The sequence below is a fragment of the Pan troglodytes genome, chromosome 16 (assembly GCF_028858775.2).
Source record: "Pan troglodytes isolate AG18354 chromosome 16, NHGRI_mPanTro3-v2.0_pri, whole genome shotgun sequence".
NCBI lineage: Eukaryota > Metazoa > Chordata > Mammalia > Primates > Hominidae > Pan > Pan troglodytes.
The window spans coordinates 55,172,322-55,309,640 of NC_072414.2; the positions used below are offsets into that span (position 1 = coordinate 55,172,322).

The following is a 137,319-nucleotide window of genomic DNA, read 5'->3' on the forward strand; positions in this document are numbered from 1 at the left end:
CTCTAAATATATATACATGTCTATGTTTAAGGTTATTCGGGAAATGATTATGATTATTCATATTAAGTAGGAATTGCAGGAAGAAATCTGATTGGAGTTGGCTCAGAATAATGCAGAATTTCATTTTTCTCTTAACCCAGTAATTTGGCAACCCAACAAATCATTGTTGCTATCTCAGGACTGAAACTTTGCGCTCCTTGGAAAGAGAGAAGCAATGATAACTGAGTCATAAGGGTGAATTGAATGTTGTTTAGAACAAGGAACTAAGTACCTTGGGCTCCTTTCCCAGCTCCACACCCTACATAGCCTCAATGGGACTCACAAGACCTCTGAGGTTGCTGCTAAATCCCCTGATTTACCAGGGTGTTTGGGTGGCTTGGGAGACTACTGTGTGAAAGATCAGAACTTCCAGGTCTCAGGACATCTGTTATCGGGGCCTGGATTCAAGAGCTCAAAGGATTTTACAGATGGGAATGGATGATTTCATTCAGTTCCTCCCATTTTACAGTTAAGGAAACTGAGGCACAGAAATGCTGTGCTTGTTTAAGGTCACAGAACTATTTAGTAGCAGAGGGGAAACAGAACTCAGGTCATCTGATGCTAAGTTCAGTCCTTTTTACAGTAACAAAGTCCCAGGACGGATTTGTCAGAGCCTGATAGAAAAATTAGAAAGTTTGCTTCAGGAACCATTTAAGGGTATAAAGCCCATTTTAAAGTCTTTGCTGCCAAAATGGGCTTTATACCGTCAGCTGATTCCTGAAGTAGGGCAGAAAAGGGGCCAGGTGTCGAAGTGCTTTGGTTAATTCTGGCTTTGGGTTACCCATTCCCTCCTCAAGGAGGCCATATTTCCTTCTTCCCAGTTAAGCATCAACCCATCTGTTTAGAGAATGACAAATCACACTTTTTCTGGATTCAGTTCTGTGATTTCTCCAATGTAATCAATCACTTGGTAGTACTTGACACAAATATCCATGTGATGGCCAAGCATCGTGGCTCACACCTGTAATCCCAGCACTTTGGGTGGCCGAGGTGGGCGGATCACCAGAGGTCAGGAGTTCGAGACCAGCCTGATGAATACAGTGAAACTCTGTCTCTACTAAACATACAAAAATTAGCCAGGTGTGGTGGCATGTGCCTGAAATCCTAGCTACTCAGGAGGCTGAGGCATGAGAATTGCTTGAACCCGGGAGGCAGAGGTTGCAGTGAGCCGAGATCGTGCCATTACACTCCAGCCTGGACAATACAATGAGACTCAGTCTCAAAAACAAGCAAACAAATATCCATGTGCATTTGACACGTAAACACAGATGGTGCTCATTTGTTTCCCAGCCTTATCTTCTCCAGTCTTCACTAATAGAACCCTGTGTTTAGGGTGAGGCTGACTCTACACCCAGTCCCAGTGGCTTACATCAGTTGACAGAGGCCACTCTTGGGCCCTGGATAGGTTCAGGGAAGGGCAGTCAAGGCCCATGGAACTCAATTCCTGGGTATTTATTTGAACTTTTGGGGAAAAGGATTCTCTACATTCTGCTCTGTTTGAATCTGGAAGCAAGAAGCCCTAGGAGTTTCAGGAAGACATTTTGCAACCACATGGGGCTAGCCTATTGAAATAAGTGCTATCTTGAAGACGTGTTGCTAAGATGCTGACAAAGAGAAGCCAAGAACTGGGCATGTAATTTGAGCTACTAGATTAAGTCTCACCTGTCACTAGGCTTATATCTGATAATTCTAGTTTAGGGTTAAATATATTTATGGTTTAAATCAGTATTTTTATTTAGGTCATTTAGTATTCTGTTATTTACTACCATAAGAATCCCAATACCTGTTCTGATGCTGATTGTGAGTTTCAGCACATCTTGACTTTGCTATTGGATAAGAGTCCATTTTAAAGTTGGCCCCAAAAGACTTAAAAAAAAACAAAAAACAAAAAACAAAAAACCTCAAGTTTACAAGAAGCTCTACCCAAAATGCTCTACCCAAAAAGCTCTACCCAAAATGCATAGTCCTTATTGCACGTCTTACTTTACACAAAATCCCACAAAATAGCAATGCCTAGCTTAATGAAATGAATGAATTTTGCTAATATTTTATTGTCAGCAACTTTATTACCAGAGAAAGAAATAATATAAGAGGTATTAGAATGAATTCCTTCCAAACCACCCTTTGGTGCAGGAGTCCTCAACCCCCGAGGCAGTGGGCCAGTTGTGGTCAGTGGCCTGTTAGGAACTGGGCTACACACCAGGAGGTGAGCAGCAGGTGAGCAAGCATTACCACCTGTGCTCCACCTCCTGTCAGAACTGAGGTGGCACTAGATTCTCAGAGGAGCACGAACCCCATTGTGAACTGCGTGTGTGAGGGATCTAGGTTGCCCACTCCTTATGAGAATCTAATGTCTAGGCCTGGTGCGGTGGCTCACACCTGTAATCCCAGCTCTTTGGGAGCCCCAGACAGGAGGATCACCTGAGGTCAGGAGTTTGAGATCAGCTTGGCCAACACGGTGAAACCCCATCTCTACTAAAAACAAAAACTAGCCGGGTGTGGTGGTGTGTGCCTGTAATCCCAGCTACTCAGGAGGCTGAGGCAGGAAAATCGCTTGAACCTGGGGAGGGGAGGTTCCAGGGAGCCTAGATCGTGCCACTGCACTCCAGCCTGGGTGACAGAGTGAGACTCTGTCCCAAAAAGAAAAAAAAAAAAGAATCTAATGCTTGATGTTCTGTCATTGTCTCGCATCACCTCTAGATGGGACCATCTAGTTGCAGGAAAACAAGCTCGGGGCTCCCACTGATTCTACATTATTGTAGAATGTACATAATGTAGGGGTCTTATCATCTCTCATTTTTATTTAACTTTTGCATCCAGTGGTGATATGCATAATATGTAACAATCAGTTTGGCAGGAACACTTGACCAATCAGATTGGAAGCCTGGCCAATCAGAATGGATGCCCAAATCATCAAAATCAACACCCAACCAATGAGAATGGATGCCCCACTAATCCGAATGAAAAGCCAACCAATCAGAATGGACAACTTATCTTCACCTATCAAGATAAATGCAATGTGTACGAGCCTCACATTTACCATTGAATTTTTCATTTGTGGGCTCTCCCCTCAATTAGCTGGGAGCAAACTGAGGGCAAGGACCACATGAGACATCTTTTTGTATCCTCCAGGTGGCCTTGCTTAGCTGGTTTCAAAGTGTGAACTTAATGAATGTTTGAGTGGACATTTTTCACCTAGTGATTGCTCAGGAAATATCAGTCAGTGGAAAGGGTACAGTTTGTCCCTCTGATTAGGATAATTGTAGAATTATACACTGGAGTATCACTAAATAGCATTTTTTAATGACACACAGGTGACATGAAAAATTGGTATTTTTAAGGGCTTATCATTCAATGTGATCTTGACAAACCAGAAAAATAATACATAATTATGCTGATTTCTTAAACACAACAATGAATAGTGTACTTACTGAATGAATAACATCTAAATACAAGGTAGAGTACAAACAGAAAGATATTAGCGAGGTCCCAAACACCTAATATAGCAAATAATAAACTAAAGGTGTCCAGATGTTTTAAAATTAGCTAGACTGCTAAGATGCTAGTCAGATCTTCATTCATTGGTTCATTCAACACCTTGAGTGCCTGCTATGTATAAAACATCATGCTAAGCATGCTGGGGATGCAGCAATACATTAGCAGTCTCTTTCCTCAAAGAGCTCAACTTTTAAGGGAGCAGACAAAGAAGCACACAAACCATTCAATAACAGAGAGAGAACTTATTCAACAGCTGAGTCATCAGTCAGTGAAGATAATCACCATAAAGGACATCTTTGTAGCCCACCGGGACAGCTGTGCTCAACAGATGGCAGAGGGCCAGAACCTAAGAGTAGTTGGGCAGAAGTGTCAACCGAGATGGGTACACACTGATTCCCAGAGGCTGCTTTGCCTTTAATTTTTCAGGACCATGTGAGCTCCTGGATTCTTGTAAGATACAATTAAGGAGAGGAAAAGTCCCAATAATAACTGATTTTGGGCCGGGCGCGGTGGCTCATGCCTGTAATCCCAGCACTTTGGGAGGCCAAGGTGGGCGGATCACCTGAGGTCAGGAGTTGGAGATCAGCCTGGCCAACATGGTGAAATCCCGTCTCTATTAAAAATATAAAAATTAGCTGGGCATTGTGATGGGAACCTGTAATCCCAGCTACTCGGGAGGCTGAGGCAGGGGAAATGCTTGAATCCAGGAGGCAGAGGTTGCAGTGAGTTGAGATTGTGCCATTGCACTCCAGCCTGGGCAACAAGAGTGAAACTCCGTCTCAAAAACAAACAAAAAAAACCTGATATTGGTTTTGCCAGCCTTTGATAAGTAGGGGTCTCAGCCAAATTTAATTTCGTTAAAGCCATTAAGAAAGGTGATTTCTTGCTCTCAAGTGTCATGGAGCAACTTAAACCAGTTTAAAAATTCTTAGACTATTTTGAAAATTTGCTTAGAGAACACACAGACCCTCAAGACTATGTTTGTAGAATCTTGGGAGTGGACCTCCAAGATGAATACATTACTGTGGAGAGTGAATAATGCCTTTGGAATTGTGCAACATGGCAGTCTTGCTTGCTACCATGAGGAAAGCTAGCCTGAGGACAAAGTAAACACAGAGAAGAGCAGGAACAAGAGAATACAGGAAAATGAACTAAAGCTTTGATCAAAACCAGCCAAAAGCTCACATAGACCTCATACCAGACAGACCTACTTTCAGCATCAAAACCCATTTCCTTAGAAAGTTCACAGGGAAGAACTCGGATTGACGCAGCCTGGGTCATATGCCCACCTCTGTGGCATGTGGAGTGAAGTGACATGATTCACAGCCATCATTAGAAAGAGGAGTGGCTTTCCAAAAACAGAAAGAGTGCTGGTCTGACAAAATTCACAGAAGGTAGACTCCTTGGACATCTAGATTTCTGTAGTCAAGCTGTCATGTACAATATTAACCCTATAGAAGGCTTCAATAAACATTTGCTAAATCAAATTGAATGTGCCTGGTGCTCTGCAGTGATGTAGTATTTACAGGGTGGGCTTGGGAAACTGACAGAAAGTATTGATGTGGTTCACTCAGAGCATAGTAACTTGGAGTTTAAAACGGGGTCCACTGATAGCTCTCGGAGAAAGAAGGAACAGTGGCAACCAGCAACCTGCTACCTGAAGTAACTGTACTGCTACAAATATACTTAATGTCCAGTCCTTTGAGCAAAATGCCTTGATTCAATAGTACTCAGTTACTACCACCAGAATCCGATATCTAAATAACATTGTTGCACAAAATATGAAAATGAATAATGTGTAAGAGAAAAAAATCTGATTCTTTTTGAAGTAGTATCAATATGTCAAAATGCTTGAATGGTTCAACAGTGGTGCACAAACTTACCAGCTAGAAAGTCCCAATATTATATATACTTGGTAGCAGAGAAAAACTGGGGAAGTGAAAATAAGACAACATTATTATTTTTTAAAATTCCCATCAATTAACAAAATTCCCCTAAGAAAATTTAGGGACTTTAAAATTCCTAATGCTAGTTTCTCTTTTGAACTTAAGTTCTTTACCGTATCACTACATTTTTATTCATATAGAAAGAGAATGATAATAGTTGCATACAGACAGTGGGACTAAACATCATTTTAATAAATATGCGGGTTTTTTTTTTCTTTTGAGACGGAGTCTTGCTCTGTCACCCTGGCTGGAGTGCAGTGGTGCAATCTCGGCTCACTGCAAGCTCCGCCTCCCGGGTTCATGCCATTCTCCTGCCTCAGCCTCCCGAGTAGCTGGGACTACAGGCGCCCGCCACCATGCCCGGCTAATTTTTTGTACTTTTAGTAGAGACGGGGTTTCACCGTGTTAGCCAGGATGGTCTCGATCTCCTGACCTCGTGATCTGCCTGCCTCGGCCTCCCAAAGTGCTGGGATTACAGGCGTGAGCCACCGCGCCTGGCCATAAATATACATTTTTAAAAAGAAATAAATTCCACTGGTCTTTGCGGAATTTTTTCCCCTTCTTTTCCAGGAATGAGGAGGAAGATATAGAACAATCCACACTGTTCAGATCATGGCTGAAGCCACGTTCAGAGGCTTGCTCAAGGACTGGCTTGGGCAAGAAGGCTCAGCCTGTGCCAGAGGGCAGAATCCTTCTTCATTAGGGGCAGACACTGTGACTTTGAACTCATTAGAGCTTTGTTCCTATCTAGTGGACTCTAGGAATGAGACATTCCGTAAGCAGCAGCAGCAGCAGCAGCCCTCTGGCTACTGTATGATCAATCAGTTAATGATGACACATTTCATCTTTTACCCGCATAGAAAATGAAGGCCAATTCTAGGGCCAACTAAGTCTTCTGCCACAATGCAACTGAGAATGGGTTATCAGTGGCACTGTTCCTAAAGTCACAAGGCACACAGTATGTGTCCTTAGAAAAGCCTGCTGGTTTGTTCAACTAACTGTCCACGGTTTCCCCCCCCACCCCCCTTTTCTTATTCCACTAATGGTGGAGTCCACTGGTTCCCTTAATAACCTCTAGCCTTCCAGAAGGTGTTTCCTTATAGCTAAGGTAAATGTCTGGACCAGTGGTTCTCAAATACTTTGGTTTCAAGACCCCTTCATCCTCTTAAAACTTATTGAAGACTCCAAGAAGCTTTTTTTCACGTGGGTTTTACCTGTCGGTATTTGACATATTAGAAATTAAAACTTCGAAGGGAGAACAACAGATGAGAGACAGAGAGCCCTGGCAGGGTGGACTCCTAGTCCCACACCTTCTTAGCCTTTTGCTTCCACATTACCTGAACCAGTCAACACCCCTTTCACAACAGCTAATCCGGTTGGGTTTCTGCCACTAGCAAATGAAAGGGGACTGAACAATACATCCACAAAACAGAGAATTAGCCTAAGACAATAAATAATAAAGGATTAACTTGAGTATAACAGAATGCTGTTTCCTCCCTATATTCGTCATCAATTAAGTGAGAGCCTACTGAAGAGTAATGAATATTACCATCACTGCTAACAGTGCCTTATGGGTTTCAAAGAACTTTCACATTTAGTATTTAAGTTTCACTGGAACCCTATGAAGTATCTTGTTTCATATCCATTTTACAGATGAGAAAACTGAAATGTCCAGTGCCTGCATGACTTGTCACAGCGGTTATGCAGCAGAGCCAAGACTAAATTCAAATCTTATTCTCTAAATTCCCGTGGCCCGCCTCACAGGATGCTTGCAGTTTCATGGGGCACAGACCTGTAGCACAAGACTTCCCAGATTTAAAAATCCATCCTCCTGCGAGGAGAGGGGAGCGATCAGCGTAGCAGATTCTCTAAATACTCATTGTATTTGGCTCTGGTCTGTGTGGCGTGAAGAAGGGGGCACGAGTGAGGTTCGAGTTAGCATGGTAACCATTCTTTCTCAGCTCTGTGACTGAGGGGCTGCGGGAGGGGGTTATAGTGGTGCTGGGCATGGCCTCGGGGAGAAGCTGGATAATGCCCTCTGCAGATAACCCGTAGGCTGCGCCACAGCAGCGCCAAGGAAAGAAAGCATCTCTGCTCCAGGTCTCGGCGGAAGAGATGCGGGAACTACGGGGCTCTGATTCTGAGGTCCTGGATTTGGAAGGCGTCTGCACACAAAGAAATAACAAAGTTAAGTTCCGGCGGCTCGACCAGCAGAGTACGAAACGGGGCCTCCCTTCCCAGCTCGGGTGGAAACGCCTCCACCCTGTCACCCCGCCCATAGCAGGTCTTTTATCCGCTGGAGCCGCCTGGACAGTCCTCGCGGGGCACGCCCGAGGCTCCCCGGAGGAACTACAAGTCCCATGAAGTCCCGGGGCGCGGGCGGTGATGACGAAGCCCTCGCCGATTGGCCGCACGGGGCGGGGCGCGCAGGCCTTCTCCGAGAGGAGGGGCGGGGCGTGGGGCGGGGCTAGCAGCGGCGGATTGGCGGGCACGCCCCCTCGCCCGCGGCCCCCTCCCCGCCTCTCTCCACCGCCTCCTCTGGCTCCCCGGTCAGAGGGCCGGAGCGAGAAGATGGCGAAGACGTACGATTATCTCTTCAAGCTCCTGCTGATCGGCGACTCGGGAGTAGGCAAGACCTGCCTCCTGTTCCGCTTCTCAGAGGACGCCTTCAACACCACCTTCATCTCCACCATCGGTGAGGGAGGGGCCGCGGCCCGGGACCGGGTAGAGAATTGGGGGGCGGGTACTAGGGGACGGGGAGAGGGCGGGGGGCGCTTGGGAGCCCGGGAGAGGAGACCCCGGGGACTGCAAGGTGGCGGGGGCACTGAGAGGGGCGAGGGCGTGAGGGAGAGGGGCGAGGGCGTGAGGGAGAGGGGCGAGGGCGTGAGGGAGAGGGGCGAGCGGGAACGTGAGGCTAAGGGCGAAGGGGGAACTTGGGGGCAAAGGAACGGGAAGGGGAACAGAGGAACAAGGACTAGGGGTATTGGGGGAACGAGAGGGTTCGGAGACTGACAGGGAGGGGTCTCTGAGGGACAAAATGTGTTGGGGGGAAGACGCAGGAAATCTCATGTAGAGAGAAGGGGATAGTGGACGTGCCAATGATTAAAAGACAGGAGAGGAAGGAAATGTGAAGGGGGAAATGAGGGATGGGGGCAATGAGAGGGATGTGAAGTAAAGGGACAGAGGACACAAGGGACAGAGAGGTGAGAACCAGGCAACTGGAAGGGAATTCAGGGGAATGAGCGGTCAGGAGGTGAGGAAGAAGGGGACGGCTGGCCACAGGAGGTCTGGACTGAGATGTCGTAGGAGGGGACAGAAGAAAATTGTAGGTGGAAGAAGAGTTCAAGGGATCAGAGGGCAGAATGAGGATACTTGGTGGAGAAAGTAAAGGGATCTGGGTGTGAGACGGAAAGGAAAAGAGGAAGCAACATCATAGTTAAGGAAGGTTGAGCAGAGAAGACAGAGGAGATGGAAAATAGAGGAAATGGAAAGTAGTGGGGCGCAAGACTTGCTATAGTAACTGATTACCATTTTCTCTTTACTTCCTTTGGATCAAGTGCAGGAGAAAGCAAAATGTGACTAATGATGGAATAATGTCTATAGAGCGTTAATTTGTTCTGTGAGTGTTAATGGATGTTAAGGGAATTAGTGACTTTTGGAAATGATGTGGTCAGGAAAATATGGTTCACCTCTTTACTACCATCTCCTGAGAAGCAAGACTTCTCAGTATTTTAAATCCTTCGGTTTGAATGTTTAACAGCTTCTCAGCCAAGGAATTGAACTTACATTCTACCTGCCTCCCTGTATATTTTGCTTTGGTTCTAATTATTGTTAAATGAATCACAACATGTGATATACCTCTCAGTTACTTCCAATTGAATCAAGAGTTTTTCTGATCCTGGCTGGGAGCTGTCCTTTCTACTTTTGTATTGGAAGACACTGTGTTCAGGTAATAAGATCTCTTAACTTATCATAAACTGAAGACCCAGTCAAAGCTGGTTTTAAGCTTTTTTAGAAGTGACCACCTTAACATCATTTCTCCTGTTAAATAGTTGCAGGTTAATTAAGGACCTTAAGAATACCTCAGCTTTTGGTTGTGTTGGTGATGTTTCTGGCCTCTAATAGTGGCTTATTTAGTCATCTTTCGTATGGTTCTTACAGCATATTTCACCATGAATTTCTGGGTTGGGAAATAATAGAGAGCTAGTGCTTTGGTAATACGTGTGTTTAAATATTTGTGTATTTTTAAGGATAATTTATCTTTTTTTTAAAAAAGAGTATTTGGTATAGAACACTCTTTAAGTATTAGTAAAGGCTATGGTTTGTTTGCTCATTCTGGATTCTTTCATATAGATTGAATGGTCTAAAATCTCCTGGGTGTTATGATGTCTGGGCTTAGGGAAGTTTGAATTGCAAGTTCTTGGCAGTCAGTCTTGAGTGGGACTTTTTCTTTTCTGAAAAAGCAGATTTTAAATGTCATCTCTCAAGTATATTCCTAAGATTTGGTGGTAGCTGCTGGTACAGCAACTAAAGGGTGTTAATTTTTGACATTTGTATTAATTTCAAAGCCTCAAATAACAATTTTTCATTGTTGAATGCATACTGCAGTACAGATGGTAAAGGATAATTTCTAACAAGTTGAGTGGGTGTCCTTTTGTCCATTCTGTATTTGAGCCTCCCAGAAGTATCTCCTGCCTTGAAAGTAAGTGAATCTCGCTGATGCTGTTTTTGTTAAGCTTCTTGGACGACTTGCTTGTTTGTAATAGTTTTATTCGTTTTCTCTTTTTCCCTTAATTTTTGTCCCATGTTTCCTGTAAGGGTATCTGCTTCCTTTTAAATAGTAGCTTTTAAAAAATACTTTTCATTTTGAAGGGTTCAAGTCTATCAGTGGATTTCAAAAAATGATGGAAATGAGGTTCTTTGGAGGGTGACAGCTATGAAGGCATGAAAACCAGTGTCCTGAAACAGATTAGAATAGGAAGTGAACATGAAAAGGAGGTGAATCTCATGTGACATCTTGGTCTTTATATTTTCTGTGAGGTGGATGTGGTAAAAAGAGGCGTGAGCTGTGTCTTCAGTGGACGTGGAGGAGGGGAAATCCCATACCTCTTATTTAGCCCCAGAGCTCCAACAGGAAGTGGTAGCACACTGCCTTCAAACTGCAGAATTATATAGAAACCTAATGCTCTGCAGTCAAAATTAAGCTGGGAAAATAAGGTGAATGTTAGCACCATTCTGGTTCCACGGACCCTTCACTGATTACAAGTATAGATTTTGAGTGTTGACATCTCTAGCAGCCACTCCCTCCATGCCCCTCACCTCATTCCCAGGTGATCTGAAGTTACTGAGGTGACAGCCCATCTCCTCCCTAGTCATGAAGTACCTAAGTGTGTAAGTTCCTGTGCTTTTCTGACTGGGTTTTGATGAGGTCTGCCATAGCATTGCTGACAGCACTTGATAAGCTCTGTGTCATACGGAAAAGATGTATTTCTCAATGCCTGGGGTTTGTATGTATGTGTTTTGGTAGATATGTATGGGTGTCTGTTTCTTCCCATGAAGATACATTTTAAGTCTTAATTTTGCTTTGTCAAAGTTTTAGTAGTTTTAAAAATGGTAATCTGCCATCTTTCGACACTGTTTTGATAGGGGTTCTGTCATCACGAAGGGAAGGAGACAGTCATTTTGATTCCAGATACAGTTGTCTCAGAGATACTTTCTTCTTCTCACTTCTCTAAGGTCTTGCTATTGGCTGGGTGTGGTAGCTCACGCTTGTAACCCCAGCACTTTGGGAGACTGAGGTGGGAGGATCACTTGAAGCCAGGAGTTCAAGACCAGCCTGGGAAACATAGCGAGACTCTGTCTCTACAAAAATACAAAAATTCACCAAACGGTGTGTGCCTGTATTCCTAGCTACTTGGGAGGCTGAGGCAGGAAGATCACTTGAGGCCAGGAGTTTGACACCAGTCTGGGCAACATAGCAAGACCCCATCTCTACAAAAAGTAAATTAAAAAATTAGCCAGGTGGAGTGGTGCACACCTTTAGTACTAGCTACTTGGGAGGCTGAGGCAGGAGGATAACTTGAGCCCAGGAGTTCAAGGTTATTACAGTAAGCTATGATTGCACCACTGTTCTCCAGCCTGGGAGACAGAGCAAGATTCTGTCTCTAAAAAATAGATAAGTGAATAAATAAGGTTTTGCTATCTTCTCTGATATCTCAGGTCCCTTCATTTCCTTTTTGCTCTTTGAGGGGTGTTGGAAGGTAGATTTTCTTGTATCTGACTTTTTGAAGATCTTCTAGTATATCTGTCAATAGTTTAGTTAACTGTGAGGAAAGGATGTTTTATCCATTTGAAATTATTGGTCAAGTGCCTAGGACCAACTCGCCTTTCACTCCAAATGTTTGAAAATTGAATTTTTTTTATTGGCTCTAAAAACCCTTATGTAATCATAATTAACATCTAATTGGCCGAGCGCAGTGGCTCATGCCTGTAATCTCAGCACTTTGGGAGGCCAAGGCAGGCGGATCACAAGGTCAGGAGATTGAGACCATCCTGGCTAACACGGTGAACCCCGTCTCTACTAAAAAATACAAAAAATTAGCCGGGGGTGGCAGCGGGCACCTGTAGTCCCAGCTACTTGGGAGGCTGAGGCAGGAGAATGGCGTGAACCTGGGAGGCAGAGCTTGCAGTGAGCTGAGATCGCACCACTGCATTCCAGCCTGGGCGACAGAGCAAGACTCCATCTCAAACAACAACAACAACAACAACATCAAAAACATTTAATTAAGTGCCTGTAAAATGTAACATAAAGACAACTAGGAATGATGATACAGTTAGCTATAGATTATATTTCCTATGGGAAATGGATGCATTTTAATATTGATATGAGGGCATACCGACGTCTTTAAATGGCTCTGGACAGAAAAAGGTGCTGGTTTAACAAAAAGAGATAACCCAGCCCTGTCCTCTTGACAGGACAATCAGAGCTTCTTCCCTTTGCCGTCTCTCTGCTGCCCTGCCCCCTTCTTCCTGTTAGGTATTTCCTGAGTGGTTTCACTATTTAGTATAGTCATAGTTTAACAGCAGAAAGAGTCTTAGATATTATCTACTTTATTCCTGTCCCAATTTTATAAATAAAAAAAAAAATGAAGGTTTGACACCCTCAAAATTACACAGCTGATTATAGCAGATCCTGTAGTGAAACCCCAGATCCAAGTCTATGTCACTTTTCACAACTGAGTTGCTACTATTCCTAATCAGTATGATTATCCCCATTAATTCAAGTCATCACCTTTTCCAGGGAAGAATTAGAGTTTGCACATACGCCTTTATGTGAGGAAAGTTAAGATATTTCCGTTTCGATTAGCCAAGTCTGTTCAGGTGAATAGCAAATGTTACTACAATGACTCTGAGTTCTGTTGGAGTTTATACTGGAATAACTCAGCGCATAGCTGTCCTTTGCCCTTTCTGTGTCTATAGTTTCACATTAGGAGATCAAAGTGTATCCCATCATTAAAATTTCTTCCATACGTAAAGTAACTAATGAAATCATATTAATGGGGGTATGTTAGTAATTGTTGTAGCTTAGTCTCATCAGAGTACTTTTAGACATTTTATTCTGTAACACTGGATATTTTTCTTGGGTTCACTTTCCTTAAAATCAGGGGTTAGCACACTATAGCCTATGGGCCAAGTGTGACCTGCAGCCTGTTTTTGTGTAGATCACAGGCTAAGAATGGTTTTTATATTTTAAAGGTTATTAAAAAATAAAGCAATATGCAAAAGAGACCATATGTATCCCACAAAGCTTAAAAATATTTACTAACTGGTTCTTTGTAGAAAGTTTGCTGACCGTTACTTAAAATTAAAAACTGTTTTTGGTTGGTAGCATTTCAAAGCTTTTATCAAGACTTATTGACTGAAAAACAAACTTTGTCATATTTACATTTTTATCCAAGATGATATCAACATTTGGCTGAGCATAATCCAGATATGTAGAGCAAGTTGATTTTCATTTTCATAGTTGTTTTCCTTGGTTTCAACTTCTCAAACAAAAATATGCAAGGAACATGCAAGTTCATATTGAACATTTTGTACATAAAGCCTTATTTTAATGTCATTGTGTTCTTTCAAAGCTGCCAGTAGATTTCCCATCTAAGCAATAGCATTGATAACGACTCTGGTTCAGAAAAAGTAGAATTTAATACTTGATCATAAAGGGTTAAACTCATCTCTTCAATCAATGTTCTAGTGAATGAAAAAAGCCTTCCTACATATAAAGGATGGGCATGGGGAAACTGAGTCTTGGGTACAAATATGGATCTGTCTGAAGAATGTGTACTTTAATGAAGAGCTTCACCAGCTGTTCTGCAGGCAGCAAGTCAGGGAGGAGGTTCTCTTGGCAACAGCAGCGAGATTGTTTGGATCCACTGAGAAAAGCTGGAGGGAAATAGGTTTAGATATTGTTTTAGAGGTAAATAAGTCTAGTCTTTGAGGACAAAGAAAAATTTAGCAGTATATTTTTGAATTGAATCCAATAACTGAATCTGAAAAGAACCATAGATCCTGAAGTGGATGAGCAGGGAGCTGCTGGCCTCAGGCCAGCTCGAATCTAGGTCTGCCTGTCTTCACCCAGCTCTGGACATCAGCTCTCCTGTGTGTGTTAGAACTGTTACTTGAGAATATTTTGCAGGAATAGAGTTTTCATAGCATGAGAAGAGGGTTGGGGTGAGGATGGGGAAGTAGATTTTAGGTGGCGAGTAATGTGGAGTATGATATCACTAAGCTTCGGAAATGCAAGTAGCCACGGAAATGTAAAAAGGGAAATTCAAGGTAAGATTGTAGATTCTTACTACCTAGGTTAGGGGTTGCAAACTCACATGGTTCTGGTGGGAACTATGAGTAAGGGGAGTGGACCCAGAATGGGAAGCAGCAGGGTGTGATGTGGACCCTGGATTGTATGTATTCCCTCTCTTAGGGCGTGGCTGCTTTTTATTTGCAGCTTTACCATTGCCATGCTGGAAAATCATCACATATTTCAAGATTTGCTGAAAATTTCTCATAAAAACTCAACTTTATGGGCAATTAATAAAAACAAACAAAAAACAATGTGAGGGCCATTCCATAAGGGCCAAACAGACATGTCTATGGGCTAGATGAGGCCTGTGAGCTACCAGCTTGCAAAGCAGGCATGGCCATCAAGGATGTATGGTGGTTACAGTACTTTAAAGTAGATCCTTTATCAGAGCTGGTATTGACATAAAAAAGCCTTAAATTATTTTCATTTTCCAGGCAGATGAGGTGGACTAGTATGTTTGGCATTATGGAGATAGCATGTTGAATTAAGAGCAATGGGCATCTGCCGTTCTAGCTTTGTGGGCTTTGGGGAGTCAGTTATCCTTCTAGGGCCTTAGTTCCTTATAACAGAGTGTAAGAATACTGTGTCTACCTTTCAGAGTTGCTGTGAGCTCCTTAAGCAAAAATCAAGTCATATTCGCCTTTTAAATCTCCAAGGCCTGTATTAAATGTCTGCACATTGGATGAATGAACGGATGAAGGGATGAATTGTGAAAGCCCTATATGAGCTGTAAAGCATAGCTTGAATTTGTTACTATTCTCTTTCACAGTATTATAGATGATTAGATGATATTTGAGTTAAGATAAAAAGTGTTTAATTTGGACTCTTAACACAGGAATGTTACTTACCCCAGTATAAAATGCTACGTATCTTTCTATAATCAGTTTGAAAGGTTTGTTTTAGAATATCAAAGATATTTTACTTATCTTTCAGTCTCCATAATAAGCTGTTTTAACACCCAGCTTCCAACCCCCTACTAACATAAATACCAAATAGAAAATGAGTGAAATCACTGGGTTTGCATTATAAGAGCCATTTCAGCTTTGTCTCTGCCCATTAGCTTCAAACAATGCAACAGATGCCTGTTAACAGTTTCATGCCCATTTTTAATTAGCAGATGGAGCTGTGTTTGTGTCTGTGTTCTGCCCAGCACTCATTTGAGTGACAGGGTAGTGAGTGGATTAGACCTGGACTGGGTGTTTGGGTTGAATAAGGCCAAATTCTATTTAAAAAAATATTTTTATAAATATTTTTATATAGAGCCCTTGTGTATCTCACTGGAATAGCATATGTCTATAGTACTGATGTTTATGGTTATGTTTTATTCTCATCTTACAGGAAAAAAATGATCATTTTATAGTTTAAATAAAGGGTTTTCTTTAGTCTTGAAACTGTCTTGAAGTGGCTTTCTTTTTTTTTCTTTCTTTCTTTCTTTTCTTTTCTTTTTTTTTTTTTTGAGACAGAGTCTTGTTCTTTCGCCCAGGCTGGAATGTGTTGGTGCAATCTCGGCTTGCTGCAACCTCCGCCTCCTGGTCTCAAGCAGTTCTCCTGCCTCAGCCTCTGGAGTAGCTGGGACCCCGGTTGCACACTACCATGCCTGGTTAATTTTTGTATTTTTTATAGAGAGAAGGTTTCGCTGTGTTGTCCAGGCTGGTCTCAAACTCCTGAGCTCAAGTAATCTGTCTGCCTCGGCCTCCCAAAGTGTTAGCATTACAGTGAGCCACCACACCTGGCTGAAATGGCTTTCTTTAAAGACCCATTTCAATATGTTGGCATAGTATGTTGAGGAATATGCAAAGCTGGGATGAAAAATGTCAATCCTGATGGATTGGTAGTGGCTGCCAGGAATGCTGTGTTCTGTTGAGTTCTGAGGTCCTGTCTGAGCTCAGCAAGGCTGAGGGCTGTGATGGATTCCTAATGTCTGCCATGGACAGTAGGGAAAGAGAGGGAGGGCGGCAACTTCCTACACATTTGCTGTTTTCTAAAATGAATAGGTAGCTATTTGCTGTCCAACATGTTATGGCTAAATTTCAATATTAGTAATATTATTAGTAAATAATTATTAGATATAGTATGTCTGGAGAGGTGCCCTTTTCCTATGTTCAGTTTTGTGTTTTGGGATTTTTCTTATTTCAAGTTGAATTAATAAGAACCTGAAAGGAGGTAGGTACCTGGTTGTCCTTAGAGGAAGAAATAAATCTGCTTTTCAAAAAAAGTTACTTAGTTGCTTGGGACTTCCTTTGGGAGGCCGCATAAAGTGGTGGAAACAGTTTGGGAACAGTTCTCTACAACAGCTCAATTAGCTGTGATGAAAGTATTTTCTTGCTGTCCTACTTGTAGCATTTAGCATTAGTTTAACTAGGCACTTTGGTATTTACCTGTTTACTGCAACTTTGGACATTTTCCTGGGAGCTCTCATCTTCCTCGGCCCAGAAGTTTAATTCTTGACTCTCAGGGAAAATGCTAACACTCTGCTTGTTATCATGTTCATCGTATTTAGGCTTGCTACCACTGAGAAAGCCTGGATAATGGTGGTACTTGTGGTCTCGTGACAGCATTGCAGGATTTCAAAGCACTTTGCAAAAGCTCAGTTAGGTATGGAATCCCACTTCATTATGATAAAAACCATCTGCAGAGCTGTTAAGCAACGCGTAGTATTGCACGGCCTTCTGCTGGCAAAGCTAGGACTGGCGTGGCTTCCCATATCACTTTATAATTTTGCATATTTTGGTGAAGAACTTGGCGGTAATTATTTTAATAAATCATAGATGTTATCCTGATGTATAAAGTGGAAGGACAACTCTGAAGATGTATGGTCAAGTTTTAATGTGAAGTATTGGATAATCTATTAAAAGTTGAATTGTAAATTCGTTTCTTATGCAATATTTGTTTATCTGGAATGGATATTGCAGCATACTCTAATCTCCTTATGCACGCATACATACGAATACACAAAATCCATTACAAAAAAAAGAGTTTGTGTTGGGAGATGTCAGTGACTAACCCTTCTGTAATTTGTTTATTGCTTATGAATTTGGATGTGATCGTTTTTTATGGTTTTCAACAAGGAATCGTTTACTTTTTCTCTTCTAAATATCTCTGAGTAAAATCTTGATACAGCATGGAAAACAATTCTTTATTGAGAGTCAACTGTTCCCCTTTTGGAATGACTCCAACCACTTTCTTGTTTCACTGTCTGTTAGCATCTCACCCATACCAAGATTTAGAGAGAGGGGATTGGGTTGGGAAGAGAAAAATTAAAACATTTCCCTTCCCCTATCTCTTTGGCTACTTGGTTCAGTCTCTTTTTGCTTTTGTTAGCAGTTGGAGTAAACTATTGGATAAAGAGTTAGAAATGTCTCTGTAAAATAGTTTGAGAATTAATAGTGACCTTTGACTTCGATTTTTCTCTTACATTGTTTAGAACTAGATAATTTTTAAAAAATTGGTGCCTGTCTCTGCCATAGCCAGTAATGAACACAGACCAGGGTGTTGTCCGCAAACAAAATAATTTGAGTTGTTGCATTCCCTATTTTGTCTACATCATTTTGAAAATTTCCAACCTTGTAGAAGGATGAAAAATTTGTGGGAAAAGTGAAATAATTTCTTTAACATGCACAAAATTCCATTATAATTAAGTTGAAAAACATGCATATATAAATATATATAATATCACAGTTATGTCTTTATTTTGGCCCTTCAGCGTTCAACTTTGGGTTTTTTTTGTTTTTTGTTTTTTGTGGGCTTTCTTTGAGACTTTGTCATCAGTCTGGAATTAGTGGCCTCCTGTGCACTACCACGCCCAGCCAATTTTTGTATTTTTTGTAGAAACTTGGCTTCACCTGTTGCCCAGGTTGGTCTTAAATCCTGAGCTCAAGTGATCTGCCCGCCTCAACCTCCCAAAGTGCTAGGATTACAGGTGTGAGCCACTGCCCCCGGCCAGCCTTCAACTTTGATAAGCACTATTACATTTTACATTTATGTTGTGATCTTATTATATGATTTACCGTTTTTTGTTCAAGTTATCTCTTAATTCTTATTTTAAAAAGTACGTAGGGCTGTGACAAACAATTGGTTTGTGTTTTGAATTATTCATGGCACAAACCCCTCCTGAAAACATCAGACTAGACTTTTCTGATCATGAAGGGTGAGTGCAGGCCTCGATGGTCTTCAGGTCTCTTCTGGCTGCAGCATTCTGTGAGTCTGTGAAATCAAACAGTGTCTATAAAAGGGTTTGTCCTTTTCTTTCTTCAGTCAATGATTGTGGATGAGGATTCTTTGCACTGGTAGACACTAGTGTTTTGATGACATGAAGACAGAAGAAGAAGTAGCATTAGTTAATTCAAACAAGCCTGTATTGATCTTGTAAATTGGCTAAAATCTTTGTTGTACTAAAGAGATTGCTTAATGTTTTTGAATCCTATTCTTTAAAATGCTTTGGTTTGAGTAATAAAGCTAAATATCACCAGAAAGATAACTTATTGAAAATTGTAAAAGTATTTATTTGAGAAGAAATGTATAAAGTATTTTCAAATAGTCTCATTTACTTCCTATAAAACATGGTGAGGCTAGGTGCAGTGGCTCACGCGTGCAATCCCAGCACTTTGGGAGGCCAAGGAGGGAGTATCCCTTGTACCCAGGAGTTCAAGACCAGCCTAGGCAACATAGTGAGACACTCAACACCACAAAAAGAAAAAGCATGACAAGACAAAAAAAAAAAAAAAAACCTCATGGTGAGATAGGTGAAAAATAGTCTAAAATAATAGGAAGCCCTTTGCTGGTGCTAAATTTCCATTTGACAGATGGTGGGCCTGAGGCCTAGAGGCATCGGGGTTGCCCAAGGTCACACAAAGCCTGACATTGAGCATTTGTTTTTTAATTTCAAATCTATTTTCTCTTACACCCCATCTGCCTTCATTTCTCTTGCTATGAAAAGACACTGATGGTTTGGCATACAGTCTGGGCGTAGTCAACATTTTGTGGGAGAAAAGGAAGGAATTGGACTAGGAGATCTGGGATGCAAGTATATATTCGGCCCTTGATTAGCCTTTTGCTTTGGGGTTAAAAGGGAGTGGCTGGGGGTGGGTGAGGTTTTAACTAGATTTCCAAGAACCTCTTTCCTCCTTGCTTTTGAAGTTGGGGGTGGAGGTACTATATTGGTTTGTCAGTCAGCTACTCATGCCAAACATTAGGTCATTATCACTTTCACTAAATTCACTCATTCAACACTTTTTGGTCTGCAAAATTTTGAAACGGGAAAGAGTTAATGAATACCCAGGCAATTTTAACACAATGATGAAAAAGGCTACAAAGGAGTAAATCTACGTGTTATGAAAGTGTGCAGAGGAGAGGTCGAGGAAGGATTCTAGGAGGGAATTATATCTCAGCTCAGATTGGACCCCAAAGGAGGAGTTACTTGGGTAGAATGGAAGAGAGTAAGGAAGGGAGGCTCTCTGGGCAGAGCCACTCCTGCCCTCCAGAGAGATAGCATAGCCCTTGAAGGAGGAACTTGAAGACATCTTGTTTGGCCGAAGCCTCAGGTAAGTGGGGGATGTGACAAGAGGTGAAGTTGGGTCATTAGAGGGCAGAAGAGCTTCTAACCTTATTCAAGAGTCTGGACTTTATCCTGGAGCAGTAGGGAGCCACTGTAGAATCATATATGGGGAGGCCAACTAGGACGTTAAGAAACAACATCATTTGCCCATTCCCTTCACTTGGACCTTTGCCGTTTACAAAGTACTTTCACTTATGTTATTACTTTATGTAAACTACTCAATAATCATATAAGGTAGAAGGAGATAGATATCTCCTTGTTGTAGATAAGGAATCTAAAGTTCTGAGAGGGTAGTTGACTGATTAATCAAGTAAGAAGCTAGAGGGGCCAACACGTGAGCCTCGCACTTCAGTTCTGGACTGTACTCTAGCTGCAACAACCTCTTCCTCTCAAAACAGGTGCTGGAGTTTTCCATAGGACTCTGTGTGTTGGGCACTTAGCCATAGGACCAGCCCCTTTCAGTGGTCTATAATAACTATTGGCCGGGCGTGGTGGCTCACACCTGTAATCCCAGCACTTTGGGAGGCCGAGGCGGGCGGATCCACGAGGTCAGGAGATCGAGACCATCCTGGCTAACACGGTGAAACCCCGTCTCTACTAAAAAAAAAAAAAAAAAAAAAAAAAATACAAAAAATTAGCTGGACGTGGTGGCAGGCACCTGTAGTCCCAGCTACTTGGGAGGCTGAGGCAGGAGAATGGCGTGAACCCAGGAGGCAGAGCTTGCAGTGAGCCGAGATCGCGCCACTGCACTCCAGCCTGGGCGACAGAGCGAGACTCCGTCTCAAAAAAAAAAAAAGAAAAAAAGAACTATTAAAACTGACCAACAAACCCTTGAAAAGTATGTTGAGTGGGAAGATGAAATCAACCTCTCCTTGGACAAGCCTGAGTAATAGCTAATGCAAACATGCATCAAGTTCCCTCTTGGCCCCCAGAGGTCAGTGGACTTGTGGTTTGGGTCTCCTGGTTTCTAACTCAGGCCCTTAGGAAGCAATCAAATATGTGTGCAGCAGAATGGGAACAGGAGGGGACAGAGTTTAATTATGAATCTGACTCTTTCGTGAAAAGGAAACTAATTGTATCAGAAATCTCAGTGTTGTCTGTCCACGTGGGGACTGTTGGTTTGTTATGCTTGTATGCTGTTGGCCTTAGACTACTAAGTGCTAGGAACAGCTACCTTAATTGTGAGCTTCCTTCCTTTGGCAATTTAAGTTTAAACTTCATGTCAGCCTGTCCTTTTATTTGAAGGTGAAATTGTGTCTATTCTAGCTTTTGTTTGTAAAAACCTTGTTTGGCAAAGTTTTCCTCGCAGACACAGTAGCATTGTAAACTAGATGAACACCTGATTTGTTTAAGTCTCCATAATGCCTCTGTGATCCAGAAAGCAGAGAAACCCGAGCAACTCAACTTTTTATATAACAAAGTCCACTTGTAAAACGCATGAGCTTGCCTCATGGGGAAGTCTCTGAGCCCTCTCTTAGCCTTTATAGTCTTGATTTATGCAGTGGTCATTGGTTTCTCTATGGCCCAAAAAGATTAGGAGCAGGGCTGAGGGCCTCTTGGAGGCAGGCCACCAACATCGGAGAGGAAAAAGTGGCAGTGTGGGACTATGGAAGACATTCATTATGTGACTTCAGACATGTCAACAGTAAACTTCCTGGGCTTTTATTTCTTCGTGTATGAAAAGGAAATGTTGTCCTAGATACACTGTAAAGTCTCTGTCCAAACTCTGATTCTAAGTTATAACCAATGGACTTACTGACAAAATGGAAAAAGTAGACATAAGAACTCAAAATAATGGTGTAGCTAAAAGAACTTGGGCTTTTGAGATAGAAACTCCAAAGTTCAAATTCCTATTTGAAAGCCTTGGGCAAATTATTCAGTCATTTTCTTTATTATAAGAAGGATAGTAACTCCCTTGTAGGACTTTTATTTTATTTTATTTTTTGAGAATTGAATGCTGTTACTGTCTGTATGATGTGTTTGTCACATGGAAAGCATACACAAAAAGTGTGTAAATGCATATGAATGAAATCAGCCCCTAGTTCACTGAGGGTAGGTCCAGACAGCTGTAAGAACCTTGGTAATCTTTGGGGGCTTCATTGTTACAGCACTTGATTTTAATAAGAGCTAACATTTATTGAGTGCTTACTGTATACCAAATTCTAGGCATTAACATTATTCATGGATTGACCCGTTTAATTCTTGCAACGCGTCTTAGTTGTGTTCCGTTATCCCTATTTTCCAAATGAGGTAATTGAGGCACAGAATGTTTGAATAACCTTTCAAGGCCATATAGCTAGTAAACGGCAGTCTAGTTCCAGAATCCATTTTTAACCCCCATGTTTTTTTTCAATCCCAACAGTGACTCAGAAGTATTTTTTCTGATTCATTATCTTCAGGGAGGTGGTATGGTGCAGGGTGAACTGTGGGTGCCACTCCTTACCAGCTGGGTGACCTCAATGAGGTTTTTAACCTGCGTGGTCCCTTAGTTCCTCTTCTCTGCAGAGGGTTGTCGTGGGGTGGTTGAATGAAGTGCTGTGGTAAAGCATTAATGAAGCACAGGGCCTATCACGCAGTCAGGCTCAGTATAAGGTGAGGTTTTTTTTTTTTTTTAATCCAGGTAACATAAGAAGCACCTGTTAGCATGAGTTCCATACAAAATATGAGCGGGAGCATTCATTTTGGTTACTTAAAGGAATATATGTCTGTTTTCTAGAATATTACTTCTTAATAAAATTTAGGACTACGTGCATTTTACAAAGCTAGAATTGGAAATATTTGTCTTTAAATTCATCCCCAGAGTGATGGTGATTATCCCCTACATCAGCGGGCGTAAGGAGGCATTGAAAAATCAGCCCTTGACCTCGGGTGCAGCATGTTAGTGTAATATCAGGAGCAAGTTCTTCGAGTTGCTGCAGACTCTCAGGGCATCTTGAATTCCTACTTTGGGTGAAAACATAAACAAAAAACAGCGTAGAACACCCTGTCTAGAAGGGACAAATGTTTCCATTTAAATATTCTAGTTCAATACCCTCTGTTAGGGCCCTGAATTTTAAGTACAGTGAGTTTCTGAGTGAAATCTCCTGAATTTTAATGAGTTTGTTTGCATACATGAATTCGAACAATACATTAAATCTTAAAACATGGTAGCTGATTTTAATGGAGTAAATTACCCAACTTGAAAGTTAGTGAATAGGTTTTTCTTTCCCTAATAATCAAGATGCTGCTTCCATCTCAAAGAAGTCATTAATCATACTTTTACAGTATCAATACATGCTGTTAGTTTCTTTTTCATCTTTAAACTGTCTCAAGAGATTTAGGAAAAGAAATGTGCATAAGTGAGCATAAAGTGTGATTTCCTCCATTTAACACTTTTTCTTATACAAGGATGAGGGCTGGGTGCAGTGGCACATGCCTATAATCCAAGCACTTTGGGAGGCCGAGGCAGGAGGCTTACTTGAGGTCAGGAGTTAGAGACCAGCCTAGGCAACATAGGGAGACCTCATCTCTACAAAAGAAAAAATAAGAAAATTGGCTGGGTATGGTGGCTCATGCCTGTATTCCCAGCACTTTGGGAGGCCGAGGCAGGCGGATCACCTGAGATCAGGAGTTTGAGACCAGCCTGGTCAACATGGTGAAACCCCGTCTCTACAAAAATACAAAAAAAGTTAGCTGGGCATGATGGTGGGCACCTGTAATCCCAGCTACTCGGGAGGCTGAGGCGGGAGAATCGCTTGAACCCAGGAGATGGAAGTTGCAGTGAGCCGAGATTGCGCCATTGCACTCCAGCCTGGGTGACAGAGTGAGACTCCATCTGTAAATAAATAAATAAATAAATAAAAATAAATAAAATTTAAAAATTAGCCAGGTGTGATCATGCGCCTGTAGTCCCAGCTATTCAGGAGGTGGAAGTGAGAGGATTACTTGAGCCCAGGAGGTTGAGGCTACAGTGAGCTATGATGGCACCATTGTACTCCAGCCTGGGCAACAAAGTGAGACCCTGTATCAAAAAACAAAAACAAAAAAATACGCACACACACACGGGATGATATGTGGTAGGGACAAGGGCATGAAGGGCCTCAAGGCAGTGTAAGGAGGATAGATTTTATTCTGACCATAGTTATGTTCAGGGAAGTGACACATTTTATTTCTTTGCTCTGAAAACATGTCAGGTTCATAAGAAGTGACACATTTGATTTATAATTTTAAAAGCAGTTTTAAGAGAGTTCATTTTGAAGTTTAATGGCACTGAAAAACCATGCCATGAAACTCTGAGGTCCAGTCTGTTCCCTAAAATTTTGATGTACCCAGAAAAGCATATTGTAAAAAATGTTCAGATGGTAAGAGTTTTACTTTCTAATAAAGCATACAGATTTGTGATGGGGAGTTCAGTTCATGGGCAGTAAAAGCAGTGAAATGTGCCTCCATGGTGGAAGAGCAGGAGCTTTCAGGGCCTGTCATACCCAATTGGAAGCTCCTGGAGGACAGGAACCGTAACTGGCCTCTTCAGAGCTCTTTTATCTGGTGCTTAGGCACACGGTATCTGTTTGTGGAGTAAATGAACTAACACCCTGTATTTCCTTCTGAGGAATGACTCTCGGGTCCCTGCAGTAGTGATATCTCTTTTATTAGCACATACATACGCTTCAAAGGATGTGTAATTACCACCTATTATTGCCTATGGTCTTTTTCTAGATGTGAGAGCAATAAAATCAGCCCATTTCTTTTTTTACCCAGAGCATTTATCTATAGTAATAAATGCCTGCTAACTTCATTTATGCCGCACATAAATATGTACAGTTCCTGGGGCAGAGAAGGCCCTGAGTAAATGTTTTGTTTTAATGACTGTGCAGTTGATAGCCCATAGCAATCTCCTTAAGTCCCAGCTGTTGGTGTCTCACTGAAATCATAGCAGAAGACTCCCCTCTCCCCCTCATTTTCCTGAAAAGATCCCCCACTCCCTAACAAGTGCTTCCCCAGCATCCTTTCTTATCGTCTCTAATTTCTGGATATTTTCACCTTTCCTTGTTTCTTTCGCCCTTCTCTCCAAGGAGCCAGTGCTAACCTGTTGGTTGGTATGCTTGATGTAATAATACCTTCCCACTCTCCTGGGACCTGGCCCTGGCAGTCATTCCCCTCCTCTCCTCCGTCATCTGTCTTCTCTGTCTAGTTCTCTGCTTGCCCTTTCTGCTCTACTTTCAACCCTATTGAAATCATCCTCATTCTACATAGGATATCCCATAAACTCGCTACTTTCTCAAGTCACCCATCTCCCCTTTCTCCTTCCTTGTTCCTTAATTTCTTGAAAGAGAGAAGTCTTGTCCCCCATCTCCTCACTCATTAACCCCTCAAAGTCCTGCTCTGCCCGCTTCAAAACTGCACTCAGGTCATCATGACTTCCTTGTTAACAACTGTCCAGTGGTCCTTTCTCAGTCTTTGTCATCCTTGGCCTCTCATCAGCATTTCACACTGTTTATTATCTGCTCCTTGAAACTCATTCCTCCTTTGGCTTCCAGGAATTGTCTGCTCCAGCATACTTCCTACTCTTCTAACCGCTCCTCCCCTTTCCATGGTAGTCTCATTTTGCCTTTTAATGGAAGTCACTTCCAAGTGTCTGTTCTCTAGGTTTTCCTTTTTTTCTCTTTTAGAAATTGGACACTTCAATAAAATTTGTAATTACGTCTGTCTGTGTGATTATTGCATTGATGTCCATATCTCCTGCCAGATTGTAAACTCCGCGAGTGCACATATCAGATCCATTATGGTTCTCATCATATCCCTAGCTCCTAGCGCAGTGCGGGGCACATATAAGTGCTCGAAAGCTCCCACGTGGTGATGGAGCTAAGCTTGCCCCCTTCCATGTGTGACTACCCAACTTTCTGTCTCCTCCTCTTCCCAGCCTCTCTCAGACTCCTCTGTGTGCATCCCACCCCACGGTCAGTTCATTTCCTCTTTTTATCTAGTACCCTTTCATGAATTGTCATATATTTTTTAACCCATATATTTTTTTCAGGTATTTAGGCTCAAAACCTGGAAGTCATCTTTGACTCTTTCCTTTTCCTTAGTTTTTTGTTTTTTTGTTTTTTTTCTGGAGAAGGAATCTTGCTCTGTCACCAGGCTGGAGTGCAGTGGCGTGATCTCGGCTCACTGCAATCTCCGCCTCCTGGGTTCAAGCGATTCCCTTGCCTCAGCCTCTCGAGTAGCTGGGACTACAGGTGCGTGCCACCACACCTGGCAAATTTTCTTTTTTGGTATTTTAGTAGAGACGGGGTTTCACCATGTTGGCCAGGATGGTCTCGATCTCCTGACTTCATGATCTGCCCACCTCGGCCTTCCAAAGTGCTGGGATTACAGGCGTGAGCCACCGCGCCTGGCCCCTTTTCCTCAGTTCTTATGTACAATTTGTTGCCAAGTCCTTTCCATTCTTTCTTCTGCCACCCTAATTTAGGCCCTCAATACCTCTCTCCTGGACTTTGCCATGTCCTTCTAAGTGACCTGAGCACTTCCAGTCTCATTTGGGCAGCGTCCTTCCTGAATTCCATTCTATACACTTCAAGCAAATTAGTTTTAGAGCATAGCTCTGATTATCATATTAATCCCTTATCCCTCCCTTAAAAGTCTTGTTTTTTACTTTGTCCACTGGAATACATCATCATTGGCCTATCATTCCAAACTCCCTACAGTGTGGCTTCAGCTATATCTCTCTCTGTTTTTTACAAGAATCCTAAACTCTAACCCAGGGACCCTCAACATCTGTGCTGGGTGGACTGTGGCCACATTTTCAGCTGGCCAGTGTAAAGGTTTTAGAGGCCCTTACATGAGAAGAAATACCATTTTTAAGTCTCTGAGATGATGTGCTTCTTACATTTTTGGAATTAAAATGCCCCTTTACTTATAAAATGCTGGTAGTAATAGATGGTCATTATCTCACTGTCATTTGTGAAAGAAAAAATGATTGTAATAGAATTCTTGCTATTTTGTTTCTCTAAGGGAGGTAAGTTTTCTCCCTAAGCAAACTTTATGGAATGCACAATGCCTGGCTTTCACCTTCTTTTATTCTTACTACCACCACCTTTTATTCTCGCCTGCACATTTTACTAATTCACAAAATTAAAAAGTGTAAGATTAACTGCTCTACTGCTCTGCCCAGAATGGCAGGTTCCAAGAACACACCTCATTTTGGCCTGTTGACATCTGTCTTTCCTGATGTTCCTCATATGTCACTTTCTTTATGAGGCCATGTCAGAATTGTCTCTCTTCACCCCCAACCCAACCACCAAGATGCTCTTTCCTCAGTGGGACTTTGTACTCTGTAGTACTTTGATCTTTCATGTGGCACTTACCATGTTGTTCCTATAAGTAGAACCGTCTTCCTTTGCTTCCCCAACCCTCCACTCCCACGATAATTTTTTTTTTTTTTTGAGGCGGAGTCTCCCTCTGTTGCCCAGGCTGGATTGCAGTGATGGAATCTCAGCTCACTGCAACCTCCGCCTCCTGGGTTCAAGCGATTCTGCCTCAGCCTCCCGAGTAGCTGGGATTATAGGTGCCCGCCACCACACACGGCTAATTTTTTGTATTTTTAGTAGAGACAGAGTTTCGCCATGTTGCCCAGGCTGGTTTTGAACTCCTGAGCTCACGCAATCCACCTGCCTCGGCCTCCCAAAGTGCTGGGACCCACGATAAATTTCTTTAGGACAGAAACATGTTTTGTCTTTGTGTTCTTTGCGTTGCCGAATACTATACTTTGTACCTATTTGGTGCTTGAAAAAATTGTCATTGAACTGAAATTTTAGGATGATATTATGAAATACTTTGATGAGGCTGGGTGCAGTGGCTCACGCTTGTAATCCCAGCACTTTGGGAGGCCGATGCAGGTGGATCACCTGAAGTCAGGAGTTTGAGACCAGACTGGCCAACATGGTGAAACCCTGTCTCTACTAAAAATACAAAAATTAGCCAAGCATAGTGGCAGGCACCTGTAATCCCAGCTACTCGGAAGGCTGAGGCAGGAGAATCGCTTGAACCCGGGAGGCGGAGGTTGCAGTGAGCCGAGATCACACCACTGCACTCCAGCCTGGGAGACAAAAAGCGAAAAAAAAAAAATAAAATAAGAAAGAAATAATTTGATGAAATAAAACCGTCATTTTCTGGGGAAGGGAGCCTTTAAAGGTACCAGTTTAGAACTTTTTTTCTGATGATTCTGAAATTAGAATTATAGTTGCTTACTGAAACATGTTAGGAATGATTGCTCGTTTATCTTTTTTTTTTTAATTATACTTTAAGTTCTGGGATACATGTGCAGAATGTGCAGGTTTGTTACACAGGTATACATGTGCCATGGTGGTTTGCTGTACCCATCAACCCGTCATCTACATTAGGTATTTCTCCTAATGCTCTCCCTCCCCTTGCCCCCCACTCCCCAACAGGCCCCGGTGTGTGATGTTCCCCTCCCTGTGTCCATGTGTTCTCATTGTTGAACTCCCGCTTATGAGAGAGAACATGCAGTGTTTGGTTTTCTGTTCCTGTGTTAGTTTGCTGAGAATGACCATTTATCTTTTAAAGATAAAATAATCTTAGACTGCAACTCTAGACATCTCAGAGTAGGATTCAGGCCTGCTGTGGTTGTGGTGGTGAAGTGGAGAAGTTGCATGTTTCATTGGCTTTCTTTTGTGAAAATTGATTTTCATTTTATTTTGACAGAAGAGGCCCTAAAAATCTTCTTTTTCCCCAGGTAAGAGGCTACAGTTTCTTTGCCTCTGGCCCTCTCTAGAGCTGTCAGTGCCCTGTGAACATTGGCCTGATTTAGACAATGAGGCTTTCTCTGTGTCTTTGAGAAAGCCATCTTTGTGCTGTGCACAGCACTGTTACTTTCATTCTTCATTACAAAATGTTTCCTCAATGAATTTCTTCTTTCTTCCTGCTTTGTCTACCTCTACTGTCTCCCCTAAAATCTTTTGTTACTGAGACTGAATTGTGTGAAAGCAAACCTGGGTAACAGATAGGTAGTGCCACAGCTAGGCTTCCTGCTGTCTGCACAAGGGAACCTTTAGTGCTGTCCAGGTACCTTCCACCTCCAGCTTCCCAACCTTCTGTGGATCATTTTTCAATTTTTTCACACCAAAGCACTGAGATAATTTGGATGTGGGGAACGTGGCAGGGTTTCTGACATGGAAGACCCTGAAAGGGGTAGGAAGTATGTGCCGTGGCCTCCTGCTGTCTTTTCTATTGAGAAAGGGGTGGGCAAGTAGTGGGTGGTAGCTGCAGCTGTGGGCAAGGCCCATTCTTGGCCTTTTTTTTACTAGGCTGTAGGCTGGTTTTTATTGAGTGGCTGGTATGCAAATAAAAGATGAGAAATGTAATTGTCTTCTGAAGAGAACAAAGAGAAATTTAATTGTCTCTCGTTAACATCACACCACAGGCATTTTCTATCAGCATACTCGAGATACTGTGTGGTGTGGTTCTAATTAACTTTGAAGAGCCAGAGCTCAACTCAACCTGAGGAAACCACTTTTGCCAAAAGATACCACTACACAAGGGACCCATCAGAGCTCTTGCAATATCAAAAGATAAACAGCAGGGAAAGAATTTGGGGAAGGATCCTATGGTTGGTTTGAGATGTGCGTCTTATCTGCAAAAACCCAAATAAAAGTGAAAGACCAGCTCTGCTTTTATTAGCTTAAGTGTTTTGTGTTAAAATCTCTTTTGGCCTAACTTTTCTTTATTGACAAGAGAACAAATAGTAGAATATCCTTTGTAGATCGGAAGTATAGAAATTACTGAGAATACTGGGAAATGCTTCACAGATGTTCCTGAAACTACAGCCAGATTGAGTGAATGCTTGTCCCTTTCTGAGTTGGGAGGTTGGGAGATTATTGTCTCACGTACTGTGATATTATAACTGTGTTCTACCCCAGACTGTATATGTTCACCATCTCTCTCATTGAGATTCTGGTTTAACCCTATTATATCCTTAACTTTGATGGCCATTAGAATAGGAAAGAATGTTTAAGCAAGACTTTAGAGAGAGCCATAGTTTGATATTTCCTTTATAAAGCTTCCTGATACTGTGTTTAGTATTTACTTTCTTTAAATGTATCTTCTTAAAAGTACAGGTAGTGTGGTAGAGTTCAAAATTAACTTCCAGTTAAATCCAGTCATAGTTTTGGTGGATTTTTTTTGCCAAGCACCGCATTTTTCTTAGTATTGTCATATATTGACTGACACTAGTCAATTGCAACTAGTGACTGGTCATGATAGATATTGATAGACATCTCATAACTGTCATGGCTGAAGGGGAGTTGCCCCTAGTTGATCATTCAACATCATGAAGAGCCCTGTGTTTTTTTCTTTTTTTTAGAGACAGGATTTCACTCTGTCATTTAGGCTGGAGTGCAGTGGCGCAATCATGGCTCACTGCAGCCTCAACTTCCCAGGCTCGGGTGATTCTCCCACCTCAGCTTCCCAAGTAGCTGGGACTACAGGTGTGTCCCACCATGCCCAGCTCATTTTATTTAATTTTTTAAGAGTGGGAGTCACTCTATGTTGCCTCGGCTGGTCTTGAACTCCTGGGCTCAAGCAGTCCTCCTGCCTCAGCATCCCAAAGCGCTGGGATTACAAGCATGAGCCACAGTGCCTGGCCTAAAAGCCCCATCTTCCTACACAGTGCGTTGTAGTCTTTCCTCCTGAATTGATGTAGAGGCATCCTTGATGTATAACAAGCAGAGCATGCTGAACTAGTTCGCAGCAAAAAACAAACAACGAAAACTTGATATCCAGGTTGTTCTTGGATAGGTCACCATGTTTATCATTTTTAAACATCCGGGGTTGTGAGATAAAGTTGTTAAGGGAGGGATTGCACCAGCACATTTTTCTGTTTCAGTTCATGTTCATCTGACTCATATTTATTCTAGTCTAACCTCATTTTGTGTGAAAATTTTTGTACTAGAAAATGTCACTTTCAATTAGGGGCGGGGAAATTCTGATTGGGGATCAGAAGAGTCAAGATGTATTAGTGATAATTTGGCATCACTTTTGATTCAAGGTAAAAACACAGCATCCCTAAAAATGTAGTAAAGTAAAAAGTGATTCATATAACTAGATAGGGGAAAGGAAATGTCACTGCTGAGCTCTACTGTGGGAAGAGGGGGAGGTGAAGGAAATTATTACAAAATTTTTGTACGTGATGAGGAGACAGCCTCTGGACTTCCCCAAATATTTCCGTATTCCCTAAAACAGCTCTAGTGAATTGCTTCATGATTGGTGTATGAATAGAAAGACACTAGAACTCTTAAACTTGATCTTGAAAGGCCCGTCTTTGTATATAATCATCCACAGATGTCCGTATGTGATTATATATTCCCATAGTGAGGCAATGATAAATGTAAATGAGAACCATGATATAATTTTGCCTTGCTTGCATGCACATTTTCAGAATATAATTAAAAGCACATGCCACTGTCAGTAGTTAACTATGAGGTTTGTCTTAGTTTTTTATAAGACTTTGGCAGAGGCCTAAAGCATGTTTTAGTGTCTAAGTCTTCCCTCCCTCCCTCTCTTCCTCCCTTCTTTCCTCCCTTCCTGCCCTCTTTGGAATCAAAAAGGAACTCTCTAGGTTCTGACTATTCTCTTTTCAGAACTAGGGACAATTTCAGCTTGTACACAGATTAATTTTCATTTTTTGGCTTCTCTGCTGGTACCTGAAATTGTAACTAAGTTATTACTAGATAATTCCTTTCTGACTTCTTCCTTCAAATAAAATCTGATAAGGACAAATGTCTTCTAGGTACTATTTCAGGTGGATATGTGTGGAGGGGGACGTGGGGCAAAGCAGAGGATAGGCTAGGGGTGCTATTATAATGTAACTTAGGTCAGTTGATTGGTGCTTAGTAAATCATGGTTTTCTGTATAGTGCCAAATGCTCAGAAAATCTGTACTGGATAAAGAATTTCTTGTTCAAGTCTATTTAGTTACCGTACTTATGCCTAAAACTGGAATGTGCTCCTCTTTTAAATTCAGTAGGCTGTGCATTTATGACTATAGATGATACCACTTTCATTTTTAAAATAATGATAAAAGCTTAAGTTGTAAATTTAAGTTGTAATATGGACACTTTAAAAAAAACCCAAAACAAAACAATCTTCCTTCTGGTTATGGGGAATTCCTACATGAGTTCTTTCCAACTGCTTTTGTTTATATGAGTGTTGAAACTTAAAATGAGTAAATTCTGTCTTCCAAATAATTTTCTACATTTTCCATTTATTTCCATCGCTTATATCTGCTCTCAAGAACAAAACAAAAGTGGTTTCCAGGCCAGGCGCGGTGGCTCACGCCTGTAACCCCAGCACTTTGGGAGGCAGAGGCGGGCAGATCACCTCATGGTCAGGAGTTCGAGACCAGCCTGGGCAACATGGTGAAACCCCTACTCTAATAAAAATACAAAAATTAGCTGGGCGTTGTGGCATGTGTCTGTAATCCCAGCTACTCGGGAGGCTGAGGCAGGAGAATTGCTTGAACCTGGGAGGTGGAGGTTGTGGTGAGCCAAGATTGTGCCACTGCACTCCAGCCTGGGTGACAGAGCGAGACTCTGTCTCTGGGGGGAAAAAAAAAGTGGTTTCCTTTGCTTTACCAACGTGTAAAATGTAGAAATTTCCAGTGTTTAAAAATTCTGATTGGCTATTCCTTTCAAGGTATTACAGTGTGGGAGGTAAAGGATCTAATGTAGTTATCTAGGAGTTTAAGTTTGAAAAAGAATTCAACGGTGTTGAATTCCTTGGAAATGGGTATGCTCAGTTTCTTTCTTTTTTCTTTTTTTTTTTTTTGAGACGGAGTCTCACTCTGCTACCCATGCTGGAGTGCAGGGCCATGATCTCGGCTCACTGTAGACTCCGCCTCCCAGGTTGCAGCGATTCTCCTGCCTCAGCCTCCCGGGTAGCTGGGATTACAGGCAGGTGCCACCGTGCCTGGCTAATTTTTGTATTTTTAGTAGAGACGGGGTTTCACCATGTTGGCCAGGCTGGTCTTGAACTCTTGTCCTCAGGTGATCTGCCCACCACGGCTTCTCACTTGATCTTAGCCAAAAGGCCGAGAAGCCATCCACCACGGCTTCTCAAAGTGCTAGGATTACAGGCGTGAGCCACCATGCCCAACCGTTTCTAACACTTCACAAAGCTTTTCCATCTGACAGTGGATGTGACCAGAGTGGGTTTTCTTGCTTCTAATTTCAGCAGCAGTTCATTTCTCTTTTTTAATGTAACCCTTGAGCTGTGGGGGTTAAAACCTGCTTCTGAGAATTCATGTTTCTTATCTTTTCCTCCTAAAACTGCATATAGTGGTGTTCTCCCCACCAAAAGAAACAATAAAAATAATTTCCCATGGAATACACATATAGTATTTAATTTTATTTTTTCTTGTTTACTAAGGTCTTTAAAATTGAGTAGGGCATCTACAGCTCTCTGTCCTCAGACCTTCCACCTCATTCTTATGGAGTCAGGAGTTTGCAATCTTCACAGGTTTCTGAGCTCCTTTCCCATTCCAGACACAAGAGATACCTGCTGTTGCTATTTGTGACCAAATACCATATTTGTCAATAACTACCAACAGGGGCTCTGGGAATCTGGAAGCTGAAGACATCACTCTTGATAATTCAGTCCAAGGGCCCTTTCTCCCTCATACCCATCCTTTCTCTACTGGGATTTAGACTTTTGCCTTTCCTGCATCTGATCATAGTCTCATCGTGAAATGTGAGTACTTTCATATTAGATCTTATTCATTGATGCATTGATTTTATTTTAAAATTCATTTGTATACTTCCATACTTCTGATTAAAGTGTTCCAAAAATTGTCTTGATATTTTTTACTTAACTGCTGATTTTTCAAAGATATTAAATGAAAAACTGCCTTCTGGTCAATAACAAGTTTGTAAAGAGTAGGAAGTAATTTTTATACTTATATAAAAATTTAACCAGTTAACGCTGTATCTTTGTCATACTGTATTTCTTTGTAGTCTTCGAAGGAACTGAGAGTCCCTGTATGATAGACTTCGCTACTTGTAAATGGACTATGAAAAGGAAAGTTCTTTCTAGTTTACTTTGAAAAATGCCTGAGGTCCTCATAATTTTCATTTTTATTTTAGTCAGTTTTAGAATTGTCAACTCAGTCTTATTTTCACAACCCTTTACTTTTTACTGAAAGTTGAAGTGGGAATTGGCAGAAGATTCAGAAGAAAGAGGAACTGTATTATATTTGCCCTTAAAATTTTACCCTATAGACCAGGCATAGCTGCTCATGCCTATAATTCCAGCACTTTGGGAGGCTGAGGCAGGATGATTGTTTGACCCCAGGTGTTTGAGACCAGCCTGGGCAACATGGCGAGACCCCATCTCCATAAAAAATTTTAAAAATTAGCCAGGTGTGGTGACATGCACCTGTGGTCCCAGCTACTCTGGCGGCTGAGGTGGGAGGATCACTTGAACCCAGGAGGTTGAGGCTGCAGTGAGCCTTGTTTGTGTCACTGCACTCCAGTCTGGGCAGCAGAATGAGACTGTCTCAAAAAAAAGAAAAATTAAAGAAAATTACCCTATTCAAGAGTCCATAATTAGCATCTTAGCACCATATGATGTGTTTTTCTTCTCTATAATTTTTCATATATATTATCTACTGTGATTTCTCCTCTCTTTTAACATCCATATAAATGTTTCAATCCAACTTTTACTTTAATTAATTAATTAATTAATTTTTTTTTTTGGAGACAGAGTCTTGCTCTGTCTCCCCCACTGGAGTGCAGTGGCACAATCTTGGCTCACTGCAACCTCCGCCTCCTGGTTTCATGCAATTCTCCTGCCTCAACCTCCCAACTATCTGGGACTACAGGTGCATACCATAACACCCGGCTAATTTTTTGTATTTTAGTAGAACTGGGGTTTCACCATGTTGTCCAGGTTGGTCTTGAACTCGTGAGCTCGAGCAGTCCACCTGCCTTGGCCTGCCAAAGTGCTGGGATTACAGGCGTGAGCCACCGTGCCTGGCCTCAATCCAACTTTTAAATGTTCAGTACCACTGATTTAAAAGTTCTGACTTGCGGCTTGTCTCGGTGGCTCACGCCTGTAATCCCAGCACTTTGGGAGGCCAAGGCGGGCAGATCACAAGGCAGGAGTTCGAGACCAGCCTGGCCAATATGATGAAACCCTGTCTCTACTAAAAATACAAAAATTAGTCGGGCATGGTGGTGTGCACCTGTAGTCCCAGCTATTTGGGAGGCTGAGACAGGAGAATCGCTTGAACCTGGGAGGCAGAGGTTGCAGTGAGCTGAGATCATGCCACTGCACTCCAGCCTGGGTGACAGAGTGAGACTCTGTCTCAAAAAAAAAAAAAAAAAAAGTTTTGACTTGTAAAGTATTCCTCCTTTTTTAGTCATAAAGTGGTATCAGTGCAGTAGTCTCTGTTGCTAACACACTGGGGGACTTTTGCTAGAGAGAAGTTGGCCTCTGACTAGATGCACATGGGTTGATTACATCTATGTTTCTCTTAGTTCCACTGAATCTAATTTTCTTTCATTTCATTTCCTTATATCCTCTGAGCTCATGGTAGTTTCCTTCATCTTTAGAAAGAATAATCAGATATCTCATTAGATAAATCATATATGATTAATGTATGATTAGTCAGATAAAAGGAATTCAAATGTACTTCGAAGAGACTAATGAAAAGATGGTACATACGAGGGCCTAATGGTTTGAGGAATAAGCGTAATGGATTTAGGATTGTTCTATATGATTACTTTCTTTTTGTGTAAAAGATGCAAAAATAAACGTCCTTTACATTTAAAAATATTAAATGGAATATGGGGTTTTTCCATTGGAACTTTCTAATCATTTCTAGTATTTATTCCAGCAGCAATTTAGACATTTAAGGAAAATGTTTTTCACCATGTGCCATGTTTTTGGGTCAGTGAGAAAGCCTTAACCAAGACGATTGTTGGGTGGTACTGTGTATAATAACTCCAGATCCTTGACCAAGTTTGGAGAGTCACTTATGGCCATTTGAAACCAAATGAAGGATCAAAGGACTAATTATTTTGAATACCTCTGAGTGTTTTCCCCAAGCTTGAGAAGAGTTTCATTCAGCTATAAAATGCTCATTGTGCAAATGAGTGGTTTCCATGCTGTATAATTAAAGCATTGCCTTTAATAATATTTTATTACCTTTAGCTTGTCTTTTTAATTTGAGGAAAATCTAAACAATTTAAAGTAAAACGTGATAAAGACAGTTTTTCGGGAGAGAGAAGGGTAGATCGCTATGTTTATTCCACTTAGTATCTCTATCAAATATTTGTATCAAAAGCAGACTCTCACTTTAAAATTATTCTTCTAGTGGCAAGATTCTTTTCCCTAGATTGAGAGTACAGAGCTCACATAGTAATAACTGCTGTTAAAATAGACACTTAGAACTATAGAGCTAAAGCTTAGGTTCCAAACTAAGGGAAGCTGCCATTTTCTGAAATAATATCTTTCTTATTTAAAAGGACCAGTTCCTTTTTGCCTTTTTTCCCCTTCCTCGCTTCCTTCCTATTGCTCCATGTATGTTGTACATGTGGTTATCTGTTCTTTTTTTTTTTATGCTTCTACCCTTATGTTGGCAAAAGAAATGTACCAATGGGAGGTGAAGGTTTAAAATATAACAGTTGAGTTCATTATCCCAGTTTTATCACTTTCTACAAGTATAAGCAAGTTACTTATCTGGACCTCTGTTTCCTCTTATGTTAAATGGGGATTAAAGCCCCTTGCAGACTTGTTATGAGAATAGTGATAAGGAATATTCAGTACCTATCACAGTGCCTGGCCTTAAGTGGGTCCTTAAGAAGTGCTAGCTATTTTTATTAATGATAGCCTATCCCATTATAGCTGTCAGCATCATTATCTGCTGAGCAGGGATCTCAGGAGAGTATCTTGAAGAATATCGTTGGACTCCACTATACGGGGTTATCTAATCTGAAGCTCATTTTGTTTGGCTGCCTTTTGTTCTAAGAGTTTGTGCTTTAGACATTCTGGATTGTTTTAAGCTGGAGTCATTTATTTTGCAGGCGATTATTTCCTCATTTAAAGGGCATAGTCCCACTTCATTCATTTGAAATGAGGTCAGTTACCACACTACTGAACTCTTCTGGCCTTTTGTGATGGGCGTTTCTCTCTTTTGTTTCTTGGCCTTAGGCTGATAAATCAAAGTATCTCAGGTGATAGAGGAATTCCTGGCAATGTCATATTCAAAATATTGGGCATGTTGCTCAAGCAGTATTTCCATTATTGGAATTCTCCTTTTTTCCTTTAAATCTTAGCCTCCCTCCTCGTTAATATGTTACTTTACTCACAAAATAGGAAGAAAAAAAAAACACTTTAGCCTCTTTAAGTTTAACAAATATTTTAGGGGCAGCTATATACAAGACCCTGAAGTTGTCATTTTTCTCTCTCTCACTAAAAAGTGAAGCTAAAATGATCTTTTCTTCCAGCAGTGGATTTTTTTTTTTTTTTTTTTTTTTTTAGAAGGAAAGAGATCACCAGGTGCCGGGAGACTGAGGTGGGTAGATCACGAGGTCAGAAGGTCGAGGCCATCCTGGCCAACATGGTGAAACCCCGTCTCCACTAAAATACAAAAATTTAGCCGGGGTGGTGGCGCGCGCCTGTAGTCCCAGTTACTCAGGAGGCTGAGGCAGGGGAATTGCTTGAACTTGGGAGGCAGAGATTGTAGTGAGCTGAGATCACGCCACTGCACTCCAGCCTGGCAAAGGAGCGAGACTCCCATCAAAAAAAAAAAAAAAAAGAGAGAGAGAAAGAGATTGAGAGAGAGAATGTGACCTTTACTTGACTTCCAGGATGTTCTTTAAGCCAATGTTTTCAATATGGGTTGCAACCCATTACTGGGTCATGAAGTCAATTTACTGTGTCCAGACCAACCTTTTTTTTTTTTTTAAATGGAGGGAAAGAGAACAGACAAGAACATGACAATAGATAAGATAAGAGAACACAGAGTCCACTGCACATGTAAGAGTAACAAGGAGTAAGGGTCAAGTGCTATTTCGTAAAACTTTTGTTTCAGTTATGTAAGTATGTATATATGTGGAATGTGTTGTTATATAAAAATTATTTCTTACCAGTGGGTTAAAAAAGGCAGAAAGCCACTGCTGTGGGGCAGTTTGCCACTGAAGACTTGTCTCATTTTTTAGAAAAACCAATTCTATGGAGGCTGTATTTGATCAGACAGATCCCTTTTTTTCCATAAAAGAAAACTGGGTCTTTTACTGTTGAGCCTATATTGATGGAAGGCCTCCACTGCTGGCTTAACTGGCTGTGTTTTTGAGAGGGTCACTTGGGTAATGAGTCTATTGTCTCTCTTCTTTTTTGGTTTTCTGCTTTCTACTCTTTCTACATGGACTCTGGAAGCCATTCTAGTTGTTGGAACAATGGTAGAAGTTCCCACACACCGTAGAGACAACCACAACATTTGGTTTTGTGATTGTTGTCCAAGTGTTAAGAAAACTATGGTTTCTGAAGAAAGTAAGACTTTCTAACCAATATGAAATATCCAATTATTTCCCCCCACTTCAGTGTTAGCCCTTATATCAGGCCTTTTAATATAATTACAAAATTGCTATTTATTTCAGTGTGTTGAATTTTAAAAAATCACCCGAACCCCTAAACCTGTCTAAGTTAACGTGGTTAGAATTGAGACAATGGTAGCAGAACCTTTCATTCTATTTCATTTCTCTAGAAGAGACTGCATTGTTGCCTTTTCTTCATTCTAAAATGAAAACATCTACTTTATGTATGCTTAGTACTGTTTTGTCATTTGTACTTAATAATTTAAGAAAATTATTCTAGAATGTTCTTTAGGCCAGTGTTTTTAATATGGATTGCAACCCTTTATTGGGTCATGAAGTCAATTTATTGTGTACAGACCAACTTTTTTTTTTTTTAATGGAGGGAAAGACAGTAGGACAAGAACATGAGAATAGAAGAGAGTACAGTGTTCACTGCACATATAAGAGTAAGGAGGAGTAAGAGTCAAGTGGTATTTTTTGAAACTTTCAGTGGTTTCATATTTTAGTGTTTTTTTGTGTTTCACTTTTTTGTTTTATCACTTAAAGTTACCCAAATATGTAACTTAATTTGCCAGCCATTAAGATTCATTCCAGTAGGATCAATCTAGACATATGTAAACCTGATTGTATTCCGAAGTAATTGATCAGTGTCAAGAAATGTTTATTGAGTGCCTGTTACTTGCTTGGCAAACAGGAGGGAGGTTCCAAATGAAGTACTGTAAGTAAAAGATGAGGCTCCTGCTTTTTTTAAAAAAGGGTTTATCTTTCATTTATCCCTTTAAACATTTATCAGGCACTTATTTAATCAGCCGTATACAGTGCTAGATCCTCTGCTCAAGTGTAATTGGGAAGGTAAAACTTAAATGAAACAACAAAAATAATTAATTGCCACATGCATAATGATATGCATTCTAAATTCTGTAGGAGTTTAGGGTAGAGAGTGAGCAGAGTTGGCTGGAATAACTGGAGGACAGAGGAGGTAGAGTTTCTGAATCTTGAGGCACTTTCAGGATTCAGATGGAAAGGATGGAGAATGTTCCAGACAATGGGGAGATCTTGAAAAATGCTTAGAGGCAGGGAATACCACAGAGCATGAAAGAGGCATTTCTGAGGTTGTATGCTGAGGAATTGTGAAAAATAATGTTGGATATGTTGGATGGGGCCATTTATTTTAAGATGGGTAATTGTAGAGTTACATAAGCTAAAAAGGTATCCAGTATCCTGTGGTGCATACAGTCTACTTTGGGAGAAGGGAGGGATTATAAATAACTAATGAAGCTATACTGTATGTATTATGATGGAAGCTAGTACTGTGCTAGAAGTATTATAAGCAAAAAGCTTGAATGGCCATGTCAGTGGTTACCTTTGAGCTATATTAGTACTGCTCTGGCTTAGGGCTTGGCAACATCGCTGACTCAGTGACAAACTTCCTTTTTGGAAGTCCTGGCTCCTCACTTGCCAGCATATGACACTCCCAGTTCACCAGGTCATCCTGTCCCGAACTGCCCAGTTAATTGTGAAGCTATAAGACAGTCCTGGCCAGGGCTCATCTCCACCGCTAGCTGGGGATCCCACCACATAGCTAGACAGGTTCCTGAATGGACTTCTCCTTCAGGACCAGAGCATGGTTGGGGGTCTGTACATGTGCTTGCCTTCCACCCTGGGCTCACAAATTAATAGTGGAAATGTCTTCAAAGCAATTATTAAAAGTAATTATTGCTATGATTTCACTTTTGATTCTCCATTTATTTCACTTCTGTCTGCTTATTTATTTACCTACTTGATGTTTGTGGAGGTGTGTATCAGTCAGCTTTTGCAGTTATACAACCCCAAAATCTCAGTTGCTTGTAACAGTCACATATTTGATTATTGCAGCTGAGGATTAACTGTAGCCCTTGGTCAGTTTTCTCTAATATTCATTCTTCCCTGTTTCTCCACCCAGGCTTCTGGGTCAGCTAGCTTCAGACTGGGTTCAGCTGATTAGAGAAACTGGCAGGAAATAATGCAAGAGGAGAAAGGGAGAAACCAAGATATTTCTCTTTTTCCCTTCTTGCCTTGGGTGGCTTCTCTAGCAGAGACTGTTTCTCTCTGGCTTTAGTTCTCACTGGACAGGACCACCATGGTTCTTGTCCAGTGACTCTATGTCTTCAGTTCCTATAACACCATCTCCTCCTTTTGTCTGTCCAGCTAAGGGGTGGTAGTGGCTCCCTGCTGTTGTCATCTCTTCCTTTTGTCTCTCCGGCTTAGGGGTGGTAGTGGCTCCCTGCTGTTGTTAAACCTTTTACCATCCCCAATATGGTTTGCAGCAATTTAATGCCTTATATAGCCAGTTCCCTCTATTAAATTCCTTCTGTTGTAAATACAGTCATGCACCACATAACAACATTATAGTGAATGATGGATCACATATAGGATTGTTGTCCCATAAGTTGATGATGATGATGATAATGATGATTTTTATTATTATTTGAGACGGAGTCTCACTCTGTTGCTCAGGCTGGAGTGCAGTGGCACAATCTTGGCTCACTGCAACCTCCGCTTCCTGGGCGCAAGCAATTCTCCTGCCTCAGCCTCCCGAGTAACTGGGACTACAGGCATATGCCACGACACCCGACTAATTTTTTTTGTATTTTTAGTAGAGATGGGGTTTCACCATGTTGGTCAGGCTGGTCTCGAACTCCTGACCTCAAGTGATCCTCCCGCTTTGGCCTCCCAAAGTGCTGGGATTACAGGTGTGAGCCACCATGCCCGGCCCACATAAGATTATAATGGAGCTAAAACATTTCTGTTGCCTAGTGACATCATAACTATTGTAATGTTGTACTACAGTTACCTTATTTTTTAAATATAATTTTGGTGTAGCTTAGGTGTATAGTGTTTATAGAGTCTACAGTAGTGTACAGTAATGTCCTAGGCCTTCACATTCACTCATCACTCTCTCATTGATTCCTTCAGAGCAACTTCCAGTCCTGTAAGCGCCTTTCATGGTAAGTACCCTATATAGGTATACCATTTTTATTTTACTTATTTTTTATTTTTATTTTTTGAGACGGAATCTTGCTCTGTCACCCAGGCTGGTATGCAGTGGCATGATTTTGGCTCACTGCAACCTCCACCTCCCGGGTTCAAGTGATTCTCCTGCCTCAGCCTCCCAAGTAGCTGGTACTACAGGCACCTGCCACCATGCCTGGCTAATTTTTGTATTTTTAGTAGAGACGGGGTTTCACTGTATTGGCCAGGCTGGTCTCGGACTCCTGACCTCAGGTGATCCACTTGCCTCGGCCCCAAAGTGCTGGGATTACAGGCATGAGCCACTGGGCCCAGCCACCATTTTTTATCTTTTATACCATGTTTTTACTGTACTTTTTCTATGTTTAGATATGTTTAAACACACAAATACTTACCATTGTGTTACAGTTGCATACAGTATTTGGTACAGTAGCATACTATATAAGTTTGTAGCCTAGGAGCAATAAACAGGCTATACTACGTAGACTAGGTGTGTAGTACATGCTATGATGTTTGCACAAAGACGAAACCACCTAAAAATGCATTTTCCAGAACGTCTGGTTGTTAAGTGACACATGACTATACTTGAAGACACGTGACTGTACTTGTACTGGTTGTTAAGTGACACGTGACTGTACTTGGTTGTTAAGTGACACATGACTGTATTTGATTTCTTTTTCCTGACTAGACCCTGACTGATACACTGTTCCAAAAAAGGAGTTTTTCTTTTGTCTTTATATTGTTTTCTTCTATAGTGCGGCCTCACATAGAGGAATAAAAACAACCCATTTTATTATCCCACAAAATGTCTGCTAATGAAGCAGTGTGATGTAGTGGACAGAGTATTGGATTTGGAATCACTGTCACTTATAGCACTGTGGTGTTGGGTAAGTCACTCATTCTCTCCGTGTGGAGGTACTTATGATTCCTGTTATACCTACATCTTCAGGGTTGTCTGTGATGATCAAAACAAGGAAATGCTTATAAACTATCAAGCTTTATTCAAGTGATGCACGGAGCCTCAATGATGTTATAGAACAGTCTGCCAGCTGGCCATATTTTATTTTATTTATTTTTATCATTTGTAGTTGTTTCCAACATAGTTTCTTTCTCATTATAAACTCAGAATTGGAAGATGCAACTATAATTAGATAGAGAAAAGTTATAGAAAATATTCATCCCATGTTGGAAGATATTTATGTATATTTAAAAGGTATTCTTCAAATGGCCAAGTACATTTGACCACTGATAATACCCCAGGTAGCCAAACTTTTTTAGTTCTTCCTAGCCTTACTGTAGAACCAAGATCATGTTTCCTGGAGCAGCATGAGTGTCACAGTCCCTGTCACATAGGCTAACATGGGATGGATTTCAATCATATGAGTGGAAAATTACCTAATTGCCCCATCTCCTTAACATCTCTTATTTTGAACCTTGCCTTGGGAGATAGCTTCATTCTGATTCAAAACAGACCTACATAGATGGGGTCTTCTCTAGTTTGCCAGGATGATCAGATCTATTTCAGATTAATCTGGAAATAAGGATTTCATAATAAAATGGCTGTGCTAAGCATACTCAGAGGCTCAAAGAACTAATTCCTAATATTCAGGTCCACCAAGAATGGACCAATTTTCCTTTTGTGATCGTGACATAATCTGGAGTTAGGTTCAACTTTAAGGGATGTATTAGAAACAGATTCCTCCCAAGTCCTCCATAATCTGAGCTAGTACCTCCTCCAGGGTGGACTCTAAAGGGTGATTCTCCTGTTAGTGTCACTTGAGACACAGAATTCTCATCTTTAGCCCAACGAGGGGAGATCAGATATCAGAGATGGGCAGACATGGGTTGAAACCCCAGCTCTGCCACTTTCTTGTTGTTTGTACAAGTTACTTAACCTCTTAGAGCGGCAGGTTCTTTATCAGTGAAATGAGGGTTAGGGATGGATATTTCCTATAGTTCTACCTGGCACATAGTAGGTACACAATAAATATAATATCGTCTTTAACGTAATATCATCATGCTTATCAGACAAAGGACTTTGGAGTCAGGATTCAAGACTCTGCAGCTGCACTACCAAAGTTTGCTGAGCCTCTTAGCCTTTGTTAATGTAACTTAACTGTGTTGGAGTTTTTAGTATTACCATTCCTTATAAATATGTTTGACAATTTTTATTTTTAGCTAGTCATCAAAGCTCTTACAAGTCAGAATTTCAAACTTGACCAGGACTATAGTTTATTTACTGGAGTGCTAGGAGAGAATGCAAAAGTGATGGTATATTGAGTACTTTTAATTTTTATTGCTGTCATATATTTTAAGCCGAATTTGTTTCTAAACAACATGAAAAGTTACTATTAACATTTTTGCCATTTGTGAGAGACAAATGCCGCTTGCTTACTCTCAGCCTTTTGGGTGATAAATATATACTTGCTTCTGGAAATGACAGCAGACACTTTCATATCTTAGGAAATCATGGTTTTGTTAGTTCATCGTCTGTTGTTAGTTCCTGCTCCTGAAGAGCGAACCTTAGAATATTGTCTTTAGCAAAGACACCAGTATGGAGTAGGATTTTCACATTATGAAATTTTAATGACTATTAGCCTAGGAGCTCCTTGAGACTCATAACTTTTCATTGTTGTATTCCTCAGTGCCTAGCGTAGTGTCAGGCTCATGGAGGTGCCCACTAATTCTTTTTCTTTTTTCTTGTTTAGCTCATTGGCAAGAAGAATTTAATATTTTTTTCCTTCTCTGTTTTATTTTTTTCTTTCTGAAAGAGGGTCTCGCTCTGTCACCCAGGATGGAGTGCAGTGGCGTGATCATAGCTCACTGTAGCCTCGACCTCCTGGGCTCAAGCAATCATCCCACCTCGGCCCCGTCAGTAGCTGCGACTACAGGTGCTTGCCACCATGCCTGGCTCATTTTTGTATTTTTTGTAGAGACAGGATTTTGCCATGTTCCCAGGCTGGTCTTGAACTCCTGGGCTCAAGTGATCCTCTCGCCTACGCCTCCCAAAGTGCTGGGATTACAGGTGTGAGCCACTGTGCCCAGCCACTAATTCTTTGTCAAATTAAATCTTGAAATTTGCCCTTTCCTTAGTCAATCTGATTTTCGCTAAATTTGCCTTCATTTGACTAAGGTAAACCTTATTGTATCTATCATGTGTGGTTGAGCACTCTTTAGCCATATCTGTTACATAGCTAAAATGAAGCAGCCTCCGTCAGTTTTCTGTTCTACAATTTGATAAATGGATTATACTCACACGTAGGATAAGGAATTGGTTGTAAATCAGATAAGGGGCCAAATCTCCCACTTTTCTGACTTCAGTATCATAATCTCCAAATATGGACTTCAGCCTTCAACTTTGAGTCCTGCAAAGGTATATTACCTATGCAAAATAGATTGAATATCAGTTTTTCAGAATGCACACATTTTTTTCTGCTTTCTTCTCTCACCCTCAGAAATTCATGCCAAGATCTGCCGTCTATGGTTGTGATCTGTTCCTAAAATGGCCAGCGTCATTTTTCTTCACACTTCTCATTCTGCTGATAGACCATTTGAGGTTAAAAATACATAGTCATTGTGTTTTCACATTTCTTAACTTCTTTGTGTTACAGGAAAGGGGTTCTGATCCAGACCCCAAGAGAGGGTTCTTGGAGCTCATGTAAGAAAGAATTCAGGGCGGGTCTGCAGTGCAAAGTGAAAGCAAGTTTATTAAGAAAGTAAATGAGTAAAAGAATGGCTACTCCATAGACAGAGCTGCCCCGAGGGCAGCTGGTTGCCCATTTTTATGGTTTTTTTTTTAATGATATTGCTAAACAAGGGGTGGATTATTCATGCCTCCCCTTTTTAGGCCATATAGGGTAACTTCTTGACATTGCCATGACATTTGTAAACTGTCATGGTGCTGGTGGGAGTGTAGCAGTGACGACGACCAGAGGTCACTCTTGTGGCCATTTTGGTTTTGGTGGCTTTGGGCTGGTTCCTTTAGGGCAAACTGTTTTATCAGCAAGGTCTTTATGAGCTTTATTTTGTGCTGACCTCCTGTCTCATCCTGTGACTTAGAATGCCTTAGCCATCTGGGAATGCAGCCCAGTGGGTTTCAGCCTTATTTTACCCAGCTCCTGTTTAAGATGGAGTTGCTCTGGTTCACACGCCTCTGACATTTGCATCCACTGTTGTATGTATTTCCTGACCTAATGACAATGAGGACCAAACTGAGAACACCAAAACTGTGACCACTAGATACAGAAATCCTGCCCCAGGCTTGCCTGAGGACATCTTTGAAATAACACTGTGCCTGTAAAGTTATCTGTGAGTGAATAGTTCTGTTTTTGTTTTTCGTGTTAGTAACTTAGGGTTACTGTTAGGGTGCTGCAAACGTACTTTTGGATCAGGCAGAAACGGGGTAAATGAAGTTAACATTGTAAAATACTAACTTTTCAATTGCAGAGGTTAATTTACAACTTGATGTTCAATTTTGTTTTATTTAGTTTTGGTTGTTTTCCTCAACTGTTCATGTATGGAAACATTCTGGCTCTGTCCACCCAGGAACCCAGAATTCTTCACCCTCTGAATCCCTGGATTTGTTTTTAAAATAATCTGTGCATACCTGCTGTTTGTTTTGTTCTTAACTTCATTGTATTATGGGGCTTTATAAACAGAAAGATGAGTTAAAAATATAACAAATCAAATTGTTCACCAAGGCTGCTTTTGCCCTTTGTCTGTGTGGGAATTCACCATGATCCTCAGCTGAGCAGCTTTTAAAATCCAGTGAGCACCCTCTTTTCTTTTCTTTTTTCTCTTTTCCTTTCTTTTCTTACTTTTCTCTTTCCTTTCCTTTCTTTTCTTCCTTTTCTCTTTCCTTTTCTTCCTTTCCTTTCTCTTCTTCCTTTTCTTCCTTTCCTTTCTCTTTCACAGGGTCTCACTTTGACACCCACGCTGGAGCGTAGTCACCCAGGTTGGAGACACAAACATGGCTCACTGCAGCTTCGACCTCCTAGGCTCAAGCAATTCTCCCACCTTAGCCTCCTAAGTAGTTGGGACTACAGGCACACACCACCACACCCAGCTAATTGTTTTATTTTTTTGTAGGGTAGGGTCTCCTATGTGGCCCAAGCTGGTCTCAAACTCCTGGGCTCAAGTGATCCTCCTGCCTTGGTCTCCCAAAGTGCTGGGATTATAGGTGTGAGCTACCGAACCCTGCCCCAGTGAGCTCACTTTATTAAAACTTGTACTGCTGCCCTCTCCTGTTTTACAGCTGATTAGATTAATTGAATGTGGCTAATAAATTATGATATGGCAAACTCAGAATTATCTGTGTTAATTAGGGACAGGGATAGCCTGGAAAAATGAATTCTGCAAATGATGCCTTTCCTCCTGGATTTGTTTCTGCAGATGGTCATAAAACACAGCATGTGAAAGCAAGTTCATGTCTTGATCCCTTTCTTTGTTTCCCACATGCTGTCTTGCAGGTGACAAGAAATAAACCGGAACTGCAGTATTAGAGAAAGAGGAACATATTTGTCTGGGCTCTTTGGTGGATAATGATTGCAGTCCCCAGTTCACACTAGCTCTTTCAGATGGAGTGTGTGAATTAGTTGTTTGGTGCCCTTTTTTTGTGCTTTTTTTCCCATAGAAACAAGATTATACTAAATGCTAAGATTTTGCAAGGGCAGCCCCTAAAAGCTTCTTTAATTCAGAATTTGAAGTATACTTACAGTGAGTACTATTTTCACTATTGTATGTATAATATTTTCTTCAGAATTTATCAATGCAAAAATAACGAGTAAGTGAAAACTTTAGTTTGTAATTTTGAAAATCATCTCACATTAATATACTTAGCCTAACATAGCTATATAATTGTTTTACATGTTGCTTTCCATATGTACGTGTATTTTCTACATGGTTGCAGACAGTGCATTTTATATTTTGCCACGTTTATAACATGATAACATAAATATTTTTGAGATCTCTATATAACCTTGGTAACAATCAAGGATCACTTTTAATAGCTTCACAATATTCCTTCATGGTAAATAAGACACAAAGCCTTCAGTGGCTACCCCAGCATTGGGAAATAAGGGGTGGGGGAGAGGAGGAAAGCTATTTTCCAGGAAGTATTTCTATGCATGCCTAAGAGAAGGCATATCTTTTGGTTGCTCACTCCCAGGTATTCTGCTATAGAAATAAAGGTCATTGCCCTTCGGGGCTCAAGTTCAGGCTAGAGATTTCCAAATGAGTCTTCGGTATCTTATGTGTCAGTCATTTGGGGTGACTGCCTGATGATGACCTGTTTAAAAAGCATTTTGTAACTTTGAAAAATATTCCTGAGGAAGATAGGTGCTCACAGACATTCAGTGATCCTTAATGTATTTCTCCAGTATTTGAAAAGAAGGCATGGTGGCTCATGCCTGTAATCCCAGCACTTTGGGAGACCAAGGCGGGCAGATTGCCTGAGGTCAGGAGTTCAAGCCATTCTGGCCAACATGGTGAAACCATGTCTCAACTAAAAATCCAAAAATTAGCCAGGCGTGGTGGCACGTGCCTGTAATTCCAGCTACTCAGGAGGCTGAGGCACAAGAATCTCTTGAACCCTGGGGGCAGAGGTTGCAGTGAGCCGAGATTGCACCACGGCACTCCAGTCTAGGTGACAGAGCAAGACTCTGTCTCAAAAAAAAAAAAAAAAAAAAAGAAGCCAAACCAAGGAAGTAATAGAGGACAGAATCCTTTGGCACCCTATAAAGTTAGAAGAGTGTCTTTATTTTAAGGTGAATGGCTACATATATAGATAAGTGTAATTGGCCATGAAGGTTATAGAGTGTTGTCACCTTCAAACTTTTGTATCATAGAGGATTGTGCTTACAAATCAGGAGGATGTAGTCACTGGTAGTTTTTCATTATTGATTGGGAAAAATATGCCATTTGTGCCAAAATGTTGATTTTTTTTTTACTCATCCTCTTACCTGCATTACTCTGTTGGTTGTAACTTTACTCATCAGCAATAGCTTATTATAATTATCCTTCCATCACACTGGCTACAGTGAGCTGTAAGTGCTGCTTAATTTTCATACACTTTTGTGGCATTGATGTTGGTTTTGATCAAGAAAAGGCTCTTGTTAACTAGATTCAGAACGCTGGAAGTTTGCAGTTATGTTTGTTTATTTTATAATCTCTTACCACTTTTGTTGTTGTTGTTGCTGAGACAGAGTCTTGCTCTTGTCACCCAGGCTGGAGTGCAGTGGCTTGATCTCGGCTCACTGCAACCTCCGCCTCCCGGGTTCAAGGAATTCTCCTGCCTCAGCCTCCCTAGTAGCTGGGATTACAGGCGCCCACCACCACACCTGGCTAATTTTTGTATTTTTAGTAGAGACAGGGTTTCGCCACGTTGGCCAAGCTGTTTTCGAACTCCTGACCTCAGGTGATCCGCCCGCCTGGACTTCCCAAAATGCTGGGATTACAGGCGTGAGCCACCACGCCCGGCCTCTTATCACTTTTTATTTAGAGAAAAGTCAGTGGGATAAGAGGATGAGAGAAGGCAGAGGCAGGCCTGCAGGAGAGAGTATGATTTTACTATTTATTATTATTATTATTTTAGAGACAGGGCCTTGCTCTGTTTCCCAGGTGGGAGTGCAGTGGCACAATCATAGCTCACTGTAGCCTTGAACTCCTAGGCTCAAATGATCCTCCTGCCTCTGTCTCCCAAGTAGCTAGGACTATAGGCATGTGCCACCATGCCCAACTAATTTTTAATTTAATTTAATTTAATTTGTAGAGATGGGCTCTCACTGTGTTGCCCAGGCTGGGAGAGTATGACTTTAGGTTTTTCTCTACTGCCTCTAGTAATTTGGTAAAGACCCTTCCTCCTCCCCTCTCTGCTAAAATGTTTATTTGTATTAATTGGGTGGGAAAATTACCAAATTTTACAGTTCATACCAATATAAGCTGAAATATTTCTGAACAAAGTGACTTGGGAATTTTCCTGGAAAGTAAAAATATGTATACAGCTAAAGTTTGTTTTAACCCTGGTTATTATCTGATATATTACATGGATAGCATTCTTTTTAATTTTTTCTTTTTAAGAATTCATTCTAAAAGGGAAAAGAGATATCATTTGTTTTTAGTTAGTTGTACTATGTAGTGTTATTACTTAGTTCTATTAGTTTATTTTTTTAGCTTTCATTTACCTCTAAATGAATGGAAAATATGATACATGGTCAATACTTGGAAAGAGCCAAATAATCAGTTTCACTGCATTTTTGGTGCAACGTCATTGGAATGTAGTTGTAATTTTTTCCAGTGATAATTCCAGTGATTTGGCAATATGGTCTTCCCATAGCAATAGCGCCTTAGTACCTAAAATCAGGGATTTGCTTGTTTTTTTTTTTTTTTTTTTTAACTTCAGTTTTTGAATGTCTTCAGAGTATTCACCTCACCCTTAAATGAAACAGATCTGACTCAGTTGTCAGAATTCAAACAAGGAAATTCTAGGTTTAGGAAATAATAGAGGTTCATACTCGAGGGGTTTTCCTGCTACAAAGGTACACTTTATCAGAAACAATGGATGCAGCAAGAGAGACGCAACTGGTTTTGTTTTGGAGCAGTTTGGTTCTTGAGATAATGATGAATTAATAGTGGGGAAAGAAATGGAAGCTCAGAGGCATTCTGAACTTTCATTCTTTAAGAAAGGTTAGTTCACCAGTTAGCCCCTTTATGAAAAGAGACTTTATTGAAGGTAAAACATCTGTTCACTGAGAATCTCTAAAATCCACATTTTGACATCTTCGAGCTTATTGCTACTTCTAGATTGAGTAACACTTGAAACACATTTCCTTTTCAAAGTGCAAGATTTGCAAAAGAGACTTGTCATGAAGTCTTTTGGCCTGGCTTAAATGGTGAGCTGAATGCTGGATAATCTCTGCTGGCTCCTTAATCAGATTTAAAATTCTCAGTGTTTCCTAATTGTTTCTGCATACTTTACCTGAGTTGTAGCTGTATTATTACACTTTATTTGCTATTTCTGTCTTTCTTGACTTTTGGTAGTTCTAGCATTTAGAAACCTTTTATTTATGATTCAACACATAGTTATATTTTAGTAGTTATCATTTGATATATAGTTAGTTATTTTGCTCATTTATTTCCCAGAGATATATTAAGGGTTAATTAGATCATTATATTTTAACCTTACAAATTAAAGCCCTTCGAGACTCAAATAGAGACATTATTTAAAACTATTCTTAATTGTACTATTTGTATATCTATAATGCATGTTTATGGCTCAAAGAGAAATTAGTAAATTCTTCCTAATTTCTGAAATTAGTTTATGAGTTTGTTATATTTTGTTGGTATGATTAGATCTTATGGGTACAGCTGTCATATGAAGAATGCCAAGAATTGAATTTAATTTAGTAACAAATAGAAAATTCTGAAACAGTGTAAAGCCGTTCAGCTTTTTTAGCAGGAAGTGGTAATGTGTGTCACTGTTGACATATATAAATGCCATTTAATTCGCCACTTCCTATTCATAGGATGGAAGAACCAAACGCGTCAGAAAATTCTAGTCCATCTTCTTAGTTTATCAGGTTTTTTTTTAAGGGCAAGTTATATTTGCTGACCATTTGTCCCCCTTAAAAAATGCCCCCTTTTCCTCTGTTGGGTTGAACAAAGCTAAAATAAACGTATTTGGCTGCCAGTGATCATTTCACACTGTTGTTAAATGTTTTCTAAACTTACTTTTATTGTGTTTTTCCTCCTAAACTTTAGACTTCCTAATTTTCAAACAAGAAAACAATTTTAATATAAATAAACAAAAATTTAAATAGTTCTAAATATATCCAGCAAAATAACTTATACTTGGTGAAAATAGCTTTATAACTTATGTGACGTATATTTATGAAAGAACAATGCCTTGACCTCTTTTTGTTCAATCTAAGTAACATTCTTTTTTTTTTTTTTTTCTTTTTTGTTGAGAACAGTCTCATGGCATGCCAGGGCTGGGGAGTGGTGGCGCAATGATCATAGCTCACTGCAGCCTTTAACTCCTGGCCTCAAGCTATCCTCTCACTTCAGCCTCCCAGGTAGCTAGGACCACAGGCACGTGCCACCACATCCAGCTAATTTTTAATTTTTTTTTTTTTAGAGGTGGGGTCTCATCATGTTGCCCAGGCTGGTCTCTAACTCCTGGCCTCAAGTGATCCTCCCACCTCAGCCTCCCTAAATGCTGGGATTACAGGCATTAGCCACTGTTCCCAGTCTCAATCTAAGTAACATTCTTAATTTATTTCTACCTTTACATTTTCTCCAAGTCCTTTATTTTGAGAAAAAAATATTTTAAAGCTTCAGTTTATGACTCATTTTTTATTTCAGTAGTCCATTTTTCTAATTAGAGGTTTCAACTAATTATCCTAAAATCAGCTACTCTAAAATTTCATTAATCTAAATTCAAACCAAAAAAAGCATAAGCAAAATTTGATTGTCAAAGAAAGTTTCAAAACTGGCAAGAACTGTATCTTTATTGTTAATCAAAATCTTAAGGAGGTGAATGTAGCATTTCTTTAAAGTAGACTTCAATATTTGGGAAACTATTTTTCTATTTCTGGAAGATCTCTGAAATGTAAATATACAAACCACATAACCCATATTCAGATAGCCTGGGATCACATGTTTCCAAATGTACTTTTGAAACAAAGTCCTGTTTTTTTTTCCTTTTTAATTGTAAAAGCACAGTATTTAACTTCTGCTTCTTAAAGTGGGTCAAAGGGGATAGATAACCTTTGTAGAAAAATGTGCAGTGCTGTGAGTAAACCCAGCATTGAAATCTTGCATTGTTATGATTCATTGAAAGGCTGAATGACCCAGAAGTCTGAATTTTTTTTCAAGGTTCTCATGACTGCAGCCAAATTAGTCTTTTAAAAGAAATTCAGTGGGAACCAGGTATAGAAAACCTTAGTTGAAGGTCCCTGATGTTTTTCTACCCCTGATTTTTCTGGACCAGGCAGCAGACTTCCCCAGGAGACCCAAGATAGTACTCAAAGCAGGAGAGCTGTGTGTGTTCTAAGCTGCAGCACCCACCGGCCAAAATGCATCAAGTCACAGCTTATGCTGAAGGTCAGGAGAACTAGCTGGCCCTAGAGAGAGAGTTCCGAAGGCCAAGAAAACTACTCTTTCCCACACTCCAGCAATGTTATCCTTTCACCCATTCACAAACGCAGGGGCAACCTCCCTATTCTCTTGAAACAGAAAAGATTATGTTATTAATATCTGTTGACTGACTAATTTAACTTTAGTGTAAAAGAGTCTTGTCAATCTGTCCCTTTCCCATGTTCAATTATATCTAATTTGTGGAATGAAAAGTGGCCCAGTACTGCTCATTCCAAGTTCCTTTTCCCTGTTAGATCTGTTAACTATGGACTTGGGCCAGGTTGAAAGTTTCCTTCTTTCTGTTTTGCTGGCCAAGCCCTTCCCCTCAGCTGCCTCCAGCGACATCACTGGTTGCTGAGAAATATCTGGTAAGCAGTACTCTGGGTAAGAGCTTGCTCCTTACCCCTCACTGGTGCCACGTGATGAGGTATCTGCGAGCTCTGGTGCCCTGTGGGTTGCGCTGGACAATGCAGAAACCTCAAATACCACACTGCCTTCTCCTCAGAGGTGCAGGAAAGAGCCTCCTGGCCCAAACCTCCCACCCCAAGGGTGGGGCAGTGGCTGTCCGCCTTCTCCCATTGAATGGAAAATCAGAACTCCTTTGTTCTTCCTGCCAGAGTGCCACTCCCAACAGTGACCCAAATGTGTATTCTTCACTTGTCCTTGGTCCAAGTCAAAACTCCCTTTCCTCGAGGTGGAGAAGAAAAGTCCCCGAACCCCCTGCTTGAAATCAGAGTAGTTAGCATTCCTTGCCACCCCACTTCCCTGCTCTGCCCCTCACTTTCTGAACTTGATCCAATCTGAACTTGATCCAGTATTAGTTACCTGGAAATCTGACATGTGAAGGCATGCATTCATTAATGGTAGTGGAAAAATCAACCAAAATTTCAGAGATAAAATGTACCCTAGAAGATTTAGTCAGGGAAAAAGCAGGCACTACCATACCATCCTTGTTCGATATAAAGAAGGACTGTAAGCCATTGGTGACCAGGCATGGATGGGGTGGGCTACCAAGGGCTCACAGGACCTCTTTATACTGTATTGAATAAGAGCGATAGAGCCTGCTTTTCCCCTGACTAAATCTTCTAAGGTACCGCTCATCTCTAAAATTTGGTTTGGTTTTTTACTGCCGTTAATGAACATACCTCCGTATATGTTTTCCAGGTTACTAATATTTGCTTTTTAAAAGAATTTCAAAAACTTTTAGACCTATTAAAGTATAGCTAATATAAGACATTCTCATGTCCATGTACCCACCACTCAATTTTAGAAATAATAAATTATAGAGTCAAAGTCCCCTATGAATCCCTCCTCTTCCATTTCTCTCTAGAGGTAACATTGAGTATTATCCTTAATTTGTTAATAATCATTCCTATCCATGTTTTATACTGTAATTATACATGGATATATATATATAAATATACTATATATATTTTATATATATGAATGATAATACTGTTGTTTTGGCATTTTAAATATTTTTTTCAGAAATATACAAATTGGTTTGACTGTGTATTTCTGCAACTTGTTCTTTTCACTTACCATCATCTTTTTTAGATTCATCTGTGTTGATAAATATGGCTTTTGTTCACTGCTCGAGTATTCCTACTCTACTTGTATATCAAGGCATTCTCCAGTTGGTGGACGTTTAAGTTGTTGCCTGTGTTCTATACTATGACCCTTAAAGAGGAAGTTTCCCCACCAAGATGTGGATGTTCTTGTACGTCTCCCTTTGGGAAGGCCTGATCTTTAAAAGCCAAAACTTGATTTTAACCTAACCTTTTTTTATTGGTCTTCGTGAATCTGAGTAAATTGCTGCATCTCTCTTGGCCTCAGTTTTCTTAGCCACACAGACAGGACTGAACTAAATGATTTCTAAGGTACTTCTCAAGTCTATAATTCTATGATTCTCTTTCATACTTATTTCCCTGCCTCCTTATGTTATAAGCAACCATTTAGCATAAGAGTCAATTCAGGAAAGCAAAATCTGTTAGAGAGAGAGAGTTTCTAAATTCAAAATGAAAATGCCTTTGAGTCACTCCCTTGGGAATGTTTTCTTACAGTTTATATTTCCTATTGTATTGACTAGATAAATATTAATAAGGAAAGTGGGACTACTTTAAAACCATCAAAAAATGAATGTTGAGGTATATTTGAGCAACATGGAAATACCTTTGGAATCTTGCCTTCTAAACTCAGATGTTGGATTGTGTTTCCAGCTGGGTGGGCTGCATGCCTCCTGGTGGGTCATGGACTGCTCATGAGTCAGGATGACTCAGGGTCATCATTTTGAACGTGAATTATTATATTATGTGCTGCCAAAAAATGATGTTCTCAAAAAGACTTTTGAAATACAAAAAGGCTTTTAAAAAAATTGCGGGTACATAGTAGATGTATATATTTATGGGTTACATGAGATATTTTGATACAGGCATGCAATGAGTAATAATAATCACATCAGGGTAAATGGAGTATCCATCACCTCAAGCATTTTTATCCTTTGTGTTACAAACAGTCCAATTATACTTATATTTATTTTAAAATGTATAATTAAATTATTTTTGATTATAGTCACCTATTGTCCTAGCAAATACTAGGTCTTATTCTAACTATTTTTTGTACCCATTAACCATTACCACTTTCCCCTACCCCCCACTACCCTTCCCAGCCTAACCATTCTTCTACTCTCTATCTCCATGAATTCAATCATTTTAATTTTTAGCTCCCACAAATAAATTAGAACATGCGAAGTTTGTCTTTCTGTACCTGGCTTATTTCACTTAATATAATGACCTCCAGTTCCATCCATGTTGATGCAAATGACAGGATCTCATTCTTTTTATGGCTGAATAGTACTCCATTGTGTATATGTACCACATTTTCTTTGTCCATTCATCTGTTGATGGATGCTTAGATTGCTTCCAAATCTTGGCTATTGTGAATAGTGCTGCAATAAACATGGGAGTGCAGTTATTTCTTTGACATACTCATTTCCTTCCTTTTGGAGCAGGATTGCTGGGTCATATGATAGCTCTATATTTGATTTTGTGAGGAGCCTTCAAACTGTTCTCCATAGTGGCTGTACTAATTTGCATTCCCACCCACAGTGTGCAAGGGTTCCCTTTTCTCGACATCCCTGCCAGTGTTTGTTATTGCCTATCTTTTGGATAAAAGCCGTTTTAAATGGGGTGAGATGATATCTCATTGTAGTTTTCATTTGCATTTCTCTGATGATCACTGATGTTGAACACCTTTTCATGTATCTGTTTGCCATTCGTATGTCTTTTGAAAAATGTCTGCTTAGGTCTTCTGCTCATTTTAAAATCAGATTATAAGATTTTTTCCTGTAGAGCTGTTTGAGCTCCTTATATATTCTGATTATTAATAGCTTGTCAGATGGGTAGTTTGCAAATATTTTTTCCCATTCTGTGTGTTGTCTCTTCACTTTGCTCATTGTTTCCTTTGCTGTACAGAAGCTTTTTAACTTGATGTGATCCTGTTTGTTCATTTTTGCATTGGTTGACTGTGCTTGCAGGGTATTACTGTAGAAATATTTGCCCAATCCAATGTCCTGGAGAGTTTCCCCAATGTTTTCTTTTAGTAGTTTCATAGTTTGAAGTCTTAGGTTTAAGTCTTTAATCCATTTTGATTTGATTTTTGTATATGGCAAGAGGTGGGGGTCTAGTTTCATTCTTTGGCATACAGATACCCAGTTTTCCCAGCACCGTTTATTGAAGAGACTGTCCTTTCCCCCAATGTATGTACTTGGCACCTTTGTCAAAATGAGTTCACTGTAGATATATAGATTTATCTCTGGGTTCTCTGTTCTGTTCCACTGGTATATGTGTCTATTTTTATGCTAGTACCATGCCATTTTGGTTACCATAGCTCTGTAGTATAATTTAAACAAAGGGCTTTTTGACCTGAAGGATAATGTCCTTCAAAAACTATGTTTTTTGAGATTGTATAGTCCTTTTAAATTAAAAAAAAAAAAAGTTGCTCCCTTACTGCCAGGATGACCTCTGGTTCTTGCTGCTGTTGGTGTGATAGCCCCCTCCTTCTTTCTAGTCTCCAGTCATCTGGGGCTAGGGGATAAGCCAAGTCTTTGGAGTTGTGGGCTCGAGGACTCTCCTAGCAGCTGTGGTCACAGTTCAGCACAGAGATGTTGTGGCAGCTACTTGGGCTGCTCATTGTGCCCTTTTTCTTTCTTATTTTCTAGTTCTTAGCCGAACACTACATGAAATTGCCTTCAGAGAAGTACTACAGTTTCTCATTAAATGTAATAACATTCATGACAGGATAGTAGTGCAGCTCTTTCATATAGATATGAATATACAATTTGTCCTTTCATATAGCTATGAATATAAAATTTTATTAATGAGATAGGTTTGAGTATTATATAGAGGATATATAATATGTATATAATATAGAGGATATTATGATTTTTCTCAATAGCCTTTCTATTCTATTTTTAGCAGCCTATGGATTCTAGGAGTGACCCAGCTCCAGGGATAGGCCTTGATTAATCTAAATTTAGAGAATGGATTTAGATTAATCCAATCTTGGTAATTCCCCGTGGCAGTGATTAGTTCAGGAATTCAGCCTTAGCCTGCCAGAACATGACATTCCCATGGTTATAAGTCCAGAAATGAGACATGAAGGAAAACTTGTTGGAGGCTTTGGGGAAATGCTTTCTCACTTTTGAGAGGAAGAGGAAAATAATCTCTTTTCTTCTGGTATTGCTGTTGTGGTCAGGAACTGCTATCAGTCAAGAGTGTGAAATTGATACTCCCTGGAGGGCAGAACCCAGGGAGGTGCAGAGAAATGAGCTGGAGCCCTAGATTGAGCCATCTCTGAACCCCATTCACCACTGGACTTGTTGTAGATGAGTCAACAAATTACCTTAAGCTAGTTTGATTTGGGGTTTCTGCTATTTGCAGCTGAAAGCATCCTAATTATATTATCATTTTACAGCTAATTATTCTTTTAATCCCTGGAGTAGCATCAGGAAATTATCTTTGCTTTAAATTTTAACATGAATGTTAATCCACTACTGATATTATTGTCAAGCTAATTGTAATGTGTCTTCATTTTCTTATTGGAATAAGATTTCTCAGCATCCTGACTATTGTAACTATAATATATTAAGAAATTTCCAAAGTTTTTTTTTTTTTTTTTTTTTTTTGAGACAGAGTCTCACTCTGTTGCCCAGGCTGGAGTGCAGTGGTGCAATCTCGGCTCACTGCAACCTCTACCTCCTGGGTTCAAGTGATTCATTTTCCTGCCTTAGCCTCCCCGCTAGCTGGGATTACAGGCACCCACCACCACACCCAGCTAATTTTTTTAGTAGAGTAGGGGTTTTGCCATGTTGGCCAGGCTGGCCAACTCCTGACCTCAGGTGATCTGCCTGCCTTGGCCTCCCAAAGTGCTGGGATTACAGGCGTGAGCCACCGCACCTGGCCAAATTTCCAAAGTTTTTAAAGCCATCTTTACCCTTAGTAGTATATAATATTTACTTAAATATGTAAGAGTACCTACCCTTTAATTTAGTTACTGTACACATGTTTCTGTGCACAACTTAACTGGCAAAGAGAGGATGGAGTCTTCGCATGATCTGAGAGCAATTGCAGGGCACTATGTTAATAAAACCCAATAACACAGGATTAAATCACTGTGCAAAAACCAGGCTTTGAGGCAGAGCTGAGGAGAGAGGAGAGGGAACTACATGGGTGGAATGGCATCCTCAGAGAAGGCTGCAAAGTGAGGTGGTCATGCAGGAGTGCAGGAAAGGAGGTATGGGGCCCACTGAGAGAAGCAAAAGGCCTCATTTGGAGAAACTCTGAGGTTTGCAGTGTCAGGAGAATGGTGCATCTGGTGGGAAAGGCTGTATCACCAGGCTGAAGAAGTTGGCTCCACGGCTTCTTAAATAGTGCAGTGACATTACCACAGGGATTGTTGCAAGTTAGTCTAGAAGTGACATGTAGGGGAATTAGACCAGGGAGAGATGTTGGCACAGTATCCTGGAAAGCTATTACAAATAATCCATGCATGAAGTGACAAGAGCTGTAGGGTTATAGACTGAATGTGTAATCTCTTAGGTTTATATGGAATTTCAGAGTTCCCAGAGCACGTTCACACACGTCGTCTAATTTATCTAATTAGATCCTGTCAACCTTTTTTTATGGATGAGGATATATAGGTTCAGAGCAGTCAAGCAGCCTGTTCACAAGTTTTTAGTGACAGTTCAGTCATTAAACTGAACTAACCTACAGTTCAGTGCTTTTCAATGAATTTTTACCTCTTGTAGTGAAATTCTTACTTACTAAAACTGTTGACTATTTTCTAGGTCCCCACTTGCTTTTTTTTTTTCCATATGGTGCTAATTTGACTTTGTTCTGCAGCCGTTGTCTGTCACTTGGCCCTTGACAACAGCATAAGCAAAAGCTAAATGCCGTAGTTCACAGCTCTTAGAAACTTTGAAAACCTTTGAGTAGTGAAAAGATGGCTAAGTGTCACCATCTTGTAGAACTTCCTCACATAACTGAAAGGTAATGTTCCTAACAACAACAACAACAAAAAGCCTCTGTCAGTAGAAGGTTTTTGAAGTGTTTTAAATGAATGGAGAGTGAGGCTTTAAGGAGCCTCAAATTGGCATTGTTGAGTGAAGGTGGTAAAGTTGCCCATGACTTCCAATTACAGGCAAAATCAACCTTAATAAGAACAGGCGTTACTATTTTAATAAGCCAGAATAAGGAAAATATTAATCTGAACAAATATTCTGGTATACATCGTCTTTTATTTAAAACGTGAATGAAGGTTGGGCAGGCTAGCTCACACCTGTAATCCCAGCACTTTGAGAGGCTAAGGCAGGTGGATCACGTGAGGCCAGGAATTTGAGACCAGCCTGGTCAACATGGTGAAACCCCATCTCTACTGAAAATACCAAAGTTAACTGGGTGTAGTGGAGCACACTGTAATCCCAGCTAGTCGCGAGGCTGAGGCAGGAGGCAGGAGAATCGCTTGAACCCAAGAGGCGAAGGTTGCGGTGAGCCAAGATCACGCCACTGCACTCCAGCCTGTACAACAGAAGGAGACCCATCTCAAAAAAAATAAGTGAATGAACTATTAAGTGGTAAAATGTTGGACATTGGCCTTTTAATTAATTTATTCAGGTATACAGTAGGCATTTTGAAAGTCATTTTTTTTTATTTTGGTAAAAACATAATATGTAAGTTACAGTCTTAACCATTTTTCAGTGTACAGTTCAGTAGTTTTACAAGCCTGTTCACATTGTGGTGCAACTGATCCGTAGAACTATTTCATCTTGCAAATCTGAAACTCCAAACCTATTAAACAACTATTCCTTTCCCCCTCCTTCCAGATCCTGGTAACTACCATTGTACTACTTTCTGTTTCTATGGATTTGGAAAGTCATGAATTTTTTTAAAATGTTAATCTGAAGAAACATGTATTGAGTACATACCAGGTTTTGGGCATTGTTCTTGATGCCAGGCCCAAAGAGAGGTAAAGGATAGAGGAGGATTCCTAGAGGGTCTTTGTTACACTGGATTTGGTGGCATATAAAACGTAAATCACAATAAAAATCAATGTCTATTAAGTCTTAAATGAGTGATGGAAACAGTATATCTTGTCAGATGCTAGCAGTAATATTTATGCTGAGTTGCTGAGTTTTGTGTCACCTTTACAGACCCTGAAATGCTGAGGGAGGTGCCTTAGAGGAGAAAATATGAGCCAGATAACTTGGGAATAGTGGTTATCAGATTGCATTAGGTTGGTGCAAAAGTAATTGCGGTTTTTGCCATTCTTAATGGCAATTACTTTTGCACCAACCTAATATTTATTAATAATTTATGGTTGTTAGTGAGGGGAAATAATGGTTGAGAAGGTGTTCTGCTAAATTAGCTTGGGTGTGATTGTTGCCTATTTCAAGACACAAGAGTATCTAAAAAGGCTCCGTGGGGGAAAAGTACCACACAGAGAAAAAAGGGGGAAATTCGGTTGGTTTATGTCTATGCATTGTATAAAGCTGGAGCTAGGAAGCAGCCTTTTGGGTGCTTTCAATGTTTATATGAAAAAATACTGTAGTAACATAGCAGTTGAATGCTCCCCACCTAAATAAAACTGGAGTTGGCTGGGTGCAGTGGCTCACGCCTATAATCCTAACACTTTGGGAGGCCGAGGCAGGTGGATCACGAGGTCGGTCAGGAGATTGAGACCACCCTGGCCAACATGGTGAAACCCCATCTCCACTAAAAATACAAAAAATTATCTGGGCATGATGGTGCATACCTGTAGTCCCAGCTACTCGGGAGGCTGAGGCGGGAGAATCACTTGAACCTGGGAGGTGGAGGTTGCAGTGAGCCAAGATTGCCCCACTGCACTCCAGCCTGGTGACAGAGTGAGACTCCGTCTCAAAAAACAAAACAAAACAAAACAAAACTGGAGTTAATGTTTAAGTCAATTTAGAGGATATGTAATTTACATGTTTTCCTGAAATTTCTTGGAAACCACTTTAAGGGGTTCTATATAGCAGTGGTCCCCAACCTTTTTGGCACCAGAGACTGGTTTCATGGAAGACAGTTTTTCCTCCAGGGACTGGAGGTGGTGGTGGTGTGGGGGTGGGGGTGGTTTAGGAATGATTCAAGTACATTACATTTATTATGCACTTATATTCTATTTTTATTACATTGTAATATATAATGAAATTATTATACAACTCACCAATGTAGAATCAGCGGGAGCTGTGAGCATGTTTTCCTGCAACAAGATGGTCCTATCTGGGGATGATAGAAGACAGTGACAGATCATCAGGCATTAGATTCTCATAGGAGTGCACAACCTAGATCCCCCACATGGGCAGTTCACAATAGGGTTTGAGCACCTATGAGAATCTAATGCCGCTGCTGATCTGACAGGAGGCTGAACTTAGGCAGCAATGCAAGTAATGGGGAGCAGCTGTAAATATAGATGAAGCTTCTCTCACTTGCCTGCCACTGAATTCCTGCTGTGCAGCCCAGTACTGGTCCGTGGCCCAGGGATTGAGAAACCCTGCTGGACAGAATGCAAAAGAATAGAAAAATCTAAACAAAGCTGAGTAGCCAGATGATGACGATTTAGCAAATTGCAACTAGTTGTATTCACTAACTGGTCTCCTCAGAAAGCTTATTCCTGATATATGATAGAGCTTGCTGATATTTGTCAAGGGCTTTGTGGTTCTTTGTCGTTGAAATTGATAAATAAGTTTTGAGCTACCATAGTGGGGGGAAATATGTGAGGGAAGGGTTGAACTTTTGAAGTGCCCGAGGCCTTCAAAAGGCATAGCCGTTTGAAAGCCAAAACTTTTGGCTTCAGGTTAGAATCATCTGGGAAACTTTAAAAATTACCAGTGCCCAGGTCCCATCCTTGACTAATTAAGTCACAATCTCAGAATTTGGGGAAGGGGGCAGGCCTAATCATGAGGATTTTTTTTTTAAACATTTCTCAGTCATCTTAGTCCATTTTCTGCTGCTATGACAGAATACCTGAAACTGCATAGTTTATAATGAACAGAAATTTATTTAGCTCATGATTCTGGAGGCTGGGAACTCCAAGGGTATGGCATCAGCATCTGGTGAGGACCTTCATGCTTCATTATCTCATGCTGGAAGACTGGAAGGGGAAGTGCACTCATGCAGAAGAAAATGTAGGAGGAGCAGGACTAACTTTTATAAAAACCCACTCTCAAGATAACTCACTCCTGTGATAAGGACAATCCGTTCATACAGGCTCCACATGAATCAGCTGTGAAAGGTCCCACCTCTTAGTACTTAGTATCTCTAAGGTCCCACAATGGCAATCTAATTTCAACCTGAGTTTCGGAGGGGACTTTCAGATCATAGTACCAGGCAATTCTAGAGTACAGTCAGGCCTGAAATCCATTCTTCCTGTTTCAGCTCTAGCAAGTAATCTGTGGGGAACATTTATTAAAATGTGTATAAAATACTTGCTAACTGTTTAAAATAGATATGCAGGCTTTCCCTCCCTTACTGTCAAATAGGCAAATTTTTTTTCCTTAGTCATTTGCAGAATCTGAAGAAAAAAGTGGAAGGAGATGGAGGAATATTCTTTAAAGAGGTCCCATAGCCTTCTTTTGGGAAGGATTGGGGTTGAGGAGTAGATAGGAAGCATTGTTTATATGTACTTCAGGAAGTAGGAAATATGGCATGTTCTCAATCTATCTAAATTATATAACTTTGCAGGATGTGATCCATTTGTGTCAGAATAATGAGGCATATAATACGTTGCATTTAACACGTGTGGGAATTCTTTGCTGAGTAATTAGCATTCCTTTCTCCAGCCTGTATTCAGAGGAAACATACCATTCACACCCTCTCTGTGTTCACATTTTCCAGTGCGTTGGAGAGCTTTTTTTCAATAGAAATCTTTGTCCTCCTAATGAGACTTGGATTATATCTGAAGAAACTTAACATATCTTTCTTTGTTTTTCTGGCAGGAATTGATTTTAAAATTAGAACGATAGAACTAGATGGAAAGAAAATTAAGCTTCAGATATGGTAAGTAAACACACACACAGTTTCTGCTTTAATTGGGAATTGAAAGTAGGAATTAAATGTGAATTGTAATAAGTTAGAGGCATCTTGTGATAGCTAAAACATCTTTTCTTTATCGGAACCAAGGGGAAATAAGTAAGCACTGGGAATCCTTCAAAGGTATCTTCACCAAGAGTTGGGAAGGTGAGAGAGGGTACTAACTGTTGAAGCCGGAAGAGATCCGATAGCTCATCTTTCCAAAACTATAATTTTTGAGGGTAGGAAACTAAATTCTAAGGAACGCAAATTACTTCTTCATCACAGTTGTTGTAGTTTTGAAATCTGATAAGACAGAGTAGTCACGTCGCAGGAACCCTTGGCAGGAAGTACAGATCTAGGTTCTAGCCAGGATGCCTCCAAATTGAGGGCTTTGGGCCAGTTATTTCCCTTCTCAGGGTCTCACCTTTTCCTCGTTTGTAAATTGGTTGGATTGATGGCATTGGAGTTCCCCTCTAGCTATGATATTTTATGATTTATTTGCATATTTCTTATTAAATAGAAAAATGAAGACTGAGAAAAAAAATCATGTCATAGTTCAGACTGCTCTAAGATATTTTTAAACACACTTTTTTTCTCATACATAGCACAGTACTTCTGACACCAGATGTCAGGGGGTTCCCCCCACCACCACCAGGTAATTCTCCAGCAGATGCCAATTGGGTGTCCTATACCTTTTTTTTAATTCTTTTTTTAATTTTCTTTTTCTTTCTGGGTGTCCTATAATTTAAGTCAGTTCTGATACTGTCTACCTGGAGATAGCATCAGATCCCACAGGTTGAGGGCTGGGTCCCGCAGTGTCCCCACTTCAGCTGCCAGTCACAAGTACAGGTTAAATATCCCTTATCCAAAATGCTTGGGAACAGAAGTGTTTCCGATTTTGGATATTCTTGGATTTTGGAATATGTGCATATACATAATGAGATATCTTGGGGATGGGACCCAAGTCTAAACACGAAATTCATTTATGTTTCATATACAGCTGGTACACATGAAGCTGAATATAACTTTATACAATATTTTAATAAATTTTTTTTTTGAGATGGAGTTTCGCTCTTGTTGCCCAAGCTGTGGTGCAATGGCGTGAGCTCGGCTCACTGCAACCTCCACCTCCCGGGTTCAAGCGATTCTCTTGCCTCAGCTTCCTGAGTAGCTGGGATTACAGGCGTGCGCTACCACGCCCTGCTATTTTTTTGTATTTTCAGTAGAAACGGGGTTTCTCCATGTTAGCCAGCTGGTCTTGAACTCCTGACCTCAGGTAATCCGCCCGCCTCAGCCTCCCAAAGTGCTGGGATTACGGGCGTGAGCCACTGCGCCCGGCCAATAAAATTTTTTAAATAAACTGTGTTGTATGTCTACATTTTGACTGTGACCCGTCACGTGAGCTCAGGTGTGGAATATTCTACTATGGCATCATGTTGGCACTCAAAAAGTTTTGGATTTGGGAGCATTTTAGATTTTGGATTTTCAGATTAGGGATACTCAACTGTAGTAGGTTGTCACCTCTACTTCTGACCAACTGGCTATAAATTGGGGTTCTGATGACCCCCCTCCTCTGATACCTTTAATTTACTAGAGCAGCTCACAGAACTCAGGGAAACAGTTTATTTATGTTTACCCATTTATTATAAAGGATATTGCAAAGAATACAGATGAACAGCCAGATGGAAGAGATACACAGGGCAAGCCATGTGGGAAGGAGTGAGGAACTTCCACACTTCCTTCCTTGTGGGAGGGGTCATCTACTCTCCAAGAACATCCAGCACCTCCACGTGTCTCACTGTCCTGAAGCTCTCCAAACCCAGTCCTTTGAGTTTTTATGGAAGCTTCCTTATATAGCCATGATTGATTGCATCGTGGGCCATTGGTGATTAAGTCAACCTTTAGCCCCTCTCCCTTCTCCAGAGGTCGAGTGGTAGGACTGAAAGTTCCAGCCCGCTTGTCACTTGGTTGGTTCTCCTGGCAACCAGCCTCCTATCCTGTGGCTGGACAGGAGCCCCAGCCACCAGTTATTTCATTAGCGCACAAAAAGAACTTAAACACTTTGTTGGAGATTCCAAGAATTTTAGTATCTGTGTGCCAAGAATCAGGAGCAGAGACCAAATATGTTTCTTATTATATGTGTTTCTTACTGTATCACACTATCACAGCTACTATAACAAAAATACCATAGACTGGGTGTCTTAAACAATAAACATTTATTTCTTACAGTTCTGGAGGCTGGGAAATCCAAGATCAGGGTGCCAGCAGATCCAGTGTCTAGTGAAGGTTTGCTCCCTGGTTTGTAGACAGCTGTCTCACTTGTATCCTCACATGGCCCAGAGAGAGATCATCTCTATGGTGTGAAGAGCACTAATCCCTTTCACAACGGCTCCACCCTCCTGACCTAATTACCTCCCAAAGTTCCCCTATCTAAATACCATCACATTGAGGATTAGGCTTCAACATATAAATGTTGGAGGAACACAAACTATTAGTCCTTAGGATGTTTCCCAACTCTAATGTTGCAATATGCAATGCAAAGATCTTATGATTACCCAACTCTGGTTCATAAACTCCTGAAGAATCTGTCCAACTACAGTGAATAAATATGGTTCCTCCAGATTGCTAGGTTGAATATTTTTGACTTGAACTCAGAAGCTCTTCTTAGATTTTTTTTAACCTCCTAGAAGCTGGTTTAATTTCTTTCAGTTCAGTGCCTTGCATGGAGCCATATAGATTTGGAGCTTTTGGAAGGTTGTTGGTGATGTTTGCTGATCTAATGTGTATTGATGACAGCAGTAGACAAAACGTAGAATTCAGAGCAGCACTGGCTAAGAACGAGGCAGGGCTAAAGAGTAAAGTTATACATATTAGCTTTTGCCTTAGGCTGTATTTCTTTTTTGAACTCAGAACTGGGACAGAAGAAGAACATCCCCCAGCTCTTCTTTTATAGAGAAGGAAACAGGGACTGAGAGTGGTTAGGTCCACTCGAGGGCATATGTGATGAAGCTGGGATAACTACTCAACTGCCCTGGAACATAGTGATTGGCTTCCTAGTGGTTTCCAGTGTACTTCACTGGAAAATGTTATGAAGGTTACTATAGGCTGCCCTTTCCATCCATTGGTATTGAACAAGATGCCAAATATTTTACAGATTTAAAAAATTACATCTTTTCTCATGATCCCCTCCTTGGGTTTCTCAGAGAAATATGGTTAGTCTGCTAAAAAGTGCTTGCCTTCCATTTCCCCATGATTTGTTAGCGGTGCAGCAAACAAGTGCCCCATGCATCTAATGCCGATCAAAGAAAATGACAGGATAAGATGGCTTTTTTGTAAGGCCTGGCCCAGAGCTGAACAGCTGAGACCTAAGATGCTTGTCTCCTTCAAGAGTATGAGCTGGGCCGGGTGCAGTGGCTCACGCCTGTAATGCCAGCACGTTGGGAGGCCGAGGCGGGTAGATCACAAGGTCAGGAGTTTGAGACCAGCCTGGTTAATATGGTGAAACCCCGTCTCTATTAAAAATACAAAAATTAGCCTGGCGTGGTGGTGGGCTTCTGTAGTCCCAGCTACTTGGGAGGCTGAGGCAGGAGAATCGCTTGAACCCAGGAGGCAGAGGTTGCAGTGAGCCAGGATTGTGCCACTGGACCCCAGCCTGGGTGACAGAGCGAGACTCCATCTCAAAAACAAACAAACAAATAAATAAATACATAAAGAATATGAGCTGGTTTAGTGGCACAGCTGGGGCCATAGTTCCTCTGAGCCTGTTTCCTCATCTGCAGAACTTGGATGCTGGTAACACCCCCAGCCAGTAGCCCACCCTAATGGGCTGTGGTAGACATCACGTGAGTGCAGTGTGAAAGTATTTTGTAAGATATATGTCTATGTTAAGGTGTTTATTGCTTTTTAACTTATGATATTCCCTTGGGCCTTCATCTTTTATTAGGATTTGGTATATACTAGATTTCTAGTATATTTCCACAAATGCCTCTTTCTCTCCTGCAATTAAATTGTCTTAGTAGCACAGGGAATGAATTAGTTCTGGCTGGAAGTGGGAAATTTGAGAATATTGATTTTCTCAAGTATCAAGGAAATTTAACTTCCTTTATAGGATTGCTTCTATAAATGAAATCAGAAACTCTTATATTTTTCAGAATGCATTTTAATGGTATGCCATCAGCTAAAAAGCAAAAATATATGAAAGTTTATATAGTTTTGACATGTTGTTTATGTTTAAAAGTCTTTGAAAACGTTGTCAAGATTTATGTGTTGAACTCCAGGTCCCCATGAAATCATGGGCTCCATAGCTGAACAAGTTCTTGAGGAGATCTATTTTATTGTGCTCTACTGAGCAGAATTTACACAGTAATAAGTCCAGCTCGATTGCTTGCTTTATACAGAAATCAGACATTCAGGCAAGAAAGCAAAGTGCTTTAATCATTAAGCACTTACAAAAAGGATTATAACTATCTCGGGGAGTCGAAGAATTTAGAACTATTCTCTATTCCCTCCCACGTGTGTTTGACTAATATAACACACCAGTTCCTAGCAGGATTTTTCCGTGTATTTTTCTGTTGCTGCTTTTATCAAGGTCTGAGTTTTTCACCCAGGTCATTGTGAGCTCTTGACAGGCTCCTGTGGCCACCACCACCTCCAGCTTGCAGATGTGCAAAGGGCTCCCTCTGTGTCTCATTCTCCTTTCCTCTGTGACCACTGCACCCTGAGCAGACTAGAATTACATCTCCTACAGCAGGGTTTCTCCTCAGTGATGCTGGTGATGACTTTAAAAACCACTCTCCTTTGTTTCATATTTTAGGGACACAGCGGGTCAGGAAAGATTCCGAACAATCACAACAGCATACTACAGAGGAGCCATGGTGAGTGTGTTGTAAGGTTTTGTAACTCTTCAGGTAGAAGTAAAGCATGAATGTTTGTTTGCCAAGATTATAGGATTCAAGATGGAGTCTAGTATGTAGAAAAATAAATTTTCTGATGGGGAAACAAGACATTTAAAAGGTTTTTTGGTTGTGTTTAGCAACTATATACTTTGCCAGTGGTCTTCATCGTAATAATCAGGTGATTAACTTATAGATGTTCTAGAACTCCTCCACACATTCTGATGTGATTGTATATTTTCATTATTCTTCCTTTTATTAATACCTTATGGCAGTCGTAGCAAACCACAAGCCCTGTGACTAAGTATTCTTTTCTTATACTCTCTTGTCATTCAGCCCTGCCACCATTATCTCTTACCTCACCACCTCCACAACATCCACTGCTGTGGCTCATCTCCCTGTCATCCCCCTGACCACCATTCTGCCAGCTGGCCGGAAAGAATCTGGTGAATCTTGACTACCAAGTTATTTGCTGAATCCAGGCATTTTCCTTGCTGTCATAACTTCATCACTTGTTATGTTCTATCCTAAGATGCTTCATCTATTCAGTGCACTTTCATTGCTTTTTGGCTCTGGGCAGCGTGATGCTGGGAGTACAGTGGTGAGTAAGGCAGCTTGGAAGCTGCCTTACTTCCATGAGCTGTGCTTAACCATGCTTAGAATGCCAGGCCCAGACCACGGCTTTATCTCTGGTGTTTAGGCCTAAGCCAAGCACAAGTTGGAGTCTTGAATTATGATGAAATCTAGTATGCTCAGAGTCTTTGAAGGTTGAACAACTGAGGTCATGAACCCCAACCTGGTAGATTGTAGGGTACCAGCTGCCGTCATTCCCAACTCATTGCTTAAAAGATTCTTGTATTCCTGGGAGTGGTGCTAGGATGACAGAGCTGAAGGGGTGATAGCTGTCCCCACACCTCTAGGAAGATGTGGTCTGAACCCACAGATCCCCTCACTGACATGCTGCCCTTCCTCCTCCACCACCACTTGCTCTCCAGTGTTGGAGTAGCATCATAACTCATCCCCACAAAAAGATTAGGGATTCCTTTTTAAGGCTGAAGTGTACCACTAACCATTTTATGTGTATTTGTTCCCCATACTCCACCCTATAATACTTTTAAGATTGTGAAGGGTCATCATTTTAATAAAAATAGCTGCCAGCCACTTTCTATTTTGCTTAGACTGGAATCAAAGGGAAGGGGCTTATTATATGTGCCAGGAAGACATTTGTTTGTTGTTTGTTTGTTTCCCCCAGGAAGGAATTTTAGGGATAAAAAGAACATCATAACAGGGATGATTTGGAATAGTTTACAGGTAATTCTGATTAGAGGCATCTTAGACACACATGCCTTTCTGTTGAGCAGTTTTTTGCATGCTAGGAATGATGTGCTGACACCATTTGCATGCTCATTTTCACTGGAGGGTGGGCAGGGGCACTTAGAATATAAGAGTAAATGTTTCACTTGGATGTCTGGCTCTAGTTCATTGTATGAAGAAAGAGGGCATGGAAATGTATTAAATAATACATTTAGATTTGAGGATTGTCTTAATTTACTTACTGCCTAGTCTTTCCTCACATTACTTCAGATAATTAGAAATTGTTGCTATTCTAAATAGTATTACCTTCCACATTTTGAAGGTAGAGATTTCTGTCTTTGTTCTGCTGTATACAATGCCAGTGTCTGACACATAGTAGAGGCTCAATAAATGCTGGCTGAAGGGGTGAATCAGTGGGAAATTTTAGACCTAGACACCATCTTGGATAAATCTTCAGGAAATCCTGCTGTGCCTGACTCTTGGATCTCTCAAGTCATCTATTCCAGTCGATTGCCGGGCCCACCATTTTCAGCAAGTGGTGGTTATGGCAGGTTTAGTTTGGCTGATTCAGGTATGTGGCATGTTGACAAGCACTATACTGGAGTCTGTCACCATGGCATTTCAAACACATCAGCAGCATTCATAGGCATAGCAGTGATCCTGATGGACATTTGGGCTTTGGGGAAAAACAGGACCATATCATTACATTATTAATGTTTCTCATAGACCAACACCATCTTCTGAATTCTTAGGAAGCTATTCTTCTTGTAGATATATACTAGATACATAAAGTTTTAACCGATACACTTGAATTTGTATTTCTAACTGATTCATAATATCAGTTAGCTTAAAAACATAAGAAATAGGTGAATGATTTCTGCTATTGAAACTGAAGATATAAATTAATAATAGCTGCCATTTATTGAGTCCAAGCTATGTCCCAGGCTCTAGGTGAAGTAGTTTACAAATATCTCAGTAGATCCTCAAAATGATCAAGCGTGGAAGAAGTATTGTCCTCATTCTGTAAATGAGGACATGGAGACTGAGAGGAATAAAATAATGGCTCCAGGATCTCCCATTTAATATGTGGGGGAGCCTAAGTTAGAAGCCTCAGACTCTAGCCTGTGTTCTTAACACCACACCATGTTCACACTTTCTGTGCTAACCAGTGAAATGAAACTTCATGATGACATGGCATATAAATGATCTGGGTTGTTCATACAGTCCAAAGGATGGTAGAGCTAGGGCAGTTATTTGGGTAATTTTAATATTGTAGGCAGCCAAACACATTGCATCAGGAATTATGCAGAATCCACTTTGAATTGTTTTTATTGTGGTAAAATATACATAATAGAACATTTACCATTTTGACCATTTTAAAATGTATAGTTCTTTACTTTGACTTTTTTTTTTTTTTTTTTTTTTTGAGACGGAGTTTCACTCTTGTTGCCCAGGCTGGAGTGCAATGGCACGATCTCGGCTCACTGCAACCTCCACCTCCTGGGTTCAAGCGATTCTCCTGCCTCAGCCTCCCTAGTAGCTGGGATTATAGGCATGCATCACCACGCTCAGCTAATTTTGTATTTTTAATAGAGATGGGGTTTCCCCATGTTGGCCGGGCTGGTCTCAAACTCCTGATCTCAGGTGATCCACCTGCCTCGGCCTCCCAAAGTGCTGGGATTACAGGTGTGAGCCACCATGCCTGGGCTGACCTTTATAAAATAAAATTATTTACATGGAGACAATTGTAAATTGCCTTTACAGCGTGTAGCCAAAGTGAAGCATTTGTATTTGAGGCTGGAGGAAGGGAGGATAGAGGAGTTGTTTGTCGTTTAAACAATAATGTATGTTTTTCTGGTTGCAAAAAGGATACATATACTACAGGAAACTCTGAAAATCCCAAGAAATCATCTAAAATCCCACTACTCTGAGAGATATATTCTGTTAACGTTTTATTTCATGTATTCTTTGTCTATGTGTATATGTGTGTTTTATATGATTTATATTTATTTATATTTTATGTTTACTTACAAAGTTGGAAGCCAGACCTGGAAGGACTTCCCCTACCATACTAAGGAAATTTAATTTAATTTTGAGTATAAAGGAGAGGTGCTCAAGGATTTTGATCAATGAAGTGATAGTTCTAGTACCCTTACGGAAAGTGGATTAGAGGAGGCTAAGAATGAAAGCAGGGAAGCTGGATGTGGTGGCTCATGCCCGTAATCTCAGCAGCTCGGGAGGCGGAGGTGGGAGGACTGCTTGAGTTCAGGAGTTTGAGGCCAGTCTGGGCAACATAGCGAGACCTCATCTCTAAAAAAAAGAAAGAAAGAAAGAAAGAAAAGAATGAAATTAATCAGGGAAATCAATTAAAGATGATGGGAATCCAGGTAAAGACTAATTTGTGAGAATCTGAATAAGGCCATGTGTGTGGTAGGTAAGATTCTGGAATATTTAGGACATTGAGTCTCCAGGACTTAGTGACTGATTGGCTATAGAGAAGATAACTCCCACATGTGTGCTTGGGCTGGCTGACTGGGTTGTATTACTTTCACCAAAATGGTAATACAAGGACAAATAGAAGATTCAGAGGAGACAAGACAATCTTGTTTTACTTTGTTGAGTTTGCCGTGATCACGGGGGATATCTATTGGCCAATGTCCAGACAGTGGTCTCTCGAGTACCCCAGCCTAGCCCTTCAGCCTCAGCTTGTGCCCTCCGCCCATTAGATCTGTGCAGCCTTGCCAAGCTGACTTTCTTTCACTCAATCCAGCGGTCTCTGGTTCAACATCAGCAAGAGATTTACAATGTTTCTGCTATTTGCCAGGTACCTGGGCTTCCCCTCTTCACCCCAGCTCCTAGCCCTTTGCCTAGTTTAAGTCTACTAAGTTCCCAGGCTTTGGCTTTAATGTCATTTCCTCAGGGAAGCCTCCCCTGCCCACTCCAGCCCCTCAACCAGATTGAATTACACCCCTAGCATATGAGTTCCCCATGCATCTTCATAGCAGTTGTCAAAATTATAATTAGTTGTATAGATATTGGTTTATTGTCTGTTGTCTTTGTTAGCCATCTACAAGAGGAAGAGACCTTTTCTATCTTGTTCACTGCTAGTAGGATCTAGTATAGTATTAGGCACACAGTAAGTGCTCACTAAATATTTGTGTAGTAGATGGACAGGTGAGTAGTTCTAGCACTTAGTACAGAAGTGTGGTCTGGGGATATAGATTTTGCAGTAGCATACAGGTGTTAGTTTAAACATTTGGAAGGTAAACCTTTTAGAAATACCAGACATGGGCTGGGCGCGGTGGCTCACACCTGTAATCCCAGCACTTTAGGAGGCCAAGTTGGGCGGATCACGAGGTCAGGAGATCGAAACCATCCTGGCTAATATGGTGAAACCCTGTCTGTACTAAAAATACAAAAAATTAGCTGTGTGTGGTGGCGGGCGCCTGTAGTCCCAGCTACTCGGGAGGCTGAGGCAGGAGAATGGCATGAACCCGGGAGGCAGAGCTTGCAGTGAGTGGAGATCATGCCACTGCACTCCAGCCTGGGTGACAGAGCGAGACTGTGTCTCAAAAAAAGAAATACCAGACATGGAGTCTTTAAAAATATGATGAGAATGCCTTTCATTAAACCAGTATAACAAATGCATTGGATTTTAAGTGTCTGTGATGTACTTAGATAAATAGTGACAACCTATTTTTTGATCAACCTACATAAAAAATAATTTTAAAGCAGTGTGGTCTCAATCTTAGTAGAAGAGTAGAAAGCAAGATAGTTTCTACTTGGAATAAACAAGTGCACAGTGGAAGTGATTAACTCTTACTGTCAATGTTATCGCTGTTTTGACTTAACACTCAGCTCCAGTTGGGGCTGATTGTTATCATGTGAGGTCAGGTAGAAAGGGTGTATCACCTTTACCACGATCACTAATTCATTAAAGGTTAACAGTGAAAATGTTAAAAGGGTTTTTATTTACATGGTGAGACCAGTGGAATAAGTATTTATTGATTTTTGTTTCTCTGTACTTTTCAAATTTATTATGAACCCTTTTTTAAAGGGAAAAAATGGACAAACAAAAGGTTTCTGGAGGGTAGGAGTACATTGACATTGTATACTATAACTTTAAATATATAAAGTACTAAATAAAGATATTTTTCCCCCTTATAGGGCATTATGCTGGTCTATGACATCACAAATGAAAAATCCTTTGACAATATTAAAAATTGGATCAGAAACATTGAAGAGGTATGTGTGGAAAGAGAATGGTGACATTGGAGAAGAGTCCTGCTGGGTACTTGTAAAAGGCTCCTCTGTCTCTGCAAGGCAGCTGAGCTGCTTAGAAGCAGGGCATGGGCAGGTTGGGCCCTCTCTGTCTGAAGAGCTCCATAAATCTCTGGTGCTGCCAGTCTGACTACTGGGGGTTAGGGGGACAGAGAAGTAACGTCACAAGATTTTAAGCTTGGGCCAGATATGGGAAATAATTTAATCCTAGATCACATTTTACACATGAATAACTGAGAACAGAAAGAAGTGATTTGCCTGTGCTCATACAGCCTTTAAAAAGAAGAGCCAGGATTAAAACATCTGGTTCCCAGCTTCTATCCCACCATGCTGTTTGGCTAGCAACAATTATCTCTTTACCTTGGCAACTTTTTGCCCTTCTGACATTTTCTCCATTTTAGATATTTGAAGATTGTTTTAATTCCAGGATAATTGGTATTAAGATTTTTTTAATGTCTTTGTCACTTAAGAAAGAAATCTGACTCTGAAATAATTTTGTACACGTTTCTATTAACTTAGATGAATTTCTTTTTAAAATAGTACAGAATCCAGAATACCTTCTCCACTGGTTCACTCAGTACCAAGTTTTTGTCCTTCTTTGACCTGAATATTTGGAAATTTTGTCATTAGAGCACCATAAGCTTTATTTGTGTTTGTTCCACCTTCTTTCCAAACCTCGGGAAGAAGGTTTGCACAGGCTCTGTGAGGGCTCTTGTACTGTAGCTTTGCCCCTCTTCCCATCTTTAAACTTTTCTCTGAATTAGGCCTTGTGTGAGTAAAAGATTCTGTCTTATTAAATTCATGTGTTTCTGACAGGTTGGATTTGTCTATTAAGTAACGGGTTTTTCTCAGGCTGTTTTTATAGCATGCTATTTTCTCCCTGCAGCATGCCTCTTCCGATGTCGAAAGAATGATCCTGGGTAACAAATGTGATATGAATGACAAAAGACAAGTGTCAAAAGAAAGAGGGGAGAAGGTAAATGTGAATGGAATGGATAAAGGTTGGAATCTACTCACATTAAGCATTTCTTTTCTTCATATTATTTAATTATTGATTTAAGTTTTTTTAAAATCTGTGTTTTAATCCCTTTAAATTGGATATCAACAACAAAGAGATGTAATCCATACTTGAATGGTGTGAATTAGTATTCGAGATCCAGCTCTCTATACTGTGTGGTCATGACTCATTCCTAAAGAATTTGCTAATGTTTTCTGGGAGATACAAATTGGTCCTTTCTCAGATTCCTGCAGCTTAGAGTTCAGGCTGTTTCTTCCAGATCTGTGTGAAAATGCCCAGTTTTGAAGTTAAAGTAAACATTCTTTTTGAAAAAGAAGTTATAGGGATAGGTGAAGTTTCAACAGGAATCATTTTCCAATTCATTTTTTTCCCTAAGAATATTTTACTACACATTAGCGTTAGGTTTTATGGATAAATTCCTTGTAACTGATCAAGCTATGGATGTCATTTATATGTTGTTTATGGGCATGGGCATTTCTCTCTTTTGTGTCCTGTAAAGCAAAGGAATATTTTGTGTACATATTTACTTCTGTGACAGATTCTAAATTGACTTAGAAGCTTCACTTTTTAAGTCTTGGAATTTTGCTTTAGCCTTTAAAAAAATTATATATGCAAAATGCATTTTCTTTTTTTTTTTTTTTTTTTTTTTTTTGAGACAAAGTCTTGCTCTGTCTCCCAGGCTGGAGTGCAGTGGTGTAATCTCAGTTCACTGCAACCTCTGCCTCCTGGCTTCAAGCAATTCTCATGCCTCAGCCTCCAAGAAGCTGGGATTATAGGCATGTGCCATCACACACATATACCCGGCTAATTTTTGTATTTTTAGTAGAGACGCGGTTTTGCCGTGCTGGCCAGGCTGCTCTTGAACTCCCGGCCTCAAGCAATCCACCTGCCTCGGCCTCCCAAAGTGCTGGGATTACAGGTGTGAGGCACCATGCCCGGCCACATTTTGTTTTTCAACCTGACTGTGAACTTTTGCTGCAAACTTTTTTCCCCTAAAAACATTTACTTAATTTTAGCATTGTAAATGAACTAGGAACTTTTTGAGGACTATATAAGAGTTCGCAATTTGTCTCAATCAATAGAAATCAAAGCATGAATACTTTAGTATTTAAGTTTTTGTTCAATTCTGGACTCATTTATTAAAATTAATTAAGGCCTGGCGCGGTGGCTCATACCTGTCATCCCAGCACTTTGGGAGGCCGAGGTGGGTGGATCACGAGGTCAGGAGTTCGAGACCAGCCTGACCAACATGGTGAAACACTGTCTCTACTAAAAATACAAAAATTAGCCAGGCATGGTGGCGTGCGTGCATCTGTAGTCCCAGCTACTCAGGAGGCTGAGGCAGGAGAATCACTTGAACCCAGGAGGCGGAGGTTGCAGTGAACTGAGATAGTGCCACTGTACTCCTCCAGCCTGGGCAACAGAGCGAGACTGTGTCTCAAAACAAACAAACAAACAAAAAAAAGTAATTAAAAGTAAGTATAGTTTTTTTTTTTTTTTTTTTTTTTTTTTTTTTTTTTTTTTTTGAGACGGAGTTTCACTCTTGTCACCCAGGCTGGAGTGAATTGCACAATTTTGGCTCACTACAACCTCTGGCTCCCTGGTTCAAGCGATTCTCCTGTCTCAGCCTCCCAAGTAGCTGGGATTATAGACGTCCGCCACCACACCAGGCTAATTTTTGTATTTTTAGTACAGACGGGGTTTCGCCATGCTGGCCAGGCTGGTCTCTTAACTCCCGACCTCAGGTGATCTGCCTGCCTCGACCTCCCAAAGTGCTGGGATTACAGGCGTGAGCCACCACACCCGGCCTAAAAGTCAATACAGTAACTGTTGGAGAATTAAACTTTGGGAGCAGATAAAAGGAGTGAATGAATCCCAAGATAATGGTAGTTTTACCAGTGGAGGGTCTTGACTACAAGTCAGCCAGATTCTTGGCATTTTGAGCAAAGAATTGGACAAAATGCACACACACACACACACACAAAAACAATGAAAGAATGAAGCCAAAAACACAAATTTATTGAAATGAAAGTACACTCCACAGAGTGGGAGTGGGCTTGAGCAAGCAGCTCGAGCACTGGTTACAGAATTTTCTGGGGTTTAAATACCCTCTAGAAATTTCCCATGGGTTACTTGGTTTACACTCTGTAAATGAAGTAGTGGCCCATGACCAGTCTGATTGGTTGCAGAAGGTGACCAAAGGATGAAATGAAGTTACAAAGTTATACCCTGCGCAGATGTCTGATTGGTTGTGGGAGCGGACCAATCAGAGGTACTTTCCATTTTTAATCTGTGAGTCAGAAAAGGGGAGGAGGTTGCAAAGGGAGTAACCCCTGTACTTTTGTTACTTGGGCGTGGAAGGCTGGGGTTTTTCTTTTGATTTAGTTCTAGGAAGTCAGTGTGAATTGGCCTTAGGTTCCCTGCCTCCAGACCCTATTCTGCTACCTTAGGAGGGTGGGTATTTATCCCATATTAGAGAACTAAAAGTACAAAAACAGAAAAAAAGAGAAGTACTTAAATTATTATTATTATTTTATTTATTTATTTATTTTGAGACAGAGTCTCGCTCTGTCACCTGGACTGGAGTGCAGTGGTGCGATCTCGGCTTACTCCAACCTCTGCCTCCTGGGTTCAAGCAATTCTCCTGCCTCAGCCTCCCGGGTAGCTGGGACTACAGGCGGGTGCCACCACGCCCGGCTAATTTTTTGTATTTTTAGTAGAGACGGGGTTTCATCATGTTAGCAAGGAGGGTCTCGATCTCCTGACCTCGTGATCCGTCTGCCTCGGCCTCCCAAAGTGCGTGAGCCACCATGCCCGGCCTTAAATTATGTTTTAAATGGAAGTTGTGCCATCCTTCTTACGATGATTAAGTTAAATTATTAAATTCTGAATACAGTAGAAGAAAGCAAAGAAATTTGAGAACCACAGGAGTTCTGAAATAGATACCCTACCTTTGAGACTTTGAAAAACCTAAGAAATACAAATGCATTATATGTTCAAGTATCTTTTGCTAAATTTAAATATTTGTTTACTTTTCAGCTAGCAATTGACTATGGGATTAAATTCTTGGAGACAAGTGCAAAATCCAGTGCAAATGTAGAAGAGGTAAGAAGGAAACGTTTGGTGACTGTTACGGAGCAGCACCAGTGCTTAGGGGCCTGTGTTCAAACAGCTCTCAGAGCTTTGGTATTTTCTGACCTAATGAATGCCTTTTGTTGACCCAACTCTACTTTGTACACTTTTGTGCTTCTGATTTTTTTTTTTTTTTTTGAGATGGAGTCTCACTCTGTCGCCAGGCTGGAATGCAGTGGCATGATCTCGGCTCACTGCAACCTCTGCCTCCCAGGTTCAAGCGATTCTCCTGCCTCAGCCTCCCGAGTAGCTGGTACTACAGGTGTGCATCACCATGCCCAGCTAATTTTTGTATTTTTAGTAGAAACGGGGTTTCACCATGTTGGCCAGGAGGGTCTCGATCTCTTGACCTCGTGATCCACTCTCCTTGGCCTCCCAAAGTGCTGGGATTACAGGCGTGAGCCACCGCACCCAGCTGCTTCTGATTTTTATGTAGACGCTGGTTGTTGAATTTCTAGCATCTAGCCTCCACCTGGATTATATTAGATTTCTCAGTTAAGATTCACAGAATAGATTATGGAAGTTCAGTTTTGCCCTTTTTTTGGGCAGCTGGAAATCCTGGACTGGAAGACCAACCAGTGTCCTGTGCTCATTCATGTCACCCTGTATGCCTGCAGCAGAAGAGTTAAATCACTTTTAAGGCTGTACTCTCTCAAGGGAGAATTAAGCTGTTAGTTTATTGGACACATTCCTTTAGTGTACACATTTGAGGTAGATTAAGCACAATAAATTGTAACAGTGGCATTTAGTGGAAATAGGAAAGTGTTTATCAGGGAGTAGCTTTAATAAATTTTCATTAAGTTAGCTGTTAAGGAAAACCAAACCATCTAAAGTCTTATGAGAATAGGTTTTCTTCAATACCTAACGTAGATGACTGGTTGATGGTTGCAGAAAACCACCATGGCACGTGTATACCTATGTAACAAACCTGCATGTTCTATACATGTATCCCAGAACTTAAAGTGTAAAAAAAAAAAAAAAATAATAGGTTTTCTTCACCACGGGAACTGTTGATATTTTTTTTAAAAAACATTTTTTCAACTGATCATAAAAATAATACATGTAATTTACGTGTGATATGTGTTAATACATGTAATTCTTTTAATAATACTGATAGTTTCATAAACATTTAATTTCCTAGGTTACTCATTGTTCATCATAACATGATGGTTAAAAATCGAGACCTACATGACTTTATTAGCCAGTGGACACTGATCAGAACTTTTTCTTTGTTTTAAATAACGTAACAGTTATTTGTTTAGGTTGGCCGATGGGTGTTAGGAAACAGGAAGCCTCTACTGATTTACTTACACAAGCTTAGATAAGCAGAAAAATGCTTCCCTCTGCTTGATACAAAAGGATTTCCCGCCATCAGAAATAATGGAAGTTAAAAATGGACAAAAGATCTGAATAGACATTTCTCAAAAGAAGACAAATAAATGGCCAACAGGTATATGAAAAAATTCCCGACATCAGTAATGATCAGGGCAATGCATACCAAAGTACAGTGAGCTATCATCTCACCCCAATTAAAATGGCTTTTATCAAAGAGATAGGCAATAACAAATGCTGGAAAGGATGTAGAGAAAGGGGAACCCTCATATACTGTGGGTAGGAATGTAAATTAGTACAGCCACTATGGAGAACAATAAAAAAACTAAAAATAGAACTACCATATGATCCAGCAGTCTCACTACTGAGTATTTACCCAAAAGAAAGGGAATCAGTGTATCCACCTAAGTGTCCATCAGTGGATGAATGGATAAAGAAAATGTGGTATGTATACACAATGGAATACTATTCAGCCATAAAAAAGAGTGAAATCCCATAATTTGCAACAGTATGGATAGAACTCCCTGAACTGGGAGTTGCCTGAGCTGCTTATTCTAGCCAGGCTTACAGATGGTAACAACTTTGCCAGAGCTTTAAATCAGTGTGGTTAGGCTCATAGGTGACGAGTTTGACAGTGAGACACTGACAATGAGTAATAATAGTAGTTGTCGTATTGTTTTTATTTGATTGGATTGGAAATAATCCTTTTCCTGAACAGTTTTTGGGGATCAGGAGTGTTGGGAACAAAGAGGCTGATTTAACAATAGGTTTAGCATGGTGACAAATGAAGAATCTTTAACAGTTCCTGGCTTCATAGAAAAAGTGATGATGGATTTAAAAAATATTTGGTTTGTATCAAGAGACATTATGGATAAATTATCACGAAGATTAATCAGATTTGCCCTGCTTCTATTCGAACTGACTTCCATGGTGGGGAATTTAGCTGAGAGCTCCAGGAACTGTTGGGATTTTGGAGTAAGACACGGAAGATTATACATATTCAGCTGTAAGAGTGAGAGCAATTTGAAAGAAAAAGCCAGAAATAAAAAGTAGAGATTTTTGTGAAGACATTTTAGAGCTATAGGGTAATACATAATTATTTATTCACTCATTAAACCAGATATTCAGCATTTCCTAGGTCAGCACTGTGCCCTGCTCTAGGGAAGTGGGGTAGCTTAGACAGAGCTTCTGTCCTGTTCTTGGTGTACTGAAGAAGTTACTCGTGACTCAACAAGGGTGTTATTGTGATATTATATCACATGAAGAAAATATTTGATGAATGAATGATAGTTTGATAACATTGGAAAATGTTTTATGATACAATCTCAAAAGAGTAAACACATGCATACTATGATTACAATTATTACTTTCTTAATGTAAAACTTTAAAGTGGTATATTTATATTGAAATAATGAAAAATTCTATATTTCTGTTTTAAAATAAGTCAGGCATGGTGGCTCACACCTGTAGTCCCAGCTACTTAGGAGACTGAGGTGGGAGGATTGCCTGAGCCCAGGAGTTCCAATTCAGCCAGGGCAACATAGCAAGACCCCATCTCTGAGGCGGGGGGAATATATATATGTATATATATATATACATATATATAGTGAATATATAATAATGAAAATGTTTTGTTTTACCTATAGGCATTTTTTACACTTGCACGAGATATAATGACAAAACTCAACAGAAAAATGGTTTGTATCACTTATAATTTTTATTTCCATTATGCTGTCTGTTTGGCATTTGATGAAAAGGATAGGTCTAATTATAAGATACTCAAATTAAACTCATTTTTTTCCTGACTCAGATACTCATTTGGTTGAACTCTGATTCTTAGTTCTGTTTGTTTAGGATTCTTATTTCTGAACTGCCACTGTTTCAGTCCTTTCTTCTGGCTCTTTAAGTGATGTTTAATTGGATTTTGATGAGAATAATGAAAATAATAATGGCACAAATTCGATTTTTGCCATAAAATTATTCAGTTTTCATGTGACAGGTATTTATATCTACATAACTACGATTTTGAAGTTGCTAAAGTTTGCTTAAATTTGAAATCATTAAGACAACCTTGAAAGTTTGTTTTATCCTGAGTCCTGACTATAATTGCGTACCTTATACTACTAACTCTTCTTACCTCTAACAGAACTGTCTATGCCAGTATCTTAACATTGTTTCCATCATTACCTTTGAAACTTTACACTCCATTGGAACTAGAAATAGAAGCTTCCTATCGAATACATTATTGATATAAAAGCTGCTATCATAAGGGCATTTTCCTCTTTTCAATTCACCATTTCCAAAGAAAAAGACAACATTGGTGCTTAACTAGTTCCCGTTCTAATAAAATACTCTAGTGAATACACATTTCACTAGAATACACATTTCACATGGTATGGTTAGTTATTTTTATTTTTTAGGTAACTGAGGTCAAACCATGAAACTTTTATTTCCTTGGTAACTTCATCTTCTATTTTTTAGAATGACAGCAATTCAGCAGGAGCAGGTGGACCAGTGAAAATAACAGAAAACCGATCAAAGAAGACCAGTTTCTTTCGTTGCTCGCTACTTTGATGAACTCTTTCTGAGAGACTGCAGCACACCTAGAGGGCCCTTTCCTGCTTCTCTGAAAGCACAGGTCACCCAGCCTCAGAATCACACCTCCCGGCTGCTGCTGAGAGCACCACTGAACTTAGACCTCTCAACACAGAATGCCAAGTGGATTCCAGCCTCATGGCCTAGCAAAAGAACAGGCTCCCTTTTTCAAACATGGAAGCAATGAAGTGGAGACACATGCAGGACCTAACTCGTTTTTTCCTTGTTTTATTACCTGTTGCAGAAGCTGTTATCTTTCTTTTTTACTTTGCACATCAGTGTTAGCCTTTCCCTATTTCAGCACAATCTTAGACTCATATTTGCACACTTTTGTGTCGTGAAGTTCTAGACAAATTTGTACATGTGGCGATGTTAAAAGAGCATTTACAGCAGAGGTTAATACACTAAAATTAAAGGGTATTTGGTCTGGTTCATATGGTCAAATATTACTGCCTTGGTAGCATTTATTTAAGGGCTTTTTCTTAAAAATCATTAAAGTCATTTAAAAAATTTACTGAAATGCCCATCTTGTCATCAAAGGCCACAATTTCTTTATTTCTTCAGATTAAGAGCTTTGCCTCATCCCCGACCTGTTTTCCAGAGTCTGGGTAGCTGAATGAATCACTTTTTAAAATGATTACCTCTGCCTAATCTATAGAAACTGCATTTGGAAATCACCATAATCTCATTTTTCCCTGGGGTTTGTATTTGCTATCTTTCCCATGTTTGACTTAAGTGTAATCACTCTTAAGTAATATTTGAACATTATTATCTGTTTCTATTTGTGAACTTCTTGAGCTGAAATTTTACGTGGGCTGAGAGATATACCATTTAGGGTTTTAGTGCAGCATCTAACTGTGATTCTGTCAATAAGGATATGTAATATATTTTTTCTTAGGTTCACTCCTTAGCTGGCTGGCTTAGTTGTAATACCAAATTCCTACCATAATCCCTGTCTACAAAAGTTAGGTTTAGATTTTAGTTTGTGGAAACCTTCCCTATATAGAGACAGATTAACTTGTTGATATAAATTTAATAGAGCTAGCTCTTGATAATGGTGAAAATAATGAGTTTTGGTTGGTTTTATTTGGCAGATGTTTTTAGAAATAAAAGTACTTAGACCTAGTGCAGCCTCTAGGAAAAGTCTTGCCTTTTCATTAGAGAAAACAGGACCAAGGTTTCAGTTTTCAAACAGCTGTTGTTGAATGTGTAGAACCCAGTTCCATCTGTTTTGGTTCATTGTTACAGAACTTAGTCCAGTCATTTGGGCTAAAGCCAACCAAAAGCTTAGTTGCCTTTCTCAACAAACACTGGTACTGGTATACTTTTGTAGATGAAACCATCACAAGGTATTTAGTGTTAACTTGTGTGCCAAATTCAGATCACTATGTCGTTGTTGCCCTAGCCTTCAGTGTCGTAACACAGTGGGGATAAAACAGAGGGGATGAGGGAAATGAATTCTGTTAATAATTATTCTTCCTGGTATGCCTGTTTTGCTTCACAAAGGCTACTATCATGCTGGATAGTTAAGAACAGGAGATGGCAGTGGAAAGGGATTGCTTGTTACCACAGAGAATTCTCTTCAAATTAAGATATGTCATTAGAATGCTTGGACCAGTCAATCTTTTGTACTTATTTGAAAATATAGGAACAATTTAGCAGCTGCAAATATGCCCAAGCTATTTTTAATAGATATACTAAACTTATTGTTGACAAATTTCAGCCTCCTTAATTTTTTTTTTTTTGGTAATTACCTATAGGCTTAAAAGTCATTCGTTGCTGTTCTAGTATAATTAGTAGTTCCGTGATTGAAAGTTTATTGTAATTCTACTATCTTCAAATTAGATACATTTTCAAAAGGAAAAGATAATTTTTTAGAAACATCTTAATATTCACTATTTCCTGAAAAAATCCAAGCAGTTAACGCTTTCTGGATGGTAACAAAGTACCTTCTAAAAGATAAGTGCTATGACACCATGTATGAATGTAATTCTCTTAGTAATTTACCTCTGACTATTTGGTGTCTTAACGCTTTGGTTTATATAATCTCAGGGGTTGTCTGCAAACCAAAACTGACATATTCTGTGGTTAGCTTTTATTACTTTTTTTTTTTTTAACAGAATGCTTTGCTTTGGTTATATTTCTTCTTTCTTCTTTTGTCTTATATGGATTAATAACTAGTCTCCATGAACTTCACTTGAAAGAGCCTGTAAAAGTTAGATGAGTCTAAAAGTGCTCTTTGAAGTAGCAGCAAATTGGGAGTATATGCTCTGTTATATAGAAATAAATTGTCCTTGCTATTTTCTTACATTTAGCTTTGCTAGATTGTATATACATTGAGCTAAGACCTTAGGAAATTCACTTTCTGCATGATAAAATGACCCAATAAATATTCCACTTTGCTTAATAATGTACATACAGTGCATTATTTTTTCTATTTGTAGATGAATTTAATGACAGATAATTGTCTGTTCCCTGCTGAAACTGAAGAAATCTAGTTTTTTTGTGAACATTTTTGTGGTCTTATGGATAAGGTACATGAAGATTTTTGCAGCAGTATTAGTGGTTCAGTGGCTGCACTTTATTAATCAGTGTGTTAATTTTTGACAATGATTGGACTAGACCTTTTCAAATAGAGTCTGAGGGTATCAGACAGTGAAAATGTGCGGTAACTAAGTAGCATGTAAATCAGTTGATTGTAAAACGTTTCGCTGGGAACTTATTTTAGCTATATTTTACTTCAGACAGATTATGATACAATAATCTACCTGTGCATCAGTTAGTAGGTGCTGCAGGGTTTCTTACTATTTACAGAAACATTTTGTGCAGTCTTTGTTATAAATTTTCAGAAGACTATACTCTTTACTTTGAAGGTCTATTTTTTAATTATACCTCATTTAGCTAACTAGTATTCTAATAACTGGTAGAAAAACAGTGAGCCAGCCTTTAAGCATCTAACAAAATTTAGACTCTTTGTTTTGTTTTGAACTGAAGACATCATTGGGAAAGGTAGGAAATATTAGTTTAGGATAGAGCATACATGTCATATCCAGTAGCATAAAAAAAGTATTATCTCCCTGTCTCCATTAATAAATTTAGCTGTGCAATATAGGTGCGTTTTTGCAGAAGTTTCTAGTAAGAGATTATAACTCCATTTTACAGGTTCTGAATGCTCAGAGTCTATATTAAGGCTTATAAAGTTTTTCCTGTGATCAGTAAGTGACACATTTAAGCAGACATTCTTTTCAAGTTCATGACTTAGATTCCTTTACAAATTTAGTTCTCAATCTTTAAAGATGAGCTTCTAAGCTTAAAATTTAAAAACCACATTTCATTATGTTGGTTAATTATTATAAATTTTAAGCACTCATTTCTGCAATCAGGTTTCTCAGAATTTTTTTTTTTTAAACAGAAGAGACATTCCTTTTTCCTTGTTACATCCAAGGGGGGCACAGGGGTGGGTGGAAAGGAATGTCTAAAAATGAAATCCCTTGATATAGAGGGACCTAGATGGACAGGATATGCTAAAAGAATTTCAAATTCTAGCACAATTTTAGAGTAGAATAAGTCATTTTTTTAGACTAATAAAATTAATGGCTGTCATGTTCACTCTGAAAAAAATCTAAATGACTGAAATGTACAGAAATAAAAATTAGCAAACAATTATTCTAGGGATATTTTCAGATTTTACTTCATTTCTTGAAATGCGTGTGCCATATGCAATTGCATTTCTTGTGCCAAGAAACTAATAGAACTTATTTCACTTTCTTACCTTTTTTTAAAATGTGAATTTAGTTATTATAGTTCAATTTTATGGCCTTACAGATGGCTTTTATTTTGTTTGCAGCTGACACTGCAGTTCCTTTCATGCAAAATACCATAAACTGTTTGATGAAAATCATGCCCCTAATGGAAACTCTCTAGTTTTTCCATATAACTATCCTACTGTACATGTTTAAACATATTTTATTTTTGCTCCAATGGCTTAATGTGAAAAGCTCCTGCAGATAAGTGGACCTGTCATGTGGTTAATCTTGTTTAAGCCAATTCATTAACTGTGTACTGATACTGATGCTATGTTTTTTTTAAATGGATTTTATTCCAGGTGAACTTTTTTTTATAATAATGTTCGTCTAAAATAAAAACTACATAATGAAAATGAAAATGCTAATGGCTCTCTGAAATGGACTGCACATTTTAAAAATATTTCTGCAAATTTGGGCCAGATGCAGTGGCTCACGCCTGTGGTCCCAGCACTTTGGGAGGCTGGGGTGGGTGGATCGCTTGAGGTCGGGAATTCAAAACCAGCCTGGCCGGCACGGTGAGACACCCATCTGTACTACAAAATTACAAAATACAAAAATTAGCCCAGAATGGCAGGGCATGCCTGTGGTCCCGGCTGCTCAGGAGGCTGAGGTGGGAGAATCGCTTGGACTTGGGAGGTGGAGGTTGCAGTGAGCTGGGATCGGGCCACTGCACTCCAGCCTGCACAATGGAGTGAGACCCTGTTTCACAAAAATAAATAAATAAATAAAATAAATTAAAAATGTTTCTGCAAATTTGACAGGTATATGTTTCAAACCATGGCAGACTTAAGATATTTTAGCAAACTTTATATCTGACCCAGAGTTGTTTAAAGATCTAGAAAAATAGCCAGCTCCCCTGTTCATCATACTTAGCTCAGCATACATTGAGGTTATTCTGTTGTAGAACCTGTAGCTTTAAATTGATCACCCTTCCTTTCTTAGTCTTTGCAAGTTTAATTTCTGTTGTTTTGTTTCCACTTGAAAATAATTTCTTTTGTGGTTGTTTTTTTTTTTTTTTAGACGGAGCCCCACTCTGTCACCCAGGCTGGAGTGTTGTGGCGCGATCTCGACTCACTGCAACCTCTGCCTCCTAGGTTCAAGCGATTGTCTTGCCTCAGCCTCCCGAGTAGCTGGGATTACAGGCACACACCACCATGCCCGGCTAATTTTGTATTTTTAGTAGAGACAGGGTTTTGCCATGTTGCCTAGGCTGGTCTTGAACTCCTGACCTCAGGCGATCTGCCTGCCTCGGCCTCCCAAAGTGCTGGGATTACAGGTGTGAGCCACCATGCCCGGCCTTGTGGTGTTTTCTGAGACAAGGTCTACTCTGTCACCCAGGCTGGAGTGTAGTGGTGTGATCATGGCTCACTGTGGCCTCTACTTCCCAGGTTCAAGCGATCCTCCCACCTCAGCCTCCTGAGTAGGTGGGACTACAGGCACTACCCAACCCAGCTAATTTTTTTTTTTTTTTTTTTGGTAGAGACAGGGTTTCACTATGTTGCCCAGGCTGATCTCCAAATCCTGGGCTCAAGTGATCCTCTCACTTCGGCCTCCCAAAGTACTGGGATTACAGGCATGAGCCACCGCACCCAGACGGAAAGAACCAATTTGATGGCACCAGCACTGTCGATACTCTCCTGCTTTGTTTGCACATATTCCCAGTCTCAGCCTTTCCCATTCATCCCACAGCCATTTCAAACTTTCACTATTCTTCTCAAGCTTCCTACCTCTTCCCTGTCCCTCTTCATGGACTGATCTTTCACCTCCCTCCTTCCAGAGAAAAGCATCAGTCACAAACCACATTAGCCTCCTCTCCCTCCCTAACCTACAGGCCACCTTCATCCTTACCTCCTTCCTCTTGGTCTCACAGGCATTCTTAACCTAGGCTCTTCTCTCTGCCCCATATCTGAATTCATCCTCCCACTGCTATCCTGCTTTTCGGGGAACTCACAGCTCTTTCTCTTGTACCTTCAAACCCCTATCCTTTCTTAGCCCTTTCCTTCAGCCTCTGAGCATCCTCAACCCTCCTACCCTGTGGCTTGTGGTCCTCTCTCACCTGCTCTTTTTCCTCTTCTTTCTGTTATGCTAAAAGGCATCTGTTTTCAAAGAGGTACCTATAGTTACTATGCTCACTTTTTCATTTTCCATTTATTCCTTAACCTACTCTGGTTTGTCTTCTACCCCCCGCCCCGCCCCTCCCCACCACTTCGCTGACATTGTGCTTACGACAGCCTAGCTGCTAAAGTAGTAGACGGTTTTCAGTTCTGTTCCTAGCTAACTTCTTGGCAGCATTTCACCAGTATATTTCTCCCCCACCGGAGAAATGTTCTTTCCTTGGCTTCTGTGACAGTATTCTCATGATTCCGACTTATGCACAATAATTTCACCCTTTTTCATGGCTCTTTAAATGCTCATAACTTCTGCGGTAAGGCTGAATAATGCCCCTCCCCACCTTCCCCTACCTCCTCAAGGTTGGTCATGTCTTAATCCCTGGAATCTCTGAATGTTACTTTATATGGCAAAAAGGACTTTGCAGAGGGGATCGAGTTAAGGATCATGAGATGGGAGATTATCTTGATCCAAGTGGACCCAATGTAATCCTAGGGGTCCTTCTCATGAGAAGACAGGAAGAGTCAGAAGAAAGCCACGTGATGATGGACGCAGAGGGAGAAAAGGTGCTGTGATGCTGTGCAGAGCCATGAGCCAAGGAATGTGGGCAGCCTCCAGGATCTGGAAAAGGATTCTCCCCTACAGCCTCCAGAAGGAACCAGCCTGCTCTGACACCTTGATTTTAGCCCAGGTCAGACCCATTTTGTACTTAACCACCTCCAGAACTGTAAGACTAAATTTGTCTTTACAGACTGCTTTATGTCACTGAGTTTGTGGTAATTTAGCACAGCAGCAATAGAAAGCTAAAACAGTTTTCAAACGTGTATCTCTAGCCATAACCACTTTCCGGAGGGCCAGACCTCAAAGTTACCTGCCTACCGGACATCCCCCTTGGATCTACTACAGGGACATCACACACAACATGTCTGAAACTCAGACTCAACTCTGTCTTTTCCCTCTCCCCAAGCAAACCCCACTTCCGAAGCGGGCGGTGGGGCAGGGGGGGGGCAGCCTGTCCTTTTTCCATCATAATAAGTAGCACCATCATCTGTGTAGATCCTTAGTCAACCTCCAGATTTCATGGGTCCTACCCCTATCTACTTGTCCATTATTACTGCCACTCTTTGTTGAGGCCCCCTCAACTTCTGCCTAGATCACTGTAATCTCTCCAAATCAGTCTCCCCACCTCTAATTTTATTTTCCTCCAATCCAGTTTTCACAGTGCTGAGTTTTACAGGTGGCATCTTATCCTGTCCCCGCCACATATAATGCTTTAGTGGTACTGCCTAACCTTGGGATAAAAACTCCTTTGCATGTCAGACAAAGTCCTTTGCCATCCCCACATCTTTCTCTCCAGCCTTAAATCTCGTCATGCCTTAACTCATACTCTTCCTTTGAACCTCATGAGTAATTGCAGTTCCCCAGCACATCATATCATTTTATTCCTTTGCTTACATTGCTCCTTCTGCCGACTTCCTGCTTCTTTACTTGGCTGGCCTCCGCTTACTTTCAAGACTCACTGAGGGGCAGGGCGTGGTGGCTCATGCCTATAATCCCAGCACTTTGGGAGGCCGAGGCGGGCAGATCATTTGAGGTCAGGAGTTCGAGACCAGCCTGGCCAACATGGTGAAACCCCATCTCTACCAAAAATACAAAAATAGCCAGGCATGGTGGTGGGCGCCTGTAATCCTAGCTACTGAAGAGGCTGAGGCAGGAGAATCACTTGAACCCAGGAGGTGGAGTTTGCAGTGAGCCAAGATCATGCCACTGCACCCAGCCTGGGCAACAGAGCGACACTCTGTCTCAAAGAAAAAAAAAAAGACTCACTGAGGGTTTCTGTGGCAAGATTTTAGCTACAACCCCCCCTGCTTAGAAGCCTCTGTGTATGCCCCAAGTGTCACTCACCACATGGATTTGAGTTGACTATTTACTTTCCTTCTCTACTAGATAGACTCTAGGCTCCTGAAGGGTGGGAGTTGTGTCTTTAGTTTTTGTATCTACCATACCCAGTAAGGGGCTTGGCACATGGTAGGTGTTTAATAAATGAAAGAATCACCTGGCACAGTGGCTCATGCCTGTAATCCCAAAACTCCGGGAGGCTGAGGCAGGTGGATCACTTGAGCTCAGGTGTTGGAGACCAGCCTGGGCAACATGGAAAAACCCTGTCTCTACAAAAAAATACAAAAATTATCCAGGTGCGGTGGCACGCACCCGTAGTCCCAGCTACTCAGGAGGCTGAAGTGGGAGGATCGCTTGTGCCCAGGAGATTAGGCTGCAGTGAGCCATGATAGTGCCACTGCACTCCAGCCTGGGCGACTGAAGTGAGATTCTGTGTCAAAATAATAATACATAAATGAAAGAATCAGTACTTCAGTCATCATCAAAATTAACATGCCCATGAAGTAAGTGAAGTGTAATTTGGGAGCTAAGTGTAATTTAGAAGTTTTGTTCTCCATTTACTTTCAGACAGTTTCACTCTGTCATCCAGGCTGAAGTGCAGTGGTGCAATCTTAGCTCACTGCAGCCTCGACCTCCTGGGCTCAAGCAATCCTCCCACCGCAGCCTCCTGAGTAGTTGGGACTATAGGCGTGGGCCATCACGCCTGGCTAATTTTTTTTTTTTTTTTTTTTTTTTGAGACAGAGATTTGCTTTGTCGCCCAGGCTGGAGTGCAGTGGCAGGATCTTGGCTCACTGCAACCTCCACCTCCCAGGTTCAAACTGTTCTCCTGCCTCAGCCTCCTGAGTAGCTGGGATTACAAGCGTGTGCCACCAGGGCCGGCTAACTTTTTTGTTTCTTGGTTTTGTTTTTTGTTTTTGTTTTTGAGACGGAGTCTCGCTCTGTTGCCCAGGCCAGAGTGCAGTGGCGTGATCTCGGCTCACTGCCACCTCCACCTCCTGGGTTCAAGAGATTCTCCTCCCCAGCCTCCGGAGTAGCTGGGACTACAGGCGCCTGCCACCACGCCCAGCTAATTTTTTGTATTTTAGTAGAGACGCGGTTTCACCATGTTGCGCAGGCTGGTTGTGAACTCATGAGCTCGGGCAGTCCGCTCACCTCAGCCTCCCCAAGTGCTGGGATTACAGGCGTGAACCACCACGTCCAGCCAATTTTTGTATTTTTAGTAGATGGGTTTTCCCCATGTTGGCCAGGCTGGTCTCAAACTCCTGACCTCAGGTGATCTGCCTGCCTTAGCCTCCCAAAGTGCTGGGATTACAGGTATGAGTCACTGCACCCGGCCTGATTTTTGTATTTTTTGTAGAAATGGGGTTTCACCATGTTGCCTAGGCTGGTCTTGAAGTCCTGGGCTCAAGCAATCCTCCCACCTTGGCCTTACATGCTCTTTATTCTGGTTCTTATCTTTTAATCTTTGTTAAATACCTTACAGGGGTCCCCAGTTCTGGGGACATGGATAGGTACTGATCTCTGGTTTTTAGGAACTGGGCCACACAGCAGGAGGTGAGCGGCAGGCCAGTAAGCATTACTGCCTGAACTCTGCCTCCTGCCAGATCAATGGCGGCATTAGATTCTCATAGGAGTGTGAAACCTATCATGAATTGTGCATGTGAGGGATCTAGGTTTTGTGCTCCTTATGAGAATCTAATGCCTGATGATCTGAGGTGGAACAGTTTCATCCTGAAACCATCCCCATCACCCCAACCCACAGTCCATGGAAAAATTGTCTTCCACGAAACCAGTCCCTGCTACCAAAAAGGTTGGGGACCACTGCCTTATACTATCTTAATCTGTGTTGTATCTTACACTATATTAATCTTTATTAAGTATAGAAGGATTTGCTTTTAATAAGATCACCCAGAATGTTGTTTAGGTATTGATAAATTCAGTAAACCTTCTCTCCCACTTCATGATTCCAACCCTCAAGATTGGTGTTCCGTTATTAGTTCCAGGGATATATGAGAATGCACCATAGCAAATAAAATAAATAAATAATAAATTAAAATAAATAAATATACATTCGCCTAAGGTGAAAGTAGTTGGGTGATGACATGAAAGAAAAACAGAAATTGCTGTGGTTAAGAATAGCAACTGCTAAATACATGAAATGAGTTTTTGTTCCTTATGAGTAAATAGTGCAATGAAATTTTAGGGAAATATTTCAAATAGGTAGTCACATTAGTCAATAAATTATCAAAATGTCTCAGGCTTCAACTGAGGCAGCTGGATCTAGCAAAAAAGAGGCCTGAACTAGAAATCAAGACTTCCAGGTTTCAAGTGGGTTCTGCTGCTCAGTAATGGAGTATTTTCTAGGCTTGTTGTATCCTCTGTTTGCTTTTAAAAAAAATTATATTGGATAATCTCTATGTCCTTTCCTACCTCTAAAATTCTAAGAAAACACTGGTAATTTCTCTAACATAGATCATTTGATACTCTACCATCATTGCAATTTTCTCTCTGATATCTCAATGAAGGTATTTAGTTTTATGGTTTATAAATTTGGAATATAAATTAAATCAACTTGGCATTATAAACATGGACACTTAGTATAAACTAGGTAGTAATTCTTTATCTGATTTCTTATGACCAATATTTGCCCTCCTTGTTTTTGTTTCTTAAGGTTTCTTCCTCTTGCATTGCCCTTATTTATTTACTTATTTACTTTTGAGTTGGAGTCTCGCTCTGTCACCCAGGCTGGAGTGCAGTGGCATGATCTTGGCTCACTGCAACCTCTGCCTCCCGGGTTCAAGCAATTCTAGTGCCTTCGCCTCCTGAGTAGCTGGGACTACAGGTGTATGCCACCACGCCCAGTTAATTTTTGCATTTTTAGTAGAGACGGGGTTTCACCATATTGGCTAGACTGGTCTCAAACTCCTGACCTCAGGTGATCCGCCCACCTCAGCCTCCCAAAGTGCTGGGATTACAGGTGTGAGCCACTGTACCCAGCCACTTCCTCTTGCATTGCCTTTAAAAAAATTTACTTGTGAATATTGTGTGCAAGCTGAAGTTGAAAAAACTCTAAGAGAATGTAGTTAAGACTCTCATCTTGTACCATCAACAAAACCAGTGCTGCTTGAAAGCTGGGTCCTAGGGTTGACTCTTATAGGGCTGGTAACTTCACTCCGACCTTCAGCATCACAGCAGGATCGAAATTGCATCACTCGTTACCAAGGAAACTGGGTGGGTACTCTGAGAATCCCTCCATTTCCTGTCTTCAGCTGGTGTCCTGTCTCCTCTCCTCTAAAGCTAAATTTCTCCATTTTTTCCTCTTTCCTTTTTTTCTTACCACACATTCATGTGAGAAGATTTTACAGACTGCCTTTTACCCCTATGTCTGGGTCACTGATGACCTCTGTATGGCTAAATCCAGTGGACATAATTCACTGGTAGCTTTTGTTGTTGTTGTTGTTGTTTTGTTTTTTGTTTGTTTTGAGATGGAGGAGTCTCACTCTGTGGCCCAGGCTGGAGTACAGTGGCGCAGTCTTGGCTCACTGCAACCTCTGCCTCCCAGGTTCAAGTGATTCTTCTGTCTCAGCCTCCTGAGTAGCTGGGATTACAGGTGTCTGCCACCACGCCCAGCTAATTTTTGTATTTTTAGGAGAGGCAGGGTTTCACCATGTTGGCCAGGCTGGTCTCAAACTCCTGACCTCAAGTGATCCGCCTGCCTCGGCCTCCCAAAGTGCTGGGATTACAGGCGTGAGCCACTGTGCATGGCCACTTAACCTCTCGACAGCCCTTCTTTCTGAAATGTTTTCCCCTTGGCTTCCACAGCACCACATTCCCCCAGTTTTCTTGTTACCCTCTTGGCCACTCCTTTTCAGTTTCTTATGAGGTTCCTCTTCTCCTCATACCTTTAATGTTGGTGTTCTGACATAGGCCTTGTTCTGGCTTTACTAGCTATCTAGGTAATTCTATTCTATGTACTCTCACGGCTTCAGGTATTCTGGTCTCAGCTCTGATGTTCAGTCCATTTCTCTCCTGATCCTGTATATGTAGTTGCCTACTGAACACCTCCATTTGGAGTGCTACAAGTATCTCAGTCTCAAGGCATCCAAAATGAAGGCCAGGCACGGTGGCTCACGCCTGTAATCCCAGCACTTTGGGAGGCCAAGGTGGGCAAGTCACTTGAGGCCAGGAGTTCAAGACTGGCCTGGCCAACATTGTTCACACTGTCTCTACTAAAATACGAAAATAACCCAGGCATGGTGGCGCGCGCCTATAGTCTCAGCTACTCTGGAGGCTGAGGCAGGATAATTGCTTGAACTCGGGAGGCAGAGGTTGCAGTGAACTGAGATCACACCACTGCACTCCAGCCTGGGCGACAGAGTGAGACTACGTCTCCAAAACAGTAACAACAAAATAACAAAATGGTACTCATTATCGTGTCTACTTTGCCATATTCTCTCCTCCTCCTGTCTCCACAGCATCCACTTAAGCCCGAACCCTCTAGAAGCCCACATCCTTGACTCTTCCCCCATCTCACTCTATGTAGCTCATTAGTCACTAAATTCTGTTTGTACAATTCCTAAACTTCTATTAAATTTGTCTGCTTCCCTCCAGAGTCCTGCTAATTCCCTGATTCAGGCCACTGCCATCTCATTCCTGCGTTGCACCGAGGACCTCCAGTCTGGAAGCTCATTTTCCATATCTTTACAAAGCAGATCTATCACTCTGAACTGTTGTCTCGACCCGAGTTTTGATAGGTATTGTGCTGGGATCTGACCATTCAAAATACAATCACTGGAATCTGAAGAAGTATTCTGTGGGAGTGAATGGAAATATATATGACTTTTAAATGGGCAAAGGTAATGTTTTTCTGTAAGAATTAAATACCTGCAGTTGTATTATTTGAAGGTGCATTTTCAGGGGCGAGCTGCAAAACATCTGTCAGGTCCCAACATTTGTCTACTGGTGTTTTTTTAAATGTGGATTGCCAAAATCTTTATTCATGATGGACATTATGTAGGAGTGGTTAATACTTACATAGCACTTACCTGTGTCAGGCACACTGATCAAACTAACCGACGAAGTATTATTCAACATAAAGAAAAATCTAACTTGGATGTGAATGATCAGAGAACTTAAGTTTTAATTTTTAAACCTTTCAGAAATTGTTAATATAGATGTTTATAACTTCTACTTTTTAAATTATTTCACTTATTGAACAGATATTAGTGAACTTCTAGGTGCTGAGGAAACAACAAAGAGCAAAGCAAAGTCCCTGTCCCCCAGGAGTTCGCGTTTTAACGGGGAAGAAAAATAAGCAAGTGAAATGGACGACTGTGAGAAGACGGAGCAGGGAGATGTTACTATTGCTTGTAGGGTGGTCACAGAATGCCTGCAAAAACAACCCTTTTGAAGAATTGGGAAAAAAATAAAAACCATTTGGCTGAAACAGCCCTGAGAAGGGCAGCTTCTTCCACCACTCTTTCATCATTTTACCATCTGTGGGTTATCCCCGGGGTCACTGCTATCCCAGCCTAGGTTTTATACAGGATGGAGTACGAAGTTCCCGCAACTATCCAAACGGTAAAATGTGCTTAAAAAAAAAAACCTATTTAAAAAGGAATCCTGCTTGTTCCTGCGCTACATTTTTCTTTAGTCTCTTTGATTGACTTGGAATCTCTGCCTGTTCTCGGTGCATGCGGCTCGAAGGTGGGCTAGGGAGCTCCCCTTCTCTTAACCACCTCGCAGCCGGCACTGGAACCCGATCGGAGTGTATCTGTGGGGCTGCGGCGTTGGCTCGGGCCCTAACGTCGCCGAGGACGCCCGCTTCGGGAGCAGGAGCTGCGGCGTGGCCCTGGCGCTTCCGGACACCCGGTAGGGCGGCGGGCCCAACGGTGGGGTCCGCGCTCACCGCCTTGAGCCCGCCCCTGCGCCCGGCGCCCTCAGCCCACGCCCCGCCCAGTCCCCCAGGCCCTAGCGTTTACCCCCACGCCCCGCCTCGCCCCGCGACCCACGTACCCCGCCTCCGAGCCCCGCCCCCGCCCCCACGTGCCCCGCCCCCGTCCCCGTGCCTGCCCCTGAGCCGCGCCCCGCCCCCCGCGTCCCGCTTAGCCCCCCACCCCGAGCCCCACCCACCGAACCCCGCCCGCGCCGGGAGCATCTCGCGTCCCCAACGGGCCCCCGGGTCGGTTTCCGCGGTGGCCATGACTGCGGCCGTGTTCTTCGGCTGCGCCTTCATTGCCTTCGGGCCTGCGCTCGCCCTTTATGTCTTCACCATCGCCACCGAGCCGTTGCGTATCATCTTCCTCATCGCCGGGTGAGGCGGTCGCGTCGGGAAACCCGGACGCCGGGGCTCCCCTCCCCCGCTGGGGTTACCCGCGACCCTCGGCGCCCCCACCGCGCGGCTCGACCTTGTTGCGTTTCAGACGGGAGGAGGGTTGAGAGGGGGAGAGCGGAGATCCGGCTCCCCAAAGGCGCCTCGCCCTCTTAGGAAGAAGCGCACACTGGGGGTCAGGGCCTTTTGCCTGGGGCTCATGGGTGGGGTTTAGTGATCCGTGAAGCTACTAAAGTTGTATAAAAAAATTATGGATAAGTTCATATATGCATCCTTCATTTTCTGGAGGGGGAGTCCCTAATTTCCCTCAGATTCTCAAAGGCATCTGTAATCCCCAAAGGGTTAAAAACCATTGGCGTTTAGGATAGTAGTGCGCGACTTCCGCCAATTAGAATCACCTGTGGCCAGGTGCTTTAAAACATGCCGATGCCCACCCCCACCCCGATCCATTGAATCAGAATGTCTAGGGGATGGGATTCGGGCTTCAGAAAAAAAAAAAATTTTTAAGCTCCTTTTGGATGGTTCCGTTGTGCAGCCGAAGGGTGGAAACCTGTAAAAACACCGAAGCACCTGACTGTGCGTCTCCTTCTGGGAGCTTGGTAAATACCGGACTCTGGTGTCCCATCGCAGTCATCACCTGGCTCTTACTTGCACATACCACATCCCCCCTCCCCTGATGAGTCTCTCTTGGCACCAGACTAGGCCAATGATTCCCGCTTTTCTGCGTTTCTTCACCTCCCACAAACGTATTGAAAGTGCTTCGCTGCATGTCATTTTAAAAATAATAGAGATTTGGGAAGGGTCTGTAAAGCTTGCTATAATCATTAGAATCCCCAGGGGTGCTGTAAGACCTGGAGGGCTTGGATACTGATCCAGATCAGAACACAGGTTTTCAAGTTGAATTTTATACCAGTCACTTTATTAATAGAGATGTAGATATTTTTCTGGAAAAGATACTCATCTTTGCAGATATCTGACCAGTAAATCCATAATTTCTTGTAAGTTTTAAGAATATGAAAATTGCAGTAATCAGGGTTGTGTATTTTCTTGTTTTGGCTCATCAATGGGCAGAGCATTGATTAGAAAGAGTAGCAAATAACCAAGTTTCTAGCTAGATAGTCCTTGGCAGATAGAGTCTGCAGATGTACTTGCAAGTAGCAGGGTCACTGAAAAAAGTAATTGTTGGGAAACTTCAGCCTTCCTCTTGGACACGTTTGTCTCACCAAGGAAAATGCACCGTTAAGAACAACTGATCAGAGTATCACTTTATGAGGACTTTTTTTTTCCTTATTAAAACGTCAAGAAATCTCTTCCTTCTCAAGCAGGTTTTTTTTTTTCTGCTTTTAAACATTATTAATCCTGTACTGATGTTCACTTGTAACTTTTTTTCCCGTATTTTTCAGAGCTTTCTTCTGGTTGGTGTCTCTACTGATTTCGTCCCTTGTTTGGTTCATGGCAAGAGTCATTATTGACAACAAAGATGGACCAACACAGAAATATCTGCTGATCTTTGGAGCGTTTGTCTCTGTCTATATCCAAGAAATGTTCCGATTTGCATATTATAAACTCTTAAAGTAAGTTAAATACCTGCCTTACCTTTTTTTTCCCCAGTTAGATTTTAGTTATGATTTGGTCATTTGAAACATGAATATAGTATTGTATCTATGCCCTCCTACATAGTACTAAGCCAAGAGATTGGTACATTTCCAGCCTGAAAATCTTGAGTGTTCTTTTATCTTGTGGAAATTTCTTATTTCCTTCCTTTCTTCCTTTATTCAAAAAAATATTTCTTGAGAATCAATCCCAGACACTATCCTAGGTACTGGGGATACATCAGTGATTAAAAGACAGAGTCTCTGGCTTCATGGAGCTTATATTATAGTAGGAAGAGACAGACAATAAATGAATGAACAAGAAATACACTGGTATAGTAGATAAGTGTCATGGAGACAAACAAGCTAGGGAAGCATTAAAACAACTACAGAAATCATTCCAGCTTAGAATGTATATGTTCTCTTTGCCACCACCTAAGTTAATTCTTTTTTTTTTTTTTTTTTTTTTTTGAGACAGAGTTTTCGCTCCTGTTGCCCAGGCTGGAGTGCAATGGTGCAATCTCAGCTCACGGCAACCTCTGCCTCCTGGGTTCAAGCGATTCTCCTGCCTCAGCCTCCCGAGTAGCTGGGATTACAGGCGTGCACCACCATGCCCGGCTAATTTTTGTAATTTTAGTAGAGACGGGGTTTCACCATGTTCGCCAGGCTGGTTTCAAACTCCTGACCTCAAGTGATCCGCCCACCTTGGCCTCCCAAAGTGTTAGGATTACAGGCCTGAGTCACCACACCCGGCCAAGATAAATAATTCTTATGGAGACCATGCCTTCCATTATTTTGACTGTAGTAGGGGAAAACAGGAGTTCCTTTTGTGGTATTTCCTGTAGTTTTAAATCTATAATAGAAAATTACATTTTAAAAAATGCCTTGGGTTCCCTTGTTGGGCCAGAAAGTAGGTCTTCTCTAGGACTCATGAGGACCTCACATGAAACCACTGATTTGAAACACAGCTGGAACTTGGAACCATATTTCCTTTCAGGCAGTCATGAAATTGGCTTTGATTATGTAGTAAGTCTTAGTAGAGTGATAAATGTGCTGTCTTTTTTCAGTTGTACAAATGAAGTAATTAAGGCTGTCCATGAATTTCGTGGATATAACCAAGAGGGACCTCAACAACAACTCTTTTCATAGGCTTCTGTTAACTTGTTCTTGCCAATATGCTAGGTTTTCTGTATTTGTTACTCTTTGCTTTTAATACCAGATACTGAATTCCCTTTTCGTAATGAAGGAATTTAAATTAGAAATTGAAATCCAGGAAGCCATTGCTTAGAAGCAAAAATCATATCTTAGAAAAGTTTCAAAAATGAAATTCCCATTAGTACCTGGAAATATTACATGGGAATAAATAAATATCAAAGGTAACACTGAAATTTCCATGGTAATACAACATCCCTAACAGATGGACATCTAGCTGTGTTTGAATGTTTCTGGTATGTGGCAGTTACTACCATTCTACAATTTTAAGCTTTAACTGTAGAATATCATTAAGGTAACCACCTCTACCTCTGCTGGGCTTGGTGGCTCATGCCTGTAACCCTGACACTTTGGGAAAGCAAGGTAGGCCAATTGCTTGAGCTGAGGATTTCGAGACCAGCCTGGGCAACATGGCAAAACTCTGTCTCTACAACAAATACAAAAATTAACTGGGCATAGTGGTCCTAGCTCCTCGGGAGGTTGAGGTGGGAGGATCACTTGAACCTAGGAGGCGGAGGTTGCGGTGAGCCGTGATTGCACCACTGTGCTCCATTCTGGGAGACAGAGCCAGACCCTGTCTAAAAAAAAAACAAACAAGCAAAAACAAAAACTCCCTTCTGACCGCTGCCTTACTCAAGTACCAGGTAAATGAAGTCTCTGCTGCATGGTTATAATTATCTCCCTTTCAAGAATGAACAGTCCTCATTTCTTCACCTGGACCTCAACAGGCATGGTTGTGGCTTCCAAACCTTTCCAAAAGAAAGGCTGTTTGTTCTTTTTGGTCAGTGGACATGACCCTTTTTGTCAGCGCCTGGTTTTTGCCTGTGCTCAGAACCCAGCACGGTATTCTGCAGTGCAGACTAAGTAGTACCCCTGACTGGGCACTGTACTCTTCACAGCTCAGCCTCACATTGCACTGGGTTTTCCTGTCAGTGACATCATTGGCCCATATGCATTTTCATGCCATGGGTCTAATTTTGAAAAAAAAAAAACAAAAAAAAAAAACACAATTTCTAATACAGAATTTAAAGTTTAGGACTTGTATGTTCTAAAACCTGAATTATCAGCGTGACAAAATGAGTATGGGCTGTTCTTCACTGCCTTGCATCTTCATGGTTTCCACCTGAAATGGCAACATTTTCCTGGCACTAACTTAGGGCTCCAAAGGACTGTAGCTGAACATAGATCCACATTATTGTTCCTCTTTTTTTTTTTAATTTTAATTTTTAAAATTTTCTTTTTACACTGAGGAGCAAGTGTCCACTTTTTTAATGAGGGCAGGAAAGGAGTAGGACCACATGAGGAAGAAATTAAAGCTGTCAGTCTGTAGGCTCGAATGCCAGGAAGTTCAGAGAAGCCTCTTTAGGTTCCTAGGGAAACCATGTTTGCTTTTCTGAAAGGACCTTTGGAAATTTGCAAATGGTAGGACAGACTTGTACTAGCAGGTACCTTTGTTTGCATTTGCAAAAATCATCTTTTACGAGCCTTTAGAATATTCAAAATTTTCCCAGCAAATTTGAGAAATGTTAAATGTTATGTAGTTGTATTAAAACAATTTAAGAATTATTATAATGCTTTATTTATGACTGACATTTATATGGATACATTTACATTGCTCTCTTATGCTATATTGCATTCAAATATAGGGAGTTTGGTTTAATCAATACTTTATCTCCACTGCCAAAGTAGGTCTTGAACTTTTAAATTTAAAGTGCTACCTCAGACTTTTGCTATCAGAATTTGGTGCCAAGATTAAAATGTGGAGAGTTTATACCAGTTTTTATAAATATATGGAATTGGATCAAAATATTCATTGCAATCTAATAATAAATAATAGCTTTATTTCATGAGTTAGGCCTTAGTCACTTAATCTTACTAATCTTATTCTTACATGAATGAATAGTAACTTTCAGCCTGGCAGAGCCTTGCATAAAGAGAAATTGGCATGTGTGGTAGCCCTTTCTGCAGTAATTTTTTTAAAATCCAAGTTATGTTGCTTAAAATATAATCATATTTTGCCAAAAACATACAGTTTAGACAACTCTATGTTGCTTGAAACTCCTGTATGTTGCTTGAAACTCCTGTATGTTGCCTAAAACAGACATTAGGATTTTTTCTGTTTGGATGGAAACTTTTGTAATTTAGTTCAATTTTGTCTTAAAAGGTTGATACCATAAATATTTTGTAATTTTAGAAAATCTTCCATTTATAGAAAAAACATTAAGATAACCATTGCTACAACTTTTAAGCAGCGTGTCTATTTTTAAAAATTCCGAAAACGGCGTATTTAACTTGTATTCATACTCCTTTCTCTCTCTCACACACACATTCGAAAAAGGATAGAACAAATGAGAAAGATGGTGTGATTTAGCAGTAGTTTTTCAAAATTTATATTTTTGAAATTTGAATTGTTTCTTTTTTTGTTCTTGGGAACATAATAATAAATGCAAACAAAGAATTTTCCACTTCAGTAAGATGGAAGTGAACCCAGAAACTGATGATGTTTTGTACTTTCTCACTTCCTGATGTTGACATTGAGAACTCTTAGTGCTGTTACTTTTCCTCCCACGTACTTCCATAACGTAGAATTAGGAAGCTTAATAAACTTTTTAGTTTATTTATTTAATATATTTGTGATAGTAGTACTTTGCTGTATCAAATAGCTAAAATCTTTGATTGATTCACTGATTGTCACAGTCTCGCTCTGTCACCCAGGCTAGAGTGCAGTGGTGCAATCATGGCTCACTGCAACTTCCGCCTCCGGGGCTCAAGCAATCCTCCCACCCTCAGCCTCCTGAGTAGCTAAGACTATAAGTGCGTGCCACCACACCCAGCTAACTGTTGTATTTTTTTGGTAGAGACATAGTCTCCTTATGTTGCCCAGGCTGGTCTCAAACTCCTGAGCTAAAGCGACCCGCCCACCTCAGCCTCCCAAAATGCTGGTATTACAGGTGTGAGCCACCATGCCCAGACAATTTATCTCTTAAATTGATTATTTGTCTTTTTATTATTGAGTTGTAAGAGTTCTGTAGATATAAGTCCTTTTTCAAATAGATTTGCAAATATTTTCTCCTATCTGTGTTGTCTCTTCACTTTCTTGATAGTGTCCTTTGTAGCATCAGAGTTTTTAATTTTGATGAGGTTCATCTGTTTACTTTTTCTTTAGTTGCTTGTGGTTTAGGTGTATGTATTTGAGAAACCATTACCCAACCCATGGTCATGAAGACTGGCACCTATGTATTCTTCTGACAGTTTTATAGTTTTAGCTCTGATAGCTGGACTTTTCACTCATTTTTAGTTTTTATATATGGTGTAAGGTAATGGTCCACCTTCGTTCTTTTGTATGTGATTATCTAGTTGTTCTGTCACCATTTATTAAAAGACCATCTCTCTTTCCTCATTGAATCATCTTGCACTCTTGTTGAAAATCAGTTGACTGTATTTACAGTTTATTGCTGGACTGTCAATTTTATTCTGTTAATCTGTGTGTCTGCCCTTACACCAGTATAAGATGATCTTGAATATTTTACTTTTGTAGTAAGTTTTGAAATGGAGAAGTGTAAGTCTTTTAACTTTGTTGTTGTTTTTTATAAAAACCATTAACAGTTGTTTATTATCATTATGAAGTATTATATACTGTACATAATTGTATGTGCTTTGCTTTTTTTTTTTTTTTTTTTTTTTTGAGACAGGGCCTCTCTGTTGCCCAGGCTAGAGTGCAGCAGTGCAATCTCAGCTCACTGCAGCCTCCACCTCCTTGGCTCAAGCCATCCTCCCACCTCAGCCTCCCAGGTAGCTGGGACTATAGGCACACACCACCACACCCGGCTCATTTTTGTATTTTCTGTAGAGATGGGGATTCACCATGTTGCCCAAGCTGGTTTCAAACTCCTGCGCTCAAGTGACTTGTTTGCCTTGACTTCCCAAAATGCTGAGATTATAGGCGTGGGCCACTGTGCCTGGCCAATATGTGCTGTGCTTTTATATGACTGGCAGTGCACTAGGTTTGTTTACACCAACATCACCACAAACACGGGGGTGATGCATTATGCTACAACATTATGACGTCACTAGGCAATAGGGATTTTTTAGCTCCATTATAACAATGACTACCATCATATGTGCAGTCCATTGTTGACTGAAATGTTGCTATGCAACAGATAACTGTGTTTTATTTTATTAACTTTTAGGTTCAAGGGTACACATGCAGGTTTGTTACCTGGGTAAATTGTGATCCTCTCCCTCCTCCCACTCTAGTCTCAACTAGGCCTGTTTTTCCCTTCTTTGTGTCCACGTGGATACAAGTCTTTTATTTATTATCGAGGAATTTATAGAAAACAGAAATCTTCCCACATTTTTTGATTCTACTATATTGATATATTTGTTGACAGAGATTTTTACTATATATGTGTCCCATAAGCTTTAATTCACTTTTAACAGTATCACTATGAGAGGTAAGTTTATTTTTAGGAAAATTGGACATTTTAGTTGGTTACTGCTTCAGAGAAAGAAGATGGTCACTTAAATTTCTGGCTCATGTCCTCACTACCAAATGCTTCCAGATGGAGAGCACCAAAATGGCAGATTGTTTCTTTTGAGTCTAGAAAAGCACTCCCTTCACTAGGCTTATCCCTATTTTGGTTGAATTCTACATTGCCTTAATTTAATGTAATCAATGATATTTATATTTATGTAAAGAATAAGCTGACTATAATGAATACCCATACCCTGAAATTTAAAGTAACACAATGCCCAGAAAGTAAGTATGTTCTGGTTAGTTTAATTGTCTATTCTTAGAGTTAACCTGTCTTGTTTCAAAATTTGCTAAAAAATCATTTTTAAAATGTTTTGGTTCTTTTGTTGCCTTAATAAATATACTTTATAGTAAATATAATTTAAATATTCTTTGAGTCAGGATCTTACATTATTGCAGAGTTTTCTCGCCATAGTGATGCTATGTAGTATTGGTAATAGTGATGCTAGTAGAATTGACCAGCCACACCGGCATTTCTAACAAATCTGCATGGCACTCATGGTAAGCTTATAAATTGGCCACAACAGAAGGATGCATAAGATCACTCTGAAGATCACTTCTTTATTTTATTTTATTTTTAATAGAGACAGGATCTTGCTGTGTGGTCCAGGCTGGTCTCGAACTCCTGGATGCAAGTGATCCTCCTGCCTTGGCCTCCCAAAGTGCTGAGCCACCATGCTCGGCTGAAGATTATTTTCTCTTGAGCAGTATTCTGTTCTTTCATTCAAGGGTTCATTTATCTCCTGTTCTGAGAGTAGCATTTTATTCTGCAAGATACAACGAAAGTATCAGATCACTTTCTCCCTTGAAGCCTTATTGGTGATATAAAACAAATATGTAAAACGTTTTAGAATCAGAAGATCATATGATTAAATACTCGTGAGAGTTCAGACCATCAGTATTATAGGATTTAAGAATAAGGAGAGATTAGTGATTACCAACCATTGGTAGGCAGCTTCTTTAACAAATCGCTGCCTGAAGTGGACTCTGAAGGATGAGTGTAGTTTAGGTTCTACAGAGTGGAAGGTACAAGGGAGGGTGGCAGAGCAAGTATAGTCCTGGTGGAAGATAGAACAAAGTGCCGACAAAGCAGGAATAAGGATACAGTACTTTGGGAAGGGGAAAAAAATCAGAGTGGTAGATCCCATAGGATATTGAATTAAATATTTGCCGAGTTCAGCAAGCAGTTGAAAGTGTTGCGGTTTTTATCTTTTTAAATTCAATTCCTGACGGCTTGTTTACTTATATTTTTCTTATTCTTTTATGCGAATGTCAAAAGGTAAAAATTAGTTGGCAATTTTGGTTGATGTTAGTTCATTGAAAATTTTGCTGGGTTTTGTTTAAATAAATTACAGATTTAGAGTATAACCTGATGCAAAGCCTCAGTGAGTATCTGGGTTTGAAGTGTCTTGTTGGACTTTCCTGATATATTGCTCTTCCTTTTTTTTTTTTTTTTTCTTCTTAATTACATGTGTGGTTTTATTTTAGAAAAGCCAGTGAGGGTTTGAAGAGTATAAACCCAGGTGAGACAGCGCCCTCTATGCGACTGCTGGCCTATGGTAAGTTAGAACCACATGGTTTCATTAAGGAAAAAAATCAGACTTGGCATAAAAGTCATTTGCATCTTTTGTATCTTTGCAGATTTCAAGTAGTTTTTTATTACTGCCTTGGCCTATTGGTGTACGTATTTGCTTATTATCCCTGTCTTCCAGGTTCCTTTTGTAAATGAAAATGATTGCAAGTGACCCTTACCTGTATGTCCATTGTATATTAACCAGGTTTGAAAGTTAGATTTTTAATGTGTATGTACCCTAGTTAACTAAGATTTTCTAGATGATGAAACTGTTACTTTCTCTGAATCTTACTTTGGCTTTTCTAGGAGTACTCTTCATATTAAAGCAGTTAATATCTCTGCATATTATACTTTGAGAATTATGTTTAAGATTGGATCTAGGTTCCCCAATTGGGCTCAGGAATACACAGTTCCCCTTTACACTCAATTTCAGTTCTAAGCCATCAAACTTAACTCTGTAGACTCTGTTATCATAAAGTAAGCCAGAGTTTTGGTGTTGTATCCTCTGTCTCACCTTTTTCTTCTGTGCCTTTCTAGACCCTTTTCTCCCCTTTTTCATTACTCTGCTGCATTCTGCCATTCATTTCCTTTCCTCTTCCCGCTTCCCTCTCTGATTCATCATTTAGCCAAGCACATGCCTCTCCAGAGCCAGCTGTCCACTGCTTCAGGAAGAACATAAGCACCCTTTCCCCTCCAACACACTTTGTATTAACTAGTCCTTGGAAATTTGACTTGAAATCTTGGCAGGAAAAGAGTTAACAGTGTTTTTCTTCCTGTTTAGTTTCTGGCTTGGGCTTTGGAATCATGAGTGGAGTATTTTCCTTTGTGAATACCCTATCTGACTCCTTGGGGCCAGGCACGGTGGGCATTCATGGAGATTCTCCTCAGTTCTTCCTTTATTCAGGTATGTGTCTCATAGCTGTCAACATTCAGGCTTCTAGTCTAAATGATCATTCTTATTGGGGTTCACTGCCTTAGGAATTCCAGTGAATTGGAATTTATGTTATGTCTTTTAAAGGCGAAATACTCTGAAGCACTGTGAAGTAAAAGACTTAGGAAAATAAAAATTCTGGTTAGAGTGTTTTAGAATTTTAGAGTGGAATTTAGCTTGCGTAAAATTTTATTTTGCTGTACTAACAATGTTGCTATATAGTTGAAATGTTAGAAGTGGATTTTTAAAGGCCATGTGCTCTTTTTGGTTTTTGTGATTTTATGTTATCTTCAGTAGAAGCCCTAATCTATAATTGTCATTGTGGTGCCTTTTGTGGGAATAGGCAGTAAAATTTAATCTGAAATTGAGAGGAAAAATGGGATAATAGATGAGTTGCTCATTTCATCCAAATGATGCAGCTAAAAGGACCAACTCATTTCAAATTGCTTTTTCGTCCACGAGCTAAAAATTGTCATCATGATGCAGTGATCACAAATTTGAGAGTTGGTAGCGTACATAATTAACATAGATTTCTTCTAAGTTCCACAAGAAGACTCTTTTAAAAATAGGGGGAGAACACCCACTGTATTTTTAGTCGTTTCCACAACAGTTATGCCATTGAAATAACTGAGTTCACATCATGATTTGTATCTTCTTTTAATAACATCTATGCTAAAGCTCCTCAGGGAGCTTATCCTCTAATAAGGGAATAAGAGAAAAAAAAAGTGAATAAGCATTTCAGTAACAGTTTAAGGTAATAATAGAAAAGATATAAAGAGGTATGACCAATTTTTAAAAATTTCTGCAGTAGTTTAGAGGCATGTTGAATGTCATAGTGATCCCCAAGCCCAGTGGACACTCATTCACCATTCCCAGTAGACCCTTTGTTTCCATTTCAGTTCAGGCCTTGACATCTCCTCTCTGGCTTACCATCATCTCCCCTCAACTGGTTAGTCTTTCCTTGACACACTATCCATGTGAATCCTGTATGCAACTACCTAACTAATCTTCCCTGCTGCAAAAATGGTTTGGCTTTTCAGGGCCTAGAGGATAGAGTCAAGGCCCTTTAAATCTGGCTGCAAGTTAGAGGACAAGAAAGTGTGTTAATGGGTCATACTTATTTAATGGTGCTTCCAACATAGCAAATTATCTTTCTTTTGAACATTTCATCATTGGCATATTTCTGGCAAATGTGTTAATGATTGATTATACTGAGTGTTAGGTCTTTAAAACAAATGTAATATTAGTAAAGTCTGTTAGAACCTGATAAAAATTAATAAAACATAATCGTAAGGGGTGTTAGTGCTACAGTTTGTTTTCTGTTTTCATATACAGTTAACACTGCTCTCTCTCCCTGCTACAGTTTTCTTTTGATATACAGGTTTTGCCAGCTTTTTTCACTAGATGGTGCTAATTCCCTTTAGTGACCTAGGCTGTTTTCACAAGATGTTTAAAATGATTCTTTTGGTAGTAAAAGAAAAATTTGGTACCAATTTGGGGATTGTATTTGTAATTTCTAGGAATTAAAGGAAAAAGTCAATATTCAATAAGCTATCTTAATGTCTTTAGCCAAGTTAGCATGGCAGACTGGCTATGTTATAAATTTGTATCTATAGAATGAAAGAACAGTGTTGTTTTATCATTTGCAAGTTTCTTACTGTTATAACATCATTCTTTGAAGCATAAACTTTGAATTATAAATTTAAGAAATTAATTTGTATTACATTTAAAAATAAGATCCCCAAATTTATATTTATTGTATTTATGTTATTTATAACTACTTGTAATTACCATTTATTTAGACACAACTCATTTTTGCCAGGTAAATCCGTAACTTTATATGTTTAGCATACTCCATTACAAATGCCTAAATAATAATCAGAATAAATAAGGAATGTAGGGTCACTAATTACAGATTAAGCATTTTTAATCCAAAAATCCAAAATCCAAAAATGCTCCAACATCCAAAACTTCCTTCACCGACATGACGCCACAAGTAGGAAATTTCACACCTGACCTTGTGTGATGGGTCACAGTCAGAACAAGAAAAAACTGTTTCATGCACAAAATTATTAAAAATATTGTGTAAAATTACCTTCAGTCTGTGTGTATCAGATATATATGAAATGTAAATGAATTTCATGTTTTGGCCAGGTGTGGTGGCTCATGCCTGTAATCCCAACACTTTGGGAAGCCAAGGCAGGAGAATCACTTGAGCTCAGGAGTTTGAGACCAGCCTGGGCAATATAGTGAGACCTTGTCTCTACTAAAAATTAAAAAATTCAGCTGGGTATGGTGGTGCCCACCCATGGTCCCAGCTACTCAGGAGGCCGAGGTGGGAGAATCACTTGAGCCCGGGAGGTTGAGACTGCAGTGAGCTGTGATCGTCCCACTGCAATCCAGCCTGAGTAACAGAGGGATACTCTGTTTCAAGAGAAAAAAAAAAAGAATTTCATGTTTAAACTTGAGTCTTATCCCCTAAATATCTCATTTTATATATATAGATGCACAAATATTTCAAAATTTGAAACACTTCTGGTCCCAAACATTTCAGATAAGGGATATTCGGCCTGCAGTATATATCTGTCTATATTAGTATGTGTTAATAAGATCCATACTATATGATACCTGTGTGTACATAGGCTCTTATGTTACAAACAGGCATAGTTTATAAATAATGTTTATGTATAGGTTACTTCTTTTTTATTTGTGGTTATGTTGTAGGCTAGCATTAAATTTTACTAGAATCATTACCATTTCTTGGTAATTTTGTATAGAGACAAAAGTATGGGAATTGGAATCCTAGGTTCGAATCTTATCCTGGCTCATTAATTTAGTATTTTGGGCAAGTCCATTTGATTATTGAATCACTCATTCCATACATAATTATTAAATGTTTTTAGTCTAAAGGAGTTATACCAAGCTATGAAAATAGAGCCCAGTTGCCATTCATAACTTCCATTCATAGTGGGGAATAAAGACAAACAGCTAATTACAATAAAGCATGATCAATGCTACAGTGAAATGAGGAAGAGCCATGGGGCACAAAGGACAGGCTGTAACCCATGCTCCCAGGCCACAGTACCTTGGCTTTGCAGCATTTATCACAGGCGTGATTAAGTAATGGTATAGTTATTTGTTGAATGTCTTTTTCTCCAGTTGGGTGCTAAGCCATGCAAGTGCAAGGACGACATCTGTATTGTTCACTGCTCTGTCCTCGGCATCTTGTGGAGTCCTTTATTTCTAGATGGCACTCAGTAAATAACTTACAGAAAAATGAAAGCCAGGCACAGCTTATGGAGGAAGTGCCATAACGAGTAGAGATTTACTTAAAGGGTGAATAATAGTTAGGCAGGCAAAGAAAGGAGTTGTCAGAGAAAGATGTTCCAGGCAGAGGGAAGAGGCCTCTTTCCTCCAGGCCTGGAGGTAAGAGCAGTATTGTTCACAGGGCAAAGGAAGTCTTGTCCTTCCATCTAATCTTCAATTTCCTGATCTTTCAGGAAGGGCAGAAATAACGCCTAGCTCAGAGTTGTTGAGAATTAAATGAAATTAATTTAGAGAATATGTATTTAAGTGCTTATAAGCTCTAAACTGGCCTAAGAATATTATTAAGGTGGAGAATTTAGCGCTTGAGATGAGAAAACAGAATTCAGAGAGAAGATAATTTTTCTAGTATTATATAGAATCTGGGTTTTTCATTCCGAATTACCTCCCTTATGCTTTAGGAGAAAAAATGTCTTTAGCTAGTACCTAGTAAAAAAGAACAGCTGATCATTTTATTTTAAAAAATTCCCCAGACCATTTCACTTCTATTATATTTTCTAGACAGTGCACTTAAAACCTAGGCAAGCTTTTAAACTTTTTAGCCACTAAACGTTTCACAAGGGAAAACCAATATGGGTCAGACCACATATGGAGTGTTGTATTGTTCCAAGCATTGTGATTTAACAGAAATACTGAAGAAGTAAAATTCATATAGAAAGAATGTTGTCAGTATGATAGAAGATCTAGAAGCCATGGCCTGTTGGATATGACTGAAGAAAGAAAAATACTGAGCTTGAAGAAAATAAAAGAGGAATGTGGGAGATTATTTTTGTCCCAATTTGTCATTTCCTGTAATAAGTCTCATGGTGGCTGGAATGTTCTTTTCTACCCTTTGACTTTGAGCTCAGTCATGTGGCTTGAATTGGCCAATTAGTGGTTATGATGTAAGTTAGAGGCTTAAAAAGTATTTGCATGATTGGACCTTCCTTCTTGGACTCTGGTGCCATGAGAAGAAGATACCTTGGAAAGTTAATGGCCACTTAGCCTGGACGCTTGAATGAATATACCCAGAGCCACACAGAGCCCACCCCAGGAGCTTGCAGCAGAGTTTTCCAGCTGAGCCCAGCCTTTATCAGCAATGCACAGTCAGCCTTTAGACCTGTGAGCATGAGAATAAATTTTTGTTACTGTAACCCAATACATTTTTTATCTTTCGTTCACTTTTCTATTCGTAATATTTTAAGAGTAATCTCTACAGTGTGGCAGTTTGTTAAAGTTTAGACTCGACTGAAAGCTCTTTGTAAGCAAGACTATCTCAATACCTACATTTCCAAATTCCAAAGTAGTAGAGAAAGTATAACATCTCCTAATGATACAGAAAAAATGATCAACAATAGATTGTAACCTGCAGTTCTTATCCTTTTATGATTTCATTAGAATCTTAATTTCTTGTAATAAGTTGTCACAACTAACTGCTACTGTTTATGATACAGTGATACTCTACATGCTGTATATATCATCGAATTTGTATTTTTCATTATCTGTTTTCTCTTTCTCTTTTTTTCTAAGAGATAAGGTCTTGCTCTGTCACTCTGTCACTGCAATGCAGTGTTAATGATCTTAGCTCACTATAACCTTGAACTCCTGGGCTCAAGTGATCCTCCCACTCAGCCTCCCAAGTAGCTAGGACCACAGGCATGTGCTACTATGCCCAGCTAATTTTTGTATTTTTTGTGGAGATGGGGGTCTCCTTATGTTGCCCAGGCTAGTCCCAAACTCCTGGCCTCAAGCAATCCTCCTGCCTCAGCCTCCCAAAGTGCTGGGATTATAGGGTGTGAGCCACCACGCCTGGCTTGTTTTATTTATATCAATAGTGTAAGCCTTTCTTTCCAGCTGCTCAAATAACTGAGAATAGAAAATTGTACTTTTTGGAATGCACTTTCATTAAATGGATATGACCTATCATAGTCTCTAGTAGCTTGTGATACATTATGAAATGCACACATCACAGGCATCAGTCTTCAGGCAGTGTGTAAGCAGGCAGCTCAGTGTATTGCTTCACAGTCTCTAGCTGAAAGAATGACATGGGCTGGGGCTGTAAGACTTGATGGCTCTTCTAGGTATGTTTCAGGCCACCCTGAATCACTGATGTCTCTTTCCTCACACGGATGAATGGCTAGGCTCTGCTGACTACCTTTCGGCGCAGTTGAATGACTTGCACTTCTCCATTCTCTATAGACCTTGTTTCTTCTCATGGGTAAAATTGTCCTTATTTTCATCAGCCACTGCTGCCTTTATTTTTATTTATTTATTTTATTTTATTTTACTTTTCTTTTTTTTTTTACTGAGACTGAGTCTTACTCTGTTGCCCAGGCTGGAGTGCAGTGGTGCGGTCTCGGCTCACTGCAAGCTCTGCCTCTCGGGTTCATGCCATTCTCCTGCCTCACCCTCCCCAGTAGCTGGGACTACAGGTGCCTGCCACCATGCCTGGCTAATTTTTTGTATTTTTAGTAGAGATGGGGGTTTCACCATGTAGGCCAGGCTGTTCTTGAACTCCTGACCTCAGGTGATCTGCCTGCCTCAGCCTCCCAAAGTGCTGGGATTACAGGCGTAAGCCACCGCACCTGGCCTGTTTTTTTTGTGTGTTTTTCTTCTTCTTCTTCTTCTTTTTTTTTTTTTTCTTGAGACAGAGTCTTGCTCTGTTGCCCAGGCTGGAGTGCAGTGGCACGATCTTGGCTCACTGCAACCTCCGCCTTCCAGGTTCAAGCGATTCTCCTGCCTTGGCCTTCTGAGTAGCTGGGATTACAGGAGTGCGCCACCCTGCGCAGCTGATTTTTGTATTTTTAGGAGAGACAGGGCTTCGCCATGTTGGTCAGGTTTTTCTCAAACTCCTGACCTCGTGATCTGCCCACTTTGGCCTTCCAAAGTGTGGCCTATTTATTTATGTTTTGAGACAGGGTCTTGCTCTGTCATCTAGGCTGGAGTGGGGTGGTGTGATCATGGCTCACTGCATCCTTGACCTCTGAGACTCAAACAATCCTCCCACTTCAGCCTCAAGTAGCTGGGACCACAGGCACATGCCACTAAACTCAGCTAATTTTTTTTTTTTCCTGTAGAGATGGGGTCTCACTATGTTGTCCAGGCTGGTCTTGAACTCCTGGGCTCAAGTGATTCTCCTGCCTCAACCTCCTGAAATGCTGTACCTAGCCACTGCTGCTTTTAATTTTCGGTGTTTTGGGGGTTTTGTTTCTTTTTCTTCAGTGAATTTCACAGACATTTTTTTTTGTAGCCACGGTGAGCAGGATACCATATTACAGGTTACTGTCCTGTAGATATGATTGCATGAGACAAAAGTCACATTTTTAAAACATCATCCAGTATGGTATCACTCTTCACTCAGCCCCATAGGAATATATATTTTATTAATTACATCTAATATTTATCATTTGAAAGGGAAGAAAAATCCCACTATTTCCAACTTTATTGCTCAGTCTAGCCCCCGCCCGGCAACCTCTCAGCTTGATCCCATGCAGCTCCATGGCCATGTTGGGAATTTGGCCTGGGAATCCCAGCATTTATCAACCTCCTCCATGCCCACTTCTTACCAAAGATGTTCTTCAGTGCTGGGACCACTTGTACCAGTTCACTTTTCTCCCTTTCCACAGCTCTGCTAAAGACAGTCGTAAGGTTCACGTCAGGGTTCCTGCGTTGCCCCACTTCCCACTTTTAGGGGAATGGTTCATACTGTAACATGTTTCACTTACTGTGCAGTGTTCCAACACTATTTCCTGGAAACAAACTTATTTGCATAAATGTTTGGAAATCTCTTGTTTCTTTGGGGGAATTAATCAGCTTTGAGGTTTACTTTAATGGGTAGATTTATTGGATTTTACTGCCTTTTATCGTTATTCGAAACCCTCACCAAAGACTTATACTTGAATATTTTTCGTGAGATCAAAGTCCTTTGTTTCGGGTGGTAAGCTACATTTTCATCTCTAGTGAGGCTTTCTCCCTACATTCAATGGAACAACAATTTTAAATACTGCTGACTTCTTATCAGAAATTCTGGAAGGCAGTGGAACAAGGTCTTTAAAATGGTGCACTCCTGCACCCTTCCTCATCTCAGTTAATGGAATTCCATCCTTCCAGGTGCTCAGTTATTTCTTAGAATATTTCCTGATTCTTCCCTTTTTCTCCCATAACTTACGTCCAATCCAACTGTAAACCTTACCTGCAATTTCCACCTAAATCTTCATCCAAGGTCTTATGGGCTTAGCTTTGCTTTATAAATGGCATAGATCAGGTTTGAGAGCTTGTTTGGAGCAAACATTTAAAGAAATGGTAAATCTGATTTTGCTGAAACTATTCTAGGCTAGAGACAAACATAGAAATTAATTAGTTTTGTGAAGTCAGTGAAGCATTAATAGAAAGTAATAGAATCCCGAGAGCCTGTATCCATTGCCTGCTGCCTGAAGGCAGGTCCCCCATTAGGGGATTGTACTCCAGGCTGCCTTGGGCCTCATGATCCCAGTGGCAGCTCTAGCCAGTGAGTTTAGGCCTGTTTTTTGTTTTGTTTTGTTTTGCAGCATTTTTGTGACAGTAGCTGGCTGCTGCAGGGAGTTTCAAATGTTTTTTAATGTGCTACATATAGAAAAAAAGAGTTGACTTGTGGTTCTTCAAAGAGCCTTCCCAGGATCAGTGAGCAGGAGTTAGAGCAGGGTTTCTCAACCTCACCACTATTGACATCTGGGGCCAGATAATTCTTGGTTGGGGGCTGACATGTGTGTTGTGGGGTGTTTAACAGCATCCGTGGCCTCTGTCCACTAGATGCCAGAAGCACCCCTGTCCCCCAGTTGTGATAACCTAAAATGTCTACAGACATTGACATATTCCCTCTATGGGCCAAATCATCCCAATTGAAAATCACTACTGAGTTAAAAGAAGGCAGATTTGGGTTCGGTTTGAGAACGAACTTTCTCATAGTGGCCATTTAATGAAATGAAATTGGAAGTATTTGAAGTGGACCATGTGGGTTATCTTCATTGCGTAGAGGACGGGATCAGACAACTTCTAGCAAACCTCCCATTGCTGACTCCACAGTGATGAGCTAATTTGAGGAGAGTGTTTCATCATTCTTCAGCATTTTCTAGGGGGACTTTAAACATTAAAATAATGTCTTAGAGAAGGTTATTTGATTAGCAATCTATATCTATATTACAGTAAATCAGGCCGCAGAATTCTCTTACATTCTTTAAAACAAAAATGTTAAGTTAAATCCCCATTAGAGAAAGTCATTTTCAAGAGCATTCATTCAGCTCTGGGGCCCGACTCCCACTTGTGCCAGCTGACTGGGGGATCTCTCAAGAGTCTGGAGAGTTTCTACGGCCAGGATGGATGGAGGAGTGTCTCCTGCTTCACGGAACCCTGAAACCCCTGACCTTTCTACTACTTAGAAAAAGAAGCCAAAAGCCCATTGATCTTCACATCCTGCCTCTGGGCAGCTGCGGCTGAGCTTTGGCCTTGGGATGTCCTCCTTTGTCTGTGGCTGCCACCACCCAGCAGCAGCCTTTGGCTTGCTTTGACCCAGTTAGAGATACCCTGCCCGTGTTGGGGGAAGCCAGGTGATGGCAATTTCTGTGCTGGCAGGAAGCCAGTATTAGAAGCAATTGCTGTCTTAGGCCATTAGCTTTGCAAGGACAGAAAAATAGGCATCGGGAATGAGGGAAAGGAACACGTGTGAAAATGAAGGTGCTTATGAATCTGTGTGTTAGAGCATTTGGGGTATATTCAGGAAGGGTGAAGGAGCCAAATAGTAAATGTTGTTTCTTTTTTTTTTTTTTTTTTTGAGACGGAGTCTCGCTCTGTCGCCCAGGCTGGAATGCAGTGGTGCCATCTTGGCTCACTGCAACCTCTGCCTCCTGGGTTCGAGCGATTCTCCTGCCTCAGCCTCCCAAGTAGCTGGGACTACAGGCATGTGCCACCATGCCTGGCTAATTTTTTGTATTTTTTAGGAGAGATGGGGTTTCACCATGTAGGCCAGGATGGTCTTGATCTCCTGACCTGGTGATCTGCCTGCCTTGGCCTCCCAGGCGTGAGCCACCCCGCCCGGCTGTAAATATTGTTTCTTGAAGATAACACTGAAACATTTTGCTTAGAAATAGGTTAGAAATATTCACTACCAAGATACTTTGACTTAGAAGTTTATTAGAAGAGGAAGTCCATTATCGACTAGACAGTTACAGTCGTCACAAACTGATATACAGTACTTGTTAGAATTATTCCGCTTTCTGATTAATGTATTACAACATATAAAAATTATGGAAGCTCCTTTTATTAATCTGGGTTATAAACTAATGTTGATATTCTTATGGTTAACTTAGGGAAGTTTTTTTGGCTTAAGAATATTAGAACAGGCTGGGCATTATGGCTCAAGCCTGTGATTCCAGCACTTTGGGAAGCTGAGGTGGGCAGATTGCCTGAACTCCCAGGAGTTTGAGACCAGCCTGGGCAACATGACAAAACCCTGTCTCCACTTAAAACAGAAAAAAATTAGTCGGGCCTGGTGGTGCACACCTGTAGTCCCAGCTACTCAGGAGGCTGAGGTGGGAGAATTACCTGAGCCCCAGGAGGTCGAGGCTATAGTGAGCCATGATTGCACCATTGCACTCCAGTCTGGGTGACAGAGTTGAGACCCTGTCTCAGAAAAGAAAAAAAAGAATATTAGAACAAAGCAAATTTGGGGGTTAGATTTACTGAAGGACTTTTAGAATTTTATATTTAGGAACATTAACTGAGAAAGGTTTAGTAATTAAAAGGTTGTACTCTAGAGATACTATTAGCAAATTTTCATTACTAGCTGGAATTTGTTCCTTTTACTAATGAGAAGGGTTTAAATAGGGTGTATGTAGCTGTAGCCACGTGTGTGTGGCAGAATAATGCAGATATCCGGGTCTGTTTCTGTTGGACCTCTTAACCAACTGCAGAGGGAGGAAAGAGTAAATCCCAGCATTCTAACATAGCACGTCGTGATAGTGAAGGCTGTGATGACCATCAAAGCCACCTGGAAACGAGAGCTGGCTGCATAAGTGAGCCGACTATGAACATAGCACGGTATTTTAATACATGTCCAAGGGATCTCTTCTAGATATTGTGTTAATAAAATGGTAAACTGAAAGGATGGGGAAAGGTTCTATGAGACTGTGTTTCATGTGTTGTAATAGTCCCAGTGGCTAGAAAGTGCCTGGCCCATACTGGCCACTGCAGACATACTTGTTATGTGGATTGATGAAAGAGGGGAGGAAGAAAATAAATGTAAGAGTAATACAAAGTCAGAGGAAGAAATAATCTACGAGAATGAAGAGAAATGCATTTTTCTTTTTATTTTTTATTTATTTTTTTGAGGCAGGGTCTAGCTCTGTCACCCAGGCTGGAGTGCAGTGGTGTGATCATGGCTCACTGTAGCCTCAACCTCCCTGGCCTCAGGTAATCCTCCCACGTCAGCCTCCTGAGTAGCTGAAACTACAGCCGCACACTGCCACGCCTGGCTAATTTTTGTATTTGTTGTAGAGACAGGGTTTTCTTATGTTGCCTAAGCTGGTTTCGAACTCCTGGGCTCAAGTGGTCCGCCCACCTCAGCCTCCCAGGTGCTGGGATTATAGGAGTAAGCCACTGTGCCTGGCCAGGAATGCATTTTTAAGACATAGTCAAGTGCCCAGGAGACTTGGATATAAGTGGTCATTGCTGGCTGCTGTCTCACTTTCTCACCTGATAGTACAACTCACTGAGAACTCTGGCTTATTTGTCTTTGAATCTGTAGACCATAGCACATGGTAGCTACCACATATTAAAAAGATGTGGTTTGCCAAGCACTGTTTTTCCTTGTAACAGCCCTATGTGGTATTATCCCCATTTTAAAAATAAAGGAAATGGAAGCTCAGAGAGTTGAAATAGCTTGTCCAAAGCCACGCAGTGGAGCTGGGATTCTAACTCAGAACCATCTGACTCTAAAGATAATATATATAATCTTCAGGCCAGGCTGTCTAGGTGCTCAGTAGATTGTGTTGAATGTAAAAAAAAAAAAAAAGGAGGAGGGTAGGTGTTAGGAAATAATTTACGGAGGAGAGGTGGCATTTGAACTGGATTGTAAATAAAAGTAAGATTCGGATGTGGTGAAATGGAGAGGGGTGGTGCTGAGAGGCAGAGTCTTCAGACAAAAGGGATAATCTATTTAAAAATAAAAAAGAAAACCGGAGGTACAGACAGAGTGAAGAAGAGTTCTGGTTTTCTTCCATAGGATGCAGTTGAAGATAGTAGAGAACATGGTGTCAAGGTAATTGGGGTGTAGATTGTAGAGGTCCTTGAATGCTAGTCTGAGGTGTATGGACTTGACTTTGGAGGCAAAGTCAATCCATCAGACTTCTTAGTAAGAAGGGCCAAGAAATATGGACCTAGAATTTGGAAGAAAGGTCAGGGCTAATGATGTCTTGAGGATGCTTGCCTAAAACTCACAGTAATGCTCTTTTGGACAAGAGGAGACTGAAACTTCTGTAAGTGAGAGAATTTTTGTTGTTTTTTTTTTGTTTTGTTTTGTTTTTGAGATGGAGTCTTGCTCTGTGGCCCAGGCTGGAGTGCAGTGGCGCTATCTCGGCTCACTGCAAGCTCCGCCTCCCGGGTTCACGCCATTCTCCTGCCTCAGCCTCCCGAGCAGCTGGGACTACAGGTGCCCACCACCACGCCTGGCTAATTTTTTGTATTTTTAGTACAGACGGGGTTTTACCGTGTTAGCCAGGATGGTCTCGATCTCCTGACCTCGTGATACTCCTGCTTCGGCCTCCCAAAGTGCTGGGATTACAGGTGTGAGCCACCGCGCCCAGCCCCTGAGAGCATTTTTAAATGAACTGTAGGCCTTGACTATAGGAGCATAATTGTGTCTCAGTGTCACTGGTAAACACTTCTTTCCCCACTCAGTATTGGTCGCAAAGAAAGAACATCCAATTGGAAAAGGCAATCGGGTTTTATTCCCTGGCCAGAAAACGGAGAAGGTGAGCTCTTGCGCTAAATGTACTTTCTCCCCAGGCAGTAGAAGGCATGGGGGACTAGGTGTGGGGCGGGAAAGGAATGTGAGCGTGTATGGGATGGGACTCCAGACGTGAAGGTGCTATCCATGAACATATGCCTTCATATATTATATGCGCATGAAACGGCAGGGATTTTCTTTCAGGGGAGGGAGTTCTAGCATTGTAAAGATATGCTGATGATCTAAATGCAAATAGGAGTCACCTATTCCAGTTTGTGCTGGTTTTGCGAGGTCTTCCTCTGGTATCTGGTCAGGGGTCAAGAAGCTCTGGTGCCATCTCGAGCCATCTGGTTTCTTTAAGCAGCTGTGCCTATTGATAAAGGAACTAAAGAAAAACAGTTAAAAAAAAACAAAAACAAGAACTAAGGACCTTTCCTGGTTATTTCATCAGGGCTGCCCTGGTAACATCAATATTCAGAAAGAATGGCAAACATAAGCTGCCAAACAGATGACACCTTAATGGTGTCATTGCTTTCTCTTGACATTTGATCGTCATCTAGATTCTGAAAAACCCTTAGAAAACGAACACCTTATGATTTCTTTAAAAAATCAGTGTTTCCATTTGTGTCAGTTTCTGTCTTGATCTTTTCTGACACAAAAACTTTAAAACTTAAACTGCACTCCTGGGCATCTTCAGCGGTCTCAGCTCCCCGCCGTCACCAAGCATCTCTCTCCAGGGAGGCCTCCTTTTCCAGGGTCATCACCGGGGTTAAAATACATCACTTTAGCTTCATCTGCCATAGCGTCAACACTTTGGAAACTGTTTCTCTTCTAATTTAGTTAAAATATCTGCCACCGTTTACTGAAATAATTACACGTTTACACCAGATATAACAGCTTTCTTTCATCACAACAGTTACGTCTTTTAGTTTTGCATGTTTTAGAATTCATATCAATGAAATAATATGCATTTTTTCACGATACGGTTTTCTTTTCTACATAACATTAGATTCTTGAGATCATTTATATCGTAGACCATATAGTATTCCATTGTGTGAATAGAGCAGGATTTATTTATCCATTCTGGTAATGATGGACATATTTCATTATTACAGACAGTGCTGACTTAAACTTATATATGCTCCTTGTGCAGATGTGTACGTTTCTCTAGAGCAATGGCTCTGAAACTTGACCGTGCCTCAGAATCACCTGGAGGGCTGTTTAAACACGGATTGCTGGGCTCCCACCCCATTGTTTCTGATTCAGGAAGTGCGGGGTGGGTCCCCATAATTTGGAGTTCTAACAAGTTCCCAGGTGCAGGTGATCTATTAATTTCAGAACTAATTGCTTCAGAATCTAGCTCTAGCTGCAGAATTGCTGGAGTGAAATAGAGAATGCAAATTCCTCTTTAATTTGTAATGCTAGACTGTTTTCCTATCAGCAGTATGAAAGAGAGTTGTCAGACTTGAATTTTTGCCAGTCTGGTGGGTGTTAATGATTTCTTATTATGTGACTGAAAGAGGAAATCTAGATGCCTTTTTATTTTCCATGTTAACCTTTGCAGAATATATAGGGCTTGCCCACTTTAAATAAAGACTGTTATCCAGCACACAAGATACACAGACAACATACACACAGAGGTAGTGTTCCCCAGAAAAAACCTGGTGGTGCTGATCAAATTCAGTGCCAGTTGCCTAAGAAGCATTGTAGATAATTACTGTGATTTTAAATATTTTTCTTTTCTTTCTTCTTCTTCTTCTTTTTTTTTTTTTTTTTTTTTTTGCTCTGTTGCCGAGGCTGGAGTACAGTGGCATGATCTCAGCTCACTGCAACTTCCGCCTCCCGGGTTCAAGTAATTCTCCTGCCTGAGCCTCCCGAATAGTTGGGATTACAGGCATGTGCCACCATGCCTGGCTAATTTTTGTATTTTTAGTAGAGCTGGGGTTTCACCATGTTGGCCAGCTGGTCTCAAACTCCTGACTCAAGTGATCTGCCTGCCTCGGCCTCCCAAAGTGCTGGGATTACAGGCATGAGCCAGAGCGCCTGGCCATGATTTTAATATTTTTCCATTGCTCTTTTTCAAAAGGATCTGAGGAAAAATTCCACTTTAGTGAGGAGCCTTGTTGAAACAGAAGATACTCCTTTTCATTGAAGTCTCTCTTTACTCGTGCAGGAGGCTCATTGGGAAAAAGCTGGCTGGACATCACAGTAATTTTATTGTATTCCTCAGGGAAGCTGCCTGAAAGCCAGATCTCAGGCGACCTTTTATTGAACAGGTTTACATTCTAGACAAGAAGCTGTGGCAGTCAGTCCCCTGTTCCGCAGTGTTGCTTTTTGAGTGTGTCAAGGCCCTGTTTCTGTCAGGTGGTGTTAAACTCTCTCGCTGAGGTGTGGTGGACACCCCGAGAGCCCGTGCACAGTGCCAGGGTCCTCAGTGGCTCTGATACCTGTAGGAGTGACACTAATGGTCAGCTCTCTTTCAGCTTTCATGACGCTGGTCATCATCTTGCTGCATGTATTCTGGGGCATTGTATTTTTTGATGGCTGTGAGAAGAAAAAGTGGGGCATCCTCCTTATCGTTCTCCTGACCCACCTGCTGGTGTCAGCCCAGGTGAGTGTTGCCGCCATGCTCGGACTGTATTCTGGAACTCAAGTCTATGTATCTAAAATGGTAAATTCTACTCTAGATGAAATACACGCTCATGAGAACATGAGGAAATTCAGAAAAGCTATTTAAGTGAATGAATGAGTCATGTAAGTCTTACCACAAAAAGACCACAACTATTAATTTTTTGGTGTGTCTTATTGAAATATTTTTTTCCCTGCTGTTTATTTGCAGTGATTTTTCTCTCCCTAACCTAGGTCAGTTTGGAAAACTGTTCATTCTCTGTGACAGCTGCGTGGAAAAGTTGCGTATTCCAGACTCGGCACCATGACTGGACCTTATTCCTAGCTCTCGTATAACACATGTGTCCTTGGCTAGCATATTTTATTTAATATAGTTTTTATCTCTCTCTCTCTGTTTCTAATTAGAGTATGATAATCAAGGATGGGGCCTTATCTTCAATCTTCGTATCCTCAATTCATGGCACATAGTAGGTGGCCAGTAAATGTTGGTGTATGTTGAATAGTTGATACTATTCTTTTTAATGATTAAAAGGAAAGAACCTAGGAAGTTTGAAAAGTATATACCAAAATGTTCATAGTAGTTCTCTGTCAGTGGCAGATTTCAGAGAATGATTACATAATTGTTTTATTAAAATAACACACCTACAGAAAAGCACACAAATCAGAAATGTACATCTTGATGAATTTTCACAGTGTGAACACACCTGTGTAACTAGCACCTAGATGAAAATCAAAACATTCTCAGCCCCCAGGAGCCTCCCTGTTCCACCAGTCACTGCCCCCACTGAGGTGACCATGACGCTGGCTTCAACACCACAGCCTGGTGCTGCCTTTTGGTATTTCTGTCAACAGAGTCACACAACGTTTGCTCTTGTGTCTGGCTCCTATTGCTCAGCATGTTTGTGGGATTCATCTTCACATCACTATAGATGGCTCACTCATTGCTGTATAGTATTCTACCGTGTGTCTATACCATAATTTACCCATTTGACAGCAGAGAGGCATTGATGTTGTTTCTAGTTTGAGATGGAGTCTTGCCCTGTTGCCCAGGCTGGAGTGCGGTGGCACGATCACAGCTCATTGCAGCCTCGACCTCCTGGGCTCAAGTGATTCTCCCACCATACCCTTCCAAGTAGCTGGGACTATGGGCATGCGCCGTCATGCCTGGCTAACTTTTAAATTTTTTTGTAGAGATGAGCTCTGTGTTGCTCCGGCTGGCTTCGAACTCCTGGGCTCAAGCGATCCTCCTCTCTCAGCCCCTCAAAGTGTTGGGATTACAGGCATGAGCCACCACCCCTGGCTTTCTCATTCTTATCTATTGTGAATGGTACTGCTGTGAACGTTCTAATGTATATCTCTTGGTGAACACACACACAACACACACACACACACACACACACACTTCTTTTGGGTATACGCCTAGGAGTGGGACTGCTGGGTCATGGGGTGTACATGTGTCGACTGTTCATACCACTCAATTTTCAGAGTGATGGTATCACCTTACACTCTGCCATCAGTTTACAAGTTGTGGTTCGTCCACCTCCTCACTGCATTCTCTTTATTGTTAGTCGTCCTGCTGGCTATGTCATGGTATCATAAATACATAAATTGATAAATTATAGTAAAAGTTTTCATTTACGTTTCCCTGATGATTAATAGGTTGAGCCGCATGTTGTGTGGCTCCGTTGACAGAAATACCAAAAGGCAGCACCAGGCTGTGGTGTTGAAGCCAGCGTCATGGTCACCCTCAGTGGGGGCAGTGACTGGTGGAACAGGGAGGCTCCTGGGGGCTGAGAATGTTTTGATTTTCATCTAGGTGCTAGTTACACAGGTGTGTTCATGCCGGGAAAATAAGGTTGAGCAAGTCTTCAGATGTTTATTGGCCATTCGGATAATTCTTTTTGAAGTGCCTGTTCAAATCTTATGCCTATTTTCTTTTTGATTTTTAGGAGTTCTTTATGTTTTCTGTAAAAGAAAAAATCTTTTGTCAGATGTATGTATTGCAGATAACTTCCGTGGCATGGTTTGTCTTTACATTCTCTTAATGTCTTTTGGTGAACAAAAGTTCTTAATTTTATATAGTCTGATCAGTTTTTCTCTTTATGGTTTCACTTTTTGAGCTTTTTAATAAATATTAACCTAGCTGAATTTTAAGTTTTAAAATTTGTTCTATTTTTCTCGTTTTTGGGTTGTAATTTTCTACAACAATCATGTATTGCTTTTGTAATTGTTTAAAAGAGGAAAAATGTTTTTTAAAGAAGAAAAGAACAATACAAAAGAGTGCAGCACTCTGTAAAATGAGTTAAAATTCAGTGGATTTGAGGTATAGAATTATTGTGAAGAATAATCTAGAAAATGCTCAATGCCTGCCATGCCCACGGAGGCCTCTTGAGAAGAGCAGTCTTTCTGCATAAGGTGCTACCTGTAAAATCTACCACTTTCTTCAGGCCTTCTTTGACAGCCCTAAGGAGATCACCTTGTTTTTACCCATCCTAGCCTCATCGCAATTATAATTATGCTGTCCTAGCATTCATCGCAATTTGTGACTAATTGTTTCTTCATTCATTACCTGCCTCCCTTACTAGTACAGAACCTCCATTAGGATAGAAACTTTGGTCTCACCAAGGTGTACACAGTACCTCTCAGCATTCCATTAGTGTTCTTTAAATGAATACACTTTTGGAACCCACAGCAATTGTGCAACTGAAAAAGACTATTCCCTCATGTTCCCTTGAGTGCTAAGGATTCATACTAAAGTAATTTGGACTTGTCTCACTTTCTTGCAAATTCTAAGAACCAATTTAACACAGAAATGAATAGAAACTAGTTACACGACATGCATCTTGTATTGTATATTCCATTAGGTTCTGCCTAATGACTGCCTTCTAGGGTTACCATCTGAATACAGCAAAGCACGGGACCCACAGTATCTGTTGACCAGCTTAGTTCTACATGCCTCAGGGCCTTAACGCATGACACACATCATACGTTTGGTGAAACACACCCAAGTTCTTGAAAGTATTCCATGCTTCCCTTTATCTTTGGTTATTCCACATGTTTAATAAGCTTGCTGTTATTACCCAAGCTGATTTATTTTTCTTTTGCAGACCTTCATAAGTTCTTATTATGGAATAAACCTGGCGTCAGCATTTATAATCCTGGTGCTCATGGGCACCTGGGCATTCTTAGCTGCGGGAGGCAGCTGCCGAAGCCTGAAACTCTGCCTACTCTGCCAAGACAAGAACTTTCTTCTTTACAACCAGCGCTCCAGATAACCTCAGGGAACCAGCACTTCCCAAACTGCAGACTACATCTTTAGAGGAAGCACAACTGTGCCTTTTTCTGAAAATCCCTTTTTCTGGTGGAATTGAGAAAGAAATAAAACTATCCAGATATGCGTTCCATTCACTTGGCTTTCACACAACTGCTCTCCGAAAGGGGTGCTCAGTGGTGTGCGTCCTGGCTGCACGAGAATCACCTGGGACAGTGTAAAGCCGACTGATTCTGGGCTCCACCTTCCAGAGCTAATTGGCCTGGGCACGTGGTGAGTTTTAAAAGCTTCCCAGGTGATTCTGATGTGCAGCCATGTTGAGACCCACTGGTTTGGTATCCAAATAGGAGCTTCCTGAGAACACCTTAAGCGGATGAGAATCTGGTCTTTAGCTGTCTCCTAACTCAACTCGTGCTGAGCAAGTAAGTATCTGAATGTCAAATCCTGGTTATCTTTTATCTTCCTAAGTTCTGAAGTCACAAAAGGCTAAAGGGCTATCACCCCTGCTCACTGTTTTCGTGTACTTCACCATCTCAGGAGAACATGGTAGGTTGGGCTTCTAAATGCAATAATAAATTACGCTGACTGTGGTAACTTAGCCCAAGTAAGATACTGATTAAGCCGTATTTTTCTGAAGTGCTTCCATTCCAGGTTTTGCTTTCTGAGGCATTACATTGTTTTTGAGTATAGATTACATTTTATTAACTAAAAATGATTGTTTTGTGACTTCCTTGGGAAGGTATTTTAAAATCAGAAATTTTTATGCAATGTCTATAAGCCTGTTTAAAGCTTTCCATGGGCTCTGCCCCAAGGCCGTTGGCTGCAGCGTTCACCACCTGAGTGCCAGTTGCTGGACTAGTTGAGGTGAAGTGCATTGTTTTCTCTCTGAGCAGCTGTGCGGGGAACTGAGTGATGTGCCCTGGGACAGGCTTCACTGGAGCTGGTGGAAGTATAACCAGAAGCACGAGGAAATGAGCCAAAAGGGTGTCATTGACACTTTTCATTTGCTCCTGTGATACTAACAACACTTTCACCCAAATGGCTTAATGTAATATTGGAAATAGATCTTAAACTGCCAACTCTCACACTATTGCATAATCCATATGCTCTTTAGATCTAGTCAGTGTCTCTGGGTTTTGGTAGCAGATACAGCGTTCCCTTTACAGGAATACCCAAGGTGTTCTTTCAGCTTCCAGACAGGTCGTTTGATTTCCTTTATAAAGGGAAAATGCTGGCAAATCGTGCCTTTACTATTAGAAATTGTTCCCAGTTGATGTCTTTTGGGGAGCTGGTGGCGTGAAATACAAATGACCTATACATTAAAGTGATGTCTGAGTGAATACCATACATGCAGTAGAACATTCAGAAGAGAGGAGCAGCAATCCTGAGGGGCTGGGGGAGTGACAGTGGCAGGACGGATGGGCGGGTTTGACAGATTGTGGTGGGAAGAAGAATGATCATGTTTAAAGCTAACATAGCCAGTGTTTTGGGCTAGCCACACATCATTCCAGAGACCAAAACCTTACTCATGAACTAGACCTTTATCGATATCAGTGAACCCCCATGTTTAAAATATTAGAATGTTTAGAGATAAAATAGAGATAATAGAGATAAAAGAAGAGGAGGGCTTCTATCAATGCTGTAAACAGTCTGATAAGCGACTGTGGTTATTCCTCTAAAGTTTACTTCAGCACTAACACTAGTGCTTCTGCTGGAGTTTGCAGTTTTCCAGCTTTATACAGGATTTTCCTCTGACTGGAAGAGTCAAGGATATAGAGACTCAACAGTGGCATTTATTGTACAACATCAAGGGGAATAGGATACTCATCAAACTGGGATTATTCTTATCAAAACATGGTCTTCTTTGAATAAGAAAAATACATAGTTGGTTATTATGGACTTAAAACTGTGTTAAATGGATATTCTGATAAAATATTTGCTGCTCTGTAGAGTGTGGAAAATCTGAGAATATTAGCTTTACTCATCTTGAGCTTCGAGGATGTTCTCTGTACGCTGATGGTTTCATATTAACTAAAAAAGCTGGGTATTGTAAAATCTCATTTATAAAAACTCAGATGAGAAGAAAATTTTCTTTGATGGTGAGACTGTTGTCTTAGTTCAGGAAATTATTTAATAATCCTTTGTTACCTGTGAATGACGGAACTTTGTAATTCTGATTTATCCTAAAACATGAGCCTTTCCAGAGTCAGCATAGACACTGTTGTCGCAAATAGCCATGCTTTGCCTTATGCCAAGGAGGCCCAGAGGGAGGGCCTAGTCTTCCTCTGTTGCTGTACATATATTGGAATGCTTTTTTTTTTTAATTTTGCATTTGTTATCTATAATGAGCTTTCTGAGCCCTGATAATATGTGAGACAAACAGGAGTTATTGATGTTATACACTCCCTTCCATTCAGGATTTTCTGCTTGGAGGGAAATATGTTGATCTTAGAGAATTGTGAATATTGTTGCAATTCTTGAATATATTACCATGTGAATAATAGAGACTGTGTTGCTCTCTAGTATAAGCTATATTTATTTTTGATTCATTTGAATTACTAGTTATAACTGGAGAAGTTTTGTTACCTCTATCCTGGCTTGCCTGACTGGCAGTATAATAGCAGCAGCCTCTTTTAGAGCATCTTAATGAAAACATGGATGAAAGGAATTAATGATGATATCTGCAGACTGCATAGAAAATGGCTTTTGTTCCCAGCGTTAACATTTTCTTCTCAATCACATTTCAATGTTTGTGGAGAGTGGCAGATTCACACCAGAAACACTAGGTGTTCATATCCATAGCATGGATGCAGAATAAGCAGTTGGGAGAGAAGCTTCTTCCTACCTGGTACTCCTCCCATTCACCTCAGCCCAGCCCCAGACAGGCGTTAGCATTCAGTGTGGGCCCTCGGGCAGCCCTGAAGCCTGGCTGGGTCATCAGATGGGGGCAGCCTGTGACGGGCACCAGCGGCCTGATTCTGGGGAAGAGTTCCTGGAGGGTGTTGGCTGTTTTTGTTAGCTCAGTTTTTTTCTGGGCTCCACCATTCCTAACTCCAGGTAGACAAGATAGACGTCACACACAACAATTTTAAAGTATTTTGCTTAGTGCATTTTGTTTATGATTGCAGTGTTTGTTTCTTATTTAATAGGCTTTTTACTTCATTCTATTAAATTTTAGTGTTTAGAAGAGGCGGGTACTGTCACTGTGTAAAATCTGTAATATTTTATATGTTATACCATGTCATAGATACTTGCAATATCAGACCTTGCATTCAATATACAATGCAATTGACTCTTTGCAGACCTGCATTTTTCAGTGAACAATAAAAAGATTGTCTGGCACTCCTCATTTCCTGTGTTTCCTGTTCTGTGGAATGGTGTATCCTTCAGTATGTTACTACCGTGTTTTGTCTCCTTATGAAACTTGGATGTACATTCTGTTGTTTATGACTGATCAGTTCAGAGACTTTTTTCAAAGAGAAATTCTTTATCTGATTTAAAACTCCTAAGGCTTATTTCATATCTGTGTGTTTAGGAGTAGTTTGGTGCAGAGCATTTCCTTGAGGTAACTTAAACCAAGCCGGGGGAATCCTCAAAGATCCTGGAAGCTTGCTTTGCAAAATCTCCTAGTTGTAAAATGGTGAATTTAAAGAATGTTTGGATAATAGTGGCTAAGGATTGGAGTCCGGTGAAGAGGAGAGTACAATTTAGCTTTTACCTGGTGATTCTGAGTAGCCTATAGAGTCCTTTTCTCTTTCTTTCCCTTGGTGAGGAGACAGTGCAGCTAAAGGGTTGAGCTTGGCCCTTGCCATCAGACAGGATACATAGGGGATTATGATACGAAACTCAAAACCATTTGATGCTTGTTCACTCTGGCTTGAAATGAGGCTGTTGCAGGCTATGTTGATGACGTTATTGGATGAAACGTTCTCAGGTCCCAAGGGCTCTTTGCTTCTAACCTGTAAACCAGTGGAAGAGGTGGGCATTCCTCAGGTATCAGCCCAGATTCCTGTACAATTTCATTGGCCCTTAAACACTGAATTTTAGTTCTAATTTAATTGTTACTTGTTTGGCATTTAGTTGGAATGGAGATTTCCCTATGACCAGCCTCAACACATGAGAAACCTCTAATGGAAAGAAGTGCATATTTTACTTTCACCTCTTTGAAAATGCTGAATAGAAGGAACCTCTGGACAGGTTATGGTCCCAGTCTCAATAGAAGAATTAGATACATTCTAAGGTGACCATAATAGATTATGAGTCCCAAGCAGATCCTGGCTTTAATGCTCAATTAATTTATAAGTGGTACTTGTTGCCTCAGTGTGGATCGCTGTAAATCCTTCTAGCTACTAGTAAAATTACACATTTTTTAGAGCTTGCACAAAATCAGATGAAGTTTACAGTGCTTATTCAGGGCTTACCATGCACAGAATACTGCTTAGGCACTTCAAAAGGATGGAAAAGAACGAGATGGTGGGGATCTTTGTCCTTGGAAAACATACAATCTAACTGCACAGATTAAAACACCTAAGTATTATTTTAAGGCAACGACAAAATGCACTACAAATTATGGAATAATATAGAATAGCTCGACTACTAAGATGATGCTTAATTTAGAAGTGGATGAAGGGCACTGGGTAGTGGGTATAGATAGGTGATAGCTGAGGACTGAACCCTGGGGGCAGTCAATTGAAAGGTTGGAAAGGAGAGAAGAAGGAAGGAAAACCAAAGGAGTGCAGTGGCTTGACAGCCAGTGGGAAAAGGATGTCAAATGCTGCTGGATAATGGGTAAGAAGAGGAGAGAGAATTGATTGTTGTGTATGGAGAGATGGAACTTGCTGGTGATCTTGATAAAAACAAGATGGAAATCAGAGTGAACACCTGAATAGAATGGATTGTACGGAACAGGAGATAAGGAAGTAGACACAGCATTGAGAACACAGGTATTGTAGAGCAATGGGATGATGAACCTAAGGAGGATGTGGGGGAGAGAGAGTTTTTTTTTCTTTTTTTCCTTATGATGTAGACTGTAACTGTAACTGCATGTTTATGTTAAGATAAGAATGACTCCATAGAAAGGAAAAAATGACGTAGGAGAGGGATAGGATAGTTGCCAAAGCAAAGACCTGAAAGAGGGAATAGAGAGGGAAATTCTTTTATTTATTTATTTTTATTTTTATTTTTTTTTTTGAGACAGAATCTCGCTCTGTCACCAAGCTGGAGTGCAGTGGCATGATCTCAGCTCACTGCAACCTCTGCCTTCCAGGTTCAAGCGATTCTCCTGCCTCAGCCTCCCAAGTAGCTGGGACTACAGGTGCGCACCACCATGCCCACCTAATTTTTGTATTTGTAGTAGAGACGGGGTTTCACCACGTTGGCCAGGCTGGTCTTGAACTCTTGGCCTCAAGTGATCTGCCCACCTCAGCCTCCCAAAGTGCTGGGATTACAGGCAGGAGTACTGTGCCTGGCCAAGAGAGGGAAATTCTTAACATTAAATGCTTATATTAGGTAAGTAAGAATATTCAAAATCAATGACCTAAGCCTCTACTTAAGAAACTCGATAAAGAAGAGCAAACTAAAGCTAATATAAGGAGAAGAAATGAAATCATAAAAGAACAGGAACCAAATAGCAGTAAAACAATGGGGAAAAATGAAACAAAAATCTGGTTCTTTGAAAAAAACCAATAAAGCTGGTAAAGCTCTGGCCAGATGGAAAAAAGAGAAGGCACAAGTATCAGTAATGACAGGAGACGTCACTATAGGCCCTACATTATTAAATAAATAATAAAGGATATTATGGATAACTTTAATGCCAATAAATTTTAAAACATAAATGGACAAATTCCTTTTTTTAAAAAACCCACAAAATTCACTCGAGAGGCCGAGGTGGGTGGATCACCTGAGGTCAGGAGTTTGAAACCAGCCTGGCCAACATAGTGAAACCCCATCTCTACTAAAAATACAAAAAATAAACCAGGCGTGGTGATGGGCACCTGTAATCCCAGCTACTTGGGAGGTTGAGGCAGAAGAATCACTTGAACCCAGAAGGCAGAGGTTGCGGTGAGCTGAGATCACACCATTGCACTGCAGCCTGGGCAACAAGAGTGAAACTCTGTCTCAAAAAAAAAAAAAAAAAAGAAAAAAAAATCTGCATATCCTTCTATGTCTGCAGACTTTGTTTTTTCTTGCCTGTTAATATGCCTTGTAATTATTTGTTGAAAGCTAGACATCGCCTCTTGGGTAATAGGAACTGAATTTTAAAAGCCTTGAGTGTAAATTTTATGTTAATCTAGGTAGGAGTTGGATTATATTTAATGTTTGCTGTGGCTGTTAGTGCCAGAGGCTTCGAATTCCTCTGGTGGTCTTGTTTTTGTCTCCCCTTTTGACTGTGGAGTTCCCTCAGTGCCCCTTTTCAGAGAAAGCCTGTGTCTTGCAACTCATTCAGCTGTAATCCACTGTAAATTAACACTAGAGCCCTGTTGCTATGGCAGTGCGATGTGGAGGAGGGGACATGTATAATAATAAAATTATAATAATAAAATCTAAATCTCAGTATTTTCATGGGCCTGAATCCCTGGGCTGAGAGTTTCTTAACTTTTTCCCCCTTAGATAAGACAGGAAGCTAGAAGGTGGCTGGAGAAGAAAGGTAACTTTCCCCAGCTGGGATAAGGCTTTGGTAAAGTCTTTTTCCTTGGAGAGAGGCTTTTGTTGTGGAAAACACTCTGGATGTATTTTACAATGAAGACAGTATTTCTCACCCTTACACTAGTCCATACTCAGACTCCAGCAATTTGTCAACATTAGCATTTAAGTGTTACTACCAGTTTATGGCTCCAGCAGCTTGCACTCCAGGTAAGCAAATCTCAGCTGTGACTCTGGATTCACCTCTCTCTCCAGATTTCGGAGTGGTGGTTTACCCTGAGACATCAGTTCTCTGATGGGTTCAAAAGAATTGTTGATTTTTCCATTTGCTTAGCTTTTTCTTGTAAGGATAGGAGTGATGGCTTCCAAGCTGTTTATATGTTAGAGCTAACTGGACATCCTCTGTATCTATTAAATACGTTGAATTTGTAGTTTTTATAAAGAAAACAATTATTAAAATGTACATGTTTATAGGCAATATAGAATCACTGTTACACATAACTTTTTGTTCTGTAACAACAAAATGTCATGATTGAAATTTCAATTCTCCATATTAAATGGCTATATACACACTATGAAAGAATACCTGGTATGCCAATATTTAAATTTTTTGATAATTTATCAAAGGGATAACTGAACTTGTGTCCTGTTAATTTACCTAATCTAGATCGGATTGATAACAGTGCCACTCGCAGGGAATAAAGTTGTGTGAAATGTTTCTGTTTATCCTACTAGATACCAACATATATCACAAATCTGCAGTCATGGATATGAATGTAGAGTTTCAGAACAGGCCCGGGTATATATGGGAATTTCATTTATGGTAAAATTGGCATTTTAAGTCAGTGGGGAAAGCATATGTTATTCAATAAATGGGTCTGTTTGATCATTTATTTGATTATATTTGGGAAAAAAAAGCAAAGCTAAGTTTTTACTTTCACTTATTTAAACATATTAAAGATTCAAATGCAAAAAATAAAACCATAAAAGAATCTTTTAAAATTAGAATAGTTTTATAGTCTAAAGGAGGAGAGCTTTTCTCTACATTTCACTTAGGCTACAAACCACAAAGAGGAAAGAAAACAGATTTGACTACATACAACTTTAAAACTACAGTGCAAAAGACATTGTAAACGAAGACGGGGAGAAATATTTTTGACATATATAGAATTGTCACCTATAATATATAAAAAGCTTCTATAATTAAAAAAATTAATGATACAGTAAAAAGAGATCAAAGCATATAAACAGATAATTCACAGAAAAAATGCAAATAGTCAATAAACATAAAACAAAATGCTAAACCACGAATAATAAAAGCAAAACAAGCAAATAATTTTGGACTATCAGATTATCAAGGGTGAAAAGGATTGATAATAACAAGGATTGTTGAGCATATGGTAGAAACGACATATTATGAAAAAGGAAATTAGTACAACCCTCGGGTGGTAATTTAGCAGAATCTGTTACAGTTATGCAGTTTTGAGATGTGCATATTTTGAACCAGCAAATTCCTCTTCTAGGAATTTGTCCCATAGAAATGGTGTGTCAGAGGAAAAAGACCACAAACTCACAGTTTTTTCTATTCTCTGAACAAGCAAGCAATCAGTTCTGCTGCAGACACCGGCTGGGTGTCCTCTAATTCAATTCCAACACTGTCTGCCTGGAGATAGCATCAGATCCCACAGGTTCAGGGCTCAGTCCCCAAAACCACGCCCCCTTCAGACACCAGTTGCATATCCAGGCCTCCTGAACTTCAGACTGACCAACTTCAAGTTGGGGTTCCCACAACCCTGCTTTGGGGTTCAATTAATTTGCTGGAGTGGCTCACAGAACTCAGGGAAACACATTTGCTGGTTTATTATAAAGTGTATTATAAAGGATACAGATGCAGAGATTCATAAGGCGAGGTGTGGTGGAAGCGACACAGAGCTTTCATGTCCTCCCTGGTGTGCCACCCTCCAAGAACCTCCACACGTTCCACTATTGAGAAGCTTCCCAGACTCTGTCCTCTTGAATCTTTTATGGAGACTTCATTACATAGCCATGATTGATTAAACCTTTGGCCATTGGCTGTCAACTTAATCTTGAGCCTCCTCTCCTTCCGAGAGGTTAGGGGTAGTACTCAAAGACCCAACCCTGTAATCCTGCCATGGGCTTTCTGGAGACCAGCCCCATCCTGAAGCTGCCTAGGGACTGCTAGCTTTCAGTCAGTCATCATGTACAAAAAGACATCTCTTTGGAGATTCTAAGGTTTTAGGAATTGTTTGCCAGGAAACAGAGATGAAGATCAAATATATATTTCACAGTATCACAGAAATACATCCAAGTACACATGGATCTTGTAATAGTCTTGTAACAGTAAGGAATTTGCAGCAAGTGCCTATCAATAGGGCATTGCATCAAGCAGCAGGACATTGTATAGCCACTGAAAAGAATGAGGATATCCAGGATGTGCTAGAAAACAAAAGCAAGAATAAAAGATCATTCTTTCATCCAACAAATATCCAGACATTGTGCTAGATACTGAAAATTTAAGAATGAAAATAGGCATGATGCTGGCCCTTGTAGAGCATATAATATAGAATCCTATTAATACATTTTATTAAAAATTTAAAAATGAGTATAAAAATACATACGAATATACATAATGTCTGGAAAATAAATTGTTAGCTAAAGATAATTGTTTAGCCTAACACTAAATTGTTAAAAGTGACTATTTGGGGAGCTAGGATTATGGGGGGACTTTCTGCTTTATACACAATTATTTGCATTTTTCAAAAAAATAGGCATGCATTATTTATGTAATCAGACAAAACCATAATCTAAGCACTTTCATGATTTCTCTTTGTCCTCGGTAGAAAGTGGATATTATTCAAGGTCTTTTGTAATCTGATCCCAACCACTTTTTTCTGTCTCCCACCTGTAAACCAAAGAAAAATGACTGAGGCAAGCCTCAATTGAGAGGTTTATTTTGTCAAGGTCGAGGATGCACCTAGGAAAAAGGAACACAAATCACAGGAAGTCTGTGATCCATGCTTTTTCCAAAGAGGGTTTTAGGACTTCAATATTTAAAGGGAAAGAAGAGACCGTAGGGGAAAGAGGAAAGAAAGAAAAGGGAGGAGGGGGGCTGGGCACAGTCACGCCCGCAATCCCAGCACTTTGGGAGGCCGAGGCGGGCAGATCACGAGGTCAGGAGATCGAGACCATCCTGGCTAACACGGTGAAAGCCCATCTCTACTAAAAATACAAAAAATTAGCTGGGCATGGTGGGCACACACCTGTAGTCCCAGCTACTCGGGAGGCTGAGGCAGGAGAATCGCTTGAACCCGGGAAGCAGAGGTTGCAGTGAGCCGAGATCGCACCACTGCACTCTGGCCTGGGTGACAGAGTGAGACTCCATCTCAAAAAAAAAAAAAAAAGGAGGAAGGTAGATAAAAAAGGCAAGAGGTTACATTATCTCAAGACTTTGATTAGGCTTTGATTCATGCTCACTAAGTCTGCATTTTACTCATGAAAGGAGGGGGTAGAGGAACAGTCAATTATGCATTCATCTTGTGCTCCGAGAATCTGCATTTTTCTGTAAGATAAACACCGAGTAGAGGAAGCGGTCAAATATGCATTTGTCTCAGGTGAGTGAAGGGATGACTTCTGTCTTTCTCCCATACCTGTGAAGATATGCTGTTAATTTACATTGTCGGGGGAAATCCAACAGAATTGTTTTAGGGTAAAGATCTTGGGGCCTACAAGGAATTTCCTTGTAAGCAAATTATGTGGAGGGGGGCTTTTCCTGGGGAGGGACTTGGCCCTCTATTTTTGCAGCTAGCTATTTAGAAACAAAATGGAAGGCAGTTTTTGCATGACTCAGTTCCCAAACTGAACTTTTCCCTTTGGCACAGTAAGTTTGGGGTCCCAAGATTTTTATTTTCCTTGCACACACCATTCCCAACCCTCCTTTCTCAGACATTCTCAAACACATCCGTGAGGTCTCCTCTACTGAGATGCACGTTGACTCTCAACCTCCACATTTTAGTTCTTGTTTTTAGCTCCAACCAGAAAATGTCCTATTCCTCCTTCAAGATCCTGCTCAAATGTCACTTCCTTTGGGAAGTCTTTCCTGATTAGGCCCAGAAAAGCAAACAACCTTTTCCACTGTGATCTCTTTACACTTTCCTTTAAAATCAAGGAACAATTTACATACAATAAAATGCACAGATTCAAAGTGTACAGCTGGATGAATTTTGCCAAATGTGTACACTTGTGTAAGCTCCACCCCAATCAAGATATAAAACATTTCCTTCCCTGCTGGTTCCGTCTCCCTTCCAGACCATCCACAGGGACAACCGCTAGTTCCCACTTCTATTGCCATAGATCAGTTTCATTTGTTGTTGTTGTTGTGGGGTTTTTTTGTTTTTTGTTTTTTGTTTTTTTTTTAAACAGAGCCTTTGTCACCCACGCTGGAGTGCAGTGGCACAATCTCAGCTCACTGCAACCTCTGCCTCCCAGGTTCAGGCGATTCCTTGGCCTCAGCCTACCAAGTAGCTGGGACTACAGGCATGCGCCACCACACCCGGCTAATTTTTGTATTTTTAGTAGAGATGGGGTTTCACCATGTTGGCCAGGCTGGTCTCAAACTCCTGACCTCAGGTGATCTGCCCGCCTTGACGTCCTAAAGTGCTGAGATTACAGGCGTGAGCCACTGCGCCCAGCCAGTTTCACTTGTTTTTGAACTTCATATACGTAGAGTAACACAAAATGTACTCTTTTGTGTCTGGCGTCTTTCACTCAACATAATTTTCTGGCTATCCTCTATATTTTTGTATATATCAAGAATTTGCTATTTTTATTGCTGAATAGCATTCTATTTTACAGAGATACTATAATTTGGTTAGTCACTCTTCTTTTGATGGACACATAGCATTCTGTACATACTGCTCTTCTGTACAGCGGGGCTGGCAATTTCTGTTTGTGTTTCGGGAAAAGCTCTCTCAAACTGTGTTTTTCCTCCGCTGTCATACCACCACAATAATATCAATGCAGAAGAAGACTTCCATGACCAGAAGTGTAGGTTTTTTCACCACACACCAAGCAGCAGACGCGGGCTGGGTGCCCTCCAATTCCAACATGATCTACCTGGAGATAGTGTCAGATCCCACAGGTTGGGAGTTCAGTCACCTGAGTCTATCTAACCTGCCCCCTTTTTTTCTTCTCTCTCTCTCTCTCTCTTTCTTTTGATGGAGTCTTGCTCTGTTGCCCAGGCTGGAGTGCAGTGGCACAATCTCAACTCATGGCAACCTCCACCTCCCGGGTTCAAGCAATTCTGCCTCAGCCTCCTGAGTAGCTGGGACTACAGGCGCCCACCACCACGCCCGGCTAATTTTTGTATTTTTAGTAGAGATGGGATTTCACCATCTTTCCCAGGCTGGTCTCAAACTCCTGATCTCAGGTCATCCGCCCACCTGGGCCTCCCAAAGTGCTGGGATTACAGGCGTGAGCCACCATGCCCAGCCCCTGCCCCCTTTTTTTCTTTCCTCTTTTCCAGTAATTTAGTCGTTGTATCTAAATTATGCTTGAATCCCGACCACTTAATCTGTGTTTAGCAGACAGTAGTAGTTCATTAAATCTTTACTTTTGAATAAGGAGGTATGAGAAAAAGTTAGTTGGAAGTTAGTTTGAATAATAGAAGGGGGTTAATCCAGATTTCGTCCATTGATTAAAAAGGAGTGATAAGCTCCTGGGCTGCACTGCTTAGTGGCTGTGTGCTCCTCCATGGAAAGGATGTACCATATTCAGGAACACTTTTCAAATGGTTATGTGTTGAGTGGTTGAGGGGAGACACTAGATGCATAAGATCTGTTGTTGGATATCCAGGTAGCTTCAGAAACTAGTTTCAGCATATGAAGGAACTGGTTATGTTACCTATGTCACTAGAAAGTTCTTTGCTTCTTCCAGAGAAAGCCGGTTGACTATGTCATCATCAACAAAGTTGCTATAGGTCTCAGTCTGCCTTTGACCCCATGGGCCCTATGTTTTGTTGTCTTCATTGCTGGTCATTAAAAGTTAATATTTGAAATGAGTGAACTCAAGCAGAAATAATGACTTTGACTTACAATACTGAGAGGTCATAGCCAACCATGTGAGTAGAGCATGCTCCTTTCTGGCCTTCCACCCACAGGGCGAGTCCAAGGGAAGTATGGACTCGCCCTATGGGTGGGAGCCCAGGAAGGTGCATTAGACCAGCCTTTGCTGAGCTTCTTCTCTAGAGGGACCAGGAGGAGGTAAGCTCTCAGTGGAAATTCCAGGATGGGACTGAGTATCGTTTGGCTGTGTGTGGGATGGAGGTGGTGGTGGGAGGGACTTCTTTTTTTTTTTTTTTTAACAGATTTTTTGAGGTATAATTGACATAAGATAAATGGCACATATTTAAAATATAACATTAGAATCATGTTCACATATGTGGAGAAACCATCACCGCAATCAAGATAATGAACATATGGATCACCTTAACCATTTCTTATACACTTTTGTAATCCCTCCATTCCCCACCCCACCTCATCCCTAGGTGAGGCAATCTGCTTTCTGTCATTAGCACTGATCTGCTTTCTGTCATTAGACTGTACAGCATTAAGAAATTTGTATTAAATGGAATACAGTCATGTGCCACATAACATTTTAGTCCATGATGGATGGCATATATATACAACAGTGTTCCCATAGATTATAATGAAGCTGAAA

At 40.7% G+C, this 137,319-nt stretch overlaps 2 protein-coding genes across 5 annotated transcripts; both read left to right on the forward strand.

The window, feature by feature from the left end:
* Positions 1-7,243: 7,243 nt before the first annotated feature.
* Positions 7,244-85,940, forward strand: RAB8B (RAB8B, member RAS oncogene family). 3 transcript variants are annotated; one of them, XR_010151726.1, is made up of 9 exons: positions 7,947-8,178; positions 63,136-63,196; positions 68,025-68,085; positions 73,585-73,662; positions 74,585-74,674; positions 77,756-77,821; positions 79,099-79,298; positions 80,827-80,877; positions 81,662-85,940. XR_010151726.1 is itself a non-coding variant. In XM_009429300.5 (8 exons), the coding sequence occupies exons 1-8, from the start codon at positions 7,869-7,871 to the stop codon at positions 81,752-81,754; spliced, it is 810 nt and encodes a 269-aa protein (XP_009427575.4). In that variant the 5' UTR covers positions 7,244-7,868; the 3' UTR covers positions 81,755-85,940. The 3 variants fall into 3 exon arrangements, 2 of the variants coding, with proteins under 2 accessions (XP_009427575.4, XP_016783822.2); XM_009429300.5 differs by lacking the exon at positions 79,099-79,298 and having other exon boundaries at positions 7,244-8,178; XM_016928333.3 differs by lacking the exons at positions 79,099-79,298; positions 80,827-80,877.
* An 8,777-nt stretch (positions 85,941-94,717) lies between these two features.
* On the forward strand, positions 94,718-124,079 carry APH1B (aph-1 homolog B, gamma-secretase subunit). Of its 2 annotated transcripts, XM_523094.7 has the most exons (6): positions 94,718-95,903; positions 97,325-97,495; positions 104,748-104,818; positions 105,614-105,736; positions 120,527-120,654; positions 123,779-124,079. In XM_523094.7, the coding sequence occupies exons 1-6, from the start codon at positions 95,284-95,286 to the stop codon at positions 123,944-123,946; spliced, it is 1,281 nt and encodes a 426-aa protein (XP_523094.3). In that variant the 5' UTR covers positions 94,718-95,283; the 3' UTR covers positions 123,947-124,079. The 2 variants fall into 2 exon arrangements, with proteins under 2 accessions (XP_523094.3, XP_016783824.2); XM_016928335.4 differs by lacking the exon at positions 105,614-105,736.
* Positions 124,080-137,319: the final 13,240 nt, after the last annotated feature.

What these genes read in the sequence shown, in the direction of transcription:
- APH1B (XM_523094.7), top strand. Translation starts at nt 95,284, where the DNA reads ATGCGGCTCGAAGGTGGGCTAGGGAGCTCCCCTTCTCTTAACCACCTC. An exon ending in GCATATTATAAACTCTTAAA is followed by an intron (nt 97,496 to 104,747) that starts GTAAGTTAAATA and finishes GTTTTATTTTAG; the next exon opens with AAAAGCCAGTGAGGGTTTGA. An exon ending in ACCTGCTGGTGTCAGCCCAG is followed by an intron (nt 120,655 to 123,778) that starts GTGAGTGTTGCC and finishes TTTCTTTTGCAG; the next exon opens with ACCTTCATAAGTTCTTATTA.
- RAB8B (XM_009429300.5), top strand. Translation starts at nt 7,869, where the DNA reads ATGACGAAGCCCTCGCCGATTGGCCGCACGGGGCGGGGCGCGCAGGCC. An exon ending in CATACTACAGAGGAGCCATG is followed by an intron (nt 68,086 to 73,584) that starts GTGAGTGTGTTG and finishes TCCCCCTTATAG; the next exon opens with GGCATTATGCTGGTCTATGA. An exon ending in GGATCAGAAACATTGAAGAG is followed by an intron (nt 73,663 to 74,584) that starts GTATGTGTGGAA and finishes TTCTCCCTGCAG; the next exon opens with CATGCCTCTTCCGATGTCGA.